Below are 104,522 nucleotides of genomic sequence, written 5' to 3' on the forward strand. Positions count from 1 at the left end.
CTTAAGGTGAGAGGGGAAAGATTTATTAGGAATGTGATGGACATGCAATGCCCTTATCAGTGCCAAGACGCCACCGTGCATGCAGGGATCTGTGCAGGGAAGATTTACGAGGATGTTGCCAGGACTTGAGGGCCTGAGCTACAAGGAGAGGTTGGGCAGGCTAGGATTTTATTATTTGGAGTGCAGGAGGCTGAGGGGTGATCTTATAGAGGTGAAAAAATATCATGAGGGGGTTAGATAGGGTGAATACGCACTGTAGGGGAATCAAGCACCAGAGGACAGAAGTTTAGGATGAGAGGGGAAAGATTTAATAGGAACCTGAGGGTGCTACTTTTTCATACAGAGGGTGATGGGTTTATGGAACAAGCTGCTAGAGGAGGTAGTTGAGGCACGTACTAAAACAACATTTAAAAGACATTTGGACAGGTACATGGATAGGAATGGTTCAGAGGGATATGGGCCAAATGCGGGCATGTGGGACTAGCATAGATGGAACATATTGGTTGGTAGGGGTAAGTTGGCCGAAGGGCCTGATTCCATATTGTATGACTCAGCTTGAACTACTTTGCTTTCAAACTCAATGCAGAACACTAATCTATTGTGGTCAATCTCCCTTTAAAGGCCCTTCCACACTTTAATGAACAAGAATTATCCTCAAATTTTTTTTAAAGGTGAACAGTCCCAATTTTGTGATTTTTAAATGGTCTTCTGGTCAAGTGTTGCTGCGTGACCAGAAGACACAACAACCTGTTTAGTGCACCACATGTGTATGAAGGAACTGCAGATGCTGGTTTAAACCGAAGATAGACACAAAAGGCTGGAGTAACTCAGCGGGCCAGGCAGCATCTCTGGAGAGAAGGAATGGGTGATGTTTTGGATCGAGACCCTTCTTCAGACTGCACACCACATGATGGACACTCTTGACACTGATCAACAGTGCAATGCTGTGTTGGGTGTCCAGCAGATGGTGCTGGTGAGCTTTGTGAAATATCCGTTCTGTTTTGGTGACTTCAGTTTCATGGATATGAAGTTAAAATCAGTAGAAGACATCTAGCTGAATGAAAAGAGAAGACCTGCGTAAACAGATTATTTCCCAGCACCACCCAAGACCACCGACAGCCTTTTCCTGAGTTTGTTCCAGAGTGCCTGTCACCATTTCCATCGTTATCGACAAGCGCGTGTCTGTTCTAGAGCAGGCTGACCACTGGTGCCCTCTGCTCTCACATATGGGCTTCAACAGCCAGTGCGGCAATCCCATCCCACCCTCAACCCCATCCATCACACCTATCCACTACCTTCACCCCTACCCATCCTGCAACTCCCATCCGAGACCCTCACCCCTATTCTCATTGCCAACATCCATCTCCATCCTGACCCCAACCCTTTCCCCAGAACCTATCTTCCATTCCACAGCATTCGCCACACCCATCCCCCATTCCTACATCTATTGCACGCTACACAACATTTACTGAGGAATAAATATCGGTGATGCGGAGTAAGACCCTGGTGACATTCAGGCTTGGGATGATAAGTAGAAAGATTCTCATCTCAAGAATGCCAGTTCTAACAATAGAGAGTTTAACCTACTGCCATGGACATGCAATGCCCTTATCAGTGCCAAGACGCCACCATGCGTGCAGGTGTCTGTGCAGAGAAGATTTACGAGGATGTTGTCAGGACTTGAGGACCTGAGCTATAAGGAGAGGTTGGGCAGGCTAGGATTTTATTACTTGGAGTGCAGGAGGCTGAGGAGTGATCCTGTAGAGGTGCATAACATCATCAGGGGGATAGATAGAGTGAATACACACTGTAAGGGAATCAAAAACCAGAGGACGGAGGTTTAAGGTGAGAGGGGAAAGATTTAATAGGAACCCGAGGTTGCTGCTTTTTCCACACAGAGGGTGGTAGGTATATGGAAGGAGCTGCCAGAGGAGGTAGTTGACGCAGGTACAATAACAACATTTAAAAGACATTTGGACAGGTACATGGATAGGAAAGCTTTGGAGGGATAGAGGGCAATCACAGTCAGGTGGGACTCTCGTAGATAGGACATCTTGGTCGGCATGGGCAAGATAGGCCGAGGAGTTGTTTCCATGTTGTATGACTCTACGACGTGAGTACAGCAGATAGTGTAAAAGAGAAAATACTGTAAATAGAGTACAGAACATAGTGTTACAGTTACAGTGAAAGTGCAGATTAAAAAAGTGCAAGGGCCACAATGAGGTAGTTTGGGAGAATGGGAATACATTCATTGCTTTTGAAAGGTCCATTCGAGCCTCTGACAACAAAAAGAAAGAAGCAGTTTCAAAATCTGGTAGTACGTACTTTTAAGCTTTTGTATCAGCAGCACAATGGGGAGGGGAGAAGGGAGAATGACCATGGTGTGATTGGTCCTTGATTATGCTGGTTCCTTTCCTGAGGCAGTATGTATACAAGTTCTATGGCCCGACCTTTCCATGCTGACCAAGTTGCCATTCTGGGCTAATCTAAATTGCCTGCATTTGGCCCATACCCAAGGAACACAAGGAACTGCAGATGCTGGTTTACAAAAAAAGACAAAATGCTGGTGTAACTCAGCAGGCTAGGCAGCATCTTTGCAGAACATGGATAGGTGACGTTTTGGGACAGAATCCTTGTTCGGACTGATTGTAGTAGGGGGAAGAAAGCTAGAATGGAGGTGGGGACTTGATAAAGCCTGGCAAGAGACAGGTGGATACGGATGAGATGTTTGTCAGATGGGCAGACAAAGGCTAGAGATCAGAAAAGGAGAGAAACAGCACAAAATATGAAGCCAAAGAAAAGTTTACAGGTGGAGGGGGGAAGGGTATTTGGTTGGTTATCAAAAATTGGAGAATTCAATGCTGTTGGGTTGTAAGCTATCCAAACAGAATACAAGGTGCTGTTCCTCCAGTTTGCGAGTGAACTTGCTCTAGCAGTAGAAAAGGCCCAGGACAGAAAGGTCGATATGGGAATGTGAAGGGGAGTAAAATTATTAGCAACCAGGAGATAGGTGACAGGAGGCTGAGGAGTGATCCTGTAGAGGTGCGTAACATCATCAGGGGGATAGAGTGAATACACTGTAGGGGAATCAAAAACCAGAGGACGGAAGTTTAAGGTGAGAGGGCCTTGGCAGACCGAGTCATGGATTCAAAATCAATTTGGTTTAAAAAAAAAAAAATTATAAAACTCACTCCTGCTGCTGTTATTGGCAAGTCTTTGAAGACAGCCATTCATTCTTAATAATTGTGCTGCTGATGGCTTACATACCTGCCATATCAATGAAGCAATTACCATAACTCATTCTCATCAATCCTAGCAGCAGCCCTTGTGCCTGAATACTAGCCCCAGCGTGGATGTTAGGGAACCCTTGCATTCTGTTGAAGAATAATGCTTTGCCAATATTTACTCCTCAAAACATTTCTTAAAGAAAGGCAATGTATAAATTGTAGTTTGACAATTTATGGTATTGTTACATTTAATGTACCTGTAAAGCTGCAGCAAGTAAGGATTTTATTACTCTGGAGCTAGACACAAAAGTAACTCAGCGGGTCAGGTAGCATCTCTGGAGAAAAGGAATAGGAGACGTTTTGGGTCGTGATGCTTCAGACTGAGAGTCAGGGGGAAATGAAATGAGAGTTATAGTAGGTAAATAGAAGAAATGAATGAAAAATATGCAAAAAACAACGATGATCAAAGAAAGGTGGAGCCCACAATGGTCCATTGTTGGCTGCGGGGTAGGTGATAACGAGTTATACAGATATTGAAACGCAACAGGACGACAATGGAACTACTGTAGCTATAGCTGCGGTACTTGTGTACACGGCAATTAAACGCCCTTGTCTATTGATGCAATGATCACATTGGTGCCTGCTGGGGTTAAATTGGGTGACGTGCTTCCAACATTGCAGCGGTGACCACACCAAGCATAATCAACTTGAATCATGAAGCTCTTCACAATGCAAATGTGATCTTTAAGTTTTAATGGCTCAGATGTACTCTTAGGCGTGGAATCTCCAGGAACCAATACTTTCAGCCACCAGGTATTTTTCCTCTTGTGTTGACAAACATAAGTTAACAAAATATTTAATGCGTCCAAATCCCAACAGTGGAGACAATTTTGCTCTAGAGTTAATTTTCAGTTCACTGGAAGCATGTTCCATAAAAACATGGGAAAATAGGTGGAGTAGGCCATTCGGCCCTTCGAGCCAGCACCGCCTTTCAATATGATCATGGCTGATCATCCAAAATCAGTACCCCGTTCCTGCTTTTTCCCCATATCCTTTGATTCCATTAGCCCCAAGAGCTATGTCTAACTGTGAGGTTATCCACTTTGGTAGCAAGAACAAGAAAGCAGATTATTATCTGAACAGTGTAAGAAAGAACTGCAGATGCTGGTTTAAATCGAAGGTAGATACAAAATGCTGGAGTAACTCAGTGGGACAGGCAGCATCTCTGGAGAGAAGGAATGCGTGACATTTCGGGTCGAGACCCTTCTTCAGAACGGTGTAAGATTAGGAAAAGGGGAGGTATAACGAGACCTGGGTGTCCTTGTACATCAGTCACTGAAGTAAGCATGCAGGTACAGCAGGCAATGAAGAAAGCAATTGGCATGTTGACCTTCATGGTGAGAGGATTTGAGTATAGGGGCAAGGAGGTCCTACTGCAGTTGTACAGGGCCCTGGTGAGACCACACCTGGTATTGTGTGCAGTTATGGTCTCCTAATTTGAGGAAGGATATTCTTGCTATTGAGGGAATAGTGCAGGTTCACCAGGATAATTCCAGGGATGACATATGATTAAACAATGGATCGACTGGGCTTATATTCACGGGAATTTAGAAGAAGAGAGAGGATCTCAAAGGTTCAAAGGTCTTTTATTGCCACGTGTACCAATTAAGATCTTAAGGGATTGGATAGGCTAGATGCAGGAAATATATTCCCGATGTTGGGGGAGTCCAGAACCAGGGGTCACAGTTCAAGAATAAGGGGTAGGCCATTTAGGACTGAGATGAGGAAAAACTTTTCCACCCAGAGAGTTGTAAATTTGTCGAATTCTCTGCCACAGAAGGCGGTGGAGGCCAATTCACTGGATGTTTTCAAGAGAGAGTTAGATATAGCTCTTAGGGCTAACTGAATCAAGGGATATGGGGAGAAAGCAAGAAAGGGGTACTGATTTGGGATGATCAGTCAATAATCATATTGAACGCCGGTGCTGGCTCGAAGGGCCGAATGGCCTACTCCTGCACCTATTTTCTATGTTTCTATTTTTCTAACTCTCTCTTGAATACATCCAGTGAATTGGCCTTCTGTGGCAGAGAATTCCATTTTGAGTTTCCTGCTCTGGTGCAGGCTATTGCATTGTAACACACATAGAACATTTCAGGCAGTGACTCATTGGTATGCCCCAAGACCAGAGAGGCATCTCCTGCTCCACTTATGCCGACTTTTAATTCTTGATGGTCTATCCTGTGTTTTAATAAAAACTAGACTAAGTGGACCCGTTGGGCCCAAACCTCTCCTGCATTGGTGCAGCACCTCTCTTCCCCTTTAGCACGTGTTGTTTTGATGCTAATCAACAACATACCCTCCCTCATCTGTAATAACATGAGCAGAAGAAATATACTCTCTAGCAATTTTCCTTTAAAGGGGGATGCTGTTAAACTCATTCAACCAGTGAGAAAGATTTTCCATTTGATTGTCCTGATCACTTGCTGTTCACCAACATACCCCCAGAGGGTGCTGCCTCACCCAGTCTCAGGAACAGCAAGCATTTTACATTAACACAGCTTTGAACCAAACATAACAATAGACAATAGAAAATAGGTGCAGGAGAAGGCCATTCGGCCCTTCGAGCCAGCACCGCCATTCAATGTGATCATGGCTGATCATTCTCAATCAGTACCCCGTTCCTGCCTTCTCCCCATACCCCCTGACTCCGCTATCCTTAAGGGTATCTAGCTCTCTCTTGAATGTATTCAGAGAATTGGCCTCCACTGCCCTCTGAGGCAGAGAATTCCACAGATTCACAACTCTGACTAAAAAAGTTTTTCCTCATCTCTGTTCTAAATGGCCTACCCCTTATTCTTAAACTGTGGCCCCTGGTTCTGGACTCCCCCAACATTGGGAACATGTTTCCTGCCTCTAACGTGTCCAACCCCTTAATAATTTTATACGTTTCGATAAGATCTCCTCTCATCCTTCTAAATTCCAGTGTATACAAACCTAGTCGCTCCAGTCTTTCAACATATGACAGTCCCGCCATTCCGGGAATTAACCTAGTAAACCTACGCTGCACGCCCTCAATAGCAAGAATAACAGGGTCTAATTTAAGGTATACCCGGAAGCAAGATCAGAGGGGCTCAAACTTTCTCAATTGGATATTAATATATGTTTTTATTTAATCAATGCCAGCATTCAGAAGCCATCTCTTACTTCCTTTGAGCTAGATGCCTTACTGGGCTAGTTCAAAGATCATTTCAGAGATGACCACATGGGGAGTTTCTGGAGTCACATCTCAACATCCTCTGAAGTACTGTACGTCATTGGACCGGATGGGTTTGTGGTACTCTGGTAGCTTCATTTTGAAGACCAACCGTTTTTAAAACTCCAGATTATTAACTGAATTTAATTTCCACACCAGCCACAGTAGTTTGAACTCAGCCCTCTAAATGGCCAGTCAATTCATTTCATTGGTGTGCCATCAACAGATTAGTTCAGGTTCAGACAAAGGGTCCTGAACCTGAAACATTAACTCTCTTTCCACAATGCTGACTGACCTGCTGAGTATTTCTAGATTGTTCTATTATTATTTGAGTTTTCCAGCTTTCTATTTATTTGTAAACAAGAAACTGCAATTGCTTGTGTCTCCAAAAAACTGTAAAGTGCTGGGGTAACTCAGCGGGTCAGGCAGCATTTCTGGAGAACATGGGTGGGTGATGTTTCGGTCACCTTTCCATGTTCTCCAGAGATGCTGTCTGCCCTGCTGAGTTACTCCAGCACTTTGTCTTTTTCTGCAAATTTTTGATAATTACTAATTCTGGTACTTGTTTTCAGAGCCTTCCAGATACCAATAACGTTCCAAAGTTTCAATTAGAGCTTAGCGAGATGCTTTATAAAAGAGTTCTAGTATAAAAGCATTGCCCGCCTTCCCCTCCTCCCTTGGTGTGTGGCATTATATCTCAACCATTCCCATGTCTAATGGCTGAAATATTAAACCATGGCTGACAGTACATTCTGTTGGATGCTGTAGATTCCTCATCACAATCCCCAAAACTGTAAGGGAACTTTTCCGATTAATATTAATCCCTTTTCACCATTCGGGATTGCCATTGCTTTGCCAAAATTTTCAGCGAATTTAATTTAATGCTGTGGTCTTAAATGGCCATCTTCCCATTCTACAACACCACCAGTTTTCAAAACTTTGGACTAATGTGGTGGGAGGGGAAGAGCCTGGTGGTTGGGGGAGCTGGAGGGGGTGGACATTATGGGGAAATGTCTGCACATTGAGTGTGGGGTTACAAGGGTATTACTTAAAATTGGAGAATATCAATGTTCGGACAATTGGGTTTAAGCTACCCAAATGTAACACAAGATTGTTCCTCCAGTTTGTGTGTGGCCTCACTCTGGCAATGGAGGATGCCATGAACAGAGAGGTCAATATGGGAATGGAAAGGGGAGTTAAAATAGTTAGCAACCAGGAGATCCAGCAGACCTTGGTGGACAGAGCGTGTTTTCAGCGAAACAGCCACCTGATCTACGTTTGGTCTTGGTAATGTAAGAGAGGCTACATCTGGAGCACAGAATGCAGCAGACAAGATTAAAAGTGGTGCATGTGAACCTCTGTCTCATCTGGAAAGGTTGCTGGTCCCTGGATGGAAGTGATAGTGGTGGTGTTGAGACAGGTGCAACATCTGCAAGACATGGGTGAGGGCTCCATCTACAACAGCAGGAGGGGAAACCATGCTTACTAAAGAAAGAGAACATCTCGAATGCCCCCGAGTGGAAAGTCTCACCTCGGGAAGCAGATGCGGCAGAGACGGAGAAATTGAGTGAGGGATCACCTCCTTACAAGAGGCAAGGTGAGAGGAGGTATGGGAGTCTATAGACGTCAGTAGATAGTCCGTCCCCTGTGAAGGAGGCAGAGAGATCAAGAAAGGGGATGAGAAGTGTCGGAGATAGTCCAAGTAAATTTGACGGCAGGGTAGAAGTTAGTCGTAAAGTTGATGAAGTGAACACGTTCTGCCCAATGCCGTCCTTGGTGCTGTGGAGAAAGAGTTGAAGAATTATTCTGGGGTACATCTGGAACAAGGAGTGTTCAACATAACCAACAAGACAGGCGTAGCTGGTGCCAATGCAAATGCCCATGGCTACACCTTTGACTTGATGAAAGTGAGAGTCAAAAGAGAAGTTGTTAAGGGTGAGGACAAGTTCATGTGAGCACAGGAGAGTCTTAGTAGAGGGGTACTATTTGAGTTCAGGGAAGAAACGGAGGGTTCTCCTGCCTTCCTGGTGAGCAACGGAGGTGTAAAGGGACTATATGCCCATAGTAAAAATGACCGAATGGTGCCCTAGGAATTGAAAAGTTATTAAATTGTTGAAGAGCGTGAGATATTTCAGATGTAGGTCATCAGAGTTTAAGCAAACTAGTAGTTCCTCGTTTTTACTAACATATTCCTGAATTTCACCACCCCCCCCCAAATATCCTAGTTGAATGTCTAACTCACGCTATCAATATGTATTCATCCTATATTGCAACTTTAAATGGGAATCTCATTTTTAAATACAAGTGTTACTGCTTGTCCTTATGTTCTCTTCATTGAAATTGCAGAGTTGTGGACGTAACCGAGTCCATCATGCACACCAGCCTCCCCCATCGACTTAGTTTGCACTTCATGCTGCCTCAGGAAAGTTGCTAACATAATCCAGGACCACTCAGACCCTAATCATTCCTTCATCATCCCTCTCTCATCACAGAAAAGATACAAAAGCTTGAAAGCGCTTGCCGCCAGTGTCAAGAACAGCTTCTTGCCACACTATTATCTGACTCTTGAATAAACCGCTCATACCTAATCCAGATCTCCCAACTTATCTCGTTGATTCTCTTGCACCTTTTATATCTGCACTTTGTTTCCTTTCCTTTAATCAATGCTTACAAAATGTGATGGGCCTTTGTGAATAAACAAGGATGAAAAAATAGATTTACTGCGTAACTCTCCAAGAATCTGGCATTGGCATGATGGGGGTAGATGACCTTCTCCTGTGCTGCATCAATCCTTTGATTAAAGAGCCAATCGTCCAGAGATCAGAGATTCCTTAATATTCTGGTCAACACTATACAGTAAATACCACAGTTCATTTAATTACCTTGTTAGTAGGTAGGCATTTGCTAGTTACCACGTGTTCCGTTAATATACTTCAAAGCCATTACCTTATCAAGCCACCCATCCCTGGGGCAAACCCATTCTGAACAAAGATAATGATGTCGTGTTAAAAAATCCTCGATCCAAAACAGCTGCTCCCTCAACAGATACCGTCGACCTGCTGAATTTCTCCACTTGCCATTTACATTTCAGATGTGTAGCTTCCTGGCGTTTTCCACTTGCAGTGCATTTCCCTCGTGGTCAACATTCTGTTATAATTATCTACAGTTCCATCATTTCATGTAGTTAAATCAGTGAGGATATCATGACCAGTGCCGTCTTTTTCTTTAAATGATCATTTTAGACTATGTAAGCACATCCACAAAGTCAGGCATTTATTGCCCAGCCCCAATTTGCCCGAGAGAAGAATGATGATGAACCACAACAGTCCTTCTGGTGATTGTACTTCCTTGGTGCCACTGGGTAGGCAAAGATAAAGGACTGTTGAATCAGTATGGATAGAAATGAGAAATTGTAAGGGTAAAAAGACCCTAATGGGAGTTATCTATAGGCCCCCAAACAGTAGCCTCGACATAGGGTGCAAGTTGAATCAGGAGATAAAATTGGCGTGTCAAAAATGTAATGCTACTGTGGTTATGGGAGATTTCAACATGCAGGTAGACTGGGAAAATCAGGTTGGAAATGGACCCCAGGAAAGAGAGTTTGTAGAGTGCCTTCGAGATGGATTCTTAGAACAGCTTGTACTGGAGCCTACCAGGGAGAAGGCAATTCTGGATTTAGTGTTGTGTAATGATCCTGATCTGATAAGGGGACTAGAGGTAAAAGAGCCATTAGGAGGCAGTGATCACAACATGATAAGTTTTACTCTGCAAATGGAAAGGCAGAAGGGAAAATCGGAAGTGTCGGTATTACAGTATAGCAAAGGGGATTACAGAGGCATGAGGCGGGAGCTGGCCAAAATTGATTGGAAGGAGGCCCTAGCAGGGAAGACGGTAGAACAGCAATGGCAGGTATTCCTGGGAATAATGCAGAGGTTGCAGGATCAATTTATTCCAAAGAGGTGGAAAGACTCTAAGGGGAGTAAGAGACACCTGTGGCTGACGAGGGAAGTCAGGAACAGCATAAAAATTAAGGAGAGGAAGTATAACATAGCAAAGAAGAGTGGGAAGACAGAGGATTGGGACTCTTTTAAAGAGCAACAAAAGTTAACTAAAAAGGCAATACGGGGAGAAAAGATGAGGTACGAGGGTAAACTAGCCAATAATATAAAGGAGGATAGCAAAAGTTTTTTTAGGTACGTGAAGAGGAAAAAAATAGTCAAGGCAAATGTGGGTCCCTTGAAGACAGAAGCAGGGGAATTTATTATGGGGAACAAAGAAATGGCAGACGAGTTAAACCGTTACTTTGGATCTGTCTTCACTGAGGAAGATACACACAATCTCCCAAATGTTCTAGGGGCCGGAGAACCTAGGGTGATGGAGGAACTGAAGGAAATCCACATTAGGCAGGAAATGGTTTTGGGTAGACTGATGGGACTGAAGGCTGATAAATCCCCAGGGCCTGATGGTCTGCATCCCAGGGTACTTAAGGAGGTGGCTCTAGAAATAGTGGAAGCATTGGAGATCATTTTTCAATGTTCTATAGATTCAGGATCAGTTCCTGTGGATTGGAGGATAGCAAATGTTATCCCACTTTTTAAGAAAGGAGGGAGAGAGAAAACGGGGAATTATAGACCAGTTAGTCTGACATCAGTGGTGGGGAAGATGCTGGAGTCAATTATAAAAGACGAAATTGCTGAGCATTTGGATAGCAGTAACGGGATCATTCCGAGTCAGCATGGATTTACGAAGGGGAAATCATGCTTGACAAATCTACTGGAATTTTTTGAGGATGTAACTAGGAAAATTGACAAGGGAGAGTCAGTGGATGTGGTGTACCTCGACTTTCAGAAAGCCTTCGACAAGGTCCCACATAGGAGATTAGTGGGCAAAATTAGGGCACATGGTATTGGGGGTAGGGTACTGACATGGATAGAAAATTGGTTGACAGACAGAAAGCAAAGAGTGGGGATAAATGGGTCCCTTTCGGAATGGCAGGCAGTGACCAGTGGGGTACCGCAAGGTTCGGTGCTGGGACCCCAGCTATTTACGATATACATTAATGACTTAGACGAAGGGATTAAAAGTACCATTAGCAAATTTGCAGATGATACTAAGTTGGGGGGTAGTGTGAATTGTGAGGAAGATGCAATAAGGCTGCAGGGTGACTTGGACAGGTTGTGTGAGTGGGCGGATACATGGCAGATGCAGTTTAATGTAGATAAGTGTGAGGTTATTCACTTTGGAAGTAAGAATAGAAAGGCAGATTATTATCTGAATGGTGTCAAGTTAGGAGGAGGGGGAGTTCAACGAGATCTGGGTGTCCTAGTGCATCAGTCAATGAAAGGAAGCATGCAGGTACAGCAGGCAGTGAAGAAAGCCAATGGAATGTTGGCCTTCGTAACAAGAGGAGTTGAGTATAGGAGCAAAGAGGTCCTTCTACAGTTGTACCGGGCCCTGGTGAGACCGCACCTGGAGTACTGTGTGCAGTTTTGGTCTCCAAATTTGAGGAAGGATATTCTTGCTATGGAGGGCGTGCAGCGTAGGTTCACTAGGTTAATTCCCGGAATGGCGGGACTGTCGTATGTTGAAAGGCTGGAGCGATTGGGCTTGTATACACTGGAATTTAGAAGGATGAGGGGGGATCTTATTGAAACATATAAGATAATTAGGGGATTGGACACATTAGAGGCAGATAACATGTTCCCAATGTTAGGGGAGTCCAGAACAAGGGGCCACAGTTTGAGAATAAGGGGTAGGCCATTTAGAACGGAGATGAGGAAGAACTTTTTCAGTCAGAGGGTGGTGAAGGTGTGGAATTCTCTGCCTCAGAAGGCAGTGGAGGCCAGTTCGTTGGATGCTTTCAAGAGAGAGCTGGATAGAGCTCTTGAGGATAGCGGAGTGAGGGGGTATGGGGAGAAGGCAGGAACGGGGTACTGATTGAGTGATCAGCCATGATCGCATTGAATGGCGGTGCTGGCTCGAAGGGCTGAATGGCCTACTCCTGCACCTATTGTCTATTGTCTATTGTCTATTGACTGGTGATATCCAAGTCAGGTTGGTGCACATATTAAAGGGGATCCTGTAGGTGATGGTGCATCATGTGTTTGTTACCCTTATTCGGAATGGGGGAGGGCAGGGGGGTGGTTTACAGGTTGGACTTGCTTGGGTGAGTGTCTGCAGTTAATGCTGTAGCTTGTAGACACTGCAGCCACTATGTGATGGCACTAAAATATTTAGGATAGTTGATGGGGTGCCATAACTCTAACAAATGGCATGCCTGTCTGTAGGCTTGCATGGATTTGGCTCTGCCATGCCATTCCTGCTGTTCATCATCTCACTAGAAGCTGATTCACATTGTGTTGGATTGCCAGTGTCATTCAAACAGCAGAACAAGCCAGAGCCTTCAAAATGAACACCAGCAGCTGTATCCAGTCGAAATTCGAGAGGTTTTAAAGCTAAAAATCTGACAAAAAAGTAAACATCTGATGTGGGATTTGGATTTTAATTTGCTTCATAAAAATATTTATCAATGGCAGGTTGGGGTGGTGTTACAGGGAACAGTTCAGAAAACCTCACACGATTAAGAATTCAATGTAATTTATATTTTTAAACACAAAAGCAAAATACCGCAACTGCAGGAAATAGAAATGAAAGAAAATATTCATGTGGCCAGCCATCTTAAGAGAGAAATGTAGTTAATGCTCATAGTCAATGATCTTTATCACAATTAGATAGAGAAATATAGCAATATACAAGATGGAAGAAATAGGGGAGTGGGAAGGGCTATGTGGAATGATAAAATGGTGCAATGTTGTACAGTCTTCAAAAGTCCAAAATGGACAAACAGGTCCCGACAAGACATGAAAGGGAATAGCATTATCATTAGCTGAAATTGTTAACTTTCAGCGTTGTTATTCACTACTTTGGTTACTTTAAAATTAGCTACTTTGATAAGAAGTTTTCAAAAGTGATATTTTAAAGCAATGATGAAAGGATCAGTTTCTTTAATTATTCAGAAAATAAAACAAAGGCAAAGATTAAGGGTTTGGACCAGCTTGGGATAGTTACCAATTCATGCCAAGCTGGCTGGAACAGCACGTGATCAAAACACCATACCTTCGAATATTGCAAATCAACTCTGGAGGAAAAACTTCCATTACCAAATCCCTGTGTCAAAATGATTCCACACTTTATAAAAAAAACCTTCGATATTTCTCTCAAACTGTATGATTCACAATAGTCTAAATGTATATTTTAAAGTGCTAATTCCTTCTCCCCCAGTGTAATTAGCCAGTGTTTCAAGCTTTTAAAAAACTCTCCAGATGGATGCAACTACGAACATACCCTTTTCTCTCTTGAAGGTTTAACCCCAATTATTCAATCACAAAATCTGTTGGAGTCGAGTGTGGAAACAGGACCATAACGACCAACATGTCCCATCTACACTCGTACCACCTGCCTGCCTTTGGCCCATATTCCTCTAAACCTATCCTACCGGTGTACCTGTCTAAATGCTTCTTAAACATTGCGATAGTACCTGCCAACCCGTTTCTCCGGCAGCCCATTCCATACATCCACTACCCTTTGTGTACTCCTCAGGTTCCTGTTAAATCTTCCCCCCCTCACCTTAAACCTATGTCTTCTGGTTCTCGATTCCCCAACTCTGGTCAAGAGATTGTGTTTACCCAATCTATTCCTCTCATCATTTTGTACACATCTATAAGATCACCCCCCCCCCCCCCCCCCATCCTCCTACACTCCAAGGAATAGTCCTACTAGCCTGCTCAACCTCGAGTCCTGGCAACATCCATGTTTGACATATTATTACTATAGAAATGGTTCCTGACCACTTCTGAAGTTCCAGTTTTTAAATCAGGTGCCATGACCCTCATTCCAAGATTGCCCAAAAGTAACATTTTCACTCACTATCTTAAATGCCTCCATAAATTCCTGTTAGCGCTGAAGATTTTGGGGCACTTCATTGAAGAGTTTCCCCCAACAGAACAAGGATGAATGTCCTTTTATGGAGGTTTGGTAATGCTGCTGGGGAAGATTTAAACTACGTGTAGGAAAGAACTGCAGATGCTGGTTTAAATCAAAGAGAGATACAAAATGCTGGAGTAACTCAGTGGGACAGGCAGCATCTCTGAAGAAGGGTCTCGACCTGAAACGTCACCCATTCCTTCTCTCCAGAGATGCTGCCTGTCCCACTGAGTTACTCCAGCATTTTGTGTCTATCTAAGATTTAAACTAGGTGACTTGGGGTTTGGGAGCCAAATAAGACTTTCAGAAGAGAGGTAACAACAATGCAATAGAGCAGGGTTTAATAAGGGAAAGTGGAGAATGAGGTAGGGAATACAGAGGTAAAAGAAGCAGCTTCAAAATGCGAAATAAATTATTGGTAGCCGTTAATTGTATGTAGTAGTGCAAGGAACCAGCATGTGGGGGCTGAGGCGCAAAAAACTAAGCATATGTCAAATAACAAGAATTCAACTGCACATAAGGTTGACAGAACTGCAGTGGTAAAATCATAAAGGAAATTAGGAAGGCAAAAAATGTATGTGAAAAAACTTAAGGTAAATCCTAAGATTAATTTACAAACAAAAGATACATAAACAAATAAAACCAAAAGAGACCAAAATTGTAGCCTCTGTGTGAAGGTGAGGACACATGCCAGGTTCTAATGGGTTCTTTGTACATTTTCACTGATCAGAGCATGGTTCAAGACATACATATGTAAGCAAGTGATGTATTGGAAATTAGAAACAGAAGTTCTAGGCACTTGTTAAAGGATTTACTATCTTTAAAAATGCACAAACTATTATCCCAAGCCAAAATATATCCCTTACTCTTAATAGGAAAAAAGACAGGCTGCATTATTTCCATCCACTTTGCCTATAAATCCAATGCCAAAAGATTAAAAAACAGTTTGTTTGTCAATGTTGGTTAACGAAAGGTGAAAGTGATGAGCTAATAACTAGATGTAGATAATATGATGCAAGAAGGAACTGCAGATGTTTGTTTAAATCGAAGATAGACACAAAAAGCTGGAGTAACGCAGCGGGACAGCTGAAGAAGGGACTCAACCCAAAACGTCACCCATTCCTTCTCTCCAGAGATGCTGCCTCTCCCGCTGAGTTACTCCAGCTTTTTGTGTCCATCTGTAGATAATATGACTGGGTGCCAGAAAATAAAAATCAAATGAAACATTTAAAAAAAAACAAGCAAGTTTTACATTAAACAATTGTCTTTAATGCTGACATAACATCATTTTGTTCAAAAAATAAAGTACAAGAACTACTTTTAAAGTGTGCAAGTTCTAGAATAGTAAAGAGTTTGCTACCTACATCTTTTAATTAAATATTTAACTTGAATTAATCTTATAGCTATTGGAGTGGAAAATGTATTGTGGATGAGGTATTTTGAATGAACTGACCTGGATTATTAATAGTACCCTAACCATAATTAAAAGGCACCTCACAAATGTACCCTGGCAATCAGGTACTTGTACTCTATACCAAACAAGAAACAGTGCGGTGCAGTCTTGCACAATCTTGACCCAAGATATGATGACAAATGAGTGGTGCCTGCAATGTAAGAACCAATATATCTAGAGCATCACATTTAACTCCTCAGCCCAGAGTTCAAATTAACAGTAAATAAGCTTTACCACCTCCTAGAGATTCAAATGCAGAGAAAATCCAATTTTCATTTTTAACCAGTTTTCTTTCTTGACATTACCAGCTCCAATTTTCTTTTTCTTGACATTAACAGCTCCCATCAGACCACAGATTGAAAGCAGGGTTCAGATTCAGAGGACAGCCATTGCCCTGCTATTAGAGATCTCTTTGCATCAGAATCTATTAAATCCCACAGAGGTATCAATCTCTCCCTAATCTTGGTGTGGCTCTGAGCCAACACCCTTGCTCCAACCAGTGTCATTCCATATCTTTGACAGCCTCAAAATATATTGCAACTTAGGGAAATATTACCATCCAAACTGCACTTGAAAATTTATTACAGAGAATTAATAGATCAGGATTAGAGCAAGAACGAAGTCCCATCTCAAAATGTCCATAGGACAAGACACTTACACTAACTAGCATGTTAACAAAATTATGGTGACATACCAGCAGCTTAAGTAAAATGAGCTCATCCTTGCAACATTAATAGGCAAAATTTGCACCGAATTAAATTACAAAGCTATTTGAATATTATGTTAAGCCATTGCTATTCCTCAGGAGAGTTAGAGGGACTGTATACAGTTTTTAGAACCAATTTCTGGCAATACGGCATCAAGTCTATTCATAGAAATGAACCAAGCAGCAGCTCATAATGTTTACCTTCCTTCAGTGATGCACACTGGCAAATGTCTTACCAATTCATGCAACACACCATGATCAAGACAGCAGGCAAAGTGTGGTGCACCAACTCAGGTTGGAAGGGAGTGGACACTTTTTAATTAATTTGTTTTAACGATTTCCTCTGGCCAGGATTAACTTAATCTCAGTTAATATGTCTCCCAAGACAAAGGCAGCAACAAAACGGGAACATACAGTTATCGGACTGGAATCTACTTTATGCTTATATAAACAATGGCAAGTGATCTTGACAGCAGTCATGTTGCTGGCAAAAGTTGGGCAATGTCAGAAATATTACTAAACAGCAACACAATTCTTGCCTGGGCATCAAGAGGTCCGAAATGAAGTATTACTAGAAATATTTAGGGAAAGTTGGCCTCACTCAAAATTATAGTTTCTGAATAGTGTCACAATGTTCATGATCAAAGAAAAGGTCTGGTAATATTACTGTATATGTACATGACTTGTGATAATTATATCACGTGCATATGAATAAAAAACAATTTTAAAAAAATCAACCTGGTTTTGTAAATTAACTGTGGGCTGACTACAAAATTCTGATTGGCGTGATACCCGAGGTGGGTTCATGTACATGATTTGCTGAGCACTGAGACACAATGTCCCTTTAAATAACCTCGTACAAGTTCAGGATAGTCTGTAATATCCCATTTACAAACGTTCTAAGGCACACAACAGTGCAGAGTATCAACGACAAGGACAGCATGCTAAGGGTTGCCGAGATGAATAATGGGTCAGAAAATAAAACAAAGGCAAAGAATAAGGGTTTGGCCAGCTTGGGATAGTTACATCATTCATGACAAGCTGGCTGGAACAGCACAAGATCAAAACACATCACCTTAGAATACTGCAAATCAATTCTGGAGGAAAATCTTCCATTACCAAATCCCAGAGTCAAAATGATTCCATTCTTTAAAAAAAGACAGATATTTCTCTCAAAATTGCATGATTCACAATCGTCTAAGTGTATATTTTAAAGTGCTAATTCCTCCTCTCACAGTGTAATTAACCAGTGTTTCAAGCTTTAAAAATCTCTTCAGATGCAACTCCTGATATTAAAGTTTAAAAAGCTAATATATGGTACTAGCCGAACGAGGCACTCTGATGACGTGCCAGGTAGGGTTGTTCCACTAACTGGTCAATGCAGCTGAATGGGTTTTGTACACTCTGCCCTAAGAAAAATCTAATTCCCTGTTCAGAAAATGCTGGCGAAAAGTTTATTGCTCACTCTGTTTTATATTCTGTGGCCAGCAACAGCATGCTAACTTTACATTGTAGACTGGTACAGTTTTGGAAGTTTTTCAATTTTTTTTTTAACCAGACGTATTTTGAAAATAAAGAACATTTAAAATAAAATCTAGCAACTTGAGTGTGGAATGGAGTGTGGGATAGAAAGTTACGCAGAAGACCCATTGAACTTTCTCAGCAAATAACTACTAGCAAATGAACAACTTCATTCCCGTACCAGTCTACTTCAAAGATTCCTTAAAAAGATTTAAAAAATGACTACTACAACAGGGGCATTAGTGTTGATCCCAGTTTTGGCAATATGGGACTTTGTAAACAATTATCCAAAATACTGTTATATGAACTTGAAGAGGGGTCACTGCAAAATGATCGATGTCCATGACGCATACAAAAAAAACAATGTCATATATAAAACACGGTACAGTTGATTCTAGGTAAAGCGTTGAGAAAAATTCATAATGAAAAAAGTTTAGAACATTCAGCACCCTGCAGAACAGTTCGTAATGATTGTAATAGTTATTTTTCGTTTCAAAAAATAATGTCAGTTGCAAGTGTACAAAGTCAGTCAGTCGTCAGTCACTGTGCAGCGTCACAATTTTGTGTGGTGGCCTGGTCTTGTCAAGGCTGACCTAGACGTGGACGTTGAAGCACTGGTTGAAGTCACCGCATCTTCTGCCTCTTCGAGCTCTTCCCGCAGCTCCTGGCTCACGCTGGTTTGGAGGGCAGCGGGCGTCAGCCATTCTTTTGGCAAGCAGCTCTGCAGAAATGGAATGCACGAACTGAAATGTGCCAGTCGGTTGACCCACCGAGGGATCTCCTTCCCGCACAGGATCTGTGTTACGGAAATAAAAATTGGGCATTTTATGTCGTTTCCAAATTTACAGCTTTTTGAATGGAAAAAAATCTATTATTCAGAAACAAATGAACGTACTACTTTGCAAACGGCTGAAGATTCCAAGACTAAAATTAGACGTTAAATCTGTTCTTCTACTCAGCTTCTGAAAGATTCTTGCTACTCTCCAGCACATTGTTCAAGTAATCACGCTTCCTGTGTAATCTAAAATAACAAATAACAAAGATCTACTTTCTTTGACCCCAGTGACGAAAAATTGTTATAACAATTGGGATTTTGCGTGTGTAACATTCAACCTTATAAAGGAAAAGGTGCTGAAAATGCACCACAGATCTATTAACACACTTGTATTTATTTAGTATCATTGCAACAGTGCACCATCCCTGGTGGGCACATGTTCCTCATGTGATATTAAGGCAGATGTCCAGACCAGTCGCAGGCAGGATTTGAAACACTCGCAAAAGAGACGGGTAAAGAGGTTTAGGGAAGAAGACAGAGTTGAAGATTTGCTAACATCTGTGAAGCAATTAAAATCAGGGATATCCAGGAGAGTTGAAGTAGTTATTTTAGTTGCAATGCTGGCAAGTTATTGCGGCATGTTGAAATCATAAAGGGATTTGAAATAAGAATACACATTTGAAAATAAGGCACGACTGAATAGGGTGATGGGTGAGTAGCATATGATATGACACATTTAGAAGTTGAATAAGAGGCACCAACCAGAAATGGGCTGGAATAAAAACATCTAACCAAAACAGAATTTTTGCAGCAGGGTCAGAGTATAGTGGTGTTATTTTACATGAATATAAAATATGCAGTCTTACTTAGTGAACATGGATGCGTGGCTTTGTTAACCTCAGTATCAGTAAAGTTACAAATGGCGCAATTCCATCTCCACAACTTAATCAGTCTGCAGAAGGGTCCCAATCTGAAAGGTCACCTATCCACATTCTTCAGAGATGCTGCCTACTCCGTCCGCTGAGTTGCCCCAACACATGGCATCATTTTTTACCCCATTCCCTTCTGTTTGTTTACTTCAGAAACAGAGATGGCAAAGTCTCTGAGAAACTTTTCAAAACAGCTATCCAGTATAGAAAGGAATTGACAATAAGAAGCAGAAACTGCAGAATCTAGAAAGTGAAAAAGGAAAATGCTGGAAACATGCAGAAAGAGAGCGTTGATGTTTCAGGTTCATTAAAGGTGCTATGACCTGGAGTTAAAGTCAGACAGCACAGAAGCAGGCCCTTCTGCCCATATTGCTAAGATGCCCCATATACACTACCCCCACCTGCTCGTGACCTATATTATTAATTCTATTTCTTTCCAAGATGATCACCATCCATGAAAAATAAAAAACAGCTGAATGTTAACAGCAGGTACCAATAAACCATCACGTTTTCCAAACAGTTTCTCAAATAAAATCAGATTTTATATCGGAGATTTTATATCTGATAAAATACAAGATATTTTTATCTTAGAGCAAGTAACATAAGAAGCAGTAAATTCACTTGTGCCAAAGCCTCTTTTCCACCTACAAATGAACACAATACCTTCCATTCGCTACTAGGATCTCACAGACAGGGATTATCCACTGCCCATTTTAAAAAGCAAATCAATGCAAACTACAGGCTAATTTCACCTTTCAGATTCTGAGAATTGGATTCACACTTTAAACTAATGAGTCAAACTGACAGCGAGTAAAAATTGGAAGGAGCATGGAAATGTATTAAAATGTGCAGCATGGTCAAGAAGAGCATGATTTTTACGCAAAATGTGCTGGGAGTTTTGCACATGGGCATCGTGATTCCGAGGCCACATTGACACGATAGCCAAGGCGGCACATCAACAGCTCCACTTCTTCCAGAGACTGAGGAAATTCAGCAAGTCACCATAGAGTGCATACTGTCGGGTTGGACCAGGTTGTTGATTAGGGAAAAGCTCTGTCCAAGACCACAAGAAATTGCAGATAATTCTAGATGTAACCCAGTCCATCACATAGACCAGAATCTACACCATCAGCTCCATCTACACTGCATGCTGCCTCAGGAAGACCTTTCCCACCCCAGTTATTTCCTCTTTCCACACTCCCATCGGTCAGAAGATACAGAAGCTTGAAAGCACACACCACCAGACTCAGGAAAGAATTTCATCCCCTCTGGTATCAGGCTTCTAAAAAGTCCTTCTATAAGCAGTTACTGTACGATTCAGTTCTACCTCATTGCAGACATTGGACTTTGTCTGTGGAACTATTATGGTATAATGCTGATATGATAGAATGGTATTCTACACTCTCGCTTTCCCTTCACTCTATACATTGTACTTGAGTTTGGCATGATTGCATTTAAGTATAGTATTATCTGATTTGATTGGATAGCATGCAAAATAAAGCTTTTCAGTGTACCTCAGTACAAGTGGCAATAATAAATTTTAAATATTTCCAGTATCTCAAATTATAATTCCAGCAGATAATAAAAGTATCCCATGTGGCATTATCTCCCAAGTCCGAGGTTTCTGAAGACTAGATACAGACACAAATTAGTGAGATTACAAGGGAAAGGAACAAACTAGTGTGCACAGCAAGATTTTATCTTGATCCAAAGCCTTACGAGTTAAATTATTTCTCTGTCTACTTAGCAGAACATAGAACAGTACAGCACAGGAATGGGCCCATTGGCTCATAATGTTTTTGTTGAACATGATGTCAAGTTAAACAGATCTCATATGGCTGTGCATAATCCATATCCTTCTATTCCCTGCACTTCCACGTGCTTATCTAAAAGCATTCCACTACCCTGTAAAAAAACATTTGATCTGCACATCTCCATTAAACTTTCACCCTCTCACCTTATAACTATGCCCTCTAGCATTGGACATTCCCACAATCACAATAATACTTTATTAGCCAAGTATGTTTTGCAACATATGAGGAACTTCATTTGTCATACAGTCATAAGTTATAATAATAAAAAGCAACAGGACACACAAAATACATTTTAACATGAACATCCACCACAGTAACTCCTCCACATTCCTTACTGTGATGGAAGGCGAAAAAAAGCGAAATCTCTTCCTTCTTTGTCCTCCAGCGGTCGGGTGCCTCTAACCTTCCGTTGACGGGATGTTCTTGACTTCCGTAGCCAGCGGCGGGCCTTCCTCGTCGGGGCAATCAAGTTTCTGCATCGGGGGGGGGGGGGGGGGGGGGAATATGGGCGGGGAGAATCTCAGCTCCCCCGTGCCGGCGATCTACACCAGGTCGGGACCAGTCGAACCCCGTGCAGCTTGGAGCTCCTGACCAGTCTCAACCTGAGACTGCAAGCTCCTTGATGTTAAGTTCGCGGGCCGCATTGGAGCGTCGATCCCAGGCAAGGGATCGCACGCTCATATGGAAAGTTCACGCCCCCATGGGGGCTCAAGGTCAGTCCCAGGCAAAACCTCCAGCTCCACGATGTTAGACCGCAGAACGACTGGAGATACGATCCGGAAAACAATCGCATCTCCAGCAAGGTAAGAGATGGAAAAAACGTTTCCCCCGAACCCCCACATAAAACAACCCAGAGAACATTAACACATATTTTTAAAACACACCAAAAATAACAAAGAGTTTGAAAAGGACAAACAGACTGTAGGCGAGGCAGCCATCATGTGGCGCCCCCTGGTGGTACAAGGGACCTTATCAAAAGCCTACTAAAACCGAAGTATACAACATCTACAGTCTACCTTCATCACCTCCTCAAAATCTCAATCAAATTAGTAGGAAATGGGGTATGGGGAGAAAGCAGGAACGGGGTACTGATTGAGAATGATCAGCCATGATCACATTGAATGGCGGTGCTGGCTCGAAGGGCCGAATGGCCTACTCCTGCACCTATTGTCTATTGTCTATTGTCTATTGAAATGACCGGATTCTGGCATCTACTATTCTGGCTGAATCATGCAGTGACTTAAGGGCCTGTCCCACTTAGGCGATTTTTTTGGCGACTGCCGGTGACTGTCAAAGTCGTAGCAGATCGCCAAAATTTTCTTTTCCGCGACGACAATGACCATGACAATGCCGAGTCAGGTCGAGATTACACCGTCTTCTGAAACATCGCAAAAATTCCCACGCTGTCAAAGCTTCTCCGGCATCCTGATTTTCGCTGAAATCACTGACAAGTTGGTAAGTACTTGAGAGTATTGAACTATAACACCTTGTATGGGTTACTTAAAAACCAAGCTTCACTGTAACAAGGCATAAACTGGATTTACCTCCAGTTTACTAATAGCTGTATTAATTTTTTTATTTTTTTAAGTGGTTAAGTGGATTTTTGTGAAAAGTGTGTGGGCATTATTTGAAAATGTAAGGGAGATGCATATCTGGTTTCTGGGTTGCATATCAAGGTTTGGAGCACACTTTAAATGTAATGGCTGATGGCCATAAACATCACGAAAATTCCCACGCTGTCAATGCTTCTCCGGCGTCCTAATTTTCACTGAAATCACTGACAAGTCGGTAAGTACTTGAGAGGTTTGAAATAAAACATCTTGCCCGGGTTACTTGCAAACCAAGCTTCACTGTAACAAGGAATAAACTGGATATACTTCCAGTTTATTAATAGCTGTATTAAAAAAAAAAAATTAAAAAGTGGTTAAGTGGATTTTTGTGAAAAGTGTGTGGGTATTCTTTGAAAATGTACGGGAGATGCATATCTGGTTTCTGGGTTGCATATCTGGGTTGGGAGCCCACTTTAAATGTAATGGCTGATGGCCATAAACATTGCGAAAATTCCCACGCTTACCTGACCGTCAAACTGTCGCCTCCAATCTACCTGTCAAATGTCCTGACGGTAAATAAATTGGTTAAACACAAGCATTTTATGGTATTTTGAAATGACTACTTATTTTAATATTATGTGCTTCTAAATGCATCTAAAAGAACCTATCAAACCTGGGGACAGCATGCGACAGCGTCCGCAATAAGCAACGACACCTGCCGACAAGCCAGCTGTCGCCGAGAAATTTCAAACCGGATGATTTCTCAGCGACGCGCCGAGATCCACTACGATTTTTGGAAGACTCCTCACGATCATGCCCGCGACACCCCGGTGAACTGTCGGCGACAGCCTAGTCGCGGCAGTGCCTTAAAATCGCCTACGTTTTAGGCCCTTAACTTTAGTAGAGACATTGACCTGAACGGTAACCATTTCTTGCTCCACAAATGCATCCAGCTAATGCCAACATAACTTGTTTCTATTCAGCCTTCCAGCATCTACACTAGGTATAGCAATTGATCTCGAGACACTGTCTGCAACCTCAGCGTTCTCTGTCATTATCTTCCCAATTAAAGGGTAAAATACAGCGGTCAGGCTAATGAAGTATCAATTCAAAAAATTTAAATAATCTAATCACAAGTTCAAAACACACTAGGCAGCTAGGAAATGAAAAGTTGCAAAAACCAAACTGGTTCATAAATGTCTTTTGAGAAAAGGATATCTGACGATTTACCCGATTTGGTCCATGTGCGACTCCAAAGTCCAGCAAGACACCGTTCTCAGGCAATTTGGCTCATCTTGCTGGAAACACCTAGTTTCATCTTCAATCTCACAATCCAACTTCCAATTCTCAATCTACCCAAGACTTCAGAACACTCTAACCTGCTCCTGCTTCCCAAAAGGTTATTACCTTTACCACACCTCATTAGCCTTCCATGTTCAGTATCACGACAGGTAAACAGGAGAGACTGATGCTTCCCGTTATTGGGTTGAGTTAAGCTTCAGTAGCCTCAACATAATGTTAGGGATCAACAGGAAATAAACACATTTAGAGGGAGGAGGATTGAGAGGAATGGATATAATTACATTTCTATTATCCTGTGCCATCTTAGCATAGCAATAAAAGAATATCATTGCTGCACAATTAAAAGGTTTCCACAATCTTCTTATAACAATACAATTTATCAATTTTGACTAGATGCAAGGAACTACATGCTGGAATCATGGTAGAACAAAGTGCTGGAATAACACAGCGGGCCAGGCAGCATCTCTGGAGGACATGGATAGGCAATGTTTCATGTTGCGACCCTTCTTTAGGCAGAAAAAACTAGAAAAGAGATGGGGCACAACAAAGCCCATCAAGTGATGGTTAGAGATAGGTGAGTGCGGGTTTTAATTGGCAGAGAGGTAGACAAAGGCGAGAGATGAAAATGGAGCTAAAAGGAAACAAAAGGGGACTGAGACAAGTATAGTGGCAGAATGGGGAATTAGAAGAAGAGCACCTCATCTTCCATTTGGGTATCTTACAACCTAACAGCATTTAAACTGAATTCTTCAATTTAAGTGACACCCCACCCCATTCTTTTTCTTCTCTTTCCTTCCCCCGTGCCTCTATCCTGACCCTGGTGCACATTCATTCCTCCCTAATCCCAGCCCTCTTTCCCCCTTCTTCCCTCCCACCTATATCCCTCCCTCTGGCTTTACTTTACTCTTTCAAACCTTATTACATCTTTTTCCCCTTTCATCAATATTTTCATTTCAAGCCTTTGTCCATCCATCAGCCAATCAAAACCCCCTCAACTGCTTCCAACTCTCGCTTGCCAGGCTTCGCCCAGCCTCCATCTCTTTTGCCGCCACTCTCTTCCCCATTACAATTAGTTTGAACGGTCCCGACCCAAAACGTCACCCATCCATGTCCTCCAGAGATGCTGCCTGACCCGCTGAGTTATTCCAGCATTTAGTGTCTCAATCATAAATTTTTACTATTGCCATCAACAATCTATATTATCATTCTAAGGTATTTATTCACAGAATGCTGAAGTAACTCAGCGGGTCAGGCAGCATCTCAGGAGAGAAGGGATGGGTGACGTTTCGGGTACCGAAATGTCACCCATTCCTTCTCTCCTGAGATGCTGCCTGACCCGCTGAGTTACTCCAGCATTCTGTGAATAAATACCTTCGATTTGTACCAGCATCTGCAGTTATTTTCTTACACTATATTATCATTCTGACTCAGTTCTATATTCTTTCTAAAATGCATGATCAAATTATGATTACAGTGTGGTATTCATTCCTGGGGAAGTGTATTCAGGCCAAGAAATGCCACATGCTGAATAATTATATGGCGTGCTGCAGCATGCATCAGAACAGTACACACCAGGGAGAAGACAGCATTTTTAACTGTTAAAATAATCTGAAAATGCCAGGTTCCATGTTTTATTTTATTCAACATTTAAACGTTTGGTGGATTCAAGGGAAGAATGTGTAATTGGTATGCATGCCAATTTGAAAAACCTGCTTTTCAACTGACATTGCTGGAATGAACAAAAACAGGCATTTTCGTTCTAAGCTTTGTTAAAGTCCATTTCAAATCACTTGTGTGCAACTGGAAGTGTGGCCTTGGATGACACTGCCAATGGAAGAAAATGCCTTAAATTTATAAGCTCCGAGTGGTAAACTGTGGGCACAAATTGCAATATGTAATGCTTGATGGATGCACTATTTGAGCTATAGTTTCAAACAAGGGCGGCCACGATGGCACAGCGGTAGAGTTGCTGACTTACAGCGCCGGAGATCTGGGTTCGAACCCAACTACAGGTGCTGTCGGTATGGAGTTTGTACGTTCTTCCCGTGACTGCGTGGGTTTTCTCCAAGATCTTCGGTTTCCTTCCACACTCCAAAGACGTACAGGTATGTAGGTTAATTGGCTTGGTGCATGTGTAAATTGTCCCTAGTGTGTGGGAGGATAGTGTTAATGTGGGGGATTGCTGGTCGGTGCGGACTCGGTGGGCCAAAGGGCCTGTTTCCACACTGTATCTCTAAACTAAATGGCTAATTATTACATTTAACCAACAGAGACCATGGATGACACCGGAGGGAAAACAATATGTTGCATTTTGATAGAACCTTCCATATTTGTGGAAAATAAAATTGACTTCTTGTGACAGCTTTTTAAGTACACGCACTGTCCTGGAGAGGAATTATACATCTGCTTTGTTTGTATACAGAGCCCCCAAGCTAACAAGGTAAATTATTATCTTGCCAGTTTCTCAAAATACATGTTCAGCGAGAAATTTGGTTGGGATTGTTCCATGCGTTTTTCTCGGCCTTCCTGAATAGACAGACAGAGACCCATTTTAAGGTCTCATCTTAAATTATAGCATTCTATCAATGCTGCACAAATTCTCAATGTCAAACATTCATTTCTCTCCCCTAACTCTCTTCAAAAGACTTGAGCAGAAAAATCTGGGAGTTCAGGAGCAAAGAAGTCCTACTGCAGATGTACAGAGCCCTGGTGAGACCACACCTGGACTATTGTGTGCAGTTTTGGTCTCCTAATTTGATGAAGGACATTATTGCTATTGAGGGAGGTTCACCAGCTTAATTCCCGGGATGGCTGACTGACATATGACAAAAGAATGGGTCAACTGGACTTTTATTCACTGGAATTTAAAAGGATGAGAAGAGATCTATAGAAACATATCAAATTCTTAAAGGATTGGACAGGCTAGATGCAGGAAAAATGTTCCCGATGTTGGGGGAGTCCAGAACCAGGGATCACAGTTTAAGAATAAGGGGTAGGCCATTCAGGACTGAGGTGAGGAAAAACATTTTCACCTCGACAGTTGTGAAACTGTAGAATTCTCTGCCACAGAAGGCAGTGGAGGCCATTTCACTGGATGTTTTCAAGAGAGCGTAAGATATAGCTCTTAGAGCTAACAGAATCAAGAGATATGGGGAGAAAGGAGGAACGGGGTACTGATTTTGGATGATCAGCCATGGTCATATTGAATGGTGCTGGCTTGAAGGGCCAAATGGCCTACTCCTGTACCTATTTTCTATGTTTAACTACATTGCCAGGCTCTGATTTCCTTCCCTGAAGATATGGATTTTTAAGTGAATTTCCACTAGCTTCACAATTACTATTTCTCATATCAGTTTTCATTTAACAACTTGAGTTATCTTCAATGCTCTTTAGATACAGAGGGTGGTGCCAGAGGATTAGAGTAGCAAAATTAACAGGACAGTCCGATTAACCTCAATGGCTGAAACACTTTTAGAATAAATAGCTTTGGCAGTTCAGCCAAAGGTGAATCCCAAGATATTCTATAAATATATTAACAGTGAAAGGATAACTAGGAAGAGAATAGGCCTCCTTACAGATCAATGTGATCATCTACATTTGGAGCCACGTGAGTTGGCAGAGGTTTGAAATGGCTGTTTCTCATTTTTATTTACCTTGGAGAAGGTCATGAAAGCTAAGGAATTTAGGGGAGAGCAGTGATGTTTTGAAACCTGTCCACAACACAAAACAGGAGGTGCTAACATTTTAAGGTGTATAAAAGTGGCTAAGTACCTGGGGCCTGACCAAATATATCCTTGGAAATTGTGTGAAGCCCGAGAATAAATTTCTAGGGCCTGGCAAATATATTTGTATCATCGTTAGCCAAGGGTATGTATCGGAAGACTGGGGAGAGTCCATATTTTAGGACAAACCAGGAAACAAGGCAAGGCAGTGAGCCCGACATCAGTGGTAGACAGGTTTCTGGAGGGGATTCTGAAAGGCAAGATCTATCTGCATTTGCAAAGGTAAGAAATGATTAAAGATGGTCAACGTAGCTTTGTGTGTGGGAAATCATGCCTCACAAATTTGATTGAGTTTTTTGTTTGAAGAGATGACCAAAAGTATTGATGAAGGCAGGGTAGGAGACAGTGTTTGCATTGACAGTAGCAAGGCATTTCACAAGGTTCCACGTGGTAGGTTCGTACAGAAGATTAGAATCACATGGGATCCAGAATGAGTTAGCCAATTGCATACAAGATTGTCTTGGTGGAAGGAGTCAGAAAGTGTTAATGGAGAGTTGGAGGTAATGGAGGAAGTGGTGAAAGTAGGCATGTTTAAAAGACATTTGGACAGATACATGGATCAAAAAGGTTAAGACGGATATGGGCAAATGCAGGCATATAGAGCGAACTCAGGTAGGCAATATGGTTGGCATTTACAAGTTGAGCAATGCTGCATAACTCTGTGACCGAGAAACATTGATCCAGAACATAATTAATCCAATTTCTCCCTATGATTTTTTTAATTTAAAAAAGCAAGCATTACTTTAAAGGCAAGTAGCTTTAACCAATTTGCTAAAATAGTTTCCCTGAGGTAATAGATAGTGTTGATCAGGGTAATGCAACTGATCTTGCAAATATGCCCTTCCAGAGAATGTTTATGAGGTGCTATGGTATGCAGGCTTATCAGTAAATGTAAAATATGTGACAGAATAGGGACAGTGATAGTATGGAAACATGGTCAGCCAAGAGACATACAACAAAGAATTGTGGTAAATGGATGTTTTTCAGACTGGCAGAAAGGTGAAATATTCCCCTGGTTAGGGTTGGAGCCAGTATTTTTTAAATTTAAAAATAAACCAGTATTAAATGACCTGAACTCGAGGGTGTTAGCTACAAATTCTGAATCTGAACGACACACTTGGCATCAGTGCTTTTTTTGTGTCAGCACAGCACACAGGCATCTATAAAATGTTAAACGTCGTTAATTCATTTTCAGCCACGGAGCACATATATATTTATTAAAAGTATGCACTGGCACCTTTTTGACTGTAAGAAAAGCACTGCTTGACATCACTGAAGTGTGATAAGTAATAGATTGCAGCAGGATATAGAGGCCTCCAAGAGGGAACTGGATAAATATCTGGTGGAGATACGTTTAAATCAGGCTGCGGGGAAAGGGCTGGAAGGGAGGGAACTGTGGCTGCTCTATTAAGAGAGCTTGCGTTGAAACAATAAGGTAAATGCCCATCTTTATGCTGTAACTATATGATTTTTATGGTATGCTACATAGTCAGATAAGATTGTTGGATTCCAACTCGTGTCCCTGGATCAACAGCTCAGGCTTCATATTTAGGTCTAATAACCCAACCCAAATCACCCTCAGAGAACAATTTATTCTTTACTTTCTTAACATCACTGAAACAAATTATCTGGTCACTGTCACTGGGAAACTGCTGTGTTTAAGCTGCCTGTCACAGTTCTTACACTTAAAATACAATTGATAAGGTAACATCATTTTGATGATGGAATGGGGGGAGAATCCGAGGCTGAGAGCACGACTAAAAAGATTGGGCTGCAACCCATAACTTGCCACTCAAATCAAAAATGTTAGGGAGAGTAACGCATTAGGTGTTGGCTGTGGGAGAAGAGGTGGTGAGGGCACAGAGAGAAATAAATGATTAAACAAGGCACCATATCAAATTATTTTAAAGGTAAACCATCCTGAGTAAGCCATGTTGGGCATGTTACCATTACATAACAGGTTCCCGGACTATAATAATACGTAACACTTTTGTCAACCATTTTCCTAGGTCAAAAGCAATCTGCTGTTCTACTGCCTCTTCAACTGTAGACATGCCAAAATCCAATCCCCCAGTGTTCAGAGTAAAGCAAAAAGACAAGTAATTTATCTTTTTATTGTGCAAGGCTTTGAAAACCTCTATAATCCCAGCTGCATCCAAAATGCCATGTTATGTAATATGCTAACTCGCAATTTAAAATAGTAGTATAATTATAAGGCATCAGTCACAAGATTACGTACAGAAATGCAGTTATTTTAAAAGTTTTTCAATGTGATGTCAATTGCAAAATCACAAGGAAGCCATGAATTCGCATCTGACAACGCAACTAAAGTCATATTTTTTTTGTGTGAGGGAGTGTGAGCATGTGAAAGTCAGCATGCAAGCGAGAGAGAAAGGAGGATAGTACTTAACCCAGTTGCCTTAGGTCAAAACATCACAAAAGGGCAAATATCGCATAAATCCCCTCCTCCACCCTACCAAACATTGTGCAATTTAGGCTGAACTTCAGGAAGCATTTCTCCCACCTTTGGTTCAATGTATCCAATCACACAATTCGGTCTTAATACAGAAAGGGGCCATTCTACCCATCGGGTTTAGCCTGGATCATAGTGCAACCCCAATCCCCCACTAATATTTCAATGGAACTCTATATCTGCCAGCCTATCAATTTCCTGCCTACACTGGTGGCAGTTTAGAACAGCCATTTAGTTCAGAGATACAGCGCAGCAACAGGCCCTTCGGCCCACCGATTCCATGCCGACCAGAAATCCCCGTTACACTAGCACACACTAGGGTCAATTTACCATTTTTACTGAAGCTAACTAACCTACAAACCTGTACGTGTTTGGAGTGTGGAAATTGGAGCACCCAGGGAAATTCCATGCAGTCAAGAGGAGAACGTACAAACTCCATACAGACAGTACCCATCGTGAGGATTGAAACTGGGTCTCTGGCGCTGTAAGGCAGCAACTCTACCACTGCGCCACCATCTACCAACCAATCTAGAAATGCCTGAACGATGGCAACTACATTGTCATTTGCAAACATCACTTAAACTTGGGATGAATGACCATGTAATGGAGTTAAAGCGATACAGTTGTCAAGTGATTGAAATCTGGGGGAAATAAAGTTTGCAATTACTGTTAAATAAACTGATTACATTTACTTCGGTAAATTAGCTTTGATTTAAAGGTTAAACTAGGTCCAATTATATTTTATGTCTTTCTAAATTAAAGATCACATCATGGCATATTCCAATAAACCAGAATATAGAGGTCTCTGTATGCCTTGGATCAGTCTATGTTTACTCAAATGTTGGATATATAAATCATACTCTGAATCACAAGAAAAACTAGATAAGAGAAGTCCTTAAGGCCAAATCTAAGGTCACATGGTATAAAGTGTCTAACAAAATTCCCAATTGGAAGAAATCAAATTTTCCAAAATAATGCATATCTTATACAATCAAAAACTTTCAAATCGATTTGCTATTCTACTAATAAACCTTTTCTTCCAAGTCCACACTACTTTATCTACTTCATTTCTAACATTAAGCTTTACCACCCAAACCCAGGACTTTCATTCTGCAGAAGGACAAGGCAAGCTAAGGTACGTAAATACCATCAACTGTGAGATACACGATATGACGACTGGGAAATACCATTTTAGTCTTTCTCTGTCAGTGATTAAGATCCTATACTTCTCAACTTATTGGCATTGTGTGTCTAAACCAGACACAGTCTTGCAGATCAAGATGACTCAACACTAGCTTAACTATAACAAAGGACAGGCAGTGCCAGCTTTGCCAGCAACACCTACATCATGGGAATAAAGTGTTGTAATTACACACTGTGGGAAAGTATTGAAGCAGCTTTGTGTGCCTATTCTGTTTACTTTTTCATTTTCCAATCAAATACTGAGCTCAATGTAACCCCAACATTTGTTTTTTGCGCTTTCTGGATTGTTCAGGACAGTGCTGAGGAAACTGCTAAAAGAAAAACCGGAGTTAAATCAACATTTTGCACAACACTGTGCTTGGGCTCAGAAATCAAAAGGTGGATGTTAAAACTTCATAATATAATTTCAATGTTTTTAAGTTTGGCCCTTTGCCAAATAAAGCATTTATCTCACCGAAAGCATTTAAAGTGCTGTAATACTTCAAGAGTTGATAAAGCCCACTTGTACAACTGAAACAATTCAAAATAAGTGAAATTTCAAAAGTTGAGGTGACCTAATTAACATCATTTGGATAAAGAACTATTTGAAGGCTTATGAAGAATATATAAAAAATTATAACAAGAAAGATCATACAAAACTAAGAGAATAATTTTCATAAAACTATGCTTACATCTTTGTAACAATTGCTTTAGGAGTTAAAATGATGCTGCCTAGAGCTATAGTTTTTTTAAAAATACTTCGAAGCAGTAAGAATTTAAATTCCTATCTTTCTGATTTACAAGTTGTTCCATACATCCAAAAATCTGGAACGAAACAAGAGAATTTGCTCAGACAAGAACTTTAATTTGCCCGTGGGTCAGAGACAATATTTGTCTTCAAGGTCATAGGCCACCTTCTTCAACAATTGAAAATTAAAAAAAGATACTGCTGCAATGCACTATGGTTTTTTATTACCACAGACTGGCTTAGTAGTTCCTTTCTGAAAGTTACACAGCAATGGATTTTGGGGTAGGCAGTTAAAATTGGATGTGGTCCATTAATTTTCTTTTCAGGCAGTTCTAGAAATTAGGTTTTGCAACAATCCAGTCATTATTGTTGCCAACACTCCAGCAAAATTCTATTCTAGATTTAAAATTCTCAGCTACCATTAATTTAAACTCAAGACTGGCTTATTATATTAGACCTCAACATTATTAATCCAGGAATGTAACCAAGTGCTGGAGGAACTCAGCAGGTCAGGCAGCATCTGTGGAGGAAATGGACAGATGCTTTGGTTTCGGAGTCTTCTTCAGACTCAAGAGCAGACCTCCCAACATTTGATTTTACAAATTCATAATTTTGATGTCGAAAATTCAGAATTTTACATCAAAATTCATAATATGGCGCGTAATGCAACTTTTCAGCAAAAGAAAGTATGCATGCCAAATGCGCATACGCATTGCGCAACATTCATATGTGAAAAACGGCTATTATTTCCAACAGACTGTAGTTCTTGGACTACAAGTATACTGTCTGGCCTATCGTGTGTATATTCTGCTATTTATAGAAAGGTTATTGAACTGAGATACATTTTGCAACACAAAGGAAAAATTGTTTTGTTTTGTTTTTTCTGTTTTGCTTTTTCCTTACACATCCCAATTCTCTTGGTATTGAATAAAAGAACAATGGTCATAAAATATATGACTAAGTTATGAAGAAAGAGTTGATATATGCAACTCGACTAAGCATACGGAAGTACTTGTTGAAATAAATTCACATGTTAATTGATAATCAGCCCAAAAAGGTGGTGATTGGCTTTTCTGCTGTGTTTTATATTTTAACCTCGTCTTAATTAATAAATATAGTTATATAACCTTCCACTTAAATTTAATATTTACTCATTACAGTTCCACCACTAATTTTCTGGCACTCTTGGTTCCAGAGCTTTGCTGGTTTATCCAGCTGGCCAAGGAAGTCGGCTATGGGGATAGATGTGCTGGCTCCAGCTGGGCTGGAGTTCCAGAGCCCCAGTCACAGGTTGCAAATTCAACCCACCAATTGGCCTTGGAAATCCTGATAAGGTAGAGATTGGCTGCCTTGCCCAGCCTAGGTGCCACATTTTCGGGGAGTCTTCCAGGGCGCGGGGGGATTTCTCGCGGAACCCCTCGCGACCTCTAGCGGCAGAATTGACAAATTGCAATTACCGACTGTTTTGCGGAAAAATGTGAGGCGAAATCGGAATAGCTGAAATGAAATAAGAAAGCGGAAACTTTACGCCAAATTCGGAAGGGTTGGGAGGGGTGCAAGAGGGTTCATTCTATGTTATCAGATGATTTTTGCGGATGACAATGTAATGGTCACCATTCAGGCAGTTCTAAATTGGCTTCAGTCTAAAGAAGGGGTCTTGATCCAAAATGTTGTTTGTCCATGCCCTCCATACATGTTTCCTGATCGCAGAGTTCCTCCAACACTTGTTTTGCCTGAGAAAACTATTTTTCCAAATCAAAGAGGATAACTTGCGAGTTTGATTTTGTGACAATTAACCCATCTGTTGCAAAATCTCTAAACTGGAATGGATATTTTCTTGTTCCTACTCATATTCCTATAACATAAGACAATGAAAGCAGAGGGTTTTCCTCACCGTATATATTTTTATGCATTCTATATTAAACATGATTTTCTTTTCCAACCCATTACACACACAAAATGATAATTTAATTCATATGTTAATATCTATTTGATTGATCAACAAATCTAATTTAAAATTGCAGGGAGCTCTGACATTTTGGCTTCAACCTACACCAACCTACCACAGTTCCTCCACCTTGATAAAAAAGTATTTGCTGTATTTTAGCATTTATTTTGCATTCAGGTTTGTTGGCATCATCTGTAAAAAAAGATTATCTCCATGCAGGCAGTAGCTAATACCAATCTCTCAAACCACTAGTAGTCAAACACAGCTTTGTAAAATCTCTGTCCTTCACTCTAAAGTCATGGGAATTGATTGCACATGAAAATGAATTCCCGTGGCACTGTACAGGTATGCTGTGAAACGACTTCATTGTTCTTCACAATTCTCTCAGGCTTTTTAAAAAATTCAGAATTGAAGCAGCACTCAAATTTTCCACTGTTACTTAATAGACACAATTATGCACCTAAGCAATAACTCCCGAATATCAATAGTCACAATACATACATGTTAATTATTTCAAAGCAAACCCAAACTTATTATAGAGTTCAATTAAGTTTTTAAATCTCTCAAGACTTCATGGAACTTTGGAGTTCTGGGCGATTTAAAAACTTCAGAAGAGTGGGAAGCCAGAGGATTGGGACTCTTTTAAAGAGCAACAGAAGATGACTAAGAAGGCAATACGGGGAGAAAAGATGAGGTATGAGGGTAGACTAGCCAATAATATAAAGGAGGATAGTAAAAGCTTTTTTAGGTATGTAAAGAGGAAAAAAATAGTCAAGGCAAATGTGGGTCCCTTGAAGACAGAAGCAGGGGAATTTATTATGGGAAACAAGGAAATGGCAGACGAGTTGATCCGGTACTTTGGATCTGTCTTCACTAAGAAAGATACAAGCAATCTCCCAGATGTTCTAGTGGCCATCTAGGGTGACGGAGGAACTGAAGGAAATCCACATTAGGCAGGAAATGGTGTTTGGTAGACTGATGGGACTGAAGGCTGATAAATCCCCAGGGCCTGATGGTCTGCATCCCAGAGTACTTAAGGAGGTGGCGCTAGAAATTGTGGACGCATTGGTGATCATTTTCCAATGTTCTATAGATTTAGGCTCAGTTCCTGTGGATTGGAGGGTAGCTAATGTTGTCCCACTTTTTAAGAAAGGAGGGAGAGAGAAAACGGGAGTTAGTCTGACATCAGTGGTGGGGAAGATGCTGGAGTCAATTATAAAAGACGAAATTGCGGAGCATTTGGATAGTAGTAACAGGATTGTTCCGAGTCAGCATGGATTTACGAAGGGGAAATCATGCTTGACTAATCTTCTGGAATTCTTTGAGGATGTAACCAGGAAAATTGACAGGGGAGAGCCGGTGGATGTGGTGTATCTTGACTTTCAGAAAGCCTTTGACAAGGTTCCACATAGGAGATTAGTGGGCAAAATTAGAGCACATGGTATTGGAGGTAGGGTACTGACATGGATAGAAAATTGGTTGACAGACAGAAAGCAAAGAGTGGGGATAAATGGGTCCCTTTCAGAATAGCAGGCAATAACTAATGGGGTACCGCAAGGCTCGGTGCTGGGACCGCAGCTATTTACAATATACATTAATGACTTGGATGAAGGGATTAAAAGTACCATTAGCAAATTTGCAGATGATACAAAGCTGGGTGGTAGTGTGAACTGTGAGGAAGATGCTATGAGGTTGCAGAGTGACTTGGACAGGTTGTGTGAGTGGGCGGGTGCATGGCAGATGCAGTTTAATGTGGATAAGTGTGAGGTTATCCACTTTGGTGGTAAGAATAGGAAGGCAGAGTATTATCTGAATGGTGTCAAGTTAGGAATAGGGGACGTACAACGAGATCTGGGTGTCCTAGTGCATCAGTCACTGAAAGGAAGCATGCAGGTACAGCAGGCAGTGAAGAAAGCCAATGGAATGTTGGCCTTCATAACAAGAGGAGTTGAGTATAGGAGCAAAGAGGTCCTTCTGCAGGTGTACAGGGCCCTAGTGAGACCGCACCTGGAGTACTGTGTGCAGTTTTGGTCTCCAAATTTGAGGAAGGATATTCTTGCTATTGAGGGCGTGCTGCGTAGGTTTACTAGGTTAATTCCCGGAATGGCGGGACTATCATATGTTGAAAGACTGGAGCGACTAGGCTTGTATACACTGCAATTTAGAAGGATGAGAGGAGATTTTATCGAAACGTATAAGATTATTAAGGGGTTGGACACGTTAGAGGCAGGAAACATGTTCCCAATGTTGGGGGAGTCCAGAACAAGGGGCCACAGTTTAAGAATAAGGGGTAGGCCATTTGGAACGGAGATGAGGAAAAACTTTTTCAGTCAGAGAGTTGTGAATCTGTGGAATTCTCTGCCTCAGAAGGCAGTGGAGGCCAATTATCTGAATGCATTCAAGAGAGAGCTGGATAGAGCTCTAAAGGATAGCGGAGTCAGAGTGTATGGGGAGAAGGCAGGAACGGGGTACTGATTGAGAATGATCAGCCATGATCACATTGAATGGCGGTGCTGGCTCGAAGGGCCGAATGGCCTCCTCCTGCACCTATTGTTTATTGTCTAACTTATTTCCAAAAACATTTCCTAAAATGCTGTGTTCACAATAATTAATAGAATACTGAAAACACCATAGCTGCAGAATTGTAATGAGCTGGAAAAGGTCCTTGGGTGATTCACTTTCTTGTTGGATTACCTGATCTTATATCAGAATACATGCAGCACACTGTGCATGTCTGGCCTTATAGGGGGTGGGGTTAGAGAGAGGGGAGTAATGTGTGATTCTCAATGCTGAATGATCTTGGTTGAGGTTCACATAAGAGGGTCATTTGGGTGCGGTTGCATTCAGACTCCAATAACTCAAGGGAAAGAAAATCTACAAAATAAACCTATAGGGGTGGCACAGAGGCACAGTGGTTGAGTTGCTGCCTGACAGCCCCAAAGACCCAGGTTCGATCCTGACTATGGGTGCTGTCTGTACGGAGTTTGTACGTCCTCCTCGTGACTGCCCGAGATCTTTGGTTTCCTCCCACATTCCAAAGACAGAGGTTTGTAAATTGTCCCGTGTGTGTAGAATAGTGTGAATGCGTGGGGATCGCTGGTCGGCGTGGACTTAATGGGTCCAAGAAACATTTTCATCCTGAAAAACTAACTAAAAAACATTAAGCTTTGGATTAGAAATGCACTCAAGTCAGACTTGGCCATGCAAAATCCATTTCTATATAAATTGTGCTTTTCCAATTTGCACACTGCCTTTCCAGAATCAAGAACATAATCGGAATAAAGGAAATCGTTCCTCTGTATGATTAATAGACAAAGATATGAATATTCATGAAAACTGAAACTATATACAAAAACATTTAAGTGTGGGGAGGGAAAGGGAGAATAATAAATGAAGTATATTCTGTATGATAGATATGCAAATTTCATTGTACTTGCCTCTGATATAGCTGATGAAAAATGGTTGCAATTTTTGTGCATTAGATGATAAGCATTTCCCTTGTATTCCTTTCCAAGCTCCTCAACAATGCGTTCTACATCATCTTCTGTAAAGTCAGTGCTACCCATTACAATAGCTTGTCTGGAGAATACAATACATGCAATCAAGAAACCAACATTTTCAAAATTCATTTCAACATTTATCTGAACAATTTTAAGATTCTAGACTGCCCTAAATTTCTTAAAGAATCAAAGTTATCCAAAATAGCCCACTCTAAGTCAAATGACTATTTTCAGATTCAAAAGAAACTATTTGCAAAAATGATCATGTCCACAATTCATTCTTCCCAACGAAAAACTTTGTGTTCAATGCAGAAGTGTTTCAGTGTAGAGTCCTTTCATTTTTTAAATAAGCATACCATTCCAAATCCCAGTTATATTTTTCAAAAGTATGTTGGTTATTTTGAAGCATGAATTGAATATTAGAGCTCTCCTTGTCCCTTTTACAGTCCCAATTCTGCTAGGCACCCGAAGACGAAATTATCTAATAAACACACAATTCCATGAAATCTAAAATGTTTGTTTTCAAGAGAAAATATCTTGGGCTCAGTCTATACAATACAATACAATACAATATATCTTTATTGTCATTGTACCCAGGGGTACAACGAGATTGGGAATGCGCCTCCCATACGATGCAATAATTTAAGTAATTAACAGCAACCCAACGAAACGAAACAATTGTGACAGTTTTTAGACAGGGTAAAGTGCAAGTTGATCTATGCGTTGTGGCCATCCGGCTCAGCAGGACCGGTTCATAGCAGCTATGGCCCTGGGGATGAAGCTGTTCCTGAGTCTGGAGGTGCGGGCGTAGAAGGCCTTGTATCGTCTGCCCGATGGAAGGAGTTCGAACAGACTGTTGCAGGGGTGTGAAGAGTCTTTGTGGATGCTGGTGGCTTTTCTGAGGCATCGTGTGTTGTAGATGCCCTCCAAGTCTGGTAGCTGTGTTCCGATGGCCCTCTGAGCTCTATGGACTACCCGCTGTAGAGCTTTCCTTTCTGCCTCCGTGCAGCTGAGGTACCACACAGGGATGCCATGCCTTAGGATGCTCTCTATGGTGCAGCGGTAGAAGGTCATCAGCAGCTGTTGGGGTAGACCAGACTTTTTCAGTGTTCTTAAGTAGAACAGTCTTTGTTGTGCCTTCTTGACCAGCGCAGCAGTGTTATTAGACCATGTTAGGTCCTCCGAAATGTGAGTGCCCAGAAACTTGAAGCTGGACACTCTCTCCACACTGTCCCCGTTGATAGAGATCGGGGCATATTCCCCGTTATGTGACCTACGGAAGTTGATGATCAGCTCCTTGGTCTTGGTGGTATTTAGGGACAGGTTGTTATCCGAGCACCAGTCCGCCAGGTTCTGCACCTCCGCTCTATAGTTTGTTTCATCCCCGTTGGTGATAAGCCCGATCACCGTTGTGTCGTCTGCAAACTTGACAATGGTGTTGGTGTCGAATGCAGGAACACAGTCGTGTGTGAAGAGGGAGTAGAGCATGGGGCTCAGAACACAGCCCTGTGGTGTGCCAGTACTCAGGGTGATAGTGGAGGACAGGTGCGGGCCCATTCTCACTGCCTGCGGTTGTTCCAGCAGGAAGTCCAGGATCCAGTCACAAAATGACGAGCTGAGGCCTAGCTAGCTGAGGCCTAGCTGGTCTCTCTAGGTGAGTCAGGACAGTGTGAAGAGCCAGAGAGATGGCGTCCTCAGTGGATCTATTTGCCCTGTATGCAAATTGATGTGGGTCCAGTGAGTCAGGGATGCTGGATTTGATGTGTGAGAGGACCAGCCTCTCAAAGCACTTCATGACTATCGGCGTTAGGGCAACCGGGCGGTAGTCGTTCAGGTTGGAGATCTTTGCTTTTTTCGGCACCGGAACTATGATAGCCGACTTCAGGCACTTGGGGACCGTAGCTAGAGATAATGACAGGTTAAAGATCCTGGTGAATACCTCAGCCAGCAGTTCAGCACAGTCCTTCAGTACCCTTCCTTGAACTCCATCTGGTCCTGCAGCCTTGCGTGGGTTGACCCTTTGCAGAGCACGTTGTACCTCCTGTGTGTTCAGTTGCAAGACCTGTCCCACCGCCTCGGCTGGGGTTCTTTCACTCAAGGTGGTTTTGCCAGTTTCAAAGCGGGCAAAGAAGGTGTTAAGCTCGTTGGTCAGTGCCATATCGCTGTGGGGGCAGGTAGGGCTGCTCTTGCAGCCAGTGATGTCCCTGACACCCTGCCACATGCTTCTGGTGTCCGTGGTGTTGAAGTGGTCTTCCACCCGTTGCCTGTGGGTGTCTTTGGCCCTTTTAATACCTTTGTTCAGGTTTGACCTGGCAACACTGTGTGCTGAAGTGTCACCAGATTTAAAGGCATTGTTGCGTGCCCTCAGCAGGTTCTGTACCTCCTTGTTCATCCAAGGTTTCCGGTTTGGGAACATCTTTATCTCCTTGTCCTCCGTGACATTCTCCACACAGCAGTTGATGTAGGAGAGCACAGTGGATGCGTATTCCTCCAAGTCTACCTCTGAACCGTAGGATGGAAAGTGCAATTTGCACCAGATAGGACATCTGCTCATTCTATGTCAAGGCATTATTTTTGATTCATACAAGTTAGACTTTGTGCCCTCTCATTATTTTGAATCTGCCATAATATGATCATTGAAATACTATTATCACGAGGGCTACTGAGATTAAAGAACACAATTGTCACATGTTGGCAAGGATGGGTAATAAATGCCAGGCAACTAATGAAAACAATATTGGCACCACCACTCAAACTAAACTGGTTCATTGAGAATATCCTTTATTGTCATCTTCCCATTTATTCCATCCACTTCCAGCTAAATACATTCATTGCTCGATCCTGAATTACCAGTTTCTTCTAATCCCACGATGCATCAATGAAAGGTGATCTTTCGGTCTTTGTAGCTGCTTTCTTAAATGTTCTCAAAAATCAGTTTTGCCTTCTTTTATAATCTTTTTAAACAAAGGTGAAACAAACTGGTGTGATCCGATGTGCCCAACAAGAATAAAAGGGACTGAGTATCTGCAATGACATGCTATTTTTGTGTGTAAGCATTGCTTCAGATTTTTCCTGAAAACTAGTTTTGTTTTTGAAAGTGTAGATTAAAGAATTCTTCCAAACCTGAGGCGTAGCTATGGGCACTCGCATGGGCCTTAGCTATGCCTGCCTCTTTGTCAGATACGTCGAACAATCCCGGTTCCAGACGTACACTGGTCCCATCCCCGAACTCTACCTCCGCTACATTGACGACTGCATTGGTGCTACCTCTTGTACCCATGCAGAACTCACTGACTTCATACATTTCACCACTAATTTCCATCCTGCTCTTAAATATACTTGGACCATCTCCAACATCTCCCTATCGTTTCTGGATCTCACCATCACAGGAGACAGACTAGTGACCGACATCTGCTAGAAACCTACTGACTCCCACAGCTATCTTGACTACACCTCTTCCCCCCTGTCTCCTGGAAAAAGTCTATCCCCTACTCCCAATTCCTCCGTCTACGGCGTATCTGCGCCCAGGATGAGGTGTTTCACACTAGGGCATCGGAAATGTCCTCATTCTTTAGGAAACGGGGCTTCCCCTCCTCCATTATAAATGAGGCTCTCCCTTGGGCCTCCTCTATATCCCGCAGCACCACTCTTGCTCCCCCCTCTCCCCATTTGTAACAAGGATAGAGTCCCTCATCCTCACCTTCCACCCCATCAGCCAGCGCATACCACAAATTATCCTCCAACATTTCCGTCACCTCCCACTACTAGTCACATCTTCCCATCTCCTCCCCTTTCTGCTTTCCGCAGAGACCGTTCCCTCCGTAACTCCCTGGTCCGCTCACCCCTTCCCACCCAAACCACCCCCTCCCCAGGTACTTTCCCCAGCAACCGCAGGAGATGCACCACCTGTCCCTTTACCTCCCCCCTCGACTCCATCCAAGGACCCAAACAGTCTTTCCAGGTGAGACAGAGGTTCACCGGCACCTCCTCCAACCTCATCTATTGTATCCGCTGTTCCAGATGTCAACCTCTCTACATCGGCGAGACCAAACGCAGGCTCGGCGATCGTTTCGCTCAACACCTTCACTCAGTCCGCCTTAACCAACCTGATCTCCAGGTGGCTCAGCACTTCAACTCCCCCTCCCACTCCCAGTCTGACCTTTCTGTCATGGGCCTCCACCATTAACATAGTGAGGCCCACCGCAATTTGGAGGAACAACATCTCATATTTCGCTTGGGCAGCTTACACCCCAGCGGTATGAACATTGATTTCTCTAACTTTAGATAGCTCCTCTGTCCCTCTCTTTCCCCTCCCACTTCCCAGTTCTCCCACTGTCTTCCTGTCTCCAACTACATCCTTTCTTTGTCCCGCCCCCTCGCCTGACATCAGTCTGAAGAAGGGTCTCGACCCGAAACGCCATCCATTCCTTCTCTCCTGAGATGCTGCCTGACCCGCTGAGTTACTCCAGCATTTTGTGATACCTTAGATTAAAGAATGAATCATTTCATTGTGTGAGCAGCAGAAATATGTTTTGTTGATGTTACTTACTTAAATTTAAATGTTTCACCTAGTTCATTTGAATCTCCTGGAGTGATCTCAAATATTCCTGGAAATGGATAGGGATGTCCACCATAGGCAAACTCTGCAATAAATAAGAAGTCTTCATTTAATAAGAAATGTAACCTTACCTCATTTTCATATAGTGAAGTCAATGCCACTGAACGCTGAATCAATATTCCCTACAATATTAAGCATTACAATATGTGGCAACAGCCAAAATTGCCAACACATATCATTTTGAGCCATCAGAAGACTAGTAAATTTGTAACAATTCATTCCAACTTGCATCCAAGACTCTCAAAAACATCTTTCCACTACAACGTGGAATCAGCCTAAATTTGAAAACTGTCAACATTTAGACCTGACTAGACCCAAAATATGGAAGTATGCTGCAGATTGCTAGCTTCAAACTAAACTCCGAAACGAACATTTGGTTGTAACTGGTAATTTATTTAAGATTAGGCTTTCTCTTTAAGAAATCAAATGTACAGAAGATTAAATGAACATTAAGGGAGAAACAATGCAGGCACTGACAATCCAAGAAACAATTTGACTGGAAGGATACTGAGCAGCAATATTGTCTCAAATTTAAGAACACATGTACGAGTGGAAGCAAGCACGACAGCTCTCCAAACCAGCTCCACCATTCAATATCAAGGCAGATCAGGTCCACTCTTCAATCCCACTTTCCCACCTTATCCCTATTTATCTTGACCATCTTAAAGATCCAATCTACTTTGGCCTTGATATATTTAATGACCTAATGGACGAGAGAAGAGGGAAAGACTGGAGTGCAAGTGATTGCTACTTTCCCCAAGACAGTGTGAAGCGCAGATGGAGTAAGAGGGATGCAGTTGGTTTACATGATTGCACTGAGGGAGAGATTATTGTCTAGACAACATGCTACTAAACTCTATCTCCTTCCTGTACTCCATCTCATCTTTGTGTGAGAACCTGCCCACAGTGGTGTTGTCGGCTGCAAACTTGTAAATGGAGTAAGAGGAGAATTTGGCCATGCTGTTGAGTATAAAGGAAATATAGCAAGGGACCAAGGGCACAACCTTGCAGAGGACCAGTGTTGAGAATTATCATGGGGGATCTTTTGTTGCCGACCATTATCAATTGTGGTCTATGGGTCAGAAAGTCAAGGACCGCAATTAGGTCCTTGAAGGGGGGAGTTTGAGTTTTAGGTTCAGTGGTTTGGTGAGGAGTTTGTCTGGAATTAAGCTGTTGAAGGCAGAGCTATAGTCATGAGCTGGACCCTGCAGATACAGTGCTAAACAAAAATTACACTGAGTAACCACGATAATCATAGGAGCATTTTCATACGTACTTTAATTGCATTATAATTTATTCTGGATTCTTTAGTTTGTATTTCTTATTGTCCTCACCTCTACCGTAAATTTCAATGCCCGAGTGGAAGACCCCAATTCCCAGCGATGAGGTGTATTCATTAATCCAGTACTAGAAGAGTAAAACAAGCAAAAAATTTACCAGAAATAATAAGTTAACAACAGCTCACAAGCAGAGCAAAACATTCCCAACATCTGCGTTATTTCAAGGAGCAAAATGATTCACAATGCTTTCATTTTAAATGCACTTGCATTGAGATAATCTGCATACTGGCAATTCTGCTACAACACATTGCATCCATACCACAAAGTGGATATAATGCAAGTGATGAATTAGGGAACACAACTTTTATTATGCAGGCCAAATAGGTTATAATGCAATTTCAATGAGGAATGAGAGAACCAGTAAAGTCAGTGGAAATTGACAAGCAGAAAAAAAAGCTGTATAAAGGAAAAAAAAGTTTCCATGTAACCACAGTAATCAGACGCCATTGCATCTCAAAAATATAAAGTTTCACCAGAGGTAGTCATAGAAATTGACAAGCAATAGCTTCTCTTGACGCTTGTGCAATGATACTCTATTAAACAATGCAACATACAGCTCTCAGTATTTTTCACTTGCAGAAACAATAATAAATTTCAGGCTATTAAAGACCTTTATATTTGAAAATTCAATGAGGAAATATAACCTTGTTAATGCAAGTCTGAAATTCTCTCTCCCCTAATCCCTTTTTCTTTACTGACAAATTATTTCTTCTCACACAATTTACTATAACACATGGTTTCTTAGGAACCAACACATTACAGTAGAACTACCTTTACAACTGTTGTTAGCCTGTTAATGGGGAAGTGTCATTAAAATACTTAAATTTCAGGGAACCAATCCGGCATAAAACAAAATGAAACATTTGCCACGGGTGTTGTATTGTACAATAATTTGCAGTCTGATTGTTGGTTCCATCTCTTCTTCAGTCACTTAAGTAAAACTTGCATTAAAAAGTATAAGCTAAAATTTGATGGATGTCTGATTTTATGCCTCTTGGCGAGCCACGGAGCTGCTGAAGCCGGAGCACCCGTTGGTCGGAGCCTGTGGCTGAAGGAGCCTTGGTCGGCAGAGCCCGCGGCCGAGGTTGGAGCCCGCTCGCTGTGAGTTGATGGAGCCACGCAGTTGGGTTCTGCATGGCACCACAGATGCGCCCGGAGAGGAGGCGGCAGCGAGTGGGGAGGTTGTTGCGGAGGTCGATAATGGTGCTGACCGATGGACGAGGATTGAGGATGTCGCTGCTGAGGGAAGGAACAAAGGAGGAGTCAGTGTGGGGGAGCGGGAAGAATAATGGCCAAAGGGGGACTCAGCGTGGGGTGGGGAGGTGGAAAACAAAGGGCGACCTGGGGCAGATACTGTGTATACTTTGTAACTTTGTCAGCAGCCTTATGTGGTGACTATTTGCATACCTTGGGTATGCAAGCAAAGAATTTCACTGTGACTTGTCACATGCGACAATAAAGTCTTCATTCATTCATTCTGGATTTCAGTGGAAAAGTTGGGAAAAATTCAAATTAGGAAAGTGTGAAGTGAGGAACAAAGCATGAAGACGAAAGAATGAATGAATTAAAAAGAACAATGTTGGAGGAACAGCATTTGGGTCCTACCACAAAATGTCATCTGATTACTTTCATCCATAGATGCTGCCTGACCCGCTATGCTCCTCCACCAGTTTGTTTTTGCTCCAGATTCCAGCATCTGCACTCACTTGTGTCTCCATTGAATTAAGGTACATGTATAAAAATTGCATATTGAATGTTATAGATTTTGATATGTCTGCAGACAATGAAAGCAGTGCCAGAAGGAGGAAAGGCAAACAGATTTAAAGTACTGTCAAATAATTGTGGCGACAGTTTCTCTTGGAAGTTTGTCAAAAGGAAATAGAAGTTGACAAAAATCACTGGATGATTCTGAAATAGAGATCAAAGTACAGAGGCAGGAATTAATTTACCGGGCAATAGAAAATAGAGATAGTCTGAAACATTGGATTTGATAATAAAAAGTGGATGTGCAATTCAGCAGAAACAGTTTGAGAGAGATGAGCGCTGTTTCTACTTGATTAGGGATTCAGAGTCATGAATTTAAATTGGAGACAAGTGCACAAGGAAGTGTTAATACTCGAGGTTCTTAAATATTAAGGGAATCCCAATTGGAATGGAGGAGGCCTCACTAGATGCTTTCTAACATATAATATATTCCTTTATTCGTCCCACACCGGGGAAATTTACAGTGTTACAGCAGCAAAGTGGATAGCAAGAGAGCAAGAAATCATTCATTATAAATAAAAGATACATAAATTGTCATCAGTTTTCTGTGTGTTCTTAGCTGTTATTGTTGACTCATCTGCTGGTAGCAGTGCTGGTTGTGCAGTCTCACAGCAGCAGGAAGGAAGGACCTCCTATATCTCTCCTTCACGCACTTGGGGTGAAGGAGTCTGTCACTGAAGGAGCTACTAAATGCAGTGACAGTGTCCTGCATGGGGTGGGAGTCGTTGTCCAGCCCATGTTAACTTTGCCACCATCCTCCTCTCTCCCACCACCTGCACTGAGTCGAGGGGGCAACCCAGGACAGAGCTGGCCTTCCTGACCAGCTTGTCGAGTCTCTTCCCTCTCGCCACTGAGATCATGCTGCTCCAGCAGACCACTCCATAGAAAATGGCCGATGCAACCACCGTGTTGTAGAAGGTTCTTAGGAGTGCTCCCTGCACTCCAAAGGACCCGAGTCTCCTTAGCAGATAAAGTCTGCTCTGGCCCTTTCTGTATAGCGCATCGGTGTTTTCAGTCCAGTCCAGTTTATTGTTGAGGTAGACACCCAGGTACTTATAAGAATCCACCCTCTCGATGTCCATTCCCTGGATGTTCACCGGTGTCGGGGGGACCTGGCTGTGCCTGTGGAAATCTACCACCATCTCCCTGGTTTTCCCCGCGTTGATCCAGAGGCAGTTCCGCTGGCACCAGTCCACAAACTCCTTGATCAGTTCTCTGTACGCCCTGTCCTCGTCGCCCGTGATGAGGTCGACGATGACAGAATCGTCAGAGAACTTCTGTAGATAGGAGTCTGCAGAGCTGTGCCTGAAGTCCGCAGTGTACAGGGTGAACAAGAATGGAGCTAGCACTGTTCCTTGCGGAACCCCAGTGCTGCAGACCACCCTGTCCGAGACCAGGTCCGATATGGAAAAAGCAATAAATTAATAGGAAGCAGGAAAACATCTGTTGTCGAGTCATTTGAAAACCATTAATTGAAAAGATGAAATTAAACATTAAAGTTAAGAAATTATATATTAGATACAAAACTCGAGAAGATAACTAAATTAGGAAGAAAAATTCAAAGGAAGAAGCCATTATAAACGTGAAAATTTAACAATGTGCAAATTATTTGGTTTAAGCATGGCGCTAGTTTAAGATGATTAGAGCCTTAATGCTGAGGGTGTTGGCCTGGGAGAGGGAATTAATATTGTTTTGCTAATCCTACCAATAGATTAAGAGAATTCTACAGAGACTAAGCTGCTGGTATCTTTCCAATGCTCTGAGGTGTCTGCTGTAGGTTGTCTACATTTGTCGCGTACATCTAGGTTACAGAAATCAGACCTGCTTTTATGAGGGTAAACTCAAGAAAGCAGCTAGCCCAGATGGAGTCCCTGGATTGGTACAGAAATAGTATATCTACTGGCCAGTCTTCACTGGCATCCTCAACCTCTTACGTCAACAGTCCCAACGGCTTCAAGGAAACCATCATTCCAGTACCTGACAATAATAAAGTGAAGTGTCCCATCGACCATAATGAAGTTCTTTAAAGATTGGTTATGGCCCACATTTGCATCAATCTTCTGGACAATCTAGACCTACTATAATTCACGGGCAGGAAAAAAGGCTCATGGAGGACACCATCTCCCTCGACTACATTCAGTTCTGGATCACCTTAAACCACCTATGTCAGGATGCTATTCATTGACCATAGCTCAACTTTCAAATCCATAATACCGATTAAGATCATCCCTAAACTTCTGATTTGGCATTGGGGCCTCCATCTGCACTGGCTTCTGGATCTTGACCAGCAGTCCTCAGTTTGACAACGGGTCAAAATATCTCCTCTAACCTGGCCCTCAAAACTGGTGTCACACCAGGGTTGCATGCTTAGTCCCTTGCTGTACTCCCTGTTCATGCATGTCTCCGTGGCCAAGTACAACACCACCAACCTGATCTTTAGGTTTGCCAATGATATCACTGTTATCGACTGGGCCTACAACAATTGTAGCCCAACTTCAGCCCTCTTTTCCATGGCAACCAGCTTTTAAATAACACAAGGTGGAATGTTTCTACATTTACCCACCCTGGTATTATGTATACTGCATGATTGTTTTCCCCAAGTCGTCAGATCAATCTTAAAATCTTAGAATTATTAAGAGCAGTTTGTAAAAAAGAAAAGACAGTTTAACTTTAAGTACAACACTTACTTTCTAACATGCTCAGCAAAAGCACTTTTTATTATAGTGAGGACTGTACTGGAACACTAAATATTTTCAATTCCACCAATCTAATAGAATATCTGCACCAATCCAATATAATACGAGAGGTTTTCAAATTTTCTGTCCAAAAACACACAAACCTTTGACACTACCCTGACAGGTCAGCGGATATGGTTAAAACATGCCGATCAAGGAGGTTGCACATTTGGTTCCTGACCTGCATGAAGCTGATAGTAGGGGCCACTTCTGGGTACAGAGACAGGGTAATGGAAGCAGAAAATGCGCCTTAATTCTTAGATATCCAGAAATGTCTATAATAAAGATATACATACGACTTGCCATCATTTCTCATTGATGTCATAGAGCAGGACCTCACCCTTAAGATACAAAGGTAAAAAGGGGCACATTGTGATTACGAAATGCACAAGAAAAATGCATAAGACACACAGCAGTTTAAACCTAAGAATTAGCTTTTGCCCTTCACGGAATTACTGCCATTTTGCGAATACACGAGTGTGCATAAACTGTCAGAATTGTCACATTGAATTATTAAACAGATAAATTAGTAAATTTTAATATAAAACTATAATTTGTACGATTAACAAACAAATTGTCAATATAATTTGGCAATAATTTTAGTCTATTTGAAAGTTATAACAGAATTGATTCAGTGAACTAAATTTCGCCTTTTATTTTAATGAGAGGCAAAAGCATGATAATGAACATTTTAGATAAAGGTCTATGAAACAGCAGAAATGTCAATGGAAATTATGTTACAGGTAAGTTTGAATAATTTAGACACATATTTTCCTGAAACTCCTGCACCATTATATGTGCCAGAGTATATATATTTTAAAGGAATTCTGACACAATAATTAGAATTTAAGGACACCTTTAAGGAGTTAAGAGTTTATTTTGATGAAATTGACATGTACCTGTTTTTTTGTTTAAAAAAAGGAAATAGACACCACTCAAACTACTAAATAAACCATTTTTTTAATAGTGAATTCTCTCTTTACCACTACTACAATATTATTCGAATTTTGATATTATGCAGTAAAGACCATATACTGGCTGTGGCCTAATTATTTCATTAATTCGTAAACCAAAGAGCCAAGGAATTAATCTACATCAAATTGTGGATAAATATAGCACTTTAGCTGTCAGAATGAACTAAATAATCAAGGACATTTGAAGCGTTTAGACAGTCACATGAGCATGCAGGGAATTTGCATGCAGGCAAAGAGTTAGTTTAATTCAGCAACATTTTTGGCACAAATATTGTGGGCCAAAGGGTCTCTTCCTGTGCTGTACTGTCTGAATAAGTGGAAATTGGATTTTAGTTTATCAAGATGAAAGTTAGATTCAATGGACCCAAAATGTTTAATTGGGAGGCTGGCAATCTGAATGGGATTTATTAGAGATCAAAATTAACCTCAACTATCTCAGCAGGTTAGGCAGCATCTGTGGAGGGAATGGATAGGCAACATTTCAAGTGTGAAGAAAGGTCCTGACTGGAAGCGTCTCCTCGCCATTTCCTCCATAGATGCTGCTCGACCTACTGAATTACTCCAGCATTTTGTGTTGTGCTCAAGATTCCAGCATCCATAGTTCCCGCGTTTCCATTAACTTTGACAATGCTGATCTGGGTGATCAGAATTAGAAAATTCTGGACTAAAAGCATGCCTGCAGGTTTAAGCACATAATCCAGGATAAATGTACTGGAAAGGAGTGCACACCTGAATTGTTTGAGGTTTCACCAAATTAGAAATTAAATCTTCCGCTCTGTTTAGTTGATAGAAAAAGAGCCATGGCAATATTCAAAAGGCATGGACGAGTTCCTTAGTGAAAATAAAAATTAGTAGATGCCAGAAATATGAAATACAAACAAATGTTGGAAACACTCTGCAGGGAAGGCAGCATCTGCGGAATGCGAAATAGAATTAATATAGATACATAGACAATAAGTGCAGGAGGTCATTCGGGCCTTTGAGCCAGCACCGCCATTCAACGTGATCATGGCTGATCATCCACAATCAGTACCCAGTTCCTGCCTTCTCCCCATACCTCTTGATTCTGCTAGCCCTAAGAGCTCTATCTAACTCTCTTTTGAATGCATCCAGTGAATCGGCCTCCACTGCCTTCTGAAGCAGAGAATTCCACAAATTCACAACTCTGTGTGAAAAGGTTTTTCCTCATCTCAGTTCTAAATGGCCTGCCCATTATTCTTAAACTGTGGACCTTGGTTCTGGACTCCCCCAACACCAGGAACATGATTCCCGCATCCAGCATGTCCAATCCCTTAATAATTTAAAGTGTTTCTATAAGATTTCCTCTCATCCTTCTAAATGCTAGTGAATACAAGCCCAGTCGCTCCATTCTTTCATTATATGACAGTCCCGCCGTCCCGGAAATTAACCTCGTGAACCTACGCTGCACTCCCTCAATAGCAAGGATGTCCTTCCTCAAATTAGGAGACCAAAACTGCACACAATACTCCAGGTGTGGTCTCACCAGGGCCCTGTGCAACTGCAGAAGGACCTCTTTGCTCCGATATTCAAATCCTCTCCTTATGAAGACCAACATGCCATTAGCTATCTTCACTACCTGCTGTACCTATATGCTTAATTTCAGTGACTGATGTACTAGGACACCCAGGTCTCGTTGAGCTTTACCTTTTCCCAACCTGACACCATTCAGATAATAATCTGCCTTCCCGTTCTTGCCTCCAAAGTGGATAACCTCACGTTTAACCTAATTAAACTGCATCTGCCATGCATCTGCCCACTCACCCACGCTGTCCAAGTCACTCTGCATCCTCATAGCATCCTCTTCACAGTTCACACTGCCACCCAGCTTTGTGTCATCTGAAAACTTGCCAATGTTACTCTTAATTCCTTCATCTACATTAATGTTCCAAGTCAAAGAGTTTTCATAGAATCTGCCCAATGTCCCTAAAAGACAAAATTGCGGAGCATTTGGATAGCAGTAACAGGATCGTTCCAAGTCAGCATGGATTTACGACGGGGAAATCATGCTTGACTTATCTTCTGGAATTTTTTGAGGATGTAACTAGGAAAATTGACAGAGGAGAGGACGGATGCATGGCAGATGCAGTTTAATGTGGAATAGTGTGAGGTTATCCACTTTGGTGGTAAGAATAGGAAGGCAAATTATTATCTGAATGGTGTCAAGTTAGGAAAAGGGGACATACAACGAGATCTGGGTGTCCTAGTGCATCAGTCACTGAAAGGAAGCATGCAGGTACAGCAGGCAGTGAAGAAAGCCAATGGAATGTTGGCCTTCATAACAAGAGGAGTTGAGTATAGGAGCAGAGGTCCTTCTGCAGTTGTACAGGGCTCTAGTGAGACCGCACCTGGAGTATTGTGTGCAGTTTTGGTTTCCAAATTTGAGGAAGGATATTCTTCCTATTGAGGGCTTGCAGCGTAGGTTTACTAGGTTAATTCCCGGAATGGCAGGACTGTCATATGTTGAAAGACTGGAGCGATTAGACTTGTATACACTGGAATTTAGAAGGATGAGAGGAGATCTTATCGAAACATATAAGATTATTAAGGGGTTGGACACGTTAGCAGCAGGAAACATGTTCCCAAATGTTGGGGGAGTCCAGAATCAGGGGTCACAGTTTAAGAATAAGGGGTAGGCCATTTAGAACGGAGATAAGAAAAACTTTTTCAGCCAGAGAGTTGTAAATCTGTGGAATTCTCTGCCTCAGAAGGCAGTGGAGGCCAATTCTCTGAATGCATTAAAGGGAGAGCTAGATAGAGCTCTTAAGGATATCGGAGTCAGGGGGTATGGGGAGAAGGCAGGAACAGGGTACTGATTGCGAATGATCAGCCATGATCACATTGAATGGTGGTGCTGGCTCGAAGGGCCGAATGGCCTACTCCTGCACCTATTGTCTATTGTCTATTCATTCAAGCTGATAACACATTTACTGTCTAATCAGTAGTATAAGAAGATAACTGCAGATGCTGGTACAAATCGAAGGTTTTTATTCACAAGATGCTGGAGTAACTCAGCAGGTCAGGCAGCATCTCGGGAGAGAAGGAATGGGTGACGTTTTGGGTCGAGACCCTTCTTCAGTCTGAAGAAGGGTCACGTCCTGACCTGCTGAGTTACTCCAGCATTTTGTGAATACTGTCTAATCAGTCTTTGTTCTGCACAAGGTCCTAAACACAGTGATTGCCTATTATCTTGATTACCCGAGAGGGACTTTGGGATGTCCTGAAAGACACTGCATAAATTAAGTTCTCAGCTCAGGTGGATATGGACAGTGGAAATAATTATGTTATATTCATTGCGAGTAGCACAGATTCTATGATCTTCAATGTACATTAGTTATAGAATGTTTCCGAAGACTAATTGTTTACAAAAGGTTCTATGATTCAAGGGCAGCAAATGAGGCACAGGTCCTGAGGGTGTGTCTTGGTTAAACCACAGGCATGGGGTAACAAGGTGCATTGGGTTTATAGCTGAACAGGGTTGGGAAAGGCAAATGATCAGAAATTGGTGGTGTGGGGGGAGGGGGGGTTATTCCATCAGAAACAGAAGGAGTAGTCTGCAGCTGCAAGTGGTTAGAGTCCTTGGCCTCCGACCTACAATGGGAAGTCTTCTATGTTAATCTGAAGCAGCCATGTGAAAATCTGCTTCTGAATGAATGGCTTATTTTCTGCAGTACATATAAGCATCACTGAATTTAGTCAGCGTGTCCACATGTCTGTTGTAATTATTTCATTTCACAAAAGTAAGGAGATTGTCATAATCAATCGTAGAATACTGGTGGATCATGAGAATATTCTGTCAATTCTGGTCAACACACTCAGGATGGGCTTCTCAATAAAATATAGAAATTATTTATTTCCGTCTAGTTCCATGTACAAGTGTTTTCAGTTACAGAAGACAATGAAATGAACAATACGAACATGGTTCAGTATCTTATTTTCTGTTGTGCATTTTGTGAATCCCTTCTGGAAATGACTCAAACCTTCAATAAGTCTATTATTTTTCTCAACTGTTCCTGCCAATTGACATTTCTCATCAACTATATAAACATTTTGTTCTATGCCATAACTACTCAATCTTAATGCAATAGTCCAGATGTGGTCATTTAAACAATAAAAGCATAAGCATTCACTGGCAATGTCATGAAAGTGACAACCACGTAGGAATTTCTACAATGTCCAGAGATCTTGTAGGTCATGTTCCTGATGAACCTCCTCCGTAAACTATTTTTGCCTTGAAGCCTTCTACACTAAAATGAGATGAATTGACATAAACGAGTCACTGAAATTCCAAGTGTTACACTTTCTAAAGAGCTTCAAAGTTTTTTAAATGGCTGATAATTACATAGCAAACTAATTTTCTGTGGGCTACAATTTCCTTACAAATATTTCAAAATAAGATTCCAATTAAAAAAATTATTCCACATTTACATTAAGTATATATTGTTTTTTTAACACTAAAAGCTGCTCAAGTTAATGGTATTTTATCCCAACATGATTTGCATCTCAGTACTTTAATCTACAAGGCTGTGTAGTCAGCTTCATATCTGCTGGCTGATAGCAAACAACACTAAAAAAAGCATGCCCATTTTAGAGACCTCAAGAGCGGTGTCATTCACATTGCATCATCATTAACATTAAATCTGAAGTCACCTATGCATAAGAACATAGTAAATAAAGCTCCTTGTGCTTTTGCCATCTTTAAGAAAGATCATAATTATCTTAATTGAGTGCTAATTTCCTGACCTAACCCTCACATCCCTCGACTCCCTTAATATTTAAGAAATTTCATTCCATTCACGGTGAACATTACAATTAAATTGAATTGAATTGAATACTTTGTCACATGTGACAAGTGACAGTGAAATTCTTTGCTTGCTTGCATATCTAAGGTATACAAAGTTTCAAAATATGCTTTCGACGCTTGAAATAAATTAATCTCTATCTTGAATATACTTAGCCACCAAGACTCCACAGCCCTTTTGCAGAGAGAACTCCAAATATTCTCATTCTTCCCATTTTTGCCAAAATGGACGAGCCAATATTTTGAGACAGTTACTGGGTTTTAGATGTAAAGCTAGGAAATCAACAATTTCACATTTATCCTGTTAAATTCTTTGAAAGCATCAGTCATTGTCCCTCATTCCAGTCTGGCCTAATTTCTTTATCAAGTCAAACCGACTAACCCAGGAATCAATCTGATGAATCTTCTCTGTATTTCTATTGCAAGTATATCGATCCTTGGATAGGGAGACTAGACCTAAACACATGACACGTGGTCTCACCAGAGCTTTTTATAATTGCAGCAAGACATCTCTACACTTTTACTCGATTAAGGCCAACATATTCCTGGATCTGTATGTTCTCTTTCAGTGATTTGTGTTTAAATAGGTTCCTCTTAACTCCTTTTCCTTTCAAAGATCGCTGTTTTACGCCAAAGTCAACAACTTCATATTTTCTGACATTATTGCACCTGCTGCATCCTTGGCCAATTGTATATTCATAACTATGTATTTATTTAGTAGGCAAAGAATTTTTGGCTCAACTCATCCATGCCAATGAAAATGCCTGTCTAAGCCAATCCTATTTACCTGGGTTTGTACTATATCGATCAAAACTTTTCCTTTTTAAGTATCACCTCTACCATTTCCTCTGGCAGTTCATTCCATACACTCAACATCCTTGGTGTGAAAAACATGCCTCTCAGGTTGCCTTTCAAATATTCGACCCTCATCTTAAAACTATACCCTCTAGCTTTAGGCCATCTCCCCCATCTAAGGTGTCGAATTTATATATTTCTATCAGGTCATCATCCCTCAGCCTTGTATGCTCTAGGGAAAACAGTCCCAGCCTATTCAATCTCAACTGATAACTCAAGCCTTCTTGTTCAGGCAACATTTTTGCAAATCTTTTCTGCACCCTCTCTAGCTCAATCATATCCTTCATTTACAAAACTGCATACAATACTCCTTGCAATCCCATTTTGTACAGCATTATCACAACAGTGTCATACTTCCCAAAATGCATCACTTCACACTTGTCACTTAATGCAAATTTACTCAGCCTGTCTCTGTCTACCCCCAAAGCGTCTATGCAGCCACCTCAAACTGCTACTGATTTTTTAAAAAATAAACAGCAGACTTGGAATATATTGTACTCAAATGCAGCCAAATCACCGATAAAGATTACGAACCGCTAGGACCTATTCTACTACCTTAAAGAAACCTGAGCTATCTGCCGTTCCACATTCTCAATATCGTCCTTTTTATTGTGTATTCCATTGACTTGTTGCATTTCCCTAATTGTATTAATTCATGGTTCAGCAGATTGAATTCCACGAAATGCAATTAATTGCATCTTATCAGGGACTGAGTACTGCGATTTAGGCAACTGCACGAGAAACTCAACAAGCACCCACATCATCCACCCTTCTCCTTGTGCCACTGAGCCGGTACCAAATTGCCAATAACCCTTGGATCCCATAAAAAAGGATACAAAGGATGACCATGATAGCTTAGTGGTTAGGTTACTGGACATGGTAGTTAGTAATAGCCATAACTGAATGTGGTTAAAAAAACCCTCTGGTTCCCCAATGTCCTTTAGGGAAGGAAAGCTAAAATTAATTCAATTAGCTTTGGAATGAACCCAGACCTAACAATGCTGTTGACACTTAACTCCTTAGTTTGGGGGCAATTAGAGATGCAAAATGAATAAATGCATTTCCAGCGATGTCTGTATTATGTAAATGATTAATAGAACACCACACAGAAATATTTCCTGCAAATGAGATACAAGAGTTACTTGAAATTAGGGAAACCAATATTTATACCGCTGGGTTGTAACCCACCCAAGTGAAATGTGAGGTGTTGTTCTTCCAATTTTCACGTGACCTCCTCCACTGTCAGAGTGAGTTTATACACCTTCATGATTTTATACACTTCCATAAGATCACCCCTCAGCCTCCTGCATTCCAAGAAATAAAGTCCTAGCCTGCCCAATCCCTCCTTACAGCTCAGACCCTTGAGTCCTGACAACATCCTCATAAATCCTCTCTGCTTAAGAGCTTAATAGCAGGGTGACCAAACAAGAACATAATACTCCGAATGCAGCCTGACCAACATGTTGTACAACTGTAACATAACATCCTAACTTTGATACTTGACTTTTGAAATCCAATGTACCAAACCAACTTATCAACCTGACACCACTTTCAGGGAACAATGTACCTATAATCACTCTGCTCCACAACTGGACCTGCCCAGCTAATCAAGATCCTGCTATAATTTTTAATAACCATCTTCACTATCTACGGTATCACCTGCAAACTTACTAATCATGCCTTGTACATTCTCAAAATCATTGATATAAACCGCAAACAGTAATGGATCCAGCATTGATCAAAGAGCCACACAATTTGTTACAGGCCTGCAGTCGGACAAACAACCTTCCACCATCACCATCTGCTTCCTTCAAAGATGTTAATTCTCTATCCAGTTTGGATCCCATGTGATCTAACCTTCCAGAGCAACCTACCATGCAGAGCGTTAGAGGCCTGCAGAAGTCCATACATTATGTCTACAGCCTTGCCCTTGTCAACCTTTTTGATTACTTCAATAAACTCATTTGTCAGACACAATCACCCACATACAAAACCTTGCTGACTATCCATAATTAGCCTATTTATCCAAATGCATATATATCTTATATCTTCAACATGGTTACTACCACAGATGTTAAGTTCACTTGCCTATAGTTTTCAGTCTTTTCCTTGCAGCCCTTTTCAAGTAGATTTATTTCTTTGAACTCCTTAAGGGCCTGTCCCAGTTACGCGATGTTTAAGGCGACTGCCGGCCACTGTCAAAGTCGTAGCAGATCACCGAAAAACTTAATTTTTTTACCCTACGACAATGTCTACGACAATGCCCACGACAAGCTATGACAACCTACCACCTAGGTGATGGCAAGCTGCCGACAACCGGCGACCCAGTCTTCACGACCTAGGACGTCCACTACGACAGGGACCACGACAAGCTACGACAACTGACGACAACCTGCACTTAAACACTCCATGTAATTATGTGCAAAAGATGCAAGTTTGTTGATATCCTTAACCTAGTCCCTATCAGATGTAACCGGCCATTTCAAAAGCAGTTCTACAATTACTGGGCACTCACAATGCTTGCAGTCTGTGGGTGAATGTGAAACCTGCACCACAAAATTGCTGGTTATTAATTTATTACATTGACTTGGACTCAAGCTAAAATGGACGCAGTGGAGTAAAGGGATAATTATGAGTATTAGGATTTTGTTTGGAATTGACGCTTGCCGCTGTGGTTGAAGTTGGGTGGGAGATGGGGGGAGAGGGGATTCGATGCGATGCCGCTAGAATTCGACAATTGTAATAAACTTTTTGAAAATGTGGAGAGGTTGACCTGTCGCACCAGAAGCCTTCCATTTCGCCGAGGATATCTTTTCACTGTGAAGCCTTTTAGAAATGGGAACGAAGGAACGACGCACCAACAGGCAATATTACTCCGGCAAGAACAATCTGGGGAGATGGGGTCGGGTTTGCTCGTGGTGCAGAGCGAATTTCATTCGTACTTAAGGAAACGGCAGGCCGGGTCCTTCTCCTTAATGGATACAGGAGACCGCAGATAAAGAAATCTTGTAAACACAAAGCGGTGGACAAAGCCAGCGGGTCAGAGAGCATCGGGGGGGGGGGGGGGGGGGGGAGAAGAGAGAGTGGACAGGCGACGTTTCAGATCGGTACCCTTCTTCAGACTGAGGGAGGGATCCGACCAGAAAGGTTTTCATTTGCATTTCCTCCACGGATGCTGCCTAACCTCTGAATTCCCCCAACACTTCGTGTTTTGCTCCTGTTCGTTGGTGCCAGCCTGAGGTGGAACCCACGGGTGGTCACGGTTTAACTCGAAATCTTACATTCAATAAATTATAATTGGGAGTTAATTTATAGCAGGGGCGTTACGCGTTGGTCAAACAGTGATAAATTGGATATCGCTTTTCCAGCATGCATCAAATACACTTCTGTGTAGGAAGGAACTGCACATTCAGGTTTACACCGAAGATAGACAAGAAATGCTGGAGTAACTCAGTGGGACAGATAGAATCTCTGGAGAGAAGGAAAGGGTGACGTTTTGGGTTGAGACCCTTCTTCAGACCCTTCTTACGACTCGAAACGTCACCCATTCCTGCTCTTCAGAGACGTTGCCTGTCCTGCTGAGTTACTCCAGCATTTCGTGTCTATCTTCAAATAATCTTCTGTTCTTCCTTAACACCAAAGGCCGTTTTCCTCGGGTACATTTCTTGAGTTTATCTCCAGGTATCTATCTGCGCAGCTCCGGCTCTTTGCTGCTGCCACGGACACATATCTTTTTTGTCTGCCCATCTTACAAGTTCCTATAGCACCCTTAATGCAAACAGTAAATAAAAAGTCTGAGGTAATATTTAATTTTCTCTATTGTAGTAAATTTATAGAAGATATTTTGATTCGTAGGAAATATATTGTTTTTTAGAGTAAGCATTGGGAACCAGATGGGGAAAAGGTCAGTATTATCATTGTGCCAGAAGGATCCATTTTTGCGCTGTATGACTCTGACTGTAAAACAACATGAGATAAAGATTAGGGGTGATATTTTAACACTGCAGTAGAGACACTAGAAGGCACTCCTGTTTTTTTAAGTTCGTGGCCTTGCTGTCAGTATGGTCAGGTGTCCGCCCCCCTTTGACAGCATCGCAGTCTCCGCCCCCATTCCACAGCTGGCTGTTGCAGCTGAACTTCTGTGGACGGGTTTTGACAGTTTTGTCAGCTTTGACAGTTCTGTCAGCTTTGACAGTAGGCGATAACCTACCACACCTGGCAACAACCTGTGACAGCGCCCACGACAAGCTAGGATCATTGGCAACAAGCCAGCAGTCGGCGAATAATTTTGAACAGGTAACTTTTTCCGCGACGAGCCGAGATCTGCTGCGACTCATTGAAGACTACTCACAATCATGCCCGCGACACCCCGGCGAACGTGCGGCGTCAGCCGAGTTGCTGGCAGTCGCCTTAAAATCGCCTAACTGGGACGGGCCCTTTACTTATTCTAAACCTGCAATTCTCCACAACTCTCAGATTCAATTGATAGTGGCGGCTGGATCACTTTACCCGTTTATTGTGTTTAAAGGGATGTACAGTATATATTATGCATAGACTATTTTCTAAATGGGGAGAGAATCCAGAAATCAGAGGTGCAAAGGGACTTGGGAGTGCAGGATTCCCAAAAAGTTAATCTGCATGTCGAATCAGTAGTAAAGAAAGCAAACTCAATGCTAGCATTTTTTACAAGAGGGCTTGAATACAAAAAACAGGGATATAGTGCGGAGGCTCTACAGGGCACTGGTAAGGGCGCATTTGGAATATTGTGAGCAATTTTGGGCAACATATCTGAGGAAGGATGTGCTGGCTCTGGAGAGGGTCCAGAAGAGGTTTACAAGAATGATCCCAGGAATGAGTAGGTTAACCTATGATGAGCGTTTGTCGGCACTGGGCCAGTACTCTCTGGAGTTTAGAAGAATGAGGGGGTACCTCATTGAAATGTACAGAATAGTGAAAGGCTTTGATAGAGTGGATTGGAGAGGATGTTTCTACTAATGGGAGAGACTAGGACTAGAGGTCATAGCCTTAGAATTAAAAGACTTTCTTTTAGGAAGGAGACATTTCTTTAGTCAGAGGGTGGTGAATCTGTGGCATTCTTTGCCACAGAAGGTTGTGGAGGCCAAGTCAGTGGATATTTTTAAGGCAGAGATAGATTTTTGATTAGTACAGATGTCAAAGGTTATGAGGAGAAAGCAGGAGAATGGGGTTAGGAGGGAGAAATAGATCAGTCAAGATTGAATGGTGGGGTAGACTTGAATGGCCTAACTCTACTATCACTTATGACCATGCTTTGTATTAATTCTTTGAAAGATCCCAATTTGGATGGAATAGCCATTACACCAACAGTAAAAACAACTTTTACCACAATATATTTCATTAGAAGATGAAGATGACTAGATAATTGTACACAAATTAGATTCAATCCCCTGGCTAAAGCAGCAATTTGTCCTTCTGTACTTCTAAGCTCTTTCTGCACTCTTGTAACAATATAGTGCAGTCTGGAATAACATTTTGCAGCGTAATGAAATAATATCTTGTTTTAAAGTTCACGTCAGGTCCCAATCATGTAACCAGTTAAATAGTGTCGTCATTTTACTGATAATAGTGACATGTCAGCGGCGCCTAACGGCAGCGGCTCACTAGCAGTCTGTTCGTCTTTTTTCCTTTTTTTTTTTTTTTTTGTTGTGTGTCGGTGTTGGGATGGTTTTTATATATTTTTTTGGTTGTGTATGTGTGGGAGGGGGTGGTGGTGTGGGGGGGGGGGGGAACTTTTCTCTTCCTCACGGCGCGGGGTGCGGCTCGGCTGCAGGGCCTAACATCGCCCAGTGCGGCTTGGCCGCTGGACTTTACATCGCCCGGTGCGGCTTGGCCGCTGGACTTAACAGTGCCCGGTGCAGCTCGGCCGCGGGACTTAACATCGCCCGGTGCGGCTCGGCCGCGGGACTTTACATCGCTGGTGCGGCTCGACTGCGGGACTTAACATCGCCCGGTGCAGCTCGGCTGCCGGACTTAACATCGCCCGGTGCGGCTCGGCTGCGGGTCTTTTCATCGCTGGTGCGGCTCGACTGCGGGACTTAACATCGCCCGGTGCGGCTCGACCACGGGACTTAACATCGCCCGGTGCGGCTCGACCACGGGACTTAACATCGCCCGGTGCGGCTCGACCACGGGACTTAACATCGCCCGGTGCGGCTCGGCCACGGGACTTAACATCGCTGGTGCGGCTCGACCACAGGACTTTACATCGCCCGGTGCGGCTCGACCACGGGACTTAGCTGCGCAAGGCTTGGTCGCGGGCCTTTCATCGTCCGGTTCGGCCGCGGGACGTTTCAGCGCCCGGTGCGGGGACTGTGCGGGTCGGTCGGGGACGAGCTGTCTGTCCGTGGGCGTGGGGAAGAGAGTGGAAGTTTTGTTGCCTCCATCACAGTGAGGGGGTGTTTGGAGTCACTGTGATGGACGTTTGTGTTGGGGTTATGTGTCTTGTGTTCTTTTTTCTATGACTGCTATGTAGTTTCGTTCGGTACTTCGGTGCCGAACGACAAATAAAGCTGTTATACCTGTTATGTCAAGGACTCCTGGCTCATGGAGTCAAAGGCTTATTGCCCAGATTTCATCTCTTTCAGCACCCTCTGTTTCCCGCTAGGTTGTAAGCTGCCTAAGTGAATTACGAGGTGCTGTTCCTCCAATTTGTGTTAGGCCTCATTCTGACAGCGGAGGAGGCCCAGGTCAGAAAGGTCATTTTAGGAATGGGAGGGGGAGTTAAAGTGTTTGGTAACCCAGGCGGACTGAGCGGAGGTATTCAGCGAAATGATCGCCCATATTGGTCTCGCCGATGTACAAAAGTCCACACCTTGAACAACGAATACATCAGATGAGGTTGGAGGAGGTGCAAGTAACCTCTGCCTAACCTGAAAGGACTATCGGGGTCCCTGGACAGAGTCAAAGGAGGAGTCATAGGGTTAGGTGTTGCATCTCATGCGGTTGCAGGGGAAGATACCTGGGGAGGGGGTGGCTTGGGTGGTAAGGGATGAGTTAACCAGAGAGTTCTGGAGGGAACTGACTCTGCAAAAGTCAGAAAGGGGTGGAGAAACAAAGATGTGTGTGGTGGAATCCTGTTGGATGTGGCGAAAATGTCAGAGGATTGTGTTATATGTGATGGCTGATGGGGTGACAGGTAAGGATTAGAGGGACTCTGTCCCTGTTGCAACTGGGGGAATGGGGAGCAATAGCGGAACTGGGGGATACTGAGGCGACACGTGTGTGGGCGTCATCAATGATGGAAGAAGGGAACCCCCGTACCCTAAAGAATGAGGACCTCGGATGTTCTGGTATGGAACAACTCATCTTGGGTACAGATGCAGCGTAGATGGGAGACTTAAGAGTAAGGGTAGAGTCTTTGCCGAAATCAGGGTAGGAAGTGTAGTCTAGATAGTTGTCAGAGGTCAGTATCTTTATAATAGATGTCAGTCGATAGTCTATCTCCTGTGATGGAGATGGAAAGATCAAGAAAGGAGAGATCATGTTGGTGATTCCCTTCAAGGGGTGAAAACAAGTTGTTTCCCTAGATTGGCAAAGGTCTGATCCTGATTTGACTATCAAAAACTGACAGTTTTGTCCCAAAATCCATTAGTCGTGTGGATTCTAGTGCTTTGGTAAACACTGGCAAGTTATTTTCTGTTTTAATTATTTGTGATCTGTTATGTTTATTTAAACAGTGTTTTAATTGATCTTATTTTCTTATTTCTCAAAACATTAGTGAAATATGTGACAGATATTCATGAACATTAAAAAACTGTCAGTTTTTGATAGTCAAATCCAGATCAGACCTTTGCCAATCAAAACTGTCAGCTGTTTAGCAGGCAAACTGATTGGCAAGGTAGGCCCTTTGTACCCTGATTTGTCAAGTTCAGGAGAGTGGTAACTAAATAGCAATTGCTGCAGTTTCAGCCGATATATAAACTGTACAAATTTCTTGTAAACTGCTGATATATTTGCACCACTAAAATGCTCCATGGCAACAACGATCGCAGACCAAATACACTACTTATTGTAAAATTATGAAGTGAATAATTACTTTATTTTCCAACATTATACAGCCAGCATCTTTTAATATGACCATTAATGCTACAATTTGTCTTGATGAGAGGTGAACTCTGATCTCTTATTGCTCGAATTGCTGTGACGTGCATTATGTTTCCATGTGCAATAAGCTAACCACTTTCTAGCCGTCATAAACGAAAGAATGTGAAGAAAATGAGGACTTTGATTTTAACTTATCACTATAGTGCAGCTGGTCTGCACAGACACAGAACAGGGAAACAGAGCTGACCATATAAGCCTGAAACCAATGCATACTTACCAAAAAACATTGGCTATTGCTATAGCAATCGCAATTGCTATTGGCAAACAGCTGTGTGATGACACGAATAAATAAATAAATAAATTACATGGCATTGTCTGCACTTCTGCAGTGCCCTCCATAATGTTTGGGACAAAGAACCATCATTTATTTATTTGCCTCTGTACTCCACAATTTGAGATTTGTAATAGAGAAAAAAAAATTACATGTGGTTAAAGAGAACATTGTCAGATATTAATAAAGGCCATTTTTATACATTTTGGTTTCACCATGTAGAAATTACAGCAGTGTTTACACACACTCCCCCCATTTCAGGGCACCATAATGTTTGGGACACAGCAATGTCATGTAAATGAAAGTAGTCATGTTTAGTATTTTGTTGCATATCCTTTGCATGTAATTTTCCAACATTATACAGCCAGCATCTTTTACACCTGCTTGAAGTCTGCGATTCATGGACATCACCAGTTGCTGGGTGTCTTCTCTGGTGATGCTCTGCCAGGCTTGTATTGCAGCCATCTTTAGCTTATGCTTGTTTTGGGGGCTAGTCCCCTTCAGTTTTCTCTTCAGCATATAATTGGGTTCAGATCGGGTGATTGACTTGGCCACTCAAGAATTGACCATTTTTTTCTTTGAAAGACTCTTTTGTTGCTTTAGCAGTAAGTTTGCGATCATTGTCTTGCTGTAGAATGAATCACCAGCCAATGAGTTTTGAGGCATTTGTTTGAACTTGAGCAGATAGGATGTGTCCATACACTTCAGAATTCATTATGCTATTACCATCAGCAGTTGTTTCATCAATGAAGATAAGTGAGCCAATACCTTCAGCAGCCAGACATGCCTAGGCCATAATACCACCACCGCCGCGTTTCACAGATGAAGTGGTATGCTTTGGATCTTGGGCAGTTCCTTCTCTCCTCCATACTTTGCTCTCGCCATCACTCTGATATAAGTTAATCTTCGTCTCATCTGTACCACAAGACCTTTTTTTTCCAGAACTGTGATTGCTCTTTTAAGTACTTATTTGCAAACTGTAACCTGGCCATCCTATTTTTGCAGCTAACCAGTGGTTTGCATCTTGCAGTGTACGTTCTGCATTTCTGGTCATGGTCTTCTGCGGACAGTGGTCAGATTCACACCTGACTCCTGAAGAGTGTTTCTGATCTGTCAGACAGGTGTTTAGTGTTTTTTCTTTATTATAGAGAGAATTCTTCTGTCATCAGCTGTGGAGGTCTTCCTTGGCCTGCCAGTCCCTTTGTGATTAGTAAGCTCTCTTTCTTCTTCATGATGTTCCAAACAGTTGATTTTGGTAAGCCTGATGTCGCTAACAGTTTTATTCTTGTTTCTCAGTCTCATAATGGCTTCTGTGACTTTCATTGGCACAACTTTGGTCCTCGTTAATAAACAGCAATAAAAGTTTCCAAAGGTGATGGAAAGACTAGAGGAAAGACTGGGTGCTGAGAGCTCTCTTATACCTGCATTAAGGAGCTAATTAAACACACCTGAGCAATTACAAACACCTGTGAAGCCATGTGTCCCAAACATTATGGTGCCCTGAAATGGGGGGATTATGTAGAAACACAGCTGTAATTTCCACGTGGTGAAACCAAAATGTATAAAAATGGCCTTTAATAAAATCTGACAATGTGCACTTTAACCACATGTTTTTTTTTTCTATTACAAATCTCAAATTGTGGAGTACAGAGCCAAATAAATAAATGATGGGTCTTTGTCCCAAACATTATGGAGGACACGGTACATGGCAAGATTATACATACAAAAACTTAGTTAAATAATTTTAAATGCTAATCAACAACCTCAATTTTCACAGTTAATGTTCTTTTATCCATGAGTTAGTCTTTGTTGAAACAACAAATTAAGGAATTAGAAGGAATTATTTAGAAATAAAACATTGGGTAATGCAGTGGCATGACTCAGATCAGATAGGTGAATCAATAATCTCTGCTGTAATTTGGGATTCTCTCAGGATGTGAAGCCAGTAAAAGGAACATTTCCACAATGACGTTCATCTGCACATGCCATTGATTCAGTTTCCAGGCCTTCCTTGGGAATCTATTGTACAATGCCAAAACACAGCAAATAATTTGCTGAAATATTGTAAAGCCTTACGACTTCCCTCAAGTTTTCTTCTCACTTGATCAAATTACTGATCCTTGTCACAGACTTTGGCAACCTTAGGTCAGTGAATGGCCACTTATTTATAAGAATACCAAAACATTTGCAGGTTACTCAGAGGGCATAGCACTTCAACAGAATCTTGATCACCAATAATTTTCTATAATACATCTTGTATAGCAGACCTCTTTGAATGGAGTGAAGAGAATGTATTGTTTAATGTAATTTCATTACTTAGTTCAAGTCGCCCAATGCTATTTAGCGCTGACTGCAATTCCAGTCAAGATCAATTAGTTCAATTCAGTCAAACCTGTGACCTATTAGCTCACATTCACTCAGGATACTTCTTACCACCAATTCTGATGTAGCTCGATAATTATCAGAGTGGAAGAACAATCAACGCCACTGAACACATGATATTATAAAGTGAAGAATGCAGGAATTAGGCACTTAACTGTGAGCACAATATTTAAATTCCATGTACTGTTTAATATTGGATCCCAAATGCTACATAAAATAAAATCTCAATTGCAAGGTTTAATAACACTTCTCATGGATTAATCAAATGATTCATACTGAAAGCATTCAGTGAGTAAATGCAATTTACCACAGACATTACTAACCAAGAATAAAATGGCAACTTTAAGATGACATGCAAAAACTTCCGCCAGCAATGGCTGCCTGTCCCTTCCTTCTTTGTTGTTTTAATAGTACGTGTTTTAGAGTTCTTTAGCTTGTTTTATGTGGGGGCGGTTTGGGGAAACTTTTTTAATCTCTTACCTCCATGGAGATCCGTATCGTATCTCCGTCCGCACTGCATCAAGGAGTTGGCGGCCTCTTGCTGGAGATCAACCTCGGAGCTCCAACCCCGGGAGCCTGTGGACTTTAACATCGTGGAGCTCGTGGTCCCTGGTTAGAGACCGAGTTCAAGTGCTCCAAGCCACAGGAACTTCGACCGCCCTGACTTCAATTGCCCCGACGTGGGGGCTTCGATCACCCCGACGGATGGTTTGACTGCCCCGACCGTGGGAGAATAAAGAGGGAAGATTGGATTTATTGCCATCCATCACAGTGAGGAATGTGGGGAATCCGCTGTGGCGGATGTTTATGTTAACTTTTATATAGTTGTGGGTCTTTTGCTTTTTGTTTTAGTATTGCTGTACAGTAATTCAAATATCACTGTACCTTAATTGGTTCACGTGACAATAAAAGACCTTTGAAACCTTTGAAAAGCAACTATTGCAAATTATACTGAAAACTGCAAATGTAAAAAAGTGAAAAGTCTAATTATTTAAATAGAGTATCAATAGAAAATTACTGTAAAGAGATCCAGGAGTCCTGACATATGAACCACAAAAGATTAATATGTAGATACGGCAAGTTATTTAGGGGATTAATTGAATGTTGTGGAGTTTGGGAGTAGGAATGCTTTTATACATTTTTTTCAAGGTACCGATGAGACCATGCATGGTGCACTGCATGCTGCTCAGGTCTTCATAGTTAAGGAAGAATGTGCTTGCATTGTAAACAGTGCACAGAGTTCATTAGGTTTCCACTTAAATCGAGATGTTGATGTAGGAAAAGAAAAGGTTAAACCAGTAGTTAAACCCCTGCCACCCCAGTAACGGACTGTTCCAGATGCTACGATCAGGCAAACGCCTCCGCTGTCACGCTGTGAAAACGGAGAGGATGAGATGGAGTTTCTTCCCACAGGCCATCAGGACTGTCAACTTTTATAACTCCAGAGACTAAATTTTTGTCTACACTATAGTAACTTATTAACTTTATTTATATGCTGTAACTAATTCTTTTTTTGTGCACAATCCGCAGGCATTGCCACTTTCATTTCACTGCACATCGTGTATGTGTATGTGACAAATAAACTTGACTTGACGTACAGAGGAATGAGTGGTGAATTTATTGAAAGACAAGATTGAGGGAGATTAACAAATCAGACAAGGAGGATTTTTTTTACTCCAAGAGTTGGGAATCTTTGGAATTCTCTATCCCAGAGAGCAGTGGAGGTGATATCATAGACATTTTTAATAGAATTGACAGACGGTTAAACAACTTGTAACCAGATCGGTAAATCAAGGGATAAAGGAACAGAAGGGAAAAGTGGCACTAGTGACCCTTATGCAGCCATGTATAAACCTAATTCAATTTTCAAATTCGTAGACAACACCACCATTGTGGGCCAGAATTAAATAACGATGAGACGGAATATAGGAAGGAGATCAAGAACCTTGTGTCCTGGTATCAAGACAACCACCTTTCTCTCAATGTCAGCAAGACAAAGGAGATAGTGCTCGACTTCAGGAAACAAAGCGGTACACGTACGTACCCCAGTTTACATTGACAATGCCGAAGTAGAGATGGTTGAAAACTTCAAATTCCTAGAAGTCATTATCACCGACAACTTCTCCTGGACCACCCACATTGAAGCAACGATCCAGAAAGCACACCAATGCCTTTGCTTCACAGAAACATAGAAAATGGGTGCAGGAGGAGGATATGTGGCCCTTTGAGCCAGCACTACTATTCATTGTGATCATGGCTGATCATCTACAATCAGTAACCTGTGCCTGCTTTCTCCCCATATCCCTTGATTCCACTAGCCCCTAGAGCTCTATCTAACTCTTTTAAATTCATCCAGTGAATTGGCCTTCACTGCCTTCTGTGGCAGAGAATTCCACAAATTCACAACTCTGGATGAAAATGTTTCTTCTCACCTCAGTTTTAAATGGCCTCCCCTTTATTCTTAGACTGCATCCCCTGGTTCTGGAGTCTCCCAACATTGGGAACATTTTTCCTGCATCTAGCTTGTCTAGCCCTTTTATGATTTTATACGTCTCTGTAAGATCCCCTCTCATCTAAACTCCAGTGAATACAAGCCTAGTCTTTCCAATCTTTCCTCATATGACAGTCCCGCCATCCCAGGGATTAACCTTGTGAACCTACGCTGCACTGCCTCAATAGCAAGGACATCCTTCCTCAAATTAGGAGACCAAAACTGCACACAATACTCCAGATGTGGTTTCACCAAGGCCCTATACAACTGCAGAAGGACTTCTTTGATCCTGTACTCAAATCCTCTCGTTATGAAGGCCAACATGCCATTAGCTTTCTTCACTGCCTGCTGTACCTGCACTACTTTCAGTGACTGGTGTACAAAGACACAGTCTCGTTGCACTTCCTCTTTACCTAATCTAACACCATCGAGATAATAATCTGCCTCCTTATTTTTGCCGTCAAAATGGATAACCTCACATTTATTTACATTATACTGCATCTGCCCACTCACTTAACCTGTCCAAGTCTCCCAACATCCTCTTCGCGGTTCACACTGCCACCCAGCTTTGTGTCATCTGCAAACTTGCTAGTGTTACTTCTAATTCCATCATCCAAATCATTAATATATATCGTAAATAGTTGCGGCCCCAGCACCAAGCCTTGCAGCACTCCACTCTCCACTGCCTGCCATTCTGAAAAGGACCCGTTTATACCTACTCTTTGCTTCTTGTCTGCCAACCAATTCTCTATCCATGTCAATACCCTACCCCCAATACCATGTGCTCTAATTCTGCTCACCAACCTCCCTTGTGGGACCTTATCAAAGGCTTTCTGAAAGTCTAGATACACTACATCCACTGGCTCTCCTTCATCCATTTTACTTATCTCATCCTCAAAAAATTCCAGAAGATTAGTCAAGCAGGATTTCCCCTTCATAAATCCATGCTGACTTGGACCAATTCTTTTACCGCTATCCAAATGCGCCATTATTGCCTCTTTAATAATTGACTCCAGCATCTTCCCCACCACCGATGTCAGGCTAACTGGTCTATAATTCCCCGTTTTCTCTCTCGCTCCTTTCTTGAAAAGTAGGATAACATTAGTTACCCTCCATTCCACAGGAACGGATCAGAATCTATTGAACATCAATCAATCAATATATCTTTATTGTCATTGTACAAGTACAACGAGATTAAGAATGCCACTTCCATATCGACGCTATAAAATAAATAAAACACGGCGAAAACAAAAACAATAAAAATGGGGGAAAAAAAGAAACAAGGTAAAGCGCAAAAAGGTTCATGCAGGGTCAATTGTGTCAGATGACCATGGGGGCAGAGACAGATCATGGGGGGCACTCAGCAGGTCCGATTCAGAACAGCTATAGCTCTAAGAATAAAGCTGTTTCGTAGTCTGGAGGTGCGGGCGTAGAAGGCCTTGTAACGTCTGCCAGATGGAAGTAGTTCAAACAGACGGTGGCATGGGTGTGTGGAGTCCTTGTAGATGCTGGTGACTTTCCTGAGGCAGCGTGCGTTGTAGATGTCCTCCAGGGCTGGTAGCTGTATCCGAATGATCCTCTGCGCTCTGCAGACGACCCGCTGAAGAGCTCTCCTATCTGCTGCCGTGCAGCTGAGATACCACACAGAGATGCCGTATGTTAGTATGCTCTCTGTGGTGCAGCGGTAGAAGGTCATCAGTAACTGTTGGGGCAGACCAGCCTTTTTCAGCGTTCTCATCAAAAACAGCCATTGCTGTGCTTTCTTGACCAGCACAGCGGTGTTAGTGGACCATGTGAGGTCCTCTGAAATGTGTGTGCCCAGAAACCTGAAGCTGCTCCACTCTGTGTCCGTTGATGAAGACTGGAGCGTATTCCTCATTGGTGATCATTTTCTAATGTGTCCACGATTTCTTGAGCTACCTCCTTGAGTACTCTAGGATGCAGACCATCAGGACCTGGGGATTTATCAGCCTTCAGTCCCATCAGTCTACCCAATACTATTTCTTGCCTATTGCAAATTTCTTTCAGTTCCTCTGTCTCCCTTGATCCTCTGTCCACTAATACATCTGGGAGATTGTTTATGTCTTCCTTAGTGAAGACATATCCGAAGCACCTGTTCAACTCTTCTGCCATTTTCTTGTTACCCATAATAATTTCACCCGTTTCTGCCTTCAAGGGACCTACATTTGTCTTTACTAATCTTTTTCTCTTAACATACCTAAAGAGGCTTTTACTGTCCTTCTTTATATTCTTGGCCAGCTTAGCTTCTCATCTTTTCAGCCCGTATTGCCCTTTTTGCTATCTTCCGTTGTCCTTTGAAAGTTGCCCACTCCTCTGGCTTCCCGCTACTCTTTGCTATCTTATACAACTTTTCTTTTAGTTTTATTCCATCTCTAACTTCCCTTGTCAGCCACGGTTGCCTCTTACTCCCCTTAGAAGGCTTAGGAAATTCGGCATGTCTTTTAAACTCTCACCAACTTCGACAAATACACCACAGAAAGCATTTTATCAGGATGCATCACAGCTTTGTTTGGGAACAGCTCCATCAAAGACCCCCAAAAATTGCAGAGAATTGCGGACATAGCCCAAACTATCATATAAATTAACCTCCCTTCTATTGATTGCATTTATACCTCACGCTGCCTCGGCAAAGCCAGCAGCATAATCAAGGACAAGTCGCACCCTGGCCACTCCCTCTTCTCCCCTCTCCCATCAGGCAAAAGGTATGAAGTGTGAAAACGCACACCTCCAGATTCAGAGGCAGTTTCTTCCCAGCTGTTATCAGGCAGTTGAATCATCCTACCACAACCAAAGAGCAGTGCTGAGCTGCAATCTAGGTACAACCTTTGGCGACCCTCGGACTTTCCTTGATCTTTGGTGACCCTCCTGACCAGTTAGTCTAACATCGGTAGTGGGGAAAATACTAGAGTCAGTTATTAAAGATGGGATAGCAGCACATTTGGAAAGTGGTGAAATCATTGGACAAAGTCAGCATGGATTTATGAAAGGTAAATCATGTCTGACGAATCTTATAGAATTTTTCGAGGATGTAACTAGTAGAGTGGATAAGGGAGAACCAGTGGATGTGTTATATCTGGACTTCCAGAAGGCTTTCGACAAGGTCCCACATAAGAGATTAGTATGCAAACTTAAAGCACACGGTATTGTGGGTTCAGTATTGATGTGGATAGAGAACTGGCTGGCAGACAGGAAGCAAAGAGTAGGAATAAACGGGTCCTTTTCAGAATGGCAGGCAGTGACTAGTGGGGTACCGCAAGGCTCAGTGCTGGGACCCCAGCTATTTACAATATATATTAATGATTTGGACGAGGGAATTGAATGCAACATCTCCAAGTTTGCAGATGACACGAAGCTGGGGGGCAGTGTTAGCTGTGAGGAGGATGCTAGGAGGCTGCAACGTGACTTGGATAGGTTAGGTGAGTGGGCAAAGGCATGGCAGATGCAGTATAATGTGGATAAATGTGAGGTTATCCACTTTGGTGGCAAGAACAGGAAAGCAGACTATTATCTGAATGGTGGCCGATTAGGAGAAGGGGAGATGCAACGAGACCTGGGTGTCGTGGTACACCAGTCATTGAAAGTAGGCATGCAGGTGCAGCAGGCAGTGAAGAAAGCGAATGGTATGTTGGCATTCATAGCAAGGGGATTTGAGTATAGGAGCAGGTAGGTTCTGCTGCAGTTGTACAGGGCATTGGTGAGACCACACCTGGAGTATTGCGTACAGTTTTGGTCTCCTAATCTGAGGAAAGACATTCTTGCCATAGAGGGAGTACAGAGAAGGTTCACCAGATTGATTCCTGGGATGGCAGGACTTTCATATGAAGAAAGACTGGATAGACTCGGCTTGTACTCGCTGGAATTTAGAAGATTGAGGGGGGATCTTATAGAAACTTACAAAATTCTTAAGGGGTTGGACAGGCTAGATGCAGGAAGATTGTTCCCGATGTTGGGGAAGTCCAGAACAAGGGGTCACAGTTTAAGGATAAGGGGGAAGTCTTTTAGGACCGAGATGAGAACGTTTTTTTTCACACAGAGTGGTGAATCTGTGGAATTCTCTGCCACAGAAGGTAGTTGAGGCCAGTTCATTGGCTATATTTAAGAGGGAGTTAGATGTGGCCCTTGTGGCTAAAGGGATCAGGGGGTATGGAGAGAAGGCAGGTACAGGATACTGAGTTGGATGATCAGCCATGATCATATTGAATGGCGGTGCAGGCTCGAAGGGCCGAATGGCCTACTCCTGCACCTATTTTCTATGTTTCTATGTTTCTATCTATCTACACACTGTAAATGGCTCGATTGTAATCATGTATAGTCTTTCTGCTGACTAGATAGCACACAAAAGCTTTTCAGCGTACCTCGGTGCACTGAACTGAAGACCATGATCCTATTGAATAGCTGAGCTGGTTTGATATGCAAACTACTTACTCATTTTCCCATTCTCATGTTCTAACTTCTGCATTAACTTTAATAAAATATATTCAGTTTAATGTATGCATGATTTTACCACAAACATTTAAATGCACATGGCTAATGTTTTTAACTGCAAAGTTAGTAGTTTAATTCTTTCCTTCTTGATGCAATACATTCAAGCACTAACTTGTATACAAATGATAGACACGGGACAATAATAAACCAATAAAGGCAAAGTAGATTCTGAAAACTGCAGCTCTACAAGTTTAAAATTTGCTTCAACTTAAATTTAAAAGAATGGATCAAAATGTTGTTATCTCCATGCACATTCCACCCAAGTTAACAACTTCAATTTTGTGGCCATTTTGTGGTCACATTACGCATGCCCTATCCAGCAACTCACTAAAACTGCTCTTGTGGCTCACTCCCATGATCTCCATCCAAGTGCCAACTTTGTACTTTTGAGGGAGAGAATAAATCATCTCATAAGGAGGCAAATACTCCCCCAAGCACATTTTACTGGTCTGGGTCAAGGTCATTGAAGCAGTGCAAAGTATACATTAATTGCATCGCCACTGATGCTAGATTTAAGATAAAAAGACAACATAAAAGCAAAAGAGAAGGCATATAACATTGCAAAGATTAGTGAGAAGCCAGCCGATTGGGATGGTTTTAAAAGAACAAAAGGTAACTAAAAGAGAGAAACGATGAAGTACGAATGTAAGCTAGCCAATAATATAAAAGAGGATAGCAAGAGTTTCTATGGATATATAAAGAGTAAAAAAGAGGCAAGAGTGGACATTGGGCCGCTGGAGAATGACACAGGAGAAATGATAACGGGGAATCAAGAAATGGCAGAGGAATTGAATAACTTTTTTGCATTAGTCTTTACAGTGGAAGATACCAGCAGTGTGCCTGCAACCTTCGAGAGTCAGGGGGTGGAAGTTAGTGGAGTGGCGATGACTAAGGAGAAAGTGCTAGAAAAACTGAAAGGTCCGAAGGTGGATAAGTCACCGGATGGACTGCACCCCAGAGTTCTGAAGGAGGTGGCCTCGGAGATTGTGGAGGCATTAGTTGTGATATTTCAAGACTCACTAGAGTTAGGAGTGGTTCCTGAATATTGTGAATATCACCCTGCTGTGCAAGAAGGAAGCAAAGCAGAAGAGCGGAAACTGTAGGCCAGTTAGCCTGATTTTGGTGGTTGGTAAGATTTGAGAGTCAATTATAAAGGATGAGGTTACACAGTACTTGGAAGTTCACAATAAAATAGGCTGAAGTCAGCATGGTTTTGTGAAGGGAAGATTTTGCCTGACAAATCTTCTAGATTTCTTTGAGAATGTTAATAACAGGACAGACAGAGAGGAGGCTGTAGCTGTTGTTTACCTAGATTTTCAGAAGGCCTTCGATGAGGTGCCGCGCGTCAGGCTGCTGGGGAAGATGAGAGCCCATGGTATTAAAGGGAAGATACTGGCATGGATAGCAGATTGGCTGGATGGCAGAAGACAAAGAGTTGCAATAGATGGCACTTTTTCAGGTTGGCTGCCAGTGGTGCTCCGCAAGGGTCGGTGCTGGGGGCGCTTCTCTTCAAGTTGTATATTATTGATTTGGATAAGAGGATTGAATGCTTTGTTGTCGTTTGCAGATGTTGCTAAGATAGATGGAGGGACTGGCAGTGTAGACGAAGCAAGGACTCCGCAGAAGGACGTGGGACAGGTTAGGAGAGTGGGCAGAGAAGTGGCAGATGAAATTCAGTATAGCAAAATGTGGAGTTATGCATTTTGGTACTAGAATAAAGATGTAGATTATTTTCTAAATGGAGAGACTCCAGAAATCGGAGATGCAAAGGGACTTGGAGTACGGATGCAGGACTTCCAAAAAAGTTAATTTGCAAGTCAAATCGGTAGTAAGGAAGGCAAATCCAATGTTAACATTTATATCAAGAGGACTGGAATACACAGATGTAATGCTGGGGCTCCAGAAGGCACTGGTCAGGCTGCATTTTGAGTATTTTGAGCACATTTGGGCCCCATATCTGAAGAAGGATGTGCTGGCTCTGAAGAGGGTCCAGAGGAAGTTTACAAGAATGATTTCAGGAATGAGTGGGTTAGTATTTGACAGCAATGGGCCTCTACTCGTTGGAGTCTAGAAGGTTGAGGGGGAACCTCATTGAAACTTACAGAATAATGAAAGGCATAGATAGAGTGGATGTGGAAAGGATGCGTCCGCTGGTGTGAAGAGTCTAGGACCAAAGGTCATAGCCTCAGAATTGAAGGGCGCTCTTTTAGAAAGGAGATGAGGAGGAAATTCTTTAGTCAGAGGGTAGTTAATCTGTAGAACTCATTGCCACAGGGAGCTGTGGAGACTAAGTCAGTGAATATTTTTAAGGCAGAGATGGTCAAATTATTGATTAGAAGGGGTGTCAAGGGTTATGGGGAGAAGGCAGGAAAATAGGATTAGGAGGCAGAGATCGCATAGACTTGATGGGCCGAGTTGCCTAATTCTACTACTATAACGTGAACTAACTCAGTATGACAATGTTAATACTTTTGGAGTATTAACATTGCAAGAGAAAATATACAATACACATGGCGCCAAATAAATTCATTCCATTAATGGTCAAAATGCTAACAATTACTTCCAATCAAATCAGCCTCAATCTTTAGTTAATCGCACAGAGGACTTTAAGTGAAGACATTCTCTGGCAAAAGATCTTGGACCAGAAATATTGACTGTTTCCCTTTCCACAGAAGCTGACTGACCAGTCTTTCCAGCATTTTCTATTTTTAATATCAGATTTCCAGCATATCTACCTTTAAAAAATTTTCATAATAGATCTCCACTTTGAAAAAGCAACTTACCCTGCAGCTCTCGAGTGTTTAATAATTTCTACTCAAACTGAACAATAAAATTCTTACTTGCAGCAGCACAACAGGTTTGTAAGCACAGTACTCAATAAATAACATAATAAACACATTAAAAAAGTTTAATAAATAAACCCAATATATTGCAAAATAAAACAAAGCCTGATGTCCCTTGTACAATTGAGACAGTTCGAAGTTTGGAGTTTAGTTGGAGTTCATAGCATTCAATGGCCTGTAGGTTGTAAGAAGCTGCTCCCGAATCGTCTTCAGTCTCTTGTACCTTCTTTCCGATGGCAGGAATGAAATGAGAATGTGGCCAGGGTATTGTGGGCCATGTTGGCATTGGCTGCTTTTTTTGAGACAGCACCTCATTGATCCCTTCAATGGTGGGGAGGTCAGTACATGTGATGGACCAGGCAGTTTTCAACACTTTGTAATCTCCTTCATTTCTCGTTCCAATTGCCAAAACAGGCCGTGATGCAAACAGTCAGAATGCACTTTATTGCACACCCGTAGGTGTTCAAGAGAGTATTTATTGACATACCAAATCTCACTAATTTTCTGAGGAAGTGGAGGCATTGATGGGCTTTATGATTGCAATATGTTGGGTCCAGGATAGATCTTCAGAGATATGCATGCCCAGGGATTTGAACTTGTTGACTCACCCACCACTGACCTATCAATTAAGAGAGGTTTGTCGGTTCTCAGTCTTTCATTTTTAAAGATAATAATCAGTTGCTTGATTTTACTGACATTGACAGCAAGGTTCTTCTGGCACCATTCAGACAATTGAACCCCTATAGTCCAACTCATCGTTCCTAGTAATTAGACCAATAGTGGTGTCTTTGGTGAACTTAAAGGAGGATGCTTAAAGCAAACTTAAAGATAATTGTTGTCATACCGTTTGTGTTCTTTTCATGGAGAAGTCAAGGATCCAGTTGCAAAGGGATGCATAGAGACTCAGTTTCTTGAGCCTGGCATCAAGTTTGACGGGGATGGTGTTGAACGGCAAGCTGTAATCCATGAACAGCAGCCTGATGTATGTGTTTTGATGATCCAAGTGGTTCAATGTAGAGTGAAGAGCCAATGAAATTGTATCCCCCGCTGATCTATTGTGGGTGGTAGGCAAATTGTAGTGGGTCCAGGTGCTTTCTAAGGTAGTAGTTAATATGTGCCAGAAACTAACCCCTCAAAGCACTTAATTACCACAGACATTAGTGCCATTCATTGACACGTCACCTTACTCTTCTTGAGCATCGGTATTATTGATGCGCTTTCAAAGCAGGTGGGAATCTCAAACCTCAGTAATTAGAGGTTGAAAATGGCTGCAGAAACTCCAGCCAGTTGGCCCAAGCAGGTTTTGAAAATGCAATCAGGTATCAGGTTCTCTCATTGGAATTGCTGCAAACAAAATGCTTATTTACACATTTTTGCCTTTTCTTCCCGTTAGCTGTAAGCAATCCACTACACACACTGGTATCAAACAATTGCCACATAATGCTTACATTTAGTTGATGCTGATCTTTGCGGTAAAATAATTTCCTGTTCACTATGCAGCATAATCATGATCATGTGTCCTCATAATCATAATAAAGTTCCACAAAAAAGGCCCTTGTACCACCGAATTCCTGCCAAACAGTATTTCTACATTAATCCTACCCAATGCATTTCATTCTCCCCACATTCCTTCAATTTGCCTCACACATTCTACATCTCAACTACAAATTCCGGAAAACATAGTGGCCTATTAGCCTGCATTACTTTTAAGTTGTGGGAAGGAACCAGCACATCCAGAAGAAACTCAGTCACAAGAAATGCAAACTCCACACAGACAGAGCCAGAGATTACGATTGAGTCCAGGTTATTGATGCAGTGAGGCAGCAGCCCCCAATGTTAGTGAATTCCTATACAACCAAAACAATTTTTCCCTCACGTTTACTTGGGAGTTAAGGACAAACAAGATTTGCAGATCACAATTGTAACCTAGTCCAATGACACAATTGTCACAAAATAAGGGCAACTGTCACATTGGGGAGAAGGTGAGAGTAAACAATAACCTACATGAATCTTTCTCCTTGTGTTTTATGTACAAGACAAATATGGTTACCATAGGTACCTTATATAAAAACATGAGAGGGATTGATCTGTAGATGCACAGAGTCTCTTTCCCAGAGTCCGTGAATCGAGGACCAGAGGACATAGGTTTAAGGTGAAGAGGAAAGGGTTTAATGGGAATCTGAGGGGTAACTTTTTCCACACAAACAGTGGTGGGTGCATAGAACAAGCTGCCAGCGGAGGTAGTTGAGGCTGAGACTATCCCAGCATTTAAGAAACACTTAGACAAGTACATGGACAGGACAGGTTTGGTGGGATACGGACCAAATGTAGGCAGGTGAAACTGGGAGATGTTGACTGTAGCTGGGACATGTTGACTGACATGTGAGCATATTGGGCCATAGGACCTGTTTCCACGCTCTGACTCTAATGTAACATTGTTGCAAAACATATTTGCAAATCTCAACAATTAACATAAAAAAATACTTTTTATTGTTATTCAAAGAACACACTTTACATCTCATAGAGGTATTAAAGGTAACAAATATGTATTCATGGGATGAAACAGTTGCACAATTTAAATAAATAGTTACATGAATTCATAAAATATTTTAATTAGCATAATGCCATTGAGCTTTAGCCAAACTTTGAAAATCTCCAATTTCAGTTTCAATTTAGAAACTTATTTTAAACATATTAATGCCATTTAAGATAAACGATATCCTGACTAACAAATATACATAATAACAGAAAATCTGATGAAGGACCCAACTTGCAATGTTAACTTGCTTTTGCTTAGTTTCCAGAATTTTGTTTTTATTTCAGCAGTTCCACCATCCCCAAATGTTTTTGTTCAACGAGTACATAAACTCCTTGAAAATAGTAAATATTATTACTCAAAACAATCCGAGGAAAAATACCCACAACATGATTTACCAGGATACTGCCTCAACATTTTCATTGGAAAACAGGAATATGACTTTCAACCCAAGAGATAATAGAAGGCAGATTCAAAATGCTGGAGTAACTCAGCGGGAGCATCTCTGGAGAGAAGGAATGGGTGACGTTTCGGGTCGAGACTCTTCTTCAGATAATAGAATTCAAATCAATTGGGATAGCGAATGGGAAATTCGCACATGCATATTGATACTCTGAACACATTTTGAATGGGGTTTGAGAATCATTTCGCTTAAGATCCTTTGCTCCTAAATTTACTCCACTAATGTTAACAATGGAAAGTTAGAAGTCTGAAGGCAGTCTTGGCAATGAACGTGGAGAAAGCAAGCAGCAATGAGGAAAGTTGGGAGTGTTAGCAACAGATCGCAGGCACTCGAGCAAGTTCAGCGATCAGCCGGTGGGGACGGGGATCTACGGCCGCTGCTCCACTCACCATGTCGTAGACGTTGAGGACCACCGGCTCGTTGGCCATTCTCTCGGCACTGGGCTGGGCTTCTCTCCTCCGCCGTCCCCCCCGCCGCCGCCACCCCCTCACCCTTTTCCCTGCCCTTTTCCTTTTCCTTTTCCTTTCCCTTTCTCTCTCTCCCCTCCCTCAGCTCCTTCCCACTGCGCGGCGACGCGCCTAACTCCCCCTGCGCGCGCACCCCGCGAGCCCACCCCGCCGCCTCGTTCGAAACGGACGCGCAAGGCGGGAGAGCGGGCGCGCGCGCGCAGAGCGGCGTGAGGGGGGGGCGCCTCCTCCGCCCAGGGAAGAGGTTATCTCCTCTCTCACCGCGGGCGGCGCTGTGGGAGGGGGGAAGGGTCGAGGTAAAGGCAAACCCCTCCCAAGTCAGCCGAGCGGCGCGGACCGCGATTCAGAGCGCCACCAAGCGACAGTTGACGGCATCGGAAGGGATTTTACGTCTCCCTTCGGTGTGAACCAGTTCCTTCCTACACATTTCGTCAGGCAATCGGAGGCGGAGATCGTCCTTGCAACTAGGGAGAACCAATCGAGGTAGAGCTGGGGGAGAGGTCCGACGTTTGGTTTGCCTCTCTGCACACTATCGAAACAGGGACGGAGATAAGAGCAGTTGCCTTTAGCATTCCATTGCGTCCCGCAATTCTGCTCCCGTCTCCCCCCCCCCTTTCAGAACAGAAATTTCTTTAGTCAGAGGGTGGTGAATCTGTGGATTTTTTTTGCCACAGAAGGCTGTGGAGGCCAAGACAATTATTATTTTTAAGGCAGAGATAGATACATTCGTGATTAGTACAGGTGTCGGGTTATGGGGAGAAGGTAGAAGAATGGGGTTGGGAGGGAGAGATAGATCAGCCATGATTGAATGGCAGAATAGACTTGATGGATTGAATGGCCTAATTCTACTCCTATCACTTATGACATTCAGACACTCATCTCTCGTCCCTGAGTCCCTTATTTCCTTTTTATCCTCCCCGTTTCCTCCTTCTGGTCTCCTTCCACCCATATCTCTCCCTCTGGCTTTACATTTCACTCCTAATCCGCACTCCTTATGTGACACACTTTTGGTTCCTTTTGACCTCTAGCCTTTGTCAATTACTCCACCAATGACTGGCAAAATGCATGGAATAAAAAGTTGAGTTTATAGAAACGTGGATTGAAAGGCATTTGGGAAACCACTCATCTTCAACCACATAATTGTTGACGGTTGAATTACACAAAGAGCGTCGTTAACTGGGAATTCAATCATGACTCAGTTATTTCCAGGACTTCGTTTAGTTTAGAGACAGCGTGAAAACAGGCCATTTGGCCCACCAACTCTGCGCCAACCAGCGATCCCCACACACTTGCACTATCCTACACACTAGGGTCAATTTATAAGACCAGCTGTGCGTTCTATGCATTTTCAGTTTTATTTCAGATTTCCATCATCTGCAGCTTTTTGCATTTAGATTTTGCTGGTGTCTTGGCTTGGAACACCCATATATTCCATATTTAATTCTGCTGATGTCCTATATGTTTCTGAATGCTGCTGACTCAGTTATTTCCAGGACTTCGTTTAGTTTAGAGACAGCATGAAAACAGGCCATTTGGCCCACCAACTCCGTGCCAACCAGCGATCCCCACACACTTACACTATCCTACACACACTAGGGTCAATTTATAATTATACCAAGCCAATTAAACTACAAACATCTACGTTTTTGGAATGTGGGACAAAACCGAAGATCCCTGAGAAAACCCACGCAGGTCACTCCGTACATACAGCACCCGTAGTCAGGATCGAACCCGGGTCTCTGACGCTGTAAGGCAGCAACTCTACCACTGCGCCACCGTGCTGCTCAAGGGCCTTTCAGTTCTGGACCTTTCTTCAATGTTATTTCCTTTTAGTCTTTTAATAATTTTATGTTTAAATAGTTTTAAACTATTTTCAACATTCTGTCACCTCACCCGTGATGATTCTGCGTTCTATGCATTTTCAGTTTTATTTCAGATTTCCATCATCTGCAGCTTTTTGCATTTAGATTTTGCTGGTGTCTTGGCTTGGAACACCCATATCTTTGGATACCACTTTTTTAACAAAGGCAGATATCAATGAAGAAATTCAGCAGCATCTTCAGTACAGCAGCACAGTCTTTACTGACTGTGAAAAAAGGAGTTTGATGATCAAGACCTCATGCCAGATATGAAACTCGTTTCAGGAGGACAGTGATCCCTGCCCTCCTGTATACTCTGAGACTTGAGCCACCAATGTCAGGGACCTCAGGGTATTGGAGAGATACTACCAATACTACCTCTGTAAAACCGCCAAAATCACTGGCAGCTAAGTGAACGAAGATCAGCATCCTCTCCTAGGGTGACTTGCCTAGCACTAATCACACAAAGGTCTGATGAGTAAGCCATGTCATTCCCAACAACAGACTCCAAAATAAATACACCAGCCTGAACTTTCTCAAGGCTGGAGATTACCAGGTGGATGGAGGAAATGATACAATAGTATTCTTAAAGCTTCCTTGTAAAAATACAACAATATCACTGATACCTGGGAATCCCTCACCCACATCCACTCCAAATAAAAAATAAGCTGTCGGGATTACATTACGAACCTCAAGTCCTTGTATCAGGAGCACATAAGTGTGGGGGTTCAATTGCATAACGAGCATACCACCTTCCAATCCACCCATTCGACGGACACTTTAAGGTCTTCCTGCTCCAATTATTAATGGCACCGTGAGGAAGCCCACTTGGTCACTGCTATAATGTGCGAATTTGACAGCACCTGAGACCAGGATTGAACCAGGCCCCTGGAGGAGCGAGGAAAGCTCTACTATCTGTGACACATACTGTCCAAAATTGATGGAGTGCTGCAGCAGGCTTGAAAAACCAAGTGGCCTATACCTGCTCTTATTTCCCATATTATGATGCAACTTCGCCAAGCGGAGTGTAGAATAATGCCACTGCAATAGAATAAAGATACTGGCAATCATTTCCGCTAATTGCGTAAATAAGTGGGGATTTATTTCATTTCTTCACTGCTGATATTTTCAGTGCCCCTATCACAACGGCTATGGTCACTACGGAAGATGCCAGGATGATCCATGGTAATCTGGCTGTGTGAAACTTCCTTGGGTGTTGGTACCATTTTTGACGTTTCTTTCCAGAGTACTGTCATGATACAAGCAAGAGGTTAGCAGATTATTGTTCAAATAAGCATTATTATTATTATTATTGAGTGAACAAACTAAAACTGAATAATAATTTGAGCAATTTACTATTTTGCCTTAGATTCTTCATACACTTTGGATTTATGTTTATCAGAGCTTCCAAATGTTAACCAGTAAATAATCTGATCACCTGACAATAAAGATTCAATGAAACCCTGGAAAATATGGACCTTTTGGGAGCTACCTCCCAGAGAAGGCAGACATTGATAATTAATTCTTCACCAACTGACATTTTCTGGGACCAATTGAAGAAAGGGATAGATGAAGAACAAGATCTCAGACTCAAAACTCATGGTCGACTGGGCAGAAGTGGTCTCTGCCAGTATGCTTCAAAAACCTGGTTTACTCACAACAGGCATCCCAAGGCTCTGGAGAAATATCACCAATACTGTCTGCAAAATTCTTATCTAGAAGGCCAAATGAACTAACATTGGTGATTTCCCCCAGATCAACATCCCCAGTCTTCAGAGCGAGGGTGGATTTTGGGGAGAAGATAAAATCGGGCCACGTGGGGCTGGGGAACAATAAGTTGGAGGCTTTAGAGGGCAGAGAGCCGGAAGTAATGAAATCAGAAATGGTGTGTGATATTGTCTGGTGCTCGTCTGTGGGATCATGGTTCAAGAATAAGTAGGAGGAGGTGTCAGAGATGTTGCCTGGCCTCAGAGGTATGAAGAAGGGTCTTGACCCGAAACATCACCCATTCCTCCAGAGATGCTGCCTGTCCTGCTGAGTTACTCCAGCATTTTGTGTCTATCCCCAGTCTTCAGGCCCTAGTTACACCAGTCTTTGGGCACGCCACTTTGTATGTATGTCCGACACCAGAGTTCTGAAAGAGACGCATTAGTTCGAACTGTGTCATGGGAAGAGATTGCAAGTGGACAAAGAAAAGGATTCTGGGAAACGGCGAGTCTTTTGAAGAAAGGGAACATTCGCACTAACTCCGAGGAATCACTGGCCCGTGAAATTCAAAGTGGAGAAGTATTCAACATTAAGGCTATGCATCAAGAGCACGCAGAAGCCATGAGTAAGTGGGAAAGGAGCAGACCTCGAAATCCATAAAACCTGAATGGAATCAAGTCTTCCTGATTCCAGATGAGTGCATAAGGTGGTAGAAATATACAGAGGACATGCCAGCTAACAACTTTAAACTCAGAGAATTGACGATTTCAAAGGTCTGGATTGCTGGTCTGGCAACTTAATTATTATATTACCGAATGCCTCAAATACAGCGCAAAATCAGAATTTAATTGTGGTTTGGTCGTGGATTTTTCAAAAAATAATAATGAGCTCATCAGTTCCACCCCCAGGACACAATCAAGCAGCTTTATGATTGAATTTTTTCTCCACTCTTTTAATATTTGTTTTGCATCTGTCACAAAGTCTGGAATGTACTTTCTGCGTTTTAAATACATGGGAACACCAGAGAAGATAACATAAAGAAAGGTGTATCAGTGTTTTAATATGTACAAGATATTTTAATAACCTGCAAGATTTGCGATGGACTCCTTTCATTGGATGGACTCATGTCTTCACCAAAGTCTGGTTCAACCTGGAATTTAAAGAAAAATCTGTTTTAATAATAAATATCGGGTCCTGGAATTTTGAGTACACAGTGCATTCAGAAAGTATTCAGACCTTTTCACCTTTTCCACATTTTATTACGTTACAGCCTTATTGATTAAATTCTTTTTTTTAATCATCAATCTCCACACAATACCCCATAATAAAAAAGCGAAAACAGGTGTTTAAATTTTTTTGCAAAGAAATTAAAAAGAAATATCACATTTACATAAGTATTCAGACCCTTTACTCAGTACTTTGTTGAGGCACCTTTGGCAGCGATTACAGCCTCGTCTTCTTGGGTATGATGCTACAAGTTTGTCACACCTGTATTTGGGTAATTTCTCCCATTCTTCTCTGCAGATCCTCTCAAGCTCTGGCGGGTTGGATGGGGAGAGTCGATGCACAGCTATTTTATAGACAATAGACAATAGGTGCAGGAGTAGGTCATTCGGCCCTTCAAGCCAGCACCGCCCTTCAATATGATCATGGCTGATCATTCACAATCAATACCCCGTTCCAGCCTTCTCCCCGTACCCATCCCCATTTTCAGGTCCCTCCAGAGATGTTCGATCGGGTTCAAGTCCGGGCTCTGGCTGGGCCACTCAAGTACATTCACAGACTTGTCACAAAGCCACTCCTGCGTTGTCTTGGCTGTGTGCTTTGGGTCATGGTCTTGATGGAAGGTGAACCTCCGCCCCAGTCTGAGGTCCAGAACGCTCTGGAGCAGGTTTTCATCAAGGGTCTCTCTGTACTTTGCTCTATTCATCTTTCCCTCTATCCTGACTAGTCTCCCAGTTCCTGTCACTGAAAAACATCCCCACAGCATGATGCTGCCATCACCATGCTTTATCGTCGGAATGGTATTGGCCAGGTGATGAGCGGTGCCTGGTTTTGGCATTCAGGCCAAAGAATTCAGTCTTGGTTTCATCAGACCAGAGAATTTTGTTTCACCTGAGAGTCCTTTAGGTGCCTTTTGGCAAACTCCAAGCGGGCTGTCATGTGCCTTTTACTGAGGAGTGGCTTCCGTCTGGCCACTATACCATAAAGGCCTGATTGGTGGAGTGCTGCAGATATAGTTGTCCTTCTGGAAGGTTCTCCCATCTTCACAGAGGAACTCTGGAGCTCTGTCAGAGTGACCATCTGGTTCTTGGTCACCTGACCAAGGTCCTCCCCCGATTGCTCAGTTTGGCCGGGCAGCCAGCTCTATGAAGAGTCCTGGTGGTTCCAAAGTTCTTCCATTTAAGAATGACGGAGGCCACTGTGCTCTTCGGGACCTGCAATGCTGCAGAAATTGTTTTATACCCTTCCCCATATCTTTGTCTCGAAACAATCGTGTCTCGGCGGTCAACGGACAATTCCTTCGTCTTCATGGCTTGGTTTTTGCTCTGACATGCACTGTCAACTGTGGGACCTTATATAGACAGGTGTGTGCCTTTCCAAATCATGTTCAATCAATTTAATTTACCACTGGTGGACTCGAATCAAGTTGTAGAAACATCTCAAGGATAATGAACGGAAACAGGATGAACCTAAATTCAATTTTGAATGTCATAGCAAAGGGTCTGAATACTTTTGTAAATGTGATATTTCAGTTATTTCTTTTTAATTACTTTGCAAAAATTTCTAAACACCTGTTTTCGCTTCTTCATTCTGGGGTATTGTGTGTAGATTAATGATAATAAAAATGAATTTAATCCATTTTAAAATAAGGCTGTAACGTAACAAAATGTGGAAAAAGTGAAGGGGTCTGAATATTTTCTGAATGCACTGTACATGAGGCATCTCAGGCCTCACAGCTGCGGTGCTCCATCCACTGTGGGAAGCAACAGGCAACTCAACTTTTTCTTGAACAGGAAAGCATGAGGTCTGGTCAGAGGACTGAGTTAGCAGTGATACGAGAGCTGGGAGGAGATCATTAGGCAAGTAGGACATGTGTTTGCAGTTTCCTGACATCCAACAAAGTCCATTTGCAGAGCGCAGATGGATTCACAAGAAGCTACAAACAAGCATTGGCCCCCTTATTGAAGGTCTCCCCAGACACCACAAATTTTACACTATTTACGAATGTAACCTCATCCTCGGCTTACACATTCCCAATAGTGCTCACGTCACCTGAACTGAACTTATTGATTCCCTAGATGTTGTAGGAATATCAACCAACTCTAGCAGCAGATGTTGTCTCATCATGGTAATATCATAGGTCAGCTCCTCTCCATCAGTTGTGGGACGCATTTTTGACCTACCCAAGAAAATAGTTTAAGAAGTATAAGAAAATAACTGCAGATGCTGGTACAAATCGAAGGTATTTATTCACAAAATGCTGGAGTAACTCAGCAGATCAGGCAGCATCTCGGGAGAGAAGGAATGGGTGACGTTTCGGGTCGAGACCCTTCTTCAGACTGATGTCAGGGGGGCGGGACAAAGGAAGGATATAGGTGGAGACAGGAAGATAGAGGGAGATCTGGGAAGGAGGAGGGGAAGAGAGGGACAGAGGAACTATCTAAAGTTGGAGAAGTCGACGTTCATACCACTGGGCTGCAAACTGCCCAGGTGAAATAAGAGGTGCTGTTCCTCCAATTTCCGGTGGGCCTCACTATGGCACTGGAGGAGGCCCATGACAGAAAGGTCAGACTGGGAATGGGAGGGGGAGTTGAAGTGCTCGGCCACCGGGAGATCAATTTGGTCAATGCGGACCGAGCGCAGGTGTTCAGCGAAGCGATCGCCGAGCCTGCGCTTGGTTTCGCCGATGTAAATAAGTTGACATCTAGAGTAGCGGATGCAATAGATGAGGTTGGAGGAGGTGCAGGTGAACCTTTGTCTCACCTGGAAAGACAAGAAAATAGTTGCAGGAGTAGGCCATTTGGCCTTTTGAGCCAGCACTGCCATTCAATATGATCATGTCTGATCATCCAAAATCAGTACCCTGTTCCGACTTTTTCCCCATATCCCTTGATTCCCTTAGCCCTAAGACCTTACAGTCTTTGCTACATTTCACAGCTATCATAAACTAGGTGTAAGTCCTCAACGTAAACTTTGCAAAATCTACTGCCAAATTTCATAAGATAATTCCATGTCCTGTACACTTCCTGTATTTTACTGAAATCTCATCTTTGCATCTACAATCTGCCAGGAGATCCCAGTACGATGTTGTCATAATCTTCTTCAGCAGTCCTCAGGATTATCATATCATCATATCATATATATACAGCGCGGAAACAGGCCTTTTCGGCCCACCAAGTCCGCACCGCCCAGCGATCCCCGCACATTAACACTATCCTACACCCACTAGGGACAATTTTTACATTTTACCCAGTCAATTAACCTACATACCTGTACGTCTTTGGATTGAAGATGATTTGTTTCCACTCCAGTTCTGTACGCTCTGAGGTGATAGATGAAGCCAGTGTGGACAGGACAGTATTGTATATGAAGGGCGGGAGGTGGGTGGATGGTTGGTCAGATGGCACACTGCTTCTATGTGCTCCCAATGTATGGGTTCAAGATTCTCAATACTATCTGGAATGCACCTTCACTCCATAAGTGGACATACTGCCAAAATATAAATAGATACGAGGCTTAGAGTGAGCTAGAATTGTGTTCAAACAAATATAGAGAGTGATGGAATTATAAAAGGACTTGTACCCCATGACCTCTCAAATCTTCAGCACTCTAGGATCCTGTTCGCCTTGGTTTCTTACCAAAATTCAACACCTCACATTTATCCAAATTAAACTTCATCTGCCATTCATTAGCTCATTGGCCCAGTAGATCAAGGTTCCGTTGTAAGTGTAAATAATATTCTTTTAAAACCAGGTCTTTCCCTCTTCTCCCTTCTCTCCTCGGACGAAAGGTACATAAAGACAAAAATATGTATAACTTGATTCAGGAACAGTATGTTCCCTGCAGTTATCGGACTACTGAACAGTCCTCCCATAAGCTAGCCTGTAGTCTTGATATACCTTATTGTACCTTGGACTTATTTGCAACTGTAATGCCATAACACTATATTCTGCAATCTGGTATTTTTCTTTGCAGAGCTGTTGTACTTGTGAATGGCATGATTGTGCTTGTGTATAGTATAATTTAACTGGATAGCATGCAAACAAAGTTTTTCAGTGTATCTCTGTGCACATGACAATAATAATCCAATAGAAAGTTATATATAAATGCAGTTCCTTGTGTTTCCATAAACCAATACCAATCCTTGTATTCTTGCAGCTATATGTGATCTCCCTACAAATTTCTTCCTCTCCCGGGGGACTTATCAAAGTGATAAGTCCCCCGGTGATAAGTCCTTATCACAGTCTCATCAAAGTGATCACGCCCTTCCTATTTCTGATCCACCCACTGGACGATCCCCCAGGAATGTCCTCTCTAAGTAATGCTATTCTGCTTTCAGCCGTGATATTCTCCCTAATCAAAAATGCAACTCCTCTTCCTCTCTTGCCTCCACCTCTATTCCTCCTGCAGCATTTGTACCCTGGAACATTGAACTGCCACACCCGTCCCTTCTTCCGCTATGTTTCTATAATAATAGTTATAAAATCCCAGTCTCATGTGTGTATCCATATCCTGAGTTCATCTATTTTACTGCCAGACCTCTTTCATTTCATTAAATACAGTTAAGCCACCAGACTTGTCACTTCCTGCCATACTCCTGCCTGTCCTGACTACTCAATTAAAACAAAAGGTGTTTGCCTCAACCTTCTCAAATGCCTCACTAGCGTTTTGGGTTACCCCCCTCTAACCCACCCCCACCAGGTTTAAATCCATTCAAGTACTCTAGCAAATCTCTCTGCCAGGATATTGATCCCCATCCAGTTCAGGTGCAACTTGCCCCTCTTGAACACATCATGTCTGACCCACAAGAGACCCCAATGGTCAAAAATACTAAATCCCTGCCCCCTCTACACCAGTTCCTCAGCCACATGGACTCTAATTTTCTACAATAATCTTTGATGATCTTTCAGGGATATTGCCTGACCCACTGAGTTACTCCAGCACTTTGTGTCTATTATTTTACAGATCGGTATCCCCTGATCAAAACTGGAAATATGAGGAAACCAACATATTTTACATTGTGGAGACGAGGGAAGGAATAAAGGAAGCATCAGGTTGGGTAGACATTAATAGAATCCATGTGACGCCAATGCTGCTGGTTCCATCTGAGAGAGGTTAGAGTTTTCTTGTTGCTCAGAGCTGAGCTGACTGGCGGAAGTGTGAATAGAGTGAGATGGATGGCTGCAGAAGAGAAGAAAAAGAAACTAACAAACCAGGAGGGAACTGCAAAATCCACCCCATCATGAACACGCCCTTTGTTCTCTCCATCCAATCTCTGCAACGTAAAACACATTCGTTTCTTCTCTATTCAGTTCTAATTAAAGGTGAGTGACCTAAATATGTTTCTCTCTTTATTTTAAATATTTGGCATCTTTTGCTTCTTTCTTTAGTCTCTCATTGGAACTGGTCAATTATGAAAGCTGAAATGGTTGAACTCAATGTTAATTATTATGGACCATATAGGTTCTCACAGATTATGAATACACAACTGATGTGCAGCCGTACGTACAAACGAGCGTTGGGGAGTCTGGTGGGATGGGTTTGCAGGTTACAGGTAACTGTGCTTGGCGCCAGCTACATCAAACCCAGGAATCCATTCTAGTTAAAACAGTGATGCCCATTTTGGGAATCCTATCGAGAGAAACACCATCCGAGCGAGCAACAGGGTGCTTTATTAAATCATCAATATCATTTAAAACATCTTTTAAAAGAATATCATGATTAGCTCAAGGTAGACTCAGGCTACATCTGTTGCATCAGCTTTATTATTAGGAATGGCAAAACAAGATTAAAAACACTTCTCCAGCCTATCTATTCCTATAGAAGAAGGGTCTCGACCCGAAACGTCACCCATTCCTTCTCTCCTGAGATGCTGCCTGACCTGCTGAGTTACTCCAGCATTTTGTGAATATATTCCTATAGAGCAACGCAACTAGCGGGCATCTTCTTCCGTGCAGATCTCGATTCACGGCCACATTTCCGACTTGTGAATTATTTGGGTTACAAACTGTTCTCGGGAATGGAAGCCTTCGGGCTTTTGTTTTACACTAATATTGTTTTTTATCATTCAACTTTATTTTATTTATTGTGGTGTCTATGAGTACTGTGTTTACTGACCAGCAAGTAAAAATTCAATTTTCGGTATAATTAAACACACCTGACATAACCAGGGAGATCATACAATGCATCTAATTGGAAGTTAAGGTGTTCTTACTAGAAGAGCAATCCTGCCTGGTCCATTTAATGGAGCAATCCTATCAGTACCATGCAAATTATTTTTTCTCAAGTGCCAACCCAATTCCTTTCAGAAATGCTGACTGATCCCAGCAGGCACCGAGTTCCAGATGTGTAGAAAACATTTTTTCTCTCTCATCATCTGTGTCTTTACCTCGATTTTAAATTTGTGCCCCTAGACCTTGAACTATTTGCTCGTGACAGTAGCTTCTGCTTGTTTACCCTATCTAAGCCAGTAATAATCACGTACATGTCTCTGAACCAGTCATCACCTTGCTGCTTAATTTACCTACAAAATCCATCTCAAAGAATGCTTTATGTCCTTTAGAATTGTTACTTACCTGCCTCTCAATTCGTAATAATAACTCGTCATTGGTTGCATTCCTAAAGACCTTTGCTGCACCTTCATGAAGTATATTATCAAGTGAAATGCCACCAGCCTGAAGAGAGAAGATCAAAATGGAGACTATTTAGTGGCGGTGTAATCAGAGATTCATAATAAAAATATTGGGCGGGAACTTGGTTGTGTACTTGATTAGCTTCCTGTCTTTTTCGCATTTTGAATTTGGATTCAAATGTAGCCAAAACATTTAATTTGCACTTTTCCCCCTTTTCCTACAGAATCAAATTAGGATTTTGTTTTGCAGGATCTCCAGCAGTAACTCATTCATTAAAATTGAAACCCCTTATTTCCTAAACTTTCTATTTTTTTTTGTAATCTGCACTAATTTAAACCTGTAACTGAGCATCATCTGAGAAATAGTTTCTTAACATCTTTTAGTTTCTGCATACTTGGTTATCACAATTGGCCTCAGAGTGGGGTGGCCAAGCCATTACTGTCGCTGTCTTACTACTCCAAGGACCCAGGTTCCATCCTGACATTGGGTGTTGCTTGTGTGGAATTTGAACATTCTCCCTGTAACCGTGTGGTTTTCAGCGGTTCTCAGGTTCCCTCCCACATCTCAAAGACATCCCAGTAAGTCAATTGGCTACCATAAATTGGAGATATAAGAGACTGCAGAAGCTGGGATTTTGAGCAAAAGACAAACTTCTGGATGAATTCAGCAGGTCAGGCAACATCTGCAGAGGGAAATGAACAAAAGACTTTTCGGGTCAAGACCCTTCTTCAGAACTGAAACATTTTGTGTCCATTTCTTTCCACGGATGCTTCCTTGACCCACTGAGTTCCTCCAGCAGTTTGTTTTTGACCGTTGTCCAGTGGCTCTGACATCCACCATTATGAAGTGCTTCATGAGGCTGGTCATGGCGCACATTAACTCCAGCCTCCCAAACCGCTTTGATTCACTGCAGTTCACCTTACGTCACAACAGGTCCATGGCAGGTGCCCTTTCCCTGGCCCTAAATTTATTGTTGGAACATCTGGAGAACAAATATACTTGCCTAGCCTCCTATTTATTGACTGTAGCTCCGCCTTCAACACCATAATTTAATTCAATCTTATCTCCAAACTCCTGGACCTAAAAGTCATCATCCCTCCCCCTTCACACCTGGATCCTCGACTTTCTGGCCCATAGACCATAATCAGTGAGGATAAGTGACAAAGTATCATCCTCAATAATTCTTAACACCAGTGTCCCACAAGCATACGTTCTCAGCCTCTTACTATACTCCCTCTACATTCACAACTGTGCAACAAAATTCTGCTTTAACTCTATTTATAGGTTTGCAGATGACATCACTATAGTGGGCCAGAACTCGAACAATGATGAGATAGAGAGATAAAGAGCTTAATAACATAACGCCAAAACAACAACTTCACCCTCAATGTCAGTAAGATAAACGCGTTAGTCAAATGTAGAAACAAGGAACTGCTGGATAACCCAGGAAAGACACAATGCTGAAGTAACTCAGCAGGTCAGGCAACATCCCTGGAGAACACGGATTGGTGACATTTCGGGTCGGGAGCCTTCTGCAGTCAAAGAAGGATCCCGATCCAAAACTTAACCTATCCATGTTTTCCAGGGATACTGCCTGACCTGCTGACTTACGCCAGCATTTTGTGTCTATCTATGCTGCCTGACCTGCTGAGTTACTTCAGCATTGTGTGTTTTTTCAAAGGTGCTGGGTGTTGACTTCAGGAAATGAGGTAGTGTATATGCCCCATTCAGCATCAATGGTGCTGAAGTGGAGATGTTGAGAGCTTCGGGTTCCTAAGCGTAAATATCACCAACAATGTGTCTACCACCAACCACAAGCTATGGCCAATAAAGCACACCAATGCCTCTACTTCCTCGGAAGATAAGGACTTTCAGCATGTTACCAACCACTCTTATCCACTTCTACAGGCACACTGTCGAAAGTATGTTATTTACATCACATGTTTGGCAACAGCTTCGCCCAAGACCACAGGAAATTGCAGAGAATTGCGGATGTAGCCTAGTCCATCACACAAACCAGGCCCCCCTCCCCACTGCCATCAACTTCATCTACACTTCACGCTGCCTCGGGAAAACAGCCAACATAATCAAGGACCATTTGCATCAGGCAGAAGATACAAAAGCTTAAATACATACCACCAGATTCAGGAACAGCTTTTTGCCATTGTTATCAGACTATGGACAAGTCCTCTCATAAATTAAGGGTGTAGCCACAATCTCCCAACCTACCTCATTGCAGCTCTTGCACTTTAAAAAAATCTGCACTTTCTCTGTAACTGTTACGCTACTGTATTAGACTGTAACACTATATTCTGCACAGTTGTAGCGCGTCGATAAAGGCAAGGAGCCAGGTATTTCGGGAAGGTATATTTATTGTATCGTGGGTCTCAGACGGGTCTAGTCTGCCGGAATAGCTTGGCGCCCAAACCTTGTCCTTATATTCCTGAGTCCAGGACCGCCTCCCGGGACTGGTCCATTCCCGTGCCGAGGGGTCGGTAGTAGTATGGCCCGACCTTTGGGAGCCGCCACAGTACCCCCCCCCAGATCCGGAGGCACGAAACGCACTGGTGGTCGCACAACCCGGCTGGACCGCGTACGGTAATCGGTCGACAGAGGGGCCGGCGGAGGCACAGTTGGCGGGACAGGCGGTGGGACCCGCAAAGGGGGGCGACCTCGTGGCCGAGGCTGGGCCACCCGCACCGGTTGGTCGATGTCTAAGTGGGCCGGCTTCAGGCGGTCAATTGACACGGCCTCCGGCCGGCCCCCCATGTCCAAAACAAAGGTTGTCTGTCCGTGCTCCAGCACCCGGTACGGGCCTTCATGCGGCCTCTGGAGTGGCGCCTGGTGGGCGTCACGGCGCAGGAACACAAAGGCGCAGTCCTGGAGGGCCGATGGCACGTAAGGGCGGAATGTCCCATGGCGGGACGTCGGCACGGGTGCGAGCTTGCCAACTCGCTCTCGGAGGCGATGTAGGGTGGATGAGGGCGGTTCCTCTCGCCCCGGCAACGAGGGCACGAACTCCCCGGGCACCGTGAGCGGAGACCCGTAGACGAGCTCCTCTGAGGATGAAGCCAGGTCTTCCTTGGGGGCAGTCCGGATGCCCAGCAAAACCCATGGTAGCTCGTCCATCCAGTCGGGGCCGGCGAGTCGCGCCTTCAGCGCTGCCTTCAGCTGCCGGTGGAACCTCTCCACCAAGCCGTTTGCCTGCGGGTGATAGGCCGTGGTGTGGTGCAGCCGCACGCCCAACAGGTGGGCCATGGCCGACCACAGCTCGGAGGTGAACTGTGGCCCCCGGTCCGATGAGATGACCACCGGCACACCAAAGCGAGCAATCCAGTGCGCGGCCAACGCACGAGCGCATGTGGCTGTAGACGTATCAGCCAGTGGTATGGCCTCCGGCCACCGCGTGAAGCGGTCCACCACCGTGAAGAGGTGGGTGATGCCCCGGGACGGCGGGAGCGGGCCCACAATGTCCACGTGCAGGTGGTCGAAACGGCGGCAGGGTAGACCGATCCCTTGGAGTGGCGCCCGGACGTGGCGTTGAATCTTTGACGTCTGGCACGGAATGCAGGTGCGGGCCCATTGGCCAACCTGCTTGCGCAGACCATGCCACATGAACCGCGCAGCTACCAATGAGATCGTTGCCCGGATGGATGGGTGAGCCAGCCCGTGGACCACGTCGAACACCCTCCTGCGCCACGCGGCCGGGACGATGGGGCGCGGCTGACCGGGTGTCTGCAAAGGAGGCGTCGGTGAGCTGCAGGCGAATGTCGGCCGGCAGCAGGTGCAGGTAAGTATATTCAAACATCAGGCACGGTCTGTGCCCGTCGAGCAGCGCGACCATCTCCTTCAGGAGGCTAGATGGGCGCCGGTCACCGAGGCCTGGCATGTGGAGGAGCCTTTCGGCCCGCTCCATTCGGGTTAGCCCGTAGGTTTGGAGCAGCAGCTCCTTAAGGGCTTTATATTTACCGTGGGCCGGTGGGTCCTGGAGGAACTCCGTTACCTCTTCGGCCGTGTCCTGGTCAAGGGCTCCCACCAGGTGGAAAAACCGGGTGTTATCCACTGTGATGCCCTGCAGCTGGAACTGGGCCTCCGCTTGGTAAAACCAAACGCGAGCCCGGGTGGTCCAGAAGGTCGGGAGCTTGATTCCTACCGCGTCGACAGCTGGGGCCTGGTCGGCCTGCGAGCCGGAGGGGCGGTCGGCTTTTGCTTTTGTGCCCATCCTAATGAATGGACCGTCGAGGTCACCAATGTAGCGCGTCGATAAAGGCAAGGAGCCAGGTATTTCGGGAAGGTATATTTATTGTATCGTGGGTCTCAGACGGGTCTAGTCTGCCGGAATGGCTTGGCGCCCAAACCTTGTCCTTATATTCCTGAGTCCAGGACCGCCTCCCGGGACTGGTCCATTCCCGTGCCGAGGGGTCGGTAGTAGTATGGCCCGACCTTTGGGAGCCGCCACACAGTGGTAATTTTCTCTTTGCACCACCTGTTGTTCTTTATGACTATCTCATCGTATAATTTGACCAGATTGTATGTAAACAAAGTTTTTCACTGTGTCAGTACACATGACGATAATAAACCAATACCAAAGTGAGAGAAGATTTTTAAAGGGCATCTGAGAGGAATGTTTTTAGTTAGAGACACAGCTAGGAGACAGGCCCTACGGCCCACTGTGTCCATGCCGACTATCTATCACCCATTCACACCAGTTCTGTTATCCCACTTTCTCATCCATTCCCTACCTACTCGGGGCAATTTACGGAGGACAATTAACCTACAAACTCACTCGTCTTTGGGATGTGGGAGGAAACTGGAATATCCTGAGAATACCCACGTGGTCACAGGGCGAAGATGTAAACTCCAAACAGACAGCACCAAAGGTCAAGATTGAACCCGTGTTTCTGGCCCTGTGAGGCAGCACTTCTACTAGCAGCTCCGCCCTTTATACAGAATGCGATTCATATCTGGAACATGCTGCCACAGGAGGTGGCGGAAGCAGATACAATCACTATGTTTAAGAGAGATTTGGACATACAGTTGAATAAGCAAGGCAAAGAAGGATATGGACCTAAAGGAGGCTCGTGGGATTTGTGCAGATTGTCAGATGGTCGGCATGGACATGGTGGACTGAAGAGCCAGTTTCCGTGCTGTGCAACACTATGACTGAGGAGTGCACGTTAAAGATTAACCTACCTTCTTAGATACTGGCAAACTTACTCTTTCTAGGAATCTTTACTTTTAGTATGTTTAACTTCATGCTCAAGGTTCTCGCCAAAATCATGGGTTTGATTTTAATTATAGCATTGCACCTACCTCCAAAATCCTGTCACCCTCTCGAAGTCTCCCATCAAGAGCTGCAGATTCATTTTCTCTTATTTTAGCCACATAGATTCCATAATTTCCAGGATAGCAAGGTTTATCTATGCCTCCCAAGATGTTAAACCCAAACCCTGAAATCGAGTATAAAATAAACATATTCATATTGATGTTGTACATTAATATAAAATACAAGCATTAGAACTGACGATAGCCATTTTGTTAAGACAAAGTTTTTCACTGGATCCGGGTACATGTGGGTGGTATGGTGACGTAGCGGTAGAGTTGTTGCCGTACAGCACCAGAGACCCAGGTTCGGCCCTGACGACATGCTGTCTGTATGTAGTTTATACGTTCTCCCTGTGACTGCATGGGTTTTGTCTGGGTGCTCCAATTTTCTCCCACATTGTAAAGATGTGCAGGTTTGTAGGTTAATTGGCTTTTGTAAATGTTACCTATTGTGTAGGATAGAACACGTGTATGGGTGAATATTGGTCGGCACAGACTCGGTGGGCCAAAAGGCCAGTTTCTACGCTCTATGTCTAAACTAAACTAAAAATAAACTAAAACGTGATTTTGATAAACTAATACTAATACCAAAGTGAGAAGGCATTTGAAAGGAGACCTGAGAGAATTTGTTAAGACTTTATTGGTTTTAGCAAATTTGAAAATTGTAAAACTATTTTCAAAGGTCGCCTGGGTGAATAAAAGCACCAATAAAACAATTTGCTGTCTGTAAATGTAACTGTGAAGAATTTATCTTTCATTTTTTTCAAGAATGTCAAAGTAGCTTTCAAAATGTGACTACTGATCAATTCTATTTCTTGGTGGGATGTGTTGGTCAGTAACCAGACAGTGATGACAAGGTATATTGTAGTAAGTTTTAGTATTAATGCGAGTGCAAATGGGCATAACTTATTACTGACTTCAACTTAGTTGCACATCAGTCATGAACGAAAGATGTACTGTACCTTTTTAAGATGTTTTTAATGATACTTATGTTGATAAACATTGACAAAAATGAAAAAGAATCTTGAATTGAACCAAAATTAAAACATAGAATTTAAGCCTTGAATATCTTCTATTTATATCACATGGAATCACTAAGCAAGTTATTTGAAATTGTCAGAAGTCCCAGGTCAGGTATGAGAGAGGGCTTTTGTTCGATTGTATTATGAGCAATACATAGGGTGAACAGATTTGAATCATGGAGAATGACCGGAAGCTTTAGGGTTGACATTAAAATCAAGCACAGTCATTCATATTCCTTTTTTTTAACTGATAATTCAATCCCACATCAATGTGGTTGATTCTCAAGCAGGATCTTCAATGGCTAAGGGAGGTTCAGATGGGGCAATACTGCCCAGCCCTTCTATCAAAGCCCATTTATTTCCCAAGCATGAATGCAAAACAATTGCTGGAGAAATGTCAGAACAGTGAAAATGCAGTGGCAGAGGAGGCAATGCCGTACACTGTAAGCTGTTCATCCCCAAGTAGCTGCAACAACATTCAGTTAAACCATGACTGATCTGTGTAATCTTGATTTGAGTGCAGTTTGAGGGCAGTTGGTTTGAAAATATTTGGTTAAACATGGTAGTCAATTTAAGTAACACTTTTGCAGTGAAGTTGTTCTGTTTTTCTGTTCCCATTTTAACACTCAAAAAGGCAGCCAGCTTCATCAGAGACCAACAAGACCCTGCCCATGCTTTAATTTCTGAAAACTGTAACATCCAGGTTCAGAAGCAGCTTCTTCCCCACAACCATCAGGCTATTAAACACTGCAATCTCCAATAGGCTCTGAACTATAGACATGGGGACATTATTTTTGACTTTGCACTATTATTGCCTATTTATTTGTTTGTTTCTTTCATATACACTGAACTTTTTTTGTTGTTTATTAAGGGTTTTACAGAGTACTATGTTTACATATCTGTTGTGCTGCTGCAAGTACAAATTTCATTGTTCAGTTTCGGGACATATGACAATAAAACACTCTTGACTCTAGACTCTCTTGTAAGATATCCTTGCCTTCATCAGTCACCTAAACCTCATTTAGGTTACATTTGGGGTATTGTGTGAAGTTCTGCTCAGTACTTTATACATAAAAAGGTGCTGGTACGCATGATCAATAAAAAATGGGTTATGTGATTGGAAAACAAAATAATAATGTTTTAGAGGTGCCAGTACGCTGCATTTCAGATTTGTGGGTCATCAATAAATCTCAGGAACGGAACCCTGTCATAAACCTGGGGAGGACCTGTTCTAGTAAAAGGCCTGCTATGTACACGTGATCTTTGGAGGGATGTGACACTGGTTGAATCAAAGATGTTTCATTATGACCAGACAGTGAGCAGGAGCAGATCACCCCTCATCCTCCTGCGCTCCAAGAATAAAGTCCTAGCCTGCCCAACCTCTCCCTATAGCTCAGGTTCTCAAGTCGTGGCAACATCGTTGTAAATTTTCTTAGTACTCTTTCCAGCTTAACAACAGCTTTCCTGTAGCATTTCATACAATTTCCACCGCTTTTGTAATTCATTCTGCTTGGATCTGCACCCTGCCGTAGTCATTCCATTTATACGTCCATGAGAATGACCACCTAAAGTACGGAATGGTCTGCATCTGACCAGAAAGCAACTGTTTGAAATGGGTTGTTTAAACAGAATGCTGTGAATTCCACCCTGTCCCTTAACTTCAAATCATCAGGGATGGTGTGGTTTGGAAAAAGGAAAGGTGTGTGTAAAGTTATTCATGTAGAAAAAATCATCTACTTTGTGATTGTGGATTGAAGTAAGCTTCAAGGTTGGCCCACGTCTCATTCTTCCAATGCTAAAATTGCTTATGAGAACTATGTAGATCTGAACCACACTGCATTCTACAAATTCTTACGTATCTTTTATCATTAGAAAGAAAGATAGGATGACCTTGCTTACATTCAGGATTTTTCACAGGCTCACAAATTATAGGAGTGGAATTAGGCCATTCAGCCCATCGAGTCTACTCCGCCATTCAATCATGGCTGATCTCTGCCTCCTAATCCCATTTTCCTGCCTTCTCCCCATAACCCTTGACACCCGTTCTAATCAAAAATGAGTCTATCTCTGCCTTAAAAATATCAACTGACTTGGCCTCCACAGCCCTCTGTGGCAATGAGTCCCACAGATTAACTACCCTCTGATTAAAGAAGTTCCTCCTCAACTCCTTTTACACATGCCTCAAGTTTGCTGATGACCGTTTGCCTGCATTTTACTAGCTGGGCACCAACACTAAACACCTAGGGTGGGGAATTCACTGGAACAATCTACGTTGCAATGATAATAGGTCTTATTATTTTTTTCATAGAGCTGTTTTCTAACTGAATCTACTAAAATATTAAGTGTTCCTCTCATTTGCACCACTGACCCCTCAACCCAACGAAGCACAGAGGAAATCTGCATATATCTGGCCTGTCAATGTGCAAAGCCTTGGTGCTGAGGTTTGGGTCAGTTCAGCAGGATTTAGCTGAGGGAACTGGACAACATAAACGTGATTTTTTCTTGACAGTCGGTGGCAAGTGTGGATCATTCACTATGGAAGAAGTGCCTTCAACAAATAATTGAAAGTTTTAGATTAGGGTTATTTTATCTGTTTAGATAGTGCCCTACTCTTAATATGATATGATACGATAATATTATTGCATATTAATCTGAAGAAGGGTCCCAATCCAAAATGTTGCCTGTCCATTCCCTCCCCAGATGTAGCCTGACCTGTTGAGTTCCCAAAGTACTTTGTGTTTTGCTGTGTATCAGAACAGTTTGGTAAAGATTGTTATGGCTGGTGCAGGGGATAGGAGTTCAGGTTTCTGAACCATTGGGTTCTCCCCTGGGGCGGAGGTGACCTGTACAAGAGGGAACTGGAGGAAGATCAATATCCTGGTAGGGAGAATGCTAAAGCTACTCAGGAGGGTTTAAACTAGCCTGGTAAAGGGGTGGTACCCAAAGCAGCAGTGAGGCAGATGAGAAGGTTGAGGCAAATGCAAAGTCAAAATGAACAAGATCAATAAACAGGATTGGCAGGGTCACAATAGAGTAAGTGGTCAGTCATAAAGTCTGAAGAAGGGTCTTGACCTGAAACGTCACCCATTCCTTCCGTCCACAGATGCTGCCTCCCCCGCTGAGTTACTCTAGCATTTTGTGACTATCTTCAACAAAGTCATAGATAGATTAACCTGCATTTATTTCAATGCAAGGAGGCTGACAGGTAAGGCAGATGAACTTAGGACATGGATAAATCTCTATCCTTCCTGTGTCATTTGAACCTGGAACATTGAGGTGCCAGTCCTATCCCCCCTTCAGCAGTGTTTCTATAATAGCTGTAATTTCCCAGTCCCTTGTATTTATCCATGCCGAGTTCATCAGCCTTTCTGTGGTGCATTGGTAGAAGTTGATAGAGTCGTTGGAGACATGCCAAACTTCCTTAGTCTTCTGAGGAAATAGAAGCTGAGTTGTGCTTTTTTACTGTAGCTTCAATGTGGCTGTTCCAGGAAAATTGTTGATATTTATACACCGATGACCTAAAGCTCTCAACCATCTCAATTTCAGCATTATTGATGCTGTCTGGGGGATTTTAACATTCCAAATATTTACCAGGACTGCCATAGTGGCAAGGACTTGGATGGGGTGGAATTTGTTAAGTATGTTTTGGAAAGTTTTCTCAATCAATATTTTATAAGGCCCTCTTGGCACAACACAACCTCGTCCTGAGATGTAGACGGGGCAAGTGACTGAAGTGTTAATTTGGGACCACTTTGGGAACAGTGAGCATAATTTTATTTGTTTTTAAATATTTATGGAAAAGGATAGGAATAGTCCAAAAAATTAATTACTAAATGGGGCAAGGCCAATTTTGATGATATTTGACAGGAACTTTCAGAAGTTGATTGGGAGAGGCTGTTTGCAGGTAAAGGGACATCTGGTAAGTAAGAGATAAAGAAGTCAGGACCTGCCTATTCCTGTTAGGGTGAAGGGAAATACTGGCAGGAGTACTGAATCCCTTAAGGATTACAGGGCAAATTAGGAGGTGAAAAAGAGGGTGTGGGAAAGCTTAGGCAGATAACGTAAAGAAAAATTTAGATAAATTCTACAAGTATATTAGGGACAAAAGATCAACTATGGAGAGCAAAGAGCACCTTAAAGATCAATAAGGTCGTCAATGTGTGGAAGCACAGGAGATGGACCAGGTGCTAACTGAATATTTCTAGTCCATGTTATCGTGGAAAAGATATAGAAGCTAGTGAGGTCGGGGAAGTTAACAGTAATGTCTGCGAGAGTGCTCAGAGGAAGTAATAAAGATGGTATAATTACAACATTCCAAAGACACTTAGACGGGTACGTGGATAGAAAAGGTTTGGTGGGCTACAGGCCAGGTGCAGGCAAGTGGGACAATCTTGGTTGGGCAACTTGGTCAGCATGGACAAGTTTGGGGCCGAAGCACCTGTTTCGGTGCTGTATGACTCTCGGACTCAAAAATAAACCTGCATCCATTCTATACTAAAATAGTGTAAGATCAAGAAGATGAAAAAGCATGACAGTACGTTAAGTAAAAAATAATACAACTGAGAAAATATGATGAAATTGAATTAGTTTAAAACTTGCAGGATATGAAAGCCAGAATACTAATTTATGTTTTGGGAATTTACGTTGTGTGCTTGAAGCAGACAGATAGCCTAGGACAGAATTACTGCATTAAATTTGTCCAGGAACATGTTAACAAAATATGATACTTGAAACAAGTAGAGCTGTTATACTGATCAAGAGACAGAGAGAACAAAGGGGAGACCAAGATATCCAGAGGATAGACACAAAAAGCTGGAGTAACTCAGCGGGACAGGCAGCATCTTTGAAGAGAAGGAATGGGTGAAGAAGTTTCAGGTCGAGACCCTTCTTCAGATTGGTTCTGCAACATCCTCTCTCGCTGCTCCCCCTCTGTGGTTCTGCAACATCCAGAGGATCTTGTTACTGAATCAAATGGCATTAATCACAAGTATTACTTTTCAAGGAGTAGCTCAGCTTGTATGAGCATAAAGGATGGTTAAAGGATATGGGATCACAATTGATTTCCTCACCTCAGCGCAGAGGCATTGTGACCAACAACTACTCATTATCAGCTAACTGTGTAAACTGTGTAACTGTGTCAGCTAACTGTGTAAACCCCAGAATTATCCAATTTCTAAGCATACCAAAAAACAGTTCATTTGTCAGTCAGGATGGAGGCTGGAAGGATTTGTCTATAGCTATCTGATAGATGCTCTGCCTCTCAGAAACCACAACATTCGTATTTAAACGGAAAAATAATCATCCTTTTCCGAATTACAGAATATACGCTGGAGATGAAAATTTGTAGAATTTTGTACAACTCACACTAGGTATAAAAAATTGTGTAATTATTTAAACAGGTGATAGCAAATATTTTAAAAATGGTTTTGCAGGCTGCCTGATTTCCTTTATCATTCACCTCAGTTTATTCTTCATAATCTTCAAATGTTTTTTAAATACACTCCCATTGAATTGAGACCAACATGTAGACATTTGAAAGGTTGAAGAGTCGACCGCTATTTCAAAGCATCATCATGATTAAGATAATCATGCACAAAAACAGACCCTTCAACCTGCCTCGTCCAAGGCGATCTTTTTACCCATCTACACAAATGGACATTGCTAAAATGCTTCATAGAATTAAAGTACTTTACTCCAAAAACAGGCAATTCAGTCTACCAAGCATGATGCTATTATGATGCTGGTGTTGTTCTCTGCATTAATCTCCCAGAATAATTCCACTCACTGTGTACTCTGCCCTTCAATATTTCTTTTTCTCCTCAATCTTCTAAGTCATTTGAGGATGGTTTCAAAACTAATGTGTGGCAGCAAATTCTATCTGCACGCGAAAGGGTTTTCTAAATCCCTACAGTTTTATAATTTAACTACATAATATTGTTCAAACGTTTATAACAGATTGAGAGAGTTTGTACTTGAAACAAGGCCAGTGGAGTATTGCAATTAAATATATGAATATGAATAAGTTTATTGGCCAAGTATGCATATACAAGGAATGTGCCTTGGTGCTCTGCTCACAAATGACAACACAAACGTACAGTTAACAATTAAGAATAAAGCATAACACGTCAAAACAATAAGGATACAACATTATGGTCTAAACATGTGGGTGAAAATAAACCAGAGCAAAAAAGAGACTACAGACTTTGGTTATTGAGTAGAACTATCACTCGTGGGGGAAAAAAATGTTTTTATGTCTGGCTGTGGCTGCTTTGACAGTCCGGAGTCGCCTTCCAGAGGGAAGTGCTTCAGAGTTTGTGAAAAGTAGAGATGAAAGGAAGCCAAAGAGGTGTGAGAGGGGTCAGAGATGATCTTGCCCGCTCGCTTCCTGGCCCTTGCAGTGTACAGTTCGTCAATGGAGGGGAAGGTTGCAGCCAACAACCTTCTCAGCTGTGCGAACGATCCGTTGCAGCCTCCGGATGTCGTGCTTGGTGACTGAGCCAAACCAGACCATGATGGAGAAGGTGAGGACGGACTCAATGATAACAGTATAGAATTGGACCATCATTGCCTGTGCCAGATTGTGTTTCCTCAGTTGCCGCAAGAAGTACATCCTCTGTTGGGCCTTTTTGACTGTGGAGTAGATGGTGGCCCCCCATTTATGGTCTCTGGAGATGATGGTTCCAAGGAATTTAAATGACTCCATGGTGAAGATGTCACAAAAGTGGCTTGAATTAGTTTGACGTGATCGCAGCTTGTCATCCACTGATGCAACAGCTCTCAATGTGCTGCAGACTCTGCTAATAATTTAGCATTAAAGAGCGATATTATATTTTTGACTAAGATACTGAAAATGCATATCAAACAGAAAGATGTGTCTATTTATTCCCCTGCAGTATTTAAAAAATGGTTCATGAAGACTTCAGCACATAGCCTAGGTCGGTACTTTAGTACAGTATTGAAAAAATGCTACATTGTCAGGGATGCCACTTTCATAGCAGGAGACATCAACCTACATTGAAATGACCATTTTCTTCATCATAATTGGAGCTCCAGACCCAGTTACACGATGAGAGTACTTACTGTGGGAGAACTGAAGTGCTCACTTACACCCTCTGAAAATAAATTTAGCTAGCAATCCATTACAACCCAGATTGCATAAATGTATTTCTTCAAGTTTCTCTCCGTCATTGGACACTTGCTATATACAGAGAGGAATGGGAAGTGCTTTAAACATCAGCTACTTGTAAATCACTATAATTTCTGTGATTTATAAATTTATCAAACCACTTGCTTTCATTTAATTCTTACTTTTTAATTCAATAGATTTTGCCATTGGTCTATTCTCTATCTCTACTTCATGCTCATGTTTTATCTTCTCCAGCTTCAGTTCTTTGTTCATCC

The 104,522-nt window shown here is 42.4% G+C and overlaps 1 protein-coding gene across 2 annotated transcripts; it reads right to left on the bottom strand.

Annotated features, from left to right (window-relative positions):
• Positions 1-15,733: 15,733 nt before the first annotated feature.
• desi2 (desumoylating isopeptidase 2) lies at positions 15,734-79,348 on the bottom strand. 2 transcript variants are annotated; one of them, XM_078405382.1, is made up of 5 exons: positions 79,275-79,348; positions 44,099-44,171; positions 42,696-42,789; positions 38,084-38,225; positions 15,734-18,939 (listed from the first exon to the last, which is right to left on the bottom strand). In XM_078405382.1, exons 1-5 carry the CDS (start codon positions 79,311-79,313, stop codon positions 18,697-18,699), a joined length of 591 nt encoding a protein of 196 aa, XP_078261508.1. In that variant the 5' UTR covers positions 79,314-79,348; the 3' UTR covers positions 15,734-18,696. The 2 variants fall into 2 exon arrangements, with proteins under 2 accessions (XP_078261508.1, XP_078261510.1); XM_078405384.1 differs by lacking the exon at positions 79,275-79,348 and adding an exon at positions 66,527-66,622.
• Between the last annotated feature and the right edge of the window lie 25,174 nt (positions 79,349-104,522).

This window comes from Rhinoraja longicauda, chromosome 9 (genome assembly GCF_053455715.1).
Source record: "Rhinoraja longicauda isolate Sanriku21f chromosome 9, sRhiLon1.1, whole genome shotgun sequence".
In the NCBI taxonomy this organism is placed as follows: Eukaryota; Metazoa; Chordata; class Chondrichthyes; order Rajiformes; family Arhynchobatidae; genus Rhinoraja; species Rhinoraja longicauda.

Excerpts from the sequence above, each read along its gene's own strand:
- desi2 (XM_078405382.1), bottom strand. The coding sequence starts at position 79,313 with ATGGCCAACGAGCCGGTGGTCCTCAACGTCTACGACATG. Across the intron at positions 38,226-42,695 it reads GGTGAAACATTTAAATTTAA|ACAAGCTATTGTAATGGGTA; the intron begins GTAAGTAACATC and ends TGTATTCTCCAG. Across the intron at positions 18,940-38,083 it reads TTTCATCAGCTATATCAGAG|ATCCTGTGCGGGAAGGAGAT; the intron begins GCAAGTACAATG and ends TCCGTAACACAG.